Raw genomic sequence first — 144,179 nt, 5'->3', positions numbered from 1 at the left:
CCAATTCATTCCAACAAGCTGATTCATTCAGGACTGAAATAAGTGACTGTCTTTGTGTTTTTGAACAAATCAGTAGATTGACAGATTCAATGACTTGCTCAGATTCATTCTGGAATGAAAAAACAGTTTGAATATGCTTTTTTCCCACATTGACTTTTGGAACTTTTTTTGTTTACGGAGCAAAAGTAGTGAACTGGCAATAGTGTGTCTACAATGCAAGTTATTTACAGTAATATAAACTAATGCAATTTCAAAGTTCTTCTAACACAGGAATCCTTTATCTGATTTCTCAGGAAAATCAGCAGGACTGGCCATTTCCATGAATTGTGACCATGTTATTAAAAATGGGAGTTTTATCTAGGGTTAAATCAATCACCCTTAACCAAAAAGCACAACTGTCAATGTCAAGTACTGTCAAAAAGGATGCTATGATATTACCTTCAGGAAAAAAGGGGATGCAAAATTGTTGACAACAATTTGTTGGCAACTTAACATTTTACCGTTACTCTGTCTACCTACAACCTGGTGTTTCGGCTGTTAAGCAAAGCACTGAAACGTGTCATGGTTAAATAGAAGCAAACCACACCATTACCAGCCACCCACATAATCTAAAACCAACCGCCAAAAGATGAAACGCTAAACTACTTTGGACATGAATTACCCAGACCACAAGTAGATACAAGAATACATTATAGACAGACAGTGGGAGTCATAGAGACAACAACTTCACAGGGGACAGGTGACTCATTAAAGGTGCTGCCAACAAACAGCTGCTCAGCAACAATATGTGCATAAGTGTGAGCGAGATCCCAATGAATCAGGTGGCACACTCATAGCCAATCTTGGCTGACTTAACCATGGTGACCAACAGAAAAGGAGTTAACACAGGCTACGAGACAGCTTTGTCTTTTGTGAGGCAGTGAATAGGTGAGACAGTCTCTCATGAGCGGTCTGCCGTCTCACTGCTCCAAACCCTACCGCCTGCTGCCCAACAACCAGAGAACAAAGACACCCAGCTCACAGAGTGCTATATAAACAGCTACGTCTGAGTGATTGTGTTCCCTCAGTTCCAGTGCCAAGAAAACGGGCATGTGATATACCTCTGATTTACTTTTAGAACAGATTATGATAAAAAAACAAAACAAAAAACAGGGGGATTTGGTGTCTAAAACTGGGCTGTGCAAGATCAGCAGCATTATGCAGATTGATCAAATGTGGCTTTTTTTGTTTAACCACAATCCTCTGCTCTGAGGCAGTGACCTGCACAAGACAAAGATCTTTTTACAGCCCTCTGCTGCTCAACTCCACCCAACCCCCCACAACACTCACTCACTCTCAATCTAAACACCACACAGGCCTTCCTTTCCAAACAACCTTAACTTATCCAACAAATGTTACATGCTCCACTCACAGATCTGCACCAGCACAGATCTCTCCCTTCACAACTGACAACTCTCTGGACACACGCACAGCATGGGGCGTTTGGTGGGATGGAATTTCAGCAGTTTAAAGAACTTGCAGTAATACAGAGTGACTGACCAAATGCAACTCAAAGTTGTTTCAAACATGATTTTAACACATCACAGTTGTGCTGCAATATCAAAGATCTAGATTTACTGCTAGAAAAAAAAAAATACTGCAAATCTGAGTTAAACCAGAACTAAAAAAGAAATGCATAAATTCATAACAATTGGACATTGCTTTTTCTAGTCAATATAATAAAGGGACAGTTCATCCAAATATAAATTGTCATCTTTTACTTACCCTCATGTTGTTTCAAGCCTGTATGACTTTCTTCTGCGGAACACAAAAGAAGATATTTTGAAGAATGTTGGGCTTCAAACAACCCATTGACTTTCATGGTATGGGGAAAAAGACATTTTTGAAAATATCTTATTTTAGTTCACAAAACAACTTAAGTCATACAGGGTTGGAAAGGCATCAGGATGAGCAAATGACATCGTTTTTATTTTTGGGGGGAACTATCTCTTTTAAAGGGTTAGTTTAACCAAAAATGAAAATTCTGTCATCATTTACTCACCCTCATGTCGTTCCAAAACCGTAAGACTTTCGTTCATCTTCGGAACTCAAATATATTTTTGATGAAATCTGAGAGATTTCTGACCCTCCATTGAAAGCTACGCAACTACCACTTTGATGCTTCAAAATGTTTATAGAGAGATCGTAAAACTAATCTATATTAATTGAGTGGTTTAGTCCAAATTTTCCGAAGACAGTAAACAGATTGAATATTTATTCACATATTCATCAATGCACACATCTAACATGGTAAACGGAAGCTCAAGCTATAATGTCCTAATGAGGTTCATTCTCGTGTTACACAGCACGTTTGAGCTTCCGCAAGTGGTTTGTTCTCACGCATCAAGCAGGTTAGTTGAGACTGTTTATGTTTGCTGATCAATATGTGAACAAAAGCCTAAATTAAATCTGTTCATCATATAAAGTGATCGTGTCTCTTCAGAAAATTTGGACTAAACCACTCAATTCATATGGATTAGTTTTACAAACTCTTTGTGAACATTTTGAAGCATCCAAATGGTACCCAACAGAAATGACTCAGATTTCATTAAAAAAAAAAAATCTTCAGTTGTGTGACGAAGATGAACGACAGTCTTACAGGTTTAGAACAATAGGAGAGTAAGTAAATTATGACAATTTAAATTTTTGGGTGAACTATTCGTCCTCTGACATGTCACTCACCTGTGATCTTCAAGTCAAATTTCACTCACATATTGAAAACAATTAAAAATACATGAATTAAATTTTTTTTTTTTTTTACTAGAGTACAAATCTAAAGACTCCTTTTAAGAAATTATAAAAAAAATAAAAAAAACATTGAATATTGCTGTAACAACACATTTAGTAAATAAAATGTCTAAAAGCTTAAGCAAAATATATCTTTTTTTCTGCTTAATTAAAATCACTTTGGGTATTTAAAAAAAAAAAATATTTTTTATTTGCTGTATTACTAATTTGTAAACAGATGATGTGAATCTTAACGAAACATTTTTACATGCAAATTTCACAAATAAATCTCCATAGTGTCTGAAAGTCACAATGGACTCACTTTGCAAAATCATTGCAACAAATCAATTCATCGCTGCATGCAAAACAATGTGCTGTAGTTCTACAGGTGTTATGAAAGTAGTGTAGTGGCTTTAGTTGCAATGCTATAAGATGAAAGATAAAATTATATCAGAAGGGGATTTTACCACACTGCACCCTATCATAGAGAACAGTATATATATTTGATTCATATATTTAAGATGCTTAACATGTTACAAGCCAACGTTTAAAGAAGGCCATAACTGACCTTCAAAAAATTATTTAACACAAAGATGGGAAACTTACTATAATATATACAAAAGGTATTCTTATATTCTTGACAATGCCTAACTCCACCACTAGTGATATTTATTGTGTGTTCATAAAAAAAAATGTCAAAAATAACTCCAAGACATACAAAGGTTAATTCAATTGTCCAAATAGGGCTATGTTTGGAGGTAGTTTCATTTGTTAGTTCTGAACATGCAGGTCACGTGACAGTGTTATCCATAAGTTAAGAATACATCCTAAGGTCAAAAGTGCAGCCATGCCAAGGAACGGTGTGCTCACGTTACAATGACAGTACATAAAGCATTTCACAGCACACGAATACAATATTCCATTACCTTTAATCTTCACAGTGGGTGAATTTGGGCCGGCAGACTGCTTCCTCCATCCTCTCCAGTTCTGGCAGAGGCTTTCCGCCTCTGATATGAATGAGCACAGGGAGTCCTCCTCAAAACGGTCCGAATCTTCAAAGGAGAACCTCTCTCCGTCTTCCCACTCAGCGAACATCAGTTCCATCACATCCGCTGTGTGGAGACCTGAAAGCTCCAACTGAACGTGCCTCTGAGCTTCTGTTGTTTTGAGAAAGTGACACTCGCTCAGGGGGAGGGGAAACTCACACTCAACCCAAACACCCTGCGAAGCCCCTCAAAAAAAGCCTGCGTTTCTTAAAAAAATGTATGCTATATTTAGGTTGTCAGATGGAGCACTTGCACATCACTGCGGTGCAGTTAAGTGGAGTTAATCCATGCTTTTAGACCCCAATTGCTGGAGACGCTTAGGGGTCTAGTTCTTGAAAAAAGTGACAGCCCATAGCTAAAGATTTAATAAACCTATATACTTATGACTTTCCCCCCTATTTAAGTGGTGTCTTACATCGTCAAGTGTGTACGTACAGGACAGAACACTCCAGATATGTATTACTGGACCTTTGTTGAGGTTTAAATCTTATGAAATAAGATTTTGAAATCAATAAGCCCCTCTTTAGTGTAGTATTCAAACTACATAGCAAGTAATGTTATTTGACAGCATGAACTGTAGTGACTCACTTGCATGTAAACATGTTAGCAGAGTTCTGGTCGTTTTAGCAAGCAGGAGTTCTTTTCACTCAAATGTTAATTTAAACCCCCTCTCCTCTGTTCGTCCTATCAGCTGAGCCTCGAGTCCCACAACAGCTCTACGGCTAACAAAACAAGAGAGCGGTGAAGAAAAACAGGTCCCCAAGTACACCTAGTGACCCTCTGCGGGGATATTTCTCTTAAATAAGGCCATATCACAGTAGTAAACCTGTGTTAACCAAAAACAACCCAGGTACGGTTGTTTTTATTTCGATCGAGGTAGCTCTGCTAACTCCGATAGGCTAACGTTAGTCGATTAGCCTGCTAGCGTTCCGGCTAACCCGAAATCCCAAACACTTCAAAAACTGTCAAAATAAGCGCTGACACGACCTGTGCTTATATGTCCCTACACATAATCAGACGGAATAACACTGTTTTAATGTTTTGGCACAAAAGCCTTGGTCCCTAATCCGAGTCTTGTCGATCCACTGATTACCCCAAACCAAACGACCGGCCAGTGCTTTTATCTCAGCATTTTGCCTCAACGTAGGTTTAAAAAAAAAAAAAAAAAAAATTCAGACGACTAAAATTCTGATTTGACCCCTCGACCGGGACAGGCGTCCATCTGTGGAAAACACATTTGTCTTTATGCCACTTCTAGCTGCCTCATATGTCTTCTCCTTTGTGTGTAAAAGCTTGTCATCCGCTTGTCTACATGTGCCACCGGCCGGTTCTTTTCTAGTCCTCCGTTTCAAAGCAGCCAGCGCTCTCTGGATCCAAAATGCCTTTAAAAGCTGACAATTTGGAGTCGAGATCCCCCTGTTCTTTCTGTCCTGTCCCCCTCTCCTCTGCTCTGCTCGGGAAGATGAAGATGGCTCTCCAGCATCAGCTGATCCGCACTTCCGCTCCACATTAAAGCCAGACAAACACTAGTCTCTCATTACAGAATTTAGCATTGCATAATACATTATATGGCAGTTATTTGTTCGTTAGTATGTAAGTTTAGTATTAAATCATAAATCATTTATAATGCATTTCAACTGTTTGGTTTACCTTAATACTTCAGTATCAACAAATGAATATTGTGCAACAGATTGTCATGGTCCGATTGTGTCAGTCTTGGACTGTGTGATCTAGGACATGAGCTTACATTCAAAATCAAATACCTTAAGTAACAATGAACGAATAGTGACTTGGATAGAGCTTCTTTTAGCAATGCAACGATTCATGTTGCTGTGCTGGTATCACGCAAATAGTGGACTTTTATCATTTTCAGAGCCAGTATCAATTCCAGCATAATTTTTGGAATTTGGTGCCACCCAAATTGCAGGATAATATGATTACAATTTACAATATGCTATAAGTCCACTGATATTTTGTATTGTTATAATTTTGTATACAAAAATTAGGCTGCTTAGGCTATTTAAAATGAATAAAGCATGCAAAAAAAATCTGATTCTATTATATTTATCTTGAAATAAGTAATTGTTTGACTGTTTTAAAATTAGGTGACATTATTAAGATAAGAGTCATGCATTTACCTTTACTACAAAGGATTTTATTATTTGAAGTCTAAAGTAATAGACATTGGGTCTCAATATTTTTGCAAAACTGCTGGATGTAATATTAGATTTAAAAAAAAAATTAAAGTCAGATTATCTTCAGACTATGATTAATAAAGGTTGCCAACTGTATATTCTGTTCTTAAAACCATTTATAAGTATGCTGGAAAACTGTTTGTTCTTTTGAATATTTTGTTTTGTTTTTGTTACTTATTTAGTCATTTTTTTCTACTTACTTTAATCGATAAAAACAACTTAATCTACAACAAATTTATATACCTATATTTATTTGGATGTTGCAGAATCAATGTTTATTGAAATAGACTTTGATAATAAATATTTTGATGACTTATTTATTTCATTCATTATCATTTCTAGCAGATATAAAGCATGATCATATTGTTGTGTACCTGCAACATAAAGGGTGTGAAAGAGTTAATTTCACCATTAACAATAATAATACATATTCAAAACCCTTTCATATGTTTATTTTTTAATCAGCCTGTTCCAATGTTACATTTTAAACATTTAATACACACACAATTTAAGATAAATTATTAATATCATGATGCCTTAACATTACACTATGCATTTTGATTAGCTTGTTTTTGCTTTCCCATCATCATTCTCAGAACAAGAAAATAAAGTGCAGAGAAGGACATGCATTTAAATCTGTTGAACCCATATTGTTTCCATGTTATGTTTGGTACATTTGGTGTCTAATCATTTGACTATTCACAGTTTTGCTAAACTGGTTTAAACGAGGCTAAATTTGGCATAACCACCTATACATTTTTACATAATTACATCAAAGTTTCTGTTTGGTATTGATGAAAAACATACTGTTCATAAAGTATCAAGAAACAAAACATCTAAATAATTTGAACAGAATGGACTTGGAATTGTACTGTAAGTATGCTTTGCCATTAAACTTGACTAATTACTAAAGTGGTCTTCTCCACCTCTCCTTCTGTCTATGCCTATTTCAGCAATTCTTGAGAAGCAGAATTCACTGCAGGAAGCAAATGTAACAACATCACTAAAGCCCATTTAACACAACTTCCATGTAATATAATGACTGACCGAAAATGATAACAGATGACATAATTTACTTTTCAGCAGCAGATTCTGACCATATGTGAAATAAATATGAAAAAAAAGACAGTTGCCCTGAATATTAGTCTTTTGTATTGTAATTTATACTTACAACATACTATAAAGCCCCTAAGGAGACATGGTGGTGAAAAAAAAAAAAAGAGATAGGAGGAATAATTATATTTCAATACACTTGGGTTCTTTTGCAAAAGTATTGCGTTCCCCCGAGAAACTTTGCGTTCACTCACAAAAGCACTGAAATATAGTTTTCCACCCACATCATAGTATTTACAGCACCTGTTTTGTACAAATGCAAAAGTTTTTCAAGCATTTATATAGTTTTTGCTCCCATCTCATGTTTTCCCCATGTCATCCAGCCGATTAACAGTACAATGCTTAATTTCACTGATATTATTACCTCTCTTCAGTAGGGGCTTTAGAAAAATGCAATATGTTTAAATAAACTGACACTGTTGTAAATTGTAAGCTCAATAATGATAGTTGTACCCTACATACCTTCAACAAGAGCACAAATAACCAACATACAAGTGGAATGTTGATACATTTTTACATATATGCATGCCGCTCCTTACCTTAATGAACTTCAGCTCAACAAAATATGTTTAAGTGCAATATGTGACCTGATTTAAGAATCCAGAAAAGCCAGACCAGAACACAGATCTCCCACAGATATTCCACTTTGTTGGCATGCAGATTAGTGCAAAATGACATATTTACAAAGGCTTATCTGTCAAAGACCTTTCAGTCCTGGAAAACTCCACTCACTTAATGCAGCTGTCCCTCAAAAACATACATTTGTGGCTTTACGTTCTTCTGCATGTTCACGAACGTTTCACGTGTACAGAAATGGAACTGAAATGGCATGGTGCAAGTGGTAAAATGTGCAACGCAAAAAAACGGAATCAAACCTGCTTTAAACCTAATGGCCAGCTGGTGATCCCTTCATACATAATATATATTTATACAATGCAATAAGTAGCTTTAATGTCAACACTGTAACATCACGCTTTGGCAGGGCTGTGGGTGACTTTCTCAATCCACTTCAGGAACCGGCCGACCCGTGTGTATACACCAGGATAGGTGGGGTCGCCGCAACCATGACCCCAGGAGATGATTCCTGTGAGCATCCAGTGCCCACCATCGCCCTGGCACACCAGGGGACCCCCACTGTCACCCTGACAACTGTCCACACGCCGATGGTTCGACAAGCTCCCGGCACACAACATGCGGCTGGTGAAGCGACTGCCGTAGCGTTTTTTACACTTCAAAGAGGGCAGTAATGGAACCCAGGCTTGCAGTAGTGTTCGGGAATACTCAGAGTCTAATGCAAGAAGAGAAAAAAATTAGCATCTCCAAACCTTTAAAAAAAAAAAAACATTTCAATGTATGTAAATAAATTATGTAATATAAAAATATACAGTAGCATTCAAAGGTTTGGGGTCAGTAAGATTTACTACTTGTACATTCTTTTATTCAGCAAAGACGCATTAAAGTGACAGTAAATACATTTATGCCTAGTTCTGTCATGAAACTATAGATGGCGCAGGCTGGTGGGTCCTTAACGCAAGCTGATGATATTTACAGCGTTAACTACTTGGCACAAGCTGATTGGTTCATGTCTCAACTGCAGCCAATAAGCTTGCTGCTCAACATTTAAATGGTATTTAAAGTTCGTCTAAAACCCTCCACCTTCCCCAGCTCCACCCGTATAGATCTGTTATGGGTAATTGATATGTGCTATTTGTGCAGCAGCAGTCTGTCTTACATACTCACAGCAGTGTCGTGTATATATTGGCAGTAGCAAGTTCCTACTTGCTCTGCAGCAGCAATAATCAATAGAAGCAGCAGCAATAATCTACAACAACAGCAATAATCAACAGCAGCAGCAATTCAGCAGCAGCAGCGTAGCAGATTTATTATTTATTATATTTTAAAAAATGCAGTCTTGGTGGGCATAAGACATTAAAAAAAAATCTAAAAATCTTACCAACCCCAAACTTTTGAATGTTACTGTATTTTAATTGTCATATTATAATATGTACATATGTAGATATTTGTTTGCAAAAATAGTTTTTTATCTTAATTTTCCTTATTCTATTTAATATACTGTTTATAAATAATTAATATTTACATAGTTTTTTACCCAGCATTATTAGAATAGGTCTTTCTAAAGGAAACAATTAATCATCATCAGTGTGTTCAAATCACTTTGAATATGTTTAAGTTTGCAGTACCTGTAATTCCCCAGCCGGTAATAACACAGGCAATGGGCCTCTTGCCCCTCTTGTTGCTGTGAGCCGGAAGGCAAACTGCATTAGTGTGCGGGTTAAAGGCCACACAGTTCCCATCTGTACCCTTCAACTTCAGTAAGGCAATATCATACTCCCAGCCCTGGCTGTTATACTTCCTGTGGATCACGATGCGCTCAGGAGAGAGAGTGCGCTCAAAGTCGTCCCTCTCCTCTGTGTGGTAGTCGCCGAGCCGCAGCACGTAACGGGAGGGGTCAGAACCAAACCTGAAAAAAGAGATGTTCATGCACAGCATGTTTATTTATTGCCAAGATGTCATGAATGGCATCAATTGTTACAACGTAAAGTGGTTATCATTCTATGGAGAGCCACTAGATGTCAGTAGAGTCTCTCTCTCACCTCTTGAAGCAATGAGCTGCAGTAATGACCCAACAGGAATTGATGAGAGTCGCCCCACAAAGTGGATGTGTGCCTTTCGATTGAGACCTCAGCCACAAAGATACTTGCCACGGCCAGTCCCCACTACATGACAGTTACACATGGTTTAAAACACACGTGCCAAGAAATGTACTCTTTCTGTTCATGTTGGTTTTATATGGTTAACACTTTGACACCATTTATAAAAATGTAAATTAAAATTAAAATTGAATGTGGTGTAATCACCAAAACAAAACATTTTCAGTGACCTTGAACTGACAATTATGGGGGATATTAACATGCCTAAGACTTTTGCACAGTACTGTATATAGATCAAAAATAAGTAAAACAGTAACATTGTGAAATACTACTTTAACATAACTGATTTAGCCTATATTTTAAATATATTTTGGCAAAGCTGAATTATCAGCATCATTACTCTCAGTCTTCAGTGTCACATGATCCTTCAGAAAACATTCTAATATGCTGATTTGCTGTTCAAAAGAACAGAATTTATTTGACAGAAATCTTTTGTAACATTATAAATGTCTTTACTGTCCCTTTTGATTATTATTTGATTCTTATACAGTAAAAGTGTAGTCACTTTCATGTAACAAATATACAAACATTATATGATGTTCTCCAGTGACCACAGTGCAATATAAGACAATAACAATGGCAGCTGGCCAATAAACAATAAATAACAATCCAGATGTTACAATGTTAGCAAATAATATGAACCCTGACGTCCATTACCGTAAAGACTTGTCTCCTCCAATGATCCTTCTCCTGCGCCTCTGTGTGTTGGGTCTCAAACCACATTCCTGCTTGCTCATGCCGCTGTACTTTACAGGTTCAGTGGAGTAATCACAGATGACCCCTGCGTCCTCACTGTTCCTGCAATCATGGGCGTCCGGGCCTACAGCTGAACACTCACCCAACGAAGCCTCTGTTCCAACGCACTTCACGTTATCCAGATGGATGGGTCCCTGGCCCTCGCCGAAATAAGCCATGGAGCGGGCCTTCGAGACCCCACTGATATTGAAAAGGGGAAAGAGGAACAAATAAGTGTCTGAAGATTTTGAGATGATCTTTGATCACATGAAACATTCTTACATGAATCCTAGCTGTCTGCAGACCACTCCAGCATTGATGTCATTCCAACCGTCATCACACACGCTGCCCCACTGGCCATTAATAAACACCTCTACGCGGCCCTCCTTACGGCTCTCACCATCCACCAGCCTCACCAGGGGACCTGGAACCACAGCATAGCTAGAAACAGCACAGAAAAGATGGGCCTCTATAGACTTGAATATATGAGAATAATATGTATATGTAATTAGTTACAATGTAAATCCATTATCTTTTTTAAAGGATGATGTTATGCGAAATCATATCCCCCACGTGGGGTACAAAGGCATTTAATTGGCTAAGAATGTTTTTACGGGCACTCTTGTTATACAGCCCTACAATATGGTGTCAATACGGTGCCTGAAATGACAGAAAATAGCTTTTTTTATATAATTCTTTTAAAATCACATTATGTTAACGAAGATTTGATGTCAGAGCAACAAATCACTTTCTGATGATGTCAATATTTTTTACTCCATGTTCTAACCATGTTCTTCAAGATACAATGTTTTTTATAAGCATATATAAATATGCAAACATGCCATATTATAAAAGATGATGTTTCCTCGTATCCAATATGTTTTGGAGGGCTCTTAAAAGTGTAAAATGTTTCTTCTTGTGTAACATCTGGTTAGGATTTTGTGTTACTTTTGATGATGATAAATCTAATAAAAGTGTTTACATGGAGTTTACGCACCTCCGCCAGGAGCCACTTCAGGAATTTCATTATTATGTCCTTCTCTTTCACAGCGTATGCCCACATCTTCACTGTGGGAGCAGTCATGCTGCCCCCATTGACCATGAGCACAGTCCAGCAGAGAGCTCTCGCCCCCTTCACATTTTACCTCATCCAGCAAGATCAACCCTGTACCCTCCCCATACATCCCATCTGGAGCCACCTCAGCACGCCCTCTGTTGGACAAATAGCGGTATTGCAGCAACAGATCAGACAGCTAAATGAGAACATTTACAGTCATTCATTCTTGGTTTCCTGAGACCAAAAGATCTCAAATCAAACTTGAAAACATCTAATATGCAAAAATGTGCTGCTTTTAGTTACTTCAAAGTAGCACATCATATGCTTACATACATTTACATTAGGAATATTAGGAGTAGCTTACCGAAAACCCAGCTGTCGACACACCACCTGGGCATGACGTACAGTCCAGTTGTCATCACATACGGTGCCCCATTCTCCACTGTAATAAACCTCAAGGCGTCCTTCCCATGGGCTATCAGCTCCTACTAGACGCAAGACTCCATCTACAGCAGCATTAGCATGGATATGTTTAATCTATGCACTTACAGACAGATGAAATGGTGATAAAAGTAAAAGGGGCAGGACTTTTGGTCCTTATAGTACTTTCAATGTGTTATCATACGGGAGTGATGTTGTCTAACACAGTTCATGTCATCTTCACCTGTAAATGGGTTACAAGACACTCCAGCGTCCTCCATGTGGTCACAGTTGTGCCGGCCCCAGGGCGCATGAGGACATTCCTCAAGAGACAGTTCATTTCCTGTGCAGTGCACGCCATCCAGTACGATAGGCCCAGTGCCCTGCCCAAAGTGTGCCCATGTCCACGCCTTTGGTACACCACTAAAAATAAACAAATGCCTGTGATTCTTTCCTATGACGAAACTTTTCAAAAGTTTGGGGTCAGTACTTTTTTAAAATGAATACTTTTATTCATAAAGGATGCATTAAATCAATCAAAAATGTCAATTTTACTAAATAAAAGTATTTCAAAATGTTGTTTGAACTTTCTATTCATCAAAGAATCTGGAAAAAAATGTATCATGGTTTCCACAAGAACATTGAGCAGCAAAACTGTTTTCAACATAAATAATAAGAAATTGGGTACCAAATCAGAATTGAAGTGAACTGTTGAAGTGCTCAAGCCCTTTAAAGCGTGATGGATTCTGATTGGCTGTCAATTTTTATAATATTATTGTTCATCAGCTTGAAAAAATCATTGTGAAAGTGAGTCCAACAATCTTGTTTCTCAGTGCCGGTATTGTTATAGTTGTGGCGTGGGCTCTGCTATTATTTTACATTAAGAATGATTTTTAAAACTTTATATTTATTATCGTTATAGTTCTTGTCCTTTGTGTGAACGGGCCTTAATGGATGCTCAAAATTCAGCTTTGCCAGCCAAGAATAAATTAAACTAGAAGTATATGACAATAAATAATAGTTACTTAAAGTGTAATACTATTACAATTGTATGACACAATTGTTGTATTTTTGATCAAATAAATGCAGCCTTGTTGAGCAAAAGAGACTTCTTTCAAACTTTGGAAAAATAGTATACATTTATGATTATAACTAGGGGGAAGAAAGATACAGAGGTACCATATTAGTTCAGTTACATAACTTTGTAATGATACTTACAGTGCAAAGGCATTCAAGATAATCATTATCGATGTATATAATGTACAATAAGAGGATAGTGAGACGTGTAGTAGAAAGTGACCACAGCAAAGTATTTGGGTCTGTGTGTGCGTGTGTCTTTGGTGGTAACAGAAAACAGAACAGACAAAAATGTTAGATGGATGGTGAAGGGTAAAATCAGTTGCTTTCGATCCCACTGCAGATACATGGAGTGAATCCCTGCACCCCATCAATCATTCATACACTCCTTCCATTCATCTATATTAATAAAGTTCACTCACTGTGCTAGTGAGCGTAAAAAGGACTGTCCTTTTAAGCAGCACTCAGATTTGTGCATGACATCATCAGTGTCTCCCAGCTCAAAGCAAAACATTTATAAATATTTCTAAACATTTCTAAACAGAAAAGAGCTCAGTAACATCCTGATGATGTCCTTAATTACAAAAGCTTTCAAGCAACATTAGAAGAACTTGCTATATATCCTCTTACTCACGCTTATACGATAAGGTTCTTGTTTTTTCAAAAGGAAAGCCACAAGGCAGATCATGGAAAATGTTAGTTTTTTTTTTACTAAATGTATTTTTTAGGGCTGTCAAAGTTAACGTGTTAACTTAAGATATTTAATTTAACAACTGTATTTTCCTTTTTATCTACAGCCTCAGCCTGAAAGGTATGAAATAAAATCCAATCTGTCAACTTAATAGAAAATAAATATTTTCCAGATAATATTATATTTTATTTTAATATATATAAAACATTTTTAATTGGAAGTATTATATTTAGGTTGTCTTTCTTAAAAAAAATTCATGAAGTCATATTTGGGGGTCCTTGGCATCAAAAAGGATACATATGATGACATATTTCTTACCCCAACCCCAACTGTCTGCAAACCACTTCAGCATCAATATCATCCCATTGGTCATCACAGATAGTACCCCACCTCCCGTTATGGTACACCTCCACACGCCCCTCAAAATCCTCAAGGCCTCCCACGAGCCTCAGGGGGGCACCGTTACCTAAGCGAAACATTTCATTTATTCCGATTATTCATTTACTGCAGCAGAGAATGATTAGGACAAAATAATCAGTGAAACATTTCACACTATGTTGAGAGCAGAAGCTTAAAACTATGATGCTATATGCATCAGTAGAGATACTTTTACAAGATATATGTCTCCCACATATGGCATAATGCTTAGTAGCATGTATGTGTGCGTGGTAAATGATGGGGACGTGTAAGAACCCTTGGCAAAGCCTCAGAGATCTCAGATTGCTTTCTCCTTCCTAATGTTTCTGTGTGAATAATTCACAGCTCTCCCTAAATATACCTGACCTTGTTCTAGCAAACTGTCCCATTACAACAGGCACACGGTTTATGACTCTGCTTCTGTCTGTCATGAATTCTGTCTTCATTTAGCTCCACAGAAGGCCTTGCTAAACCCCTGTTGAAAATATATCTTACAGGGGTATGATCAGCAGAAACAGGAAGCTCGGACAAATTTAATTGACAGCATGTGACAAAGATAATGTTTCCTAACTTGCATTTGTTCTCTCTCTATATATACATCTACATCTATATAGGCCCTATATATCGATATCTATATGTACATCTATATTTATATACCTTTCAAAAGTTGAAGTAAATTAAAGTAAAAGAAAATGAATACTTTTTTTCATGCATCAAATGGATCAAAATTGAAAGTTTATATATATACAGAATAACCCCACTCAAATGAAAGAATGAACTTACCCTCTGGGACAGCACACACCACTCCGGCCTCATTGCCATGGTTACAGTCGCCGGAGACATATTTCCGGCTCCGGCACTTCAGCAGAGAATCTTCATTGCCATGGCAGCCAAGACGTTCAAAGTGGAAGAGACCAGATCCAGGTCCAAAGTAAGAGTGCCGAAGCGCAGTGCCGATTTCACTGTTGGGGAGTTAGCAGGTAATTAAATGAGAGCACATACTGAGCGTTAATCAGTTCAGAGCCTCTAGCTAATAATGAATAGAGTTTGCAGCTTATACCCGAGCCTCAGTTGTCTACAGATCACACTGGCATCTCGATCAGTCAGGTGAATGTCACACACTGCTCCCCAACGGCCATTCAGGTAAACCTCAAGACGACCACTTTTATTAGACGAAGCCCCCACCAACCGAGCCTCACCTGGAGGAAGAGGTGCAGAATCTAACACATTCAGAGATTTTGATATATAACAAAACATTGAACTTTCCCTTGAATGTCTACAGTATATATATAGTTAGGTCAATAATAAAATAAAGTCAATAATAATATTAATAATAAGAAATAAAATTAAGTTCTTGTTTCTCTGATGTCGGTTAATGGTCATCACATGCCATGCAGGTAAACAAATACAATATTTAATCTTTCTTAGTAAGTGTTTTATTTTGATTGATTTATTTTAATCCTACATTTTTATGATTTAATTACTTAATAGCTTTTCATTAAACTCACAAACCCCCTGCAGTTCCTATCAAGAAACCCAGTTTGGGAAACCCTGACGTAATGTAATATGTAATGCACTTCATATTGTTGATAATATGATACGCACCCGTTACTATATATATATATATATATATATATATATATATGCTTATCAAATGCTTTTTATGTTTTGAGAAATCCAATTCTCCATTTCCTTATTGGTTCAGATACTGTCTTCTTTCTATTCTGTGGAGAGCAGACATCCTGAAATATAATTAAATTACCTTTTACCTCCGTCTTCTTTCTCCTTGACTAGAGGACAACTTAAGTAAAAGTGGCACAGCTTACCCCACTATCACCCATTTACATCTACAGACTCTGTGAATCAACTCTCTATAATTAGTACAGAATGATCACATTAGAGACACTGTGTCTTGCAAATTATCATCTTGCTGCCACATGCCATGCTCACAGACATTAATTTAAATGCACACTAATTGTTTGAGTCTGTAACCGTGTTTAATGTTATTACATTGAAAAGAAAAGGAGGAGAGAGGCAGACAGAGATAATCACAGCTCCCAGAGATAAGGCAGATAAGATTTCAACACCAGCTTGCGACTGAACCACAGACACAGGCAGGTGATGATGACAGACCAGCACAAAGAGATCCAGAGAGCGAACAGACACTTTCAGAATGGGAGTAACACAGAGTAACAAATACACATGAGGGACGTGAGTCTGATTGATTATTAGACAATAAATGCATAGACAGGGGAAGACGAATAGAGAATATTAAAAAGAGAGGACAGAGAGAATCCTTGACTGTGGCTGCGTGCTGTGACTGCCATAATAAACGTCACTCGATTTCTGTACAACAACACCTACGCTAATATGACAGCTAGGACACAAATACTCACCAGGACACATTCACTTAATAAACACAAACAGCACGGTACAGTAAGTGCTTTTCAATGTCAAATGTAGCAAGACTAGAGCCACCTGCAACCATGCGCTACAGCCCCAAATGTTATTTTATTTTCTGCAATTTTGAATATTCTAGTTGTTTCTCTTATTTACTGTATGTATGTACTGCAGCTGTTTAAATTAGAATGACAACTGATTTAATATGAAATGAGTGTATTCCAATAACCCATTTGTATGTAAAGGACTCAAAAAGGAAACTTAGATACAAATTAGCTTGTGTTTCAAGTTTCTGCATTTTGTTTATGCTTTTGTACTGCCTCTATGCAAATAGACCTAAAAAAAATTAAACCTAAAATAAATAAAACTGTAAATTAATGAATAAATAAATATAATCATGTAAAAAAACCTATACATACACGCATCTCCAGAAAAGCATGTGTTGATCATACCGGTAATTAATTTGAGAATAATAAAGATGAATCAGAATTAGCGCACACGTTTGTCAGATTTACCAGTCTGTGGGTACAATTACAGTTTTTCTCGATTGTTTAAACACTATAACCACCCATTTCCCTAAACTATAAACACTATTCCCTGTTTTGACACATGAGTCATATTTGTTGAACTTTCACTGCAAAACTCTACACACAAATCCCTTCATTTCTCATTGCCTAGACCGTGTTGTCATTTAGAAAGCACTAGCATTCAATATTGTTCACTCAAGTCAGCACAGCTTCAGCTCAGTTAGCACACAATTACCCAAGTGGAAACACTAAGAGTCAAAATTTAACACACATCAATCAGATCCTTCAATAGATAGATAGATAAAAGGGCCCAAATCAGTTTATTGAGTTTTGGAACAATGGATCCAGAAAGACATGAAGGAAGAGGGATAAGAATGAGGAGGAGGAAGGGCAAGGACAAGAAGACAAGCAGTCTCAGATGAAATTCAAGCCACTCTAGTTGCCCATGTCTTAGTCAATGGTATGACTATGAGGGAAGCTGGGCTACGAGTAAGGCCAAATTTGAGTCGCTTTACTGTCGCCTCGAGAACCTTCATGGAGGTGTGGTGGCAAACAAAATTCTATCACTGAATAAGAGACAAACATTTCCAATAGTCTGATGAGGTTTATTTTCTTGTAAGAAAAGGCCAGCAGTCGCACAGAGTGGTTGCAGAGTGTGACAGTGAAGGGAGGGCATCCTTCATCCTTTATAGTCTTGACTCCCAGAATGTTATCTTTCTAGGCCAATGATGGTATTTCAACCATATGGGGAACATTCTTAGACTTGTTCATCATATTGTCTCCTTGAGTGGAGGCCCTCCTGTCACGTACCAACATTCTTTACCATTCCAATACAATTCCATATTAGAATAAGGTTTGTGTGTGCTCTTTTACTGTCATATGATGGTCACACACATCTTACTGTAAGTAAATATAAAAACAAATTTAGAGGAGAGAGTAAAAAAAGAAGAAGAAAAAAAAGAGTAAAACAGGAAAAAAACAAAACAATTGTGTGTGTGTGTGTGTGTGTGTGTGTGTTGTACTGTGTAGTACATGAATGAATACAAATGTGCCAATGTATCCATTGGTTGTGTCTTTTGTGTTCATCACGTTGTGAGGGGGGAACCACAAGCACCATAACTTACCAGTTTTGGAAATGTTGTTTTGAATTTATTGCACCAGTGTGTTAGACTATGTTGTAGTGTGTGTGATTTTGAGGGCTTGTGTGTCCTGTCTGAGGGCAAAGTTTGTTTTTTCAGCAAGAGTGAATGGTTTTGAGTGTAGAGCTTCATTTTGACCTGAAAATAGGATGTTTGTGGAATTGGGTGAGACGTTATGGATTTGTGTTTATAGTTTTGAGAATACGAGGCATAGTTTCAAGAAATGTGTTTAAGCAATCGAGAAAAACTGTAATATGTCTAGAACATATTCAGTGCATAATTGGCCTAATTATAACTTAGCTGGTCACAGTATATCTCTGATGTCTAAAATGATCCATGGGAGAGTCATGCTAGACTGATATAATATCTGTAACGATAACCAGCCTGCTCAAGAAACAACCTGATGAAACATTTTTGCATAGTAAAACTTATCATTTTCAAGCTTCAGATCAGAAATATAGTTTTGCACATGTGTTGGTTGGTTTGTAAATGGCTTTTGTCACTTTTACACTTAGGGTCTGTCCACACAAAATATTTTTTTGCATTCCACTGCTCTGCTTTTCCATTGTTTTTCTATCTAAACATGCGCTGGATTGACATGTTTGATCGTTGCACTCCTGTCTTCTGAAAACACAGTGCTCAAGTTAAATGAAGTTCAACTTTTAAAAACGCATCTCAAGAGCATGTTTTTTTTTACATTCCACTGACCTGCGTCTCGAATGGTCCCTTACTCTTCCTCAAAACTCAAGGTACAAAAAGATATTAAAATAACAATAAAGCTTTTGTTTAAAAAACAAAACAAGGAATGCTCACCCTGGTGGCAGTCGCAGTAGGCCCATCCGATTGCTCCTGACTTCTGTCTGAAAAAGCACCAGGGGTTGGATGCACGGTCAGGATTTCTACAGTGGTTGTGGTCACCCAGCCCACGATCAGGGTACTGCAGCATGTAGTCTGGAAAGTCAGTCCATTTTAGACAGGAAGAGCCAGAGTCTGTCTGAGACACAGATCCATTGTAATACCCCAGCTCAGTGAAGCCCTCAGAGCAGGACAGAGGTCCTATGGGAAACATGCCAAATTTAAAGTTAAATTCAGCATTCAAACTTAAACAATGCCCTTGATGGAGCATAAAATAATATTTTAAAGCAGTGGCAAATAAAGCTCAACTCATTTTAAAATCCTTGGCATGACAAAAATGTGCATGACCTAAAATGATAGGACCTTGTGTTATGTCAAAGCAGCAGTGTTGCAAACCTACGGTGGTCTTATTAGCTTTCTGATCTTGTCACTTTTTTTCTAGGAGTGAAAACCCCTACAGTCCTTCCTCTGGGTGCGGAGGGTGAGGAACAGCAGTGTGAGATACTAATGATGGCTTACTGCACTGCTGGAACAGCAAGACCTGTGAGGACCCACTATGATGAGTCACAGATTCAGACCTTACATGCCTTGTAGTGATGTGTTATACAATGTGTGTGTGTGTGTGTGTGTGTGTGTGTGTGTGTGTGTGTGTGTGTGTGTGTGTGTGTGTGTGTGTGTGTGTGGTGTGTGTGCGACATATATTTTCAAACAAATTAATATTAAGGAATTACTCAAATCACTAATAACGCAATAAAATGCATCAGTTAGTCACAATCAGGATTCTAATCAAAACCATTAAAGTAAACAAAAATATTGTGCCTTTGGAGCATTGTTGTGACCAAATTATGTGATCTATTCTAGACAAGTCTCATGTGAGAGAGCATTCACTAAAATATTTACTGTGTAGCAGGCAGCCAGAAACAACTATTTAATTTCATGCTTTAGTGTGGGTTGTTAAATTAATTTGTGAGCATTTAAACAATCATTTAATACAGCAGTCCATAACTTATTAGTTACAATCTTAAGCAGTTCCCTATTCGCTGCCAGTCTGTTCTCTAATGCTTTTCTGGAAATGTGACTAGAAAGGGAGAAAGTCCTGGGCTTTGTGCCCAGCACTGTCCAAATGCACGCTTAACTGGAGTCTTGACGTATATTCAGACAAGAGACAGACGTTAAATCCATCCACCACAAGAGAAGGATATTTAAAAAGTAGTAGTCACTTCTTTGGGTGCTTTGGGGCATTTATAAAAGAGAATGAAATAAGGAGGAGACGCTCTTTAATGCAATTAGAGGTTTACATCTCCGAAGATATAAGTCAGAATTGCATGATATAAAAGTCTCAATTGAGTGTTATAAAGTGAGAATTGCGAGATATAAACACAATTGCGAGAAATAATTCGGACTTATATTATAATTCTGTTTATATCTTGCAATTCTGACTTTATAACATGCAACTGCGACTTTATATCATGCAATTCTGACTTTATATCGCCCAATTGCGTGTTATAAAGTCAGAATTGCGAGATATAAACATGCAATTCTGACTTTATATCTCCCAATTGCGTGTTATAAAGTCAGAATTGCGAGATATAAACATGCAATTCTGAGAAAAAAAGTCAGAATTGCGAGTTTATTTCTCGCAATTGCAACTTTATATCACGCGATTCTGACTTTATAACACACAATTGCGACTTTATATCACGCAATTCTGACTTTATAACTCGCAATTGCGACTTTATATCTCACAATTTTGAAATTGTCAGAATTGCGAGATGTAAACTTGCAATTGTGAGAAAAAAGTTCGAATTGTGAGGTAAAAAGTCACAATTACCTTTTTTATTTTTTATTCTGTGGCGGAAACAAGCTTCCATAGAATTGATCAGATCTAAAAAAAAAAAAAGCTCCTGAGAATTTATGGGCCTGTTGTGCAGGATCAAACAGAGGACATTGTGCCCTAGTCTCTCTTTAGAAGCAGGTGCTAAACCCTTAGGGAGAGAGAGATGAGACAATCTCAAACTCTGAGTATTATGGGCAAAAATGCTAGCAGATGTAACGCCAGAAAAGTATTTACACCTGTATGCATATACAAATCTACAACCAGCGGACACATAGCCTAACCCTGCTTATGTAGGTTACTTTAGACTTATTGAGCTGAGACAAATGCACTTAAAGACTGATGGCCAAGATAAGCATATTAGAGCTAAAGCATCACTGCAACTCTATTACGTCATCCTCTTCTATCTACATTATTCCAAAAATAACTGTAAACAAAGTACTGAAAAAAACCTCACACAGTATCATTCCATATCTTATGAAAAACATGTTTCATCGGGGACCAGTATTAGATTTCCAATCTGAGCCATTTTTAAACGTCGAGTCCATCCATTATGATTATCTCAATTTAGGAAGAGACAACAGAGGAGCATGCCATGGCTATCTGACATCTCACCGAACAAAAAAAACCCCATAATCTAATGATAAAATATTGATAACTATTTTCATGGTATGGCTGATAACCAATATGTAATGCAATATAATATAATGTAATGCAATGTAATTAATATAATTTAATATAACCTTTATCAAATATAATATATATATATATGCATAAATTTGATAATGTTATATTATATTAATTATATATATATATATATATATATATATATAGGCAATAAATGAAAAAAATATACTATCAGTCAATAACTGGTACTGATATATATTGTGAATTTCAGTATCATAAATATGTGCTAGTCGATGATAAAACACCATACACTGTGTGAATATAGTATATGAGCAAAAAAAATTATCTATGGAAAGGAGATTTGATTGTTGATGTTTCCAATTTTAAAATATTTTCGACATTATAAATATGTGCACGTTAATAGTTCAACAGTCTAAAATATTTTCTTGCACACATTCGCGTCTCGTCTCGTCTCGTGAGAGCTCAGGTTCCACGCTGTATGTCGGTCTATACATACAGTAAAGCAATTTGCTGAAATAGCATCAGGGTTGAGTTCCACTCATATTTATCATGGTGTTACAGTTATAGAGCACGATAAAGACCACCAACGAGACTCCTGGTGGTATCACAAGAGACTAAATATAAGTGGTTTAACAGCAGAGGCTGCTGGCCTGTGTAAAATAAGTCTACATATGAGGCAATCATAGAGGAATCTCACACTGCCCCAGCATGAACTGGGAGTAGGTTGACGGTTCTGTGGGAAGGTTGAGTATATTTCAGCATCCTGCCCTAAGGATGTCGGCGCACAAACCTGTCCAGACTTGGAAGGCAAGGAAAGCAATAAAGTTCACAGAATATGAATATGACACGTGTAATATGCAAAAACAGTGGGACATTCAGTCTCAAATTAGCGACTCCTCAAAGCCCATCAATGCCACAGTTGCTTCTCATCCATTCACTGTCATCAGTAAGTGTTTGTGCTTTACTCATATTACAAGCACATTGAATATTGTGTTTCTCTCCATGCAATCTTGTCTGAGAAGCAATTGTTGTGGTTGAGTATTTCTTGAACTCTGCCGTAGGGAAACACAGACAAATATATCTCTCTTGACAGTCGAGTGTTTTTGCATCGGTTAATGTTGTATAAAATACAGTGCCAAGCAAGGATGTGGTTATTGGCACTGAAAGAGATGCTCTTTACGAGAACAGAGTACAGTGACATTTCAGCTGCAACCAATAAGTGTGTGCCTGAATTAGGTGGCATAATTTAATTTCCCAAGCAAATGTTCTCACAAAAGAGATGCTGGTATATCGCCAAACAGGATTCCAGCTTGCACCTTTATTTAACCTTTAAGAAATAGTGAAAAATATAGACTTGTAAATGCATGTAAGTGCCTACCTGAGCTCTGCAGGGTATTTAGGTACACAGCGCTCTGTCTTGCCTATGAAGACAAAACAACAACAGTCAGTTTACTTCTTTCACTAACAAAAAAGTAAAAAAATTAAAAGTAACAAGGACAAGGTTTATTTGGACATGTTCTTTAGCATATTCTTAGAATTGCCATGTGAAATGAATGGGTAATCATTTGGTATTCATTTTGGTATATCAATTTGGAATTGGTATTTTGTTTAATATATACAAAAGTATCATGGTATCCCAATCTAATATCTTCACGGTTCCACACTCTTAAAAATAACGGTTCCAAAAGGGGGGTTTGCAGCGATGCCATAGATAGAAGAACCATTTTTTGGTTCTTCAAAGAACCTTTCAGTGAAGAGTTCTTAAAAGAACCATTTTTTTTCTTAGATTGAAGAACATTTTAATAATCTAAAGAACTTTTCCACTAAAAAGAACCTTTTGTGCAATGGATGTTAAAGATTCTTCATGGAACCATGACACTTTTGTAAGGGCATGACAAATAAATGAAGTGAATAATAATAATGGCTAGACAATAACTGGACTTAGGACTTAAACACATACAGCCTTATTTGTAGTTTATACCATTTTATTTTTGTTTGAGTTACGTGTTGTTTTGATCCCAAAAACAAGCTGCCAGCCTTAGTCAGAGGTTTTCTCCCTAGAGGAAGGCTATTAAAGGTATCCGTTGCTTTACGACAGGAAAATGTCACAAAGACATGAGTTAATGGTGTGGAGCAGTTATGCTTTAGCAGAACTTCAGCTGAGATCAAAGAACACTTTCATGATCAAGCCATTATGTGACTGCTACTGTGTGAGATGGGTGTGATGAAGGGAATGAGCATCACACTTTTCTCCCATCCTCATTCCTCACTAAACTGCAAGCAAACAATGGGACAGGACGCTTGCAGTGTACTAGAGGGTGTAAGTACAATTAAGATGCAAGTTTCTCAAACCTTCAGACTAAAAATAACAGCAAGTATACGTTAACTGTCCTATTGTCCTATAAGAAAATGTTTTGTCTCAAGATGCACGCCAGTATTTTTTTCTAAGGCATTAAATGTTCTAATTAAACTAAGGCCTAATCCTGGCTTGGTCAAAGTCCTGTCTGTGAAACCAGGCCTTAATATAAAATATTAAACAGTAAACACTATATATAACTGAACATTTGCTCTAAGTGTTTTAGTTTAGATGTTCTTGAAAATGGCACAAAGCCTGACTCCAATAACACAACCTAAATGACCCGAAGACAATAGAAGGGTTAAGCTTTGGTTGTCTGATGTGCTCAGCTTGCACAGGATATGTACGGCTTTAGTATATTCTCCCAAGTCATTATGTTCTGTTTATTATTTTCATGAATGTTTTGTTCATTCATATCTCCCTGCTGAAACATCTTAACAGTGTGGCTTTCAAGTATGTTGACTGATTTTAGTGGGGTTTTGGACACTTTTCAGCTTATCAGGCCACAGCAGACCAGCTGAAGATCATCTTAAACCATCTGAAACCAGAAAACCCACTTAGACTGGTTTAATGCTTTATTTTACAGTTTTATTTTATGTTACATTTGTTACATGTAGGCTACTTACTGTAGTAATAGCAGTAAATTATGCATAATTGAATGCAACTAACTCTAAACCAAACTCTATTCCTAATCCGAAGTGCATGGTGTTCATTACTTAAACTGTAACAAGGAAATATTAAAATAGTGCAACCATGTTTTTTTTTAAATTAAGTAGGGACATAAATAAGACAAAAATAGGGACTAAGACAAAATAAAAACTTATAACGCAAAATATTATGGAAACATATGACATCATAAGAGACGTGTAAATATGCATATACACGGCTCTCATTATCTCGTGATTATTATTTAGATACTTTAAATAGATTAAATGTATTCGGGGCAAAGTACACCTCAGCCACAAAAAACGAACAAAGACTGCATAATTCCTTCTGTAACAATCACCACACACTTTCACGTGATACACGACGTTAATGTCACAGATCAACATTTTTAATCTTTCGCGTGTCGACTTCCATTCTAACTACTCATTTAACAGAAGAAAAATGTACAATCTCATTTTACAGACTAGTAAAAAAAAAAAAAAAACATTACTGTACACGTATTTATTAGGCTAGCCTAAAAAAACAGCTTTTTGTCGCCGTCTGAACTCCTCTACTAAAACCAAAGGAACGCTTAAATAAATAAATCACAGACAGTTTGACTGTTTGTGAGCTGCCTAAGAACTTATTAGTCATAGCTAACTGAGTTTACATACCTCGCCGTAGACACCGACAGATAAACGAAATACAACAGCGATAGAGAGAATCCCAGTGATATCCATCCTGTCATTGACCATACATCCAGCACAACTGTCCCATCATCGCTCTCCGCGGGCATACAGGGAAAGTCGGACGCCTTCCCGCCTCAAAATGTTTATAAATGTATGTTCCAGAAGAAGAAACATTGAAAATGATCAGATAGAACAAAACAATATTGTGTAAACTTCTAAAAGTCCAACGACACGACTGACACCCCTCCCATGCTGAGGTCTGGCTGAGGTCTGACTGAGGTTTGCGTTCACTTCACTGAGGTGAAGAAAGAAGAGACGCCGCTCCTGCAGCCTTCAGTACTACAAATGATTATAGGACATAAACATTTATGGAGCACAGTGCAGAGAGGCTATGGCAAGCCGTTTTAACAATTATTCATTTAAACTAACTATCATTTATTTTTATATTAGGCTACTAGTAGGTAACCAATGGTGACTATCCTATTTGACTAGTAACTAATCATTAGATAGGCCTGCTTATGTCAATAGGCCTATTGCTGACTTTTATTTGGTAGACAAAGATTAAATAAATTAAATAATATATAAAATATTTAAATTACTTTAGGCTACTGTGATTTAATAAATAAACAACATTGATAGATTATGCTAAACAACTTGAGCCAATTTCCCCCATGCACAGCTAATGCCAACATTGACTATATGCAACATCGGTATAATTACAAGAAAAGGATTTTAAAATGTTGCTGATCGCTTTGATTGGTGAACAAATATTAAAAAACATTTAAAGAAAATAGACATGAAATGAAAATAAACCTTCTAAATGGATGTTATAGATCTTATGTGAACCACTCATCTGTGCATACATTTCTTTTTTTATTTTGAAACATAGGATCCAATCAGCTACCGATGTATAGAGCTAAGTACCCATCCTTCTTTCTTTTTCTTTTTCAATACTCTTTTACACTCTGATGTGTCACAATATTGAAGAAAAGATCTGTCGCTACTTCTGTCTCATCGTGACTTTAGTTTAAAAGATTGTCAGTCTACTTGTGACAAAGTTTTAATGACACTTAAATGAGAAAGAAAAATCTCTTGACAGTTATTCGTGAGAAAATGTAACTATTTTATGATGCAGCGATTTCATATGAATTTCATAAAATAAAATAGCCATGAAATTTACGGTAAAAACCCAGCACCTCTTAGGCTACAATAAAAAAATATGGTAGCAACAGATTTAACTTAAATTTACAGTAAATATACCAACCTATAAAAATATCTGTTTTGTGCCTTTGTACACTGACAGCCAATAAAACCAGGTGGTGATGAGAAAGTCACATGATGAACCAAAGATCATCACAAGCTAAGAAGGTAAATTCTAATATAAAGGTGCACTGTGTCATTCACACAAATAGTAAACACCATCATGATAACACATATGACACTAAAGAAATGGAATAAACATTAATGTTATATAAGAACCTAATGTAGCTACATAACTGATTGGAAAAAAACTAAGAAGAAATATTATACATCATCAAATGTATGAAAATACATCAAATGTGAAGTGTCACGTATGGAACTCTGGCAATGTCAATTTACTTCTTTTTTTCACTCTAAGAAAAAATGGAACAAATGCAAATGACTTGTTCTTTTTCACTACCAAAAACTATAAATGTAACAGTATTTTATACACGGTTAGATCTATTACAGTTATTCACTCTAAGGAACCTTACTGTTAACCAATTAACAGGTTTTTATTGTCGCATTTTTAGTCTTTTGCTATTAAAATCACTTTGTTTTGTACTGTGTGTACATTGTGATTAATACAGAAATGTATGATTTTTAGAAAAAAGTAAGCATCATCAGTGGGGTGTAAGCAGATATATATATAAATAAAAAATATACATATATATACAAACATATATCAAAAATAAAATAAAAAGTTATCTGCACAGAATGCATTTTTGGAATGTTTTTTTGAATAACTCACCAGACCCTTGTACAGCACCCCCGGAAATCCGCCTAAAGCTTAAAAACAGAAAACAGAGGCCTTTTGCAGTCACATGGCAAATATGAAACAGACAGACAAGGAATTCCTGTTCTTTTCCATAACTCCTGAAGCCTTCTTAACAAAGGGCAAAGGGCTTGTGTTGATAAGGTGGCTATTATTAACCACTTGGAAAAAAAATGATCTTTTAAATCTCCTGGGTTTTAAATATATTAAAAACAAGAGCCTCTATACACACAGGTGGTTGAGCTCACCATGTCTTGCATTGTTCACCTGTGTATACACAGGCACTTGAATAGACCTCATTCCACATTGTTCACCATTCATACAGCTTCAATAGAAGTTAGCAATACCTGAATCACTTACTCATAATTTAATAAAAGATCAAAGGCTCCTTTTAACCACACCACAATTACACGTTATTCATATTCTACTATACTTAAATTCATTCATCTGTAGGATCAGTTTACTTGCGTCCAGATTTGAGTTGGCCTTTCACACATACAGTTCCTTGCTAAAGAACACTACAATTACATCATTACTTAAAATGTAAGAATTTGAAAATTTGATCAAAGCTAAAAAGTCATTTTATCAGGTATCAATGAGCTAAAAAAAACAAACAAAAAAACAAATGATAACAGTTGCTTTGCTCTTATCTGATGCCCAGAGGTGTGGCTGCATTGCTTGGCATTCTTCCACACTCTGTTCTGGGGGTGTTAATCTGGTTTATATACACGCTTAAGGAACTGGAGGCTGCATGGATTACTATATATAACATCAAATGCCTAGTAAATATAACAGGTTGAGGTAAGCATTACTTTGTAGTATTTCAAATAAAATCTGAGGGGCATTTACATTGGTAACACCATTCTGCATTCTGTTTCAGTCTTAGATCTTAATGTATTTTGGGCTGTTCATTGTTGCTTGATTAAAGTTCGTCCAGTTGACAGCTGTTCAACAGCAGCAGATTTACAATGTCGTGATTGAGTAAGGTTTAGTCTAACAGCAGACAGCATTTCCTTTGGGGTTTAAACACATTACGCTGCAGACAACTGTAGATAATCAGTCTAAGGAAATAGTGGGCAGTGTTATCACAGGATGGCCATGGTTAAATTGCATTACGGGAACTAAACCAATTCATGGTCACAAAGTTGAACAAAGTTTCAAATCAAATCAATCAAAACATGATCTATCAGTTGAATAGAAAGTGCATTATTTATAAATGAATACAATTACAAATTAGTTATTTCAATCTTTATTGCAGAGCTTTAATGGTGAAAACCAATACACTTTGTCATGGCATGTAACATGATCCGGCACTGAGTACTTCTCCCTTGATCTCCATTTTCTGATAATTGAAAATGTCTGAGACTAATTATATTGTGGACACAGCACGAAACAGGAAGAACATTTTTAAAATAAATAAATCTTCTGGATTCACAGGTCACAGCTCAGTTATGCAGGGGAGATTTAAAAAAGCAATACAATAACATTTAGATTATCTGAGGAACATAAACATCAAACATTTATAACAAATTAAAAGTCTATCAACATTTACTCATCCTCATATCATTTCAAACCTGTACGACTTTCTTCCTTCTGTTGTGCACAAAAGATGACATGAGGGTCAGTAAATGGTGACAGATTTTCATTTTTGGTTGAACTATCCCTTTAAGTATGTGAAGGGAACTGAGCTTCTTCTTTTATACTGTTAAAATGGGACGACCTAGTGCAGTGAGTAAAATGTAGTACTAACTTCAAAACCATGCTGTGAATGCAGCTCATTTGCTTGGAGAGCATCCCAGTGACAGCTTCATTGCTGTTTTTTAGAAAACCTTTCCACAGCCCGCTCTCAACAAATGGCAGGCGCAGTAATGCACTCAGACTAAAGTCCCCATCTATACAGCTCAGATAATAAAAGTGTCAATTCCGTGACTAATCTATGTTACTGGTCCTAAATCTCACTGGCCAGGTTGGGAAATCGTTTTAATAAGGTGTTGGCTTCCTTAGGCAAAAGTCGACCCTGAGTTCCCTGCTGTCCTTTGGCCTTGGTCTGCGCCTGTAAGAAACGAAATTAGAAAACTTTGTTAAATAAAAATGACTATTGCATGCATTTTAATTACTATTCCTCCTCAACAAAGGCTTTAAGATAATTAATTCTAGCTAACATTCAAGCTGTAGACTAGAGGGTAGATGCTAGCAGAAATATAATCTCGCTAGATGCGCGAGGATGCCAAAAACATGGAAACGAGTAAGGTAAAAATAAAGGTCTAGCAGGAAACTGCACTGAAAACTGGGAAACGTGTTCGCCATAACCAGGAAATGGCAGAGAAAATCTAGTTCTCCTTTCATCCCAATTAGCCATTCCCATTTATTCATCAAAACCATGTTAATTCAGGCCATTAAATTACTGTCAGCAATCAGTAGGGTGTTTTATGGAGGATTTCCTGAGGATTGTGAGTTGCATGCCTGCAATACCTTTTCAACACATGTGTAGAAGGATGAGACTTCTTTAGAGCAGAGTGCATTGTTAAAGTCGTTCTGTTTCCAGCAAGCCATCATAAACGACATCTCCGTAACGCAGGTGGCCTCTGTAACAAAGAGATTATATCACCATGTAAGGGTTTAGCAAAACAATGCATTACAACAGGCCTTCGATGTTGCCTTAAAAAAAGGCCAGCGATAACACGTGTATTTCCTGTCCCATTTAGGAAAGCAAAAATTATTTTTAGTGCATACATGTCATTTTGGTTTAGCCAATCAGATAATGTTTATTTTAATATGGAGACTGAGTGAGACCAAGTTACTTATAATTGCTAAATGTATATGCTTAGAAAGATTTAAAGGGGTCCTATTACGCCCTTTTACGAAGTCTTGATTTTGTTTTTGGGGTGTACTTGAATATGTTTTCATGCTTGATTGTTCAAAAAACGCATTATTTTTCACATATTTTACATTATTAGAGCTCCTCTCTCCCCAGTCTGGTTAAATACATAGTTTTCGATTCCTTATTAAATCCGAAATGTGCTGTGATTGGTTAGCTGGCCCAGTGTGTTGTGATTGGCAGCGTGTGTTCGGGAAATGTCACGCCCCTTTCTAACCGCGAGCTCAACTCAGATGTAAATATTAACGATGGCGTCAATTTCGAAACATTTCAAGCTCCATTCAGACCCTGACAATGTTAACGAACAACAGGATTGTGCTGAACGGATTTCAACACAGATTTCACAGGACGTTTCAGAGTGGTATGTTTTTTTTTTTTTTTTCTCATAGATACAATTTTATCCACCATTTATCATTTTTGTCAGAAATCCATGTTAATACAAACAGTAATCGATCACAAAATCATGGATAATTTTCCTAAGAGGCGGTGAACAGTCTTACAAAAGCAAGAGCTTACAAAAGCTAAAGTAAACACTACATCAATACTGTAATGTTAGTTAGCAGGCTAGCGGAGGCAAAGCATTGCCCTTCGTCTACATCATAGCTATCATAGCAACTACAAAAATCTTTTAATTGGAACTGTTAATAGAAAACACAACTACAAAATAAATAATAAGACAAATTGTGATCCATAAACAACAGATTGTCCCGACAAAATGGGAATGGGTACGTCTTTCAGGACAAGAGTTTGTTGGTATAGCCTGCATTGTACTCTCTTCTGGAGGCTGTTCTCCATAAAATGTGCAGCACACAGACAAACGTTATGGTTATAATGTTCAGGAAAAGTGTTAAAAATAAATTTTAACCTCTCTAAGTTCGTCAGCCTTAGGACAAATTTTTTCCAGGGTGTAAAAAACAGCGACAACACTCTTCCTCTTCTGTAAAGCAGCCCAACATGGCCTCACCACCTTTGTTGCGTGTTCCCGGTGGCAGGGTTTATGTACATTTTAGGATTTGTGATGGTCACCAACCCAGGAAGAAGTTTGTTGTAGTCCCTACCAGCCGTTTGTTGTAGTCCTTAAAAAGCGATTTGTGTTAAGGAAAATATCTCCCTATTGAACTTTGAGCGTCGTATAACTTTGCAGATGTTGTTTATGCTCAAACAGCAACATTACACACTAACTAAACACTTACTACAGTTTTAAGTTTAAAAAGTGAAATCATAATCAAGGACCCCTTTAAATAATACAAAACACTTTTTTAATTGAACTACAGCTGATTTAAGTTGATATTAAAATATTAAAATCTTTAATGATTCATAGTAAGTAAATGCATGAATAATTTCTATATTTTATGATTATTTTAAGATGAACATCTGGACTCAAATTACTGGACTGAACGTTTATTTCTTAATCACCATTATACTACATTTCATTATATGTTTTGCCCCCACAAATAAAACTACAGAGCTTTTTATCATAAAACAAAGCATTTAAATACAATCTTACTATGACATAGCCTACTATTGGGAGATATAGCGTGACAACTGATATTTATATGCATTTTATGAAAGTAGTCTGCTACACTGCTATACAAAATCTTGTTGATTTGGGATATTTTTTTTCCTCTTCAAACTTGTGCTCCATATTCTCACTATCACTATATGGGACATAAAGCCTTATGCATCAAATATGATACAAAACATAGCCTAGCCCTAGAACACATGCAAATTTCTTTTTGATTTTCTTTTATATTTTGAATAAAGGGTGAATAACTGTTCCATTAAAAAAAAAAAAAAAAAAAAATTGATACAACAAGTATTAATCACAAGTATTAACTTTGACAAAGGATAAATGAATAACGTGAACTTACATGCAAGCGAATAAACAAAACGTGAGAAGAAGACGGTCATTCCTTAGCGCACATCCATTTAAGTAATGGACTAACAGAATTCGACTAACAGACATCTAAGAGTTTATGTACACATATGTTAAATGAAAAAGTCCAAACCTCCTTTCTTCGGCTTGCGGTTAGCGACCTCATTCTTGAGAGCCAGAGGTTTGACGGCTTTCATTGCGGGTTTCCCATTCTGCCTGCTCAACAATCTAGCAACCTTCTCTTGAATCGCAGATCCACTCATGGCCTTTCTATAATGTCTCCTCTCGATACGGTTAACAAATTAAATTCAAAATAAGACTGAAACGTAGCCTAACAATATAACAGTACTAATGATCAACTTAAATGTCATTGCCGACTACTTTCATGTGCAAGTCGCCATTTTGTGTCGGAAAGCGTTCTCGACTTGTTTTCATGGTTACCGCTGCTGACACTGTCGTAAAAGTATCATGAGCTGATTCTTTTCATGGCTGTCATACAACCACAGATTGTTCACTGTTCAGAGTGACATCATTGGATGCACATAAACTTATGTCAACTGCGAAAATAATAAATCAAGAAGAAGATATTGTTCGACCTCAAATATTATGAGCAAAATTTTTATATAAAAAACGTTTATATTTTTACATCAGTTGATTTTTGTAACATTTGAAAAACTCATTTGATCAATACACTATTCCATGGCCAATTACACTGGGGAATGCAGGTAAGTGGTAAAATCTAGTGCAATTCGGAGTTGTTTCTAAGGTGTTCTGGCTTGTTCACCTTAAGGATTAACTGGACATGTGCTTAATTGTAAACATCAGGACAGGATGCCTTTAGGTGATGCAGGTTTTCCAATAAAAGTTTTACTCAGGACATAATTACTTATGACAGCAGGATCCTGTGAGAGCACAAGACAACCCAACAAACTTGATTTTTTACTTTAAAATGACTAAGTTAAAACCCAGTGTTCTTAATATAACAATATTTATATCTTTAAATTCCCAGTACTCTAATCTACAATTAAGTACATTTCAAATAAGTACTTTTTAAACAAAATCTCTATTTTTCTATTTTCTGAAACCAAAGTTTTCCTTTAATCCCCAGAAAACAGGGCATTCAGATTTCATAATAAGCTGATTCAGAAACATTTTCACATGGATTTGACCTAATGTAACACCACAAAAATGCTTCCTGATCTTGTTAATTGCTGCTTACATGAAAAGTACTTCACATCTTAATTAATGAGGCCTATCAAACAGAAATCCCCTTCATATGCAGCTCAGTTATAAACATGCAGAGACAACGTTTCAGTGACCATGCTGTTCAGTAAAATCAGGAAGGTCTAATTTTTTTATTTTTATGGATTGGCTAACTCTAAGTCATGCCATCTGGAGAGATTAGATATGATTTGTGTGGGAAGGTTTCCGTCCAAATGTAAATCATTCAGATTACATTGAATATATAGAGATAAGGCAAATATTTTCTCACTATTTTTTGTTTTGTTTTAACTAAATATATGTGGATAATTTTTCACCTGTCTTTCCCCACCACATGTTTCCTTCAGGGTACTTAAACAGACGATGAACTGGTCCATGCATTCCATTAAATGGAAGCTTGTACTCAGATCTGTTCTGGTATTCAGACTGTGTCTCTGCTTGTTTGTATCTTTGCTGTATCTGCTTGTATCAGGGCTACCTACTACTAGTTTTCAACCAGCTGGAACATTTATCAGAACTATCATAAACCAGTTATTACAATTTTTGCATATACAAGTGTTTCTGGAATGTTCAGGACTGTTTTTAAGTAAATTCCATTTCAGAATTTCATATTAGAAAAGTTCAACAAGTTAAAACATGTGTGGACTGTAGAAAATGAGGTATCATTTAACATTTTTATTAAATCAGATTTCAGCACAGTGCATGTGAGTGTAGCTCCAAGCTGATTTCAGCCGTAGTGTTTTTTTGTCTGTATCGGGTTTTCATGTGCCAGCAGAATAGGTTGACATGGACAATACCTAAGAAACAAAGACTGCCCCTCCATGAACTCTGACCTCTCCTACTTCTGTTTGCTTGACTGAACAAAATTCTCCAATGACGTTTTTTCTTTTTGGTGAGGTTGGGTTTTCTCTGCTCTCAATTATAAATCATTCCCCGAAACAATCTATTTCAAACTTCATTCAACAAGCCTGACAATGTAGCTTTTTTCTCTTAGAACTAGAGCTATTGGACTAGTTGGTTTTGTATCAGGACTTCAGTGTCTTTTGCTTTTTAAGGAAAATCCCTCTCATCGAATTGCTTTTAGAAAAAGTTAGTGAGTTAGTCTATAAATGTAGACCCTGGAAGAAGTATATTTTTGCACCATGAAATCTAAACTGTAAATGTAAACGGGGCTCTTTTAAAACTAAAAGGATAATCTGTGACCACATGAATCTGTTTTCAAATTTCTATTTGAATCTTTCTCTACTTTTCTCTACCAAGAATTCAATTGAACCATATTTGTCTCACATTACCATGTTTCCCTTTCTATTTTCCTCTTTTTAGTCAGCTGTGCTTGCCCAATGACTTGCATACACTGCTCAAACATACCAGACCAACTGAGGTCATGACATTCTGCTCCCTCATTGTTGCACTGGGTATTTGTGCCGGTACCTTACTGCTTGGTAAGGTGACCCTGTAACCTGTAAGAATGCAGCTAGATCTCCTTTGAGACCCTCTTTCATCACATGATCCCACCAAAAATCTTAACTACCGCATTAGTCAAAACATGTTGGCATGTTTGAAGAATGACTCTGGTGATTGTTTAATCCAAGCCTAAAAGTCAAGTCAAAGTGATAATGTAACACATTTTTCTCATATATTCAGTGATAATATGAAAAAGAATATCAAGGTTACTGTGGGATTCTTGCTATTAAAGTTTCTTGGCTATAATTCGATAATAATCCTTCACTCTAATTTTAGAATGAGTTTAATGGTTGTCAGCGGCTGTGTAACGTGATGTGAAGGAAGAATGGAAGGCTTAATATAATATCATTAAACTCTGTATAACTTACAGTCAGGGGAAAAGGAATTAACAAACACTTTAAGGCTTAAGCTTTATTTGCCCATAGAGGAATGAAGCGAAGTTAAGTAATAATTTTCTGCTTTATAGAATTTTGATTTAAAAAAAAAGTGTGACCCATGTGTAATAGTTTTCTAAATAAGTCTGATCATGTTTTTATCTGTCTTTCTCTTAATTTCCTGATTCATTTTAATTTCTCTTAGTTAATGTGGCAGGTTCCTGTGACCGTTATTCTCAGTTTTGGTTTCATTTTCATTGTGATTGTGATTCAGTTTTGCCTGCCTTAGTTATCTTTGTTTAAATAAACTATTATTTTGATCTTCGTCATCCTCCTCCATCTTCGGACCGATAGCGTGACAGTTCCTCCAGCCTGCTGTTAATTCTTAATTTATTATAATCTGATTTTATATATTTATCCCTACCTTTTTTTAGTCAAATGAGTTTCATAAATATAGTCTTCTCCTTAAATCTTTTATATTCAGTGTTATGATAATGGGAGACATCCCCGAGGGAGTAGAAGCCTCCTGAGTGTATGAATATGATGAATTTTTGATGAGATGTCATGGTGTGGGCCTTTTTCATCAGATGGCACATAGTGGCACAGACACGAGGGTTCTCTGTCCAGACCCCCTGCAGAACACAGCCATGACACCCCATCTGCCAAAAACAGGACATTCAGAGGCTCAGAGACATGCACTCAAACACTATGTATACTGAAAACTACATGTAAATATACACTGATATTACTCAAATACACTACATAAAGAGGGCTGTTCAGCATCTCTGAAGTATTAATTCAACTGTCTCTCTTGCAAATGTGTGTTCTTATTGTCCCTATATGATTCATTAATTTAATTATCCCCTGCATTTAATTTCACACTTGAACAGACAGACTTTGTGAGACGATATGTGGCTGAGAGGATATTGAGGGTTTGTCCATGGGGAATAGACAAAAATTAAATAGGACAAAAGCGTGTCTGTGTTTGTAATAGAGAGAGAGAGAAACAGAAAGGAGAGACAGTCTGGTCTCTCTGAGGACTGTCTGGAATTGTGAATTGATTAATGCAAGGCAGATCCATTAGCTAATGAAGTCTGTCTGGTCACCAGTACATTCTGTAGAGCAAATACTTCACCTCTGTCATGCATCTTTTGACTTTGTTCCTTCACGGTATAGTATCAGTGATTGGTATTATTTATTTGTTTGAATGAATTATTTAATTATTGCTATTGGATATCATTACGGCCAATAGCCTGTAATATGTAAGACTTTACATGAACTTCCATTAAAGAGAAAGCATGGTTGATGCAAATGTGTTTATAAATGTGACGTTAAATATCATATACGTAAATATAACAAACGTCTGTAAATGGGGTGTTTGTCAGCCGTTCCAGGATGGCTGTAATTGTGTTCCCCACATGATTGCTTTAATTTACTATGATGATAGTCTGGTGGTGGGTAATTTAAGTGTTGTCGTAATGTATTAGTTTGTGTAAATTTTGTTAGAGGAAGAACTTTTTGACTTTTTCTTCTATATTTCTATACTATTTCTATATATTTCTATACTTCTATACATTACTACATTTTTATGCTTTTAAAACAGGTCTCTTTTGCTCACCAAGGCTGCATTTATTTGATCAAAATACAGTAAAGACAGTAATTTTGTTAAATATTATTACAATTTAAAATAACTTCTCTTTTTAAATATATTTTAAAATGTAGTTTATTCTGTGATTGGCAAAGCTGAATTTTCAACAGCCATTACTCCAGCCTTTAGAAATCATTCTAATATGAAATTAGTTCAAAGGAACAGCATTTATTTAAAATAGAAAACTTTTGTCATTTTAAATGACAAACAAATGTCTTCATTGTCACTTTTGATCAATGTTCCTGCTGAATAAAAATGTCTTTTAAAATATTCACAATATTGTCCTATGGAGATGTTTTTGTTTTTTTACTTGAACTGGCCAATAGTGGTTAAACAGCAGTGAATAGTCAGAAATGAATGGATGTTTATAGTGACATGACTTTTTGCCCCAAGCTCAGGAAATTTACTTTATAATATAACATATAATATAAGCTAAAACTATAATATTAATCATGTCAACTCATGTTTCAACTTTCACAGCTAAATTAACTCGACATCGATAGCTATTTTAGGCCACATTTACACATAGCCGGGTATTTAGAGAAACGAATATTCCCCCCCCTCCGTTTTCAAAAATAACATCGTGCACACAACATGGTTTTCAAAAAAGTTGTCGTTTACATCAACCCGCATAAATTCGCCTTCGAGCGCCATCATAACATATGGGCAGCGGAGGGAGGGAGCGTAGGGAGAAGGATAAAGCCATGCAAGCCAATCAGAATCCTCAAAATCGACAACAACAAATAGCACGAGCGACTTCCAGTTCCTTTCAAAACAACAGACGTTGGGAGGCAATGTACCGGCGTCTTGGAAGGAAAAGCTGCTGTAAAAATGCTGATTTTCGTGTACTCCTTCGCCTCTGCTCCTCGATATAGTTCAGCAGTTGTGTTTTGCAAATGCAAACAGGCCAAAAGCGTTTGCACAAAAGTATTTTTTCTTTTCTTTTTTTTTCACAAAATCACCACCTTAACAGCATCCATGATCAAACAGTAGCCAAACAAACTCTAAACATAGGGCGCTCACATGACATAAGCATTTTCTGGCGCATAATGTGATGTTTGAGAACCTAAAACCCCGTTTCTCCCAGTTGACACGGCAACACATAACCGGCGTTTTCAGAAATCTCCACTTTGGCCGGAGTTTTTAGAAATAATCGTTTTCAGGGATAAAAACGGCGTTTTCGTGTAAATGACAGGCCAAAACGCAGGGAAATATCTGCGTTTTCCCATCGTGTAAACGGGGCCTTAGTCTGACTGACTCCCGTGGCCAACTAACGTTACTAGCCTATTACTACTTATATAATGACCAAATACAACCAGAAACAAATGTTCAGTCTTGCTTGTGAAAGGTAATTCCCCGAGACCTGTTTTCAATTGTGCGGCGATTTGTAGCCTACAGCCCCAAGCAGCACACGAAGCATGCATTTTTCTCAATTCCCGTTATGAGAGAGGTATGGGAAAGTTGCCCTCCGCAATATGGCGGCGCCGTTGACGTACGAGTCTATGCTTACCACAACAACTAAAATATTAAAATTTAATTAGCTTACAAGTGGTTCAATTGATCACAGTTACTCATGTGGATTTTATTTACAAATGTGTATATGGAGAAGACATAATTGGCAAAAGTATTCGGATTATTATTTGTATTATTAATATGGGGATAGACACTGCTGTGATTGTCATTTCTTAATTGCTTGCTCAGTTGAGGGTTTCCCAAATGGGGGTTAGTGGGGGACTTGCAGGAAGTTTGTGAGCTGATGAAAAGATAATAATGTAAAGGAATGTCAAATTGTATTAAATGTGGCTGCAGAATTAATCGACATAATCTAAAGTGGAGACAGATTTTATTGAATCGAGAAAAAAAAAACTAAAAAAAAAAAATGTATTGTAACTGCAGCCCAGGACGTGCGTGAATGCAGGTCGAGCCCCGGTGTCTCTTCTTTAAATAGCTTTCTATAGGCTGAGACTTTCGCTTACGGCCATACCACCCTGAACACGCCCGATCTCGTCCGATCTCGGAAGCTAAGCAGGGTCGGGCCTGGTTAGTACCTGGATGGGAGACCGCCTGGGAATACCAGGTGCTGTAAGCTTTTGCTTCTTCACTAATACACTTCATGGCTCGGCTCTGACGGTTGTTCCTTTATACTTTTAAATTAAATTGCCTCGTTTATTTTTCTTTCATTTAGCTTTCTCTCTGCTTCTGTCTGCTTTCTATGGCAAAGGACAGCTCATCCTCGTCGTTCTTTCTTTCTCCTCCAGGGGGCGATCGACATGCTTTTTTTCTCTCTCAGTCTGCAAACACAGAACTCTGAGCGCTAACTTGCTTGTAACCCGCTTCTTTCCTCAGCTTCAATTAGACCAGAGGTTCCCAAACTTTTATGTCAGTCGAATGCTCAGATTTTAACTTAATATTTAAATAATTCAACACATATTCGCATGTTCGTGGTATTCTGACGTTACGTTGGGAACGGTCACATGCGGACATGCAAACAGATGAAATATTCAATCTTTTTGGGGGGTTTAATTTTATTTGGTTTTATTTTAGTATAGGGCTTCGAGTATAGAGTATTTGATAGGCCTAATTGTCTGCAAAATAAAATAGTCTCTTTCAAACGTTCAGATGTAAATTTCTGGTGAAAGCTGCAAACTTCTCTCCACAGAAATGTCGGAAATTGCGCGAAATGCAAACTGCGTTCCCTAAATGCACGTTAAACTCACTTCACATACAGGGATGGAGTTGGTGAGAAGCAGCATTTTCTGTGTTGAACCGAGGTGCTCTGAGACACAGTCATGTCTGTTGGTCTCTTGAATGCAGTGGAAACTACAAACATGAGTAAAAAAGTGTAAAAAAAAAACTACAAAGCATGGCAGATATGCTGGCCCGACGGAGAGAGGTTTAGACCAGTGTTTCCCAACCCTGTTCCTGGAGGCACAACAACAACACTACACATTTTCCAACTCTTCCTAATCAATCACACCTGAATCAACTCATCAGCTCTTTAGTAGAGACTCCAAGACCAGAAATATATGGGTCAGATAAGGGAGACATCCAACATGTGCACTGTTGTTGTGCCTCCAGAGCAGGGTTGGAAAACACTGGTTTAGAACAAAGGTTTGAGTGATTAATCAAAGTTTAACCTGATAAAAAAAAATATTTATTTCATGTTATCTGTGTTATATTTCATCTGCAATCTTTTATAAAGACCTGTTTGACCATTAACTTTTAAATGCATCATTATGCATTAATTTGAGGAGAGTTATCTGCATGAAAGACCTGCGACTGCAGATCAACGTGCTACTGCATTTCTCTCCGATATGGTAGAAAATGAAATGAAATGTGGAGGATTTTAACTGTGACAAGATGATTGACAGGCCAGTTTACTGTGACAAGATGCGATAGAGAGCAACCGTTAAAGACGCAATTGTATGTCGTGATAGTATCTCCCAAAGCTTGTGTACTCTTTTGCTACACATTCAAGTATATACTTTTTGAATTCGAATTGAGATGCAGCAAGTCTCACTGGGATCAGGAAAAGCCCAAAAGACAGGGCTCGAACTCAGGTCACCTGAAGCCCAACAACACCATCAGTGTGCTTACCACAAGGCAATCAGCACCATCTAGCAAATATTAGAACCTCATTCTGTAAGAAACAAATGGGGGGAACAGACTTCGACGGCAAACTGGATTAGCTGTTGGAATCCGTTCCCCCAACCCCATGATGAGAGAAGTTGATGTAGTGGCTTAAAAGATGCTGATTCTATTTTCTGTGTTAATGGAGATTAACCAGTATAAGTTTAAAGATTGATTTTTTGGGGGCATTTTTATCATGATAGGGCAGTATGTAGACAGGAAAAGAAGTGGGAGAGAGAGAGAGGGGGACGGGATCAGGAAAAGCCCAGAAGCGAGGGCTCAAACTCAGGTCACCCAAAGCCCAACAACACCATATATCAGCATGCTTACCACAAGGCTATCAGGACCATGTATCCTACAACAGTTTTGTAAATATTAGAACCTCATTCTGCAAGAAACAAATGGGGGGAACGGAATCCGATGGCAAACAATCCAGCTGTCAGAAGCCGCTTCCCCGCTCCCATGATGAATAATGTTGATGTAGTGGCTTAAAAGATGCTGATTCTATTTTCGGTGTGAATGGAGCTTAAGCAGTATCAGTTTAAAGATAGATTTTTTTGCATTTTTGCCTTTTATTATGATAGGGAAGTATGTAGACAGGAAAAGCAGAGGGAGCGAGAGAGAGAGAGACGGGATCAGGAAATGTCTGTGAGTCGGGACTCAAACTCAGGACACCAGAAGCACAACGATACCATATGTCAGCACGCTTACCACAAGGGTATCAGGACCATGTAGCTTGCAAAAGTTATAGGCTATTAGAACCTCATTCTGTAAGAAACATGGGGGGAACAGATTTCGACGGCATAAAATTCAGCTGTCGGAATCCACCAACCCAATCTCAATGATGAGAGAACTTGATGTAGTGGCTTAAAAGATTCTGATTCTATTCTCTGTCTGGATGGAGCTTAACCAGTATCAGTTTAAAGATAAGATTTTTTGGCATTTTTTTTTCTTTTATCATGACAGAACAGTATGTAGACAGGAAAAGAAGTGGGAGAGAGAGAGATAGGGGGACGGGATCAGGAAAAGCCCACAAGCCAGGGCTCGAAATCAGGTCACCTGAAGCCCAACAGAATCATATGTCAGCTTACTTCACAAGGCTATCAGAACCATCTAGCCTACATCAGTTTTGTACATTTTAGAACCTTGTTCTGTAAGAAACATGGGGGGGTGTAAAAGGGGGTTTACATGGGGGGTCCATGTAAAAGGCAAAACGCCCAAAAATAAATCTTTAAACTGATGCTGGTTAAGCTCCATCCACACTCAGAACAGAATCAGCATTTCATTCAGAAATTCTCTTTCCACTCATCATTGGTGAAGTGCAGGACAATGTCCCACAAGTCTTTGTTCAGACTCTCATCCTCAGACGCTTTTAGTCAAGTCAAGTCAAGTCAACCTTTATTTTTATAGCACATTTAAAAACAACAGAAGTTGACCCAAAGTGCTTTACAGATCAAGCAAGAATAAATAAACACATTTAAATACAACATCATGCATTCTATCAGCTTCAAAAAAACATGTCATGATCTATTCAAAAGCCAAAGGAAACAGATATGTTTTTAAAGAAAACTTAAAAATGGCGAGCGATGAAGATGACCTCACATGGAAAGGAAGACTATCAAACGTGCACATCAACCCGATCACTTTAATTAGTGTCCATGTAATTCATCAATCGGAATAAATGTATTTAGATTGAAGCAACAAATGTCCATGTAAATGTAGCTACTGTCAGATGTATGGTTTATTTTTTTTATACAAGCTTCGAAGCATCAGTGCCGAATGTCACATCACTAGTTTCTTTGTTGCTAGTTCTAAAATTACATTTTAGAATTAGTAACGGACTCTGAGGCTTGGGCTCAACCTATTTTTTTTTATAGTCTATGGGCTCAACTGTCAAGTGTCAACTTGAAATTTGAATATGTGGCGGAAGAAAGTAGTTCCGCACAAAATTGTTTTTTTTTTTTAAAGACACATTTTTAATTTACACACATGTGCCGTCAAACTGTTGTATAAACGCAATACGAACGCTGCTGACGTATTTCCGGTAGAATATCAGCCAGCGTCTTTATTTCCGCATAGCGCTTTCAATAGTGAAGTATCCATAGACAGTGGAAGTATCCAAGCGGCAAAACTTTCATAACATTAATCTTCTCAGAAACGGAGACAACGATTTTAGAAACCAATTCGCTAGTCGGATTTCATATGATTTGAGAGAATATTCACCCTTAAAGTTGTCGATGTAGCTCGAAATATATAATTTAAAGCCCTTCTCTTTCTTACTCTTAGGTGTGACAGGTAACTGCCTCTCAACATTGTTAACATCATTCAGGTTAACCGCTGGAAGTTCTTGTAAACAGCGAGCGGGGTGAGAAGCGATCGTGCGTAGAGCCTATAGGCTCCTTTGAGATCTTTTACAGTCTATGTTTGAGATGAGCAAAATCTCAGCAGAACCGATCACCGGTCTTCACCACGAGATGCATGCCGGTTAGAAATGTGTCAGAGATGAGTGTGGTCCAACTTGCTCTGATGTCATTCTGACGTGTGCCAAAAAAACTCTTGTGAAGGCGAGGCGGCCGTGTCGGATTCTGCAGTCGGCGCAGTTGCACTCCCTTGACTGCGCTAATCTAAAGCACGATGAGAAACGACTTTCTGACGACACAGTTTAAGGCTCATTGGTTTAAACAACAGTGATGTATTGTTCTCCTTTAAAATGTTTGATTTTAAAACTCAGATATCATGTTTTTATAAGTGTACAAATTATGTGTGAATATTTCCAAACTCTATGGGTTATGTGATTGTTTTTATATTTCTAAAAATATGTATAAAACATGTCAGCATTAAAGTAAAAATGATTAAAAAACACATCTTTCGAAAGGAATTAAGTACTTTGGATGTTTTGTCCTTAATATTTATTTTCATATAAAAGCATCAGAACTTCAATTATATCCAGTTTATTAGCAACGTTGTGCATGAGTGTGAATCCTGTGATATCCGCCTTTGATCTGACAGGTGGCTGCACTTTTTTCACTCCTCCCCTCACTGCAGCCGCCTACTCTTGGCTGATAGATATCACACAGCTACTCGAGTGACATTGCTTGTATATTATATTGAAAATCTTCAGTTTTGCTCTATTTTAACCAACCAGTTATCTATTCAAAATTAGTTTCTCATCCCTCTGGATAATTGTGATCATCACCTTCATGACAACCTGCAGTTTCGTTTTAGTAGCCTCTCTCTTGCTCGCTCTCTCTCTCTCTCTAGTAGAGTTTTAATGGTTGCTGGAGAAATAAATGATTTAAAATGTATTTTCATAAATGTTTACGCTCCAAACATTGGATCAGATCGTGTGGAATTGTTTAGGAAGTTGCAGAGTGCTTTAAGAAAATGTGATGATGATTCTTGCATAATAATGGGTGGGGATTGGAATTGCACCATAAATTTTCTTTTAGACAGGAACAGAGAGGAGCCTCATCCACTGTCTAGTAGTGCGCTTCAGAATATTATTAAAGAGTTTGAGTTGATGGATGTGTGGAGGAACATGAATAAGAGAATTAGACAGTACACATGGGTTAAAATACTAGACTCTAATATAACTGGAGCAAGATTAGATAGAATATATATTAGTAAAACAAGTATGAATAGAGTATCTAATGCTAATATTTTCCCGAATGGCTTCTCTGATCATCACATTGCAACCTTAGATTTTAACATTGCTACTTTAGAACGCCCCAGGTTTTATTGGCATTTTAACACTAAATTGCTGCAGGACAGGTCTTTTTGTGTAAAATTTGCTAATTTTTGGAAACTGTGGAAGTTGAATAAAGGTAATTTTGAAAAAGTGACTTCATGGTGGGAGGTGGGGAAAACACAGATAAAGGTTTTTTGTCAAAATTTCTCCTACAATACTACTGTGTGTGTTAAAAAGAAAATTGAGCAGTTGGAGAAAGATATTATTGTTATGGAAAATGTGATGGATGTAAAAGTTTTGGGTGTATCCAATGATTTAAGGAATAAGAAACTTGAATTAAGATCCATCTTAGAGGAAAGAGCGAAGGGCGCTTTGATTAGAGCAAGAATTTCTTCTATCAAAGACATTGACTCTCCCACTTCTTACTTTTTTAATCTGGAGCGGAAAGTTGCACAACAAAAGCGTATACTTCACCTGCGCAAGGAAAATGGAACATTAACATCAAACCCAACAGAAATGAGGAAAATGGCAACGGATTTTTATGCTGATTTGTATGGTCATACTGATTGTGACTCTGAGAAGATGGCACAATTATTACAAGGACTTCCAAAGTTGCAACCTGGGGATAAGAAAAAGCTTGACACCATGATCAACCTTAACGAACTTTCAGATGCAGTTCAGCAACTCTCCACAGGGCGTGCGCCAGGAATAGATGGTTTACCTGCTGAATTTTACAAGACTTTTTGGCCTGTTGTAGGTGAAGATTTTTATGAAGTGTGTTGCGAATGTTTTGAAAAGGGAATGTTACCAACCAGCTGTCAGAGGGCTGTGATCTCTCTTTTACCAAAAAATGGAGACCTAGGTTTGTTAAAAAATTGGCGTCCTGTTTCTTTGATGTGTTCGGACTATAAAATATTGGCAAAAGTTTTAGCCAACAGGCTTAAAAAATATTTGCATATTGTGGTCAAAGGAGAGCAAACATATTGTATTCCGGGTCGCTCAATCATGGACAATCTGTTTTTAATAAGAGATGTTATTGATGTGTCTTTTAATGAAAATTGCAACATTGGATTTTTGTCTATTGATCAGGAGAAAGCCTTTGATCGGGTGGGACATGAGTACATTTTTAAAGTATTGGAATCTTTTGGGTTCGGGGATTGTTTTATTTCATGGATCCGATTGTTGTATAAAGGGGCTTCAATAATGCTCAAGATGGGGAATGGTTTGACTTATCCATTGCCGGTTAAAAGAGGTATTCGACAGGGGTGTCCTCTCTCTGGGCAACTTTATAGCTTAGCAATTGAGCCCCTGTTATGCAAATTAAGAAATGGATTAAGGGGTTTCATGGTTCCAGGTGACCCAAGGGAGTCGAGATGTTTTGTGTCGGCTTATGCTGATGATGTAACCATTTTTGTTACTGGGCAAGGAGATATGCAAGTATTATGTGAGAGTTTGGATATTTACGAAAAAGCATCTTCGGCCAAAGTCAATTGGGAAAAAAGTAATGGTTTTATTGTGGGCCGGTGGGAAAATGGTGGGCCACCGCCACTTCCTGGGGGATTGCATTGGGGAAAAGAAGGTATAAAAATTCTCGGAGTGTTTTTAGGAGTAGAAAGCTATAGGAAAAAGAATTGGGAGGGTTTGCTGGAGAAGGTGTCTGCTAAGTTGTCTAAATGGAAATGGCTATTGCCAGAGCTATCCTACAGGGGTAGAGTTTTGGTTACAAATAACCTGGCCGCCTCCATGTTGTGGCACAGACTCAATGTTTTAGAGCCACCAGATGACATTGTTAAAAGCATCCAGCGAAAATTGGTGGAGTTCTTTTGGTCTGGACAGCATTGGATTCCTGCGTCGGCTCTGTATCTTCCAACTCAAGAGGGGGGACAGAGTCTGATTGACATAAGGAGCAGGATCAACGCCTTTCGATTACAGGCAGCAAAGAGACTGTTGTATGAGGAGGACATGGCGTGGATAAATGTGGCATGCTCTCTGTTGAGAAGAACATCGAATCTGGGATATGACAAGCAGCTGTTTTTACTAAAAGTTAATGAACTGGATTTGAATCATTTGACTTCATTCTACCAATCCATGCTAAAAGTGTGGAACATGACTTTCTCTGTGACCAGAGAGATTTCGCGACCACAGGACTGGATTATGGGAGAACCGCTGTTTCACAATTCTTTGATACAAACAAACATTTTGGCTTCAAGCAGTGTGAGGAACTGTCTGGTCAGAGCGGGATTAACGAAGATTGAACATCTAAGGGATGACAATGGGTGGAGAACTGCAGATTCAATTCAGCACAAGACAGGAATACGTTCCTTACGTTTCGTGGATCAGATGTTGGAGGAAGTACGCTCAGCGCTGCCTGGAGCCTGCAGAGAAGCATTGGGAACGCCTTCACAGGGATGGAGCTATAGTTTTCCAGCAATACGGGTCTCTGCTGCACAGAAAAGTCCGGATGATGAAGACACTTTTGTGTCCTTTAAAACTCCAGAGTTGGGATTATTTCAGGACATTGGCAAAAAGGCATTATACATTGTGTGTGTTAAAGTGTCTCATCAAGCTGTTTTGAGAAGAGTTAAAACATGGAGGTGGACAGAAGTGTTTGGACCAGACTTCAGAGGCTGCTGGAGATCTCTGTACAAACCTCCTATTGAGAAACGTACAGCAGATTTACAGTGGAGACTGATGTATGGTATAATAGCTACGAACAGACACGTGGCGCACCTGAATCCAGAAGTGGGGAGGGAATGTCCTTTTTGTGGAACGGAAGAAACGGTTGAACATTTGTTTATACAGTGTGAGAGGTTAAGAGGTCTTTTTAACTTTTTAGAGGTTCTTTTTGAAAGTATGGGGGAGGATTTTTCCTATAAAGTTTTTATCAGTGGTCCGAAATACAAAGTCAGTGATCGAAGAAAAGTGGTTTTGTCAAATTACCTTTTAGGAACAGCCAAGATGGCAATTTGGAGGACACGGAAAAATAAGATCTTGGGAACTGGTTCAATTGATGCAGAGAGAGTTCTGAAGGGGATGGTTGCTGCTCGAATTAAAATTGAGTTTGCTTATTTCAAATTAGTTAATAATGTTATAGATTTTTCTGCAATGTGGTCGGTGGGGAGTGTTTTGTGTGAGGTTGGGGAGGATGAAATGTTGGTTTTGAAGATGTAATGAAAAGGGCTGTAATCTGTATCGATTGAATTGTTTTTTATTTTTATTTTTAAATTATTTATAGTTTTGTAGATTTTGGATGACATATTGGAATGAATAATGATAAATAAATATGTTTTAAGCCTCTCTCTCTCTCTCTCTCTCTCTCTCTCTCTCTCTCTCTCTCTCTCTCTCTCTCTCTCTCTCTCTCTCTCTCTCTCTCTCTCTCTCTCTATATATATAAATGAGTCAACAATTCTTTTTAGACCCATTAACCCCAAAGCTAAATTTTCTTCTCAACTGAATGACGGCCTCATACTGCCACCTGCTGCTACAAACCATTAGATGGAAATGACTGAACAAATGACTCAGTGAGTCTGTGTTGGTCTGAATTGAAGCACACACTTAGGTGCAGCCACACATTGGAAAAATATACAATATAGCCAGGCTGTTTTGGTTTTTACATTTTTAAGTAAATACATAACATTTATTAAAATGTACCATATGGAACTGACATGTTATTGAACACTACAGTAACATACTAGCATACAGCTTTATACAGCACGAATATGGTAATCATTCACTAACATGGTAAATCAAAGTATTATGGCATCTAAAATCTAAAACATAACAGGGTACCAGGGAACATAACAGACTATTAGACTTGTTTTTGTTATGTTTTTAATGTGTTATTTTGATTTTCTGTATTACTTTGTTTCTATATTACTGCTAAATTGCTATTTTTTTATGGTTGTTGCTGCACTCTGATGATGCTTGCTATTCTAATGTTACATTCCCATGCAAGTCATGGCACTGCAGGTTGGGCCTACATTAAAATAAGGACATAATTGTTATATACAGAGAACACTTTACTATAGAATATTGTTGTCTCTCAACACAGATAATACTGAACATCTGTTTTCATTCTACTGGGTTGAAGTTTCGTAATTAAATGTAAACCCTCTCCTTGTAGTCGTAGCAACATTTGCGTCATTTGTCCTAAGGGTCATCCATTTTAATTTGATTCAGATGTGAATTCCCTTTGTAATAATATTTTAATACTGTCAATTAACACTCACACAACATTTCACAGGTCCATGTCGAGATTTAAAGAGACAGTTTACCAGAAAATGAATATTCTGTCATAATTTACGTAAGGGCTGTTCATATCAAGGATGGTAACTATAAAACAATATAAATAACATTTTTAAAAAGCTACACTGTTACTTTAAAAAAATTTTTTTTAAATAAAAATAAATAAATTATAAATGAGTAGCCTACATAAATAAACCCAAACCATGTTATTGCCTTACCTTAAATCACTATAGCAAGCCTATAATAATGATTTCTTTTTTAGAGATTTTACTGGATACTTCTGTAATTCGTCCATGCGAGTTTTCATCATATCTGTAAATAAAAGAATTTAGATCAGCACAACTCATGGAATTAACAAAACAATGTTCCTCCTCAAGAAACTTGTAGTTTTTAAAAGTTACATAGTGTAGCTTTAATACTAATCATTATAAGAATATGGAAGTTCACCACATAATGATAACGACACAGAGGAACAATGGGGAACTTAATTTCACCAAGTAGAACATGGTTCTGGATTAACATCCTTGTTGATCCTGGAACAATGTTTCAATCAACCAATCAGATTTGAGAGTTAATCTCTCAAGTTTAGGTTTACAACAAGGGTTAGGAGCTTCTACATCATTCTTAAGGCTAAGTTGTGGGTAGGGTTAAGACTCTTTGGACAGAAATGTTTTTCTGGGATCAACAAAAGATGTTGATCCAGGAACATGTCTTACTTGGCAAAATCATGGTGACTGAGAGGAAGCATATCATTTTTTCAGCTGCTAAACGACTGACATCCAATCAGAATCCATCCAAATGTAAAGCGCTCAAGCATTTAAAGCAGCAGACGACATAACTGTAGTGTGCTTATAATAAACATAACATTACCGTCCATTGGTGTGGACACATTGTTCTCTGTGTGAACATCATTTACCCTCCCTCACCCTTTCTTTTTTTTTTTTTTTTTTTTTTTTTTTTTTTTGTGGTTCTAGCTGCATTGCAGTCCCTGGCTGGTCCCCATCCACTTTCATAAAGAAAAACAGCAGCTTGGACATTTTGCTTAGTGACCAGGGAAATTCTTTTTTTTGTGAGAACTGTCCCTTTAAATGAGTCTCCCCCACTGAGACAGCTCTACTAATCTTGATAAATAGCTGCCAGACCCCTGGGCCACAGATCCCAGTGTTCAAATTTCACGTTTGCTCTGCAATAATACCCAAAAATGGAGTGGTAGAACTGCAGTGCAATGCGAATTGTGTGTTAGCCTCAGCGTCTTCCTCGGGCTAATTGTCAACTGATGAGCTTTGAGCAGCTTTAGGATTTAGAGTGTATTATGAGGAGGGAGGGAGGGAGAGGCAGCAAGAATACTGCCAGAGAGCCGAGGACCGGGGCGGGGAGGATTGCATCGGCGAGAGAGACACACACACTGAAATAATAGGGCATGTGAATTAGCCAAACTGGATGCAGCGTCACTGAGAGGCACCGAGTGAAAGTGAGGGAGCGAATGACAGCGAGGGACCGAAGGAATACGCATGTGTGATCAGCACAAACGGGAAGGGTGAGGATCCGAGCAGAGGAGAGTCTAGGCTGCTTTACTGACTTCAGGCATTCTCAGGGCTGGAGCCTTCCATCCTGCCTTGAGGAGGGCTGTCTCTTACCACACGCCGCCGAGACACGCACGGAGGCTCAGAGAGAGATTCAGAGGACCCGTGGTCATGGCAGACATAGGTGAGTGATTCAGATCTCTTCTCTGTAAATCCTATTTTGGTTATTCTGCAAGTTTTTTAACCACAATATGAGGTTTAACTTTGAACACACACACTTTCTGCCTCTAAAGGTCACACTTTCTTAGGTTCGGAGAAGTCGAATTGTGATTAACCCTCCAGGTGAGCCGAACCCCATTGTTTGAGAGGTGTATCCTCGGCGTGTGGGTGTTAAAATAAGGGCATGCTGGGAGCCAGACACCCAGAGTTAATGAGAGCCCCAGGGTATCCTCAACCCCGCCCAGCTCTCATACGCACTGCTGCTTTCCACCATGCTTTCCACCCATGCCCTTTACACCTATAATGGAGAGGGCTGAAATCGCAGAACATATCTATTGTGTCTATGAATGGATCACAGGGAGTTTGGGGAAGGGAAAGGTATGATAGACCTCCTCTGTGTCTATTTCCACTCTGCTTACCAGGGATTATCAGGGTGATTACTTACAGGAGAGAATCGTCTCTGTTTCTCTCTTTCTGGCCCAGTTTGCTTCCTGTGGTCATCAAAGTGTGCAAATGCAAATAGTGTTCGACTTTTAATGTATTAGTAGGCGCACATACATGTACAAATGTTCATGGTGTGAAGAATGTCACAGCAGATTGAAATTAAATCACACTGACATGTTTGTCCACAGGCATCTTCATTCATTGCTGTGTATTTTATTTAAATAACCTATCCATGCACATCATTTTGTAAACATTTGATGTACAGTTTGAAAATGTAATATGTATTATGCTAAATAATTAATTTAGCTAAAATTACATTTAATTTTGATGATACAGTTTATTATTATTACAAGTTAATGTAAACAGTGTTATTAAATTATTAGTGTTTTTAAGTGAACATTAAAGGTAATTTAAATGAAGCATGTGTGCATGCACAAATAAATAACCAATTACATAAAAATTCCTAATATCATTATACAGACATTTAGTTTACTTCATTGTAATTTTTTATGATAATGTACATGGGAAATTCACCGAATGCATGGATAAACCATATCTATATAACTGAGAAGGTTATGAATCATCATGAAAAATGTCTCAGAGACACTTAAATCTGCTTGTTATTTTGAAATGTTGTGCGGTAGGGATCGTGGTGTGGTGACACTCATGATTGTGTTTCAGAATCTCTCAGCGAGGCCCTGAAAGCCATCACTGTGAGCACAGAGCTGGTGGAGGAGGAGCTGAAACCTCATCTGGATGTTCTGCTTACCCTCCTATTAGAGAAGAGTGAGTTTACACCAATGTGCTCATTAACTACTATTTATAAATCTCTGTGTATCTGTCAGCCCATCAATCCATAAATCCGTCTTTTCATCCATATCTGTATGCATATCTATTGCAACATCCAATCCTGGTGACATGATCCATACAAGAGACTAAAAAGCCATGATCACATGTGAAAGTGATGTGTGTTTTTGCCAGATGCCCTACTGAGTGAGGGCATCATTTAGCGTCACACTCATTACATACTCATCCTGCTGTGAGCTGCTATTTGCCTCTGCCTCCTTGAAGTAGTATGTGTGTGTGTGCGCGTGTGTGTGTGAGTGTGTGGGAAGACAATCCAATGTAGGGGGCAGCAGAGGGTCAGCTTATCTTCCTGCTAGCAGATTTGGGGCACAAGTAGGAGACAAGTAATCCGCATTTACATTTGAGAGAGGGAGAGAGGGAAGGCGAAGGAGAGAAAGGGTTAATCTCATTAATCTTTCTCTTCTTTTCTCCACTTCACTCCGCATCATCTTCTCATTCTCACAAATTAGTTTGCACCAGCTGGCCCTTCTTGGCACATTCCTTGTGCTTTCGGATCGCAAATGCTAAAATGGAAAAATGGAAAAACAGCCTCCGCAAAAGAACACAAAGTAGATGTTACCATAGCAGCTAGGCTTCCTCTGACAGCTTGACCTGCCACCGTGGCCCTTGTGTATATATATTTTTTGAGGAGAACATGCTTTAATGACAGGTTTTCTACTGTTAGCATCTCTGTCTCCGGGGCAGATCCTTGTCAACTACTGTGAATTTGAACGGATTACTCAGCCTTGCTGTCAGAGCATCTCTGGAGTGCACAGAACAAAACCTGAGGGAGGAGATAAAAGAAAAAGTGAAGCAACAGGATGAGCAATCAAGAAAAAAGAGTGGTTTTAAATTGATTTGACATCAGTAAAAAAGTAGGGAAGCTTTGTTAAAATATTCAGTTGGTTTTATTCAATGGGGATATCTGTCATGTTTGGTTGCAATAAAGGTGAGAAAGGATCTATTTGCAGCAGTATTGTATTTATTAAACAGAACTCAACACACTAAGAACACTATGGAACAAAACAACCGCTATACACACCATGAGAACTAACAATGAACAGAAAGAAATACAGGGCTAAAATACACAGACCAAACTAATTAACCAAATGAACATCATGTGCAGAAGATGATTAAACAATGAATAACCAAGGTAACTAACAGAAACACAGGAAACTGAACTAAACGCGTGCAAAACAAACCAAACACAGATAAACCCTGACAATATCCAATCTACAAAAATGGAAAAAGTATATGACCCAAATAAACACACATTTCGCTCCCTATTTATATATACCCCACTAACATATGTATGTGTGTGTGTATTAGACATAATATAGATATTACAAACATGCAAAGAAAATAATCAAATCTATTCTATCCCCAGAAAAAGGAACAGCAGAGAAAATAGTGTCCAGTGGTGTTCTGCCCATTCTGGCTCAAGTCCTGAGAAAGAAGAGTCCCCTCACCTCTCAGGTCACCTTACTGGTGGCAGAGATGGCCAGAGAAGGTAAATGAGATTTATATTAGAGTCTGTTACTTACATGGGTGTTGCATCAACTTTTTATCCTTCATTTATTAATACTTTTCAAATGCCTTTTATTTATGGTAACACTTTAAAATAAGGTTTCTTTGATAACGTTATTTGGCTACATTAGGTAACATGAACTAACGATAAACACTACTTCTATTGCATTTATTAATCTCAGTTAATGTTAATTTCTACATTTACTAATACATTATTAAAATCGAAAGTTGTATCTGTTAACATTAATGCACTAATATAAACAAACAATGAACATTTGGATTTTTTATTAACTAACATTAACAAAGATTAATAAAAGCTGTACAAATTTATTGCTTATAGTTAGTTAACTATAACAAAGTAATAACAAATATTTACTAATGATATCTTATTGTAAAGTATTACCAATTTTATTATAGGTTTTACTTTTGTCCCAGAGTCATTATAAAACTGACATCTGTCATTAAAATATAATTTATTACATTAAAACCTATGATAATCTAAACAAAGTGTGAAATAAACATAAACCATTTCAATATTCATTGTGTGAAATGATTCATATCAATTAGGGACATATTTTTGTTTCTCAGTTGTGATGTCATTTACACCACAATGAACCTTTTTGACCTTAATATGTTTGTAAATGTGAAGTCAGTGAATAACTTAAGTTGAAATATACTATGAATATTGTTGACTCTGTGATGGATTACTTATGTTCCTCATTTGTAAGGAGCTTGGATAAAAGTGTTTGCTAGATGAATAAATGTAAATGTTAATGTTATATGTGAAGGAAACAAAAAGAAATGAAGGTGAATATTTTTACCTTTAATGCACTGTGAACTAAATATTTTTATTGTGTGTTATTTCTCACAAAGCCACAATTTTGTCAAATTATGTAACGAGTTTGTATTTAAGGTACATAAAATGCTAGCTATGAAATTAGCATTAGCAAGATAGAGAAGTCTGTCATTTTATTACAAAAAAGTTACAAATATCATTTACTTATCAAATATCAATTACTGTCATTATAAGCATTTGAGTTCACATGGTTCCTGTAGATAAAACCTCGTATTTGTCCATCCATGTATGAACCAAATGTCCCCGCAATGACAATAAAACGTATATAAACAGCTCAATAGATGGACTAAATAATGTCTGTTTTCACATGCACACTCTTAAAAATAAAAATTCTTTATTAACATCAATGTTTCCATGAATAACCTTTAACATCCACGGAACCTTTATATTGGACAAAACATTCTTTATAGTGGAAAAATGTTCTTCAAATTGTTCTTCACTAAGAAAAAAAGAAAGGTTCTTCTAAGAACTGTTCACTGAAATGCCAAAATGGTTCTTTGGCACCAAAAAAACAAAACAAAAAAAACTTTTAGAACCTTTCTTTTTAATGCCAAAAGGTGTTTGTAATGGGTAAGATTAGGGAAATAATTTCCAACTCGGGTAATTATATTAAGCTTTATAGAATAAGAGGTTCAATAGAAAGCAATGTGAGATTTCCAACATTATGTAAACCATGACGTTTGTGCATTTGTGTGTGTTAGCCGCTGTGAGAGAGCGCTGTATTGAAGCAGGTCTGGTGACCGTATTAGTCCCTTTACTGAAAAGCACAGACCAGGACCAGCTGCTGCACACGGGCCGTGCAATTGGACGGATCTGCTTTGAAAATGGTGAGTAAAACTGTTCCTGGATGTCTCTGAATTAATGTTTGATTGTTTGAGGGTAGGGCTGCTTGAGCATTCGTGGTGTTCGGTGTGCTCGGAGTGACAGAAAAGCTCCTTGACTTGATGTGTCTCCGATTTGGTCCCACAGTTCCATTCAGCTTCTTCGCTTCGGTTCTAACACAGTTTTCTTACCACATAGTTTCATTTGGAGTTTCACCGGTAGTTCTCCTGATATTATGGCTCGGCGATCTGCGTCTGGTATTAAGACGTGTAGTGTGGAGTGATTCTTTGATCCTTTCTAAGTCCTTGGATTGACTTTCTGTTTTGTCAACATCTCCTGGCCTAGTTTTCTCTGCCTTTGTGCTTTCTCTGCACTTCTGTCCAGTTCTATATTGAATTTCATATTCTAAAGGCTGCTTGCTGTTCCTTAGGTTGTTTATGCAGTTTGTGATTAGTCAAAAAGTAGCTAGCTAAAAAGATGCTTTAGGTATAATGTATATTCTGCTCTTGTTTTGTTGAGGCTTGGTTTGCGGCAACCTGTTCATGCAGAGCTTTCATTACGCACATTCATAATAAAATAAACCACCATTCATTCTCTGTGCTCTTCTCTCCATGATTATTCTCACATCTTCTATAGCTCTCAATGCCCATCCCTCTCTTGGCTGTCTGTCCCTGTGCGCCCACTCACCCATCCGCCCCATGTCTCTCTCTCTCAGCTGCTCAGCAGATGCAGCTGGTGGAGAATGGAGTAATCCCTAGGCTGGTGGCCATAATGCAGCAGTATCCTGAGAATGACCCGCTGGTAAATGTCTGCCTGCTGGCACTCTGCAACCTTGCTGATGTGGGTAAGACAAAAATAGAGAGCAGGAAAGCACTAAAATCATATATAATGAAAACACTGGCTGACTGGACATTGTAACACTTGGTAGGGATACACTGTTTTTTTAAATCTGGCAATACTGATTTTTTCTTTCTTCCCATAACCATTAGACTACATGGCCTAAAATTCTGGGTGATTTATTTATTAATGTATTTATTTATTTAACCGATATATGATCAGTGTTGATATTCCGGGCTATCATTTTTTTTTACATTATATTATTTATTTATGTAATTATTTCTAATTTTAATGTTATTATTATTATAATTATTTATCATTTTTATATGATCTATATTTTATTTTTGCATAACCGATAAATGAACGATGTTTACATTCTATATTATTTTGTTTGAATAAAACTAAAACTAAATCTTTAAAAAACTAAAATACAAGTGAATTTAAGCATCACAACATAAAAATATACCGTATGAAACATGGATATTCATTTTAAGATGTCCTAAAGTGTTATTGCATTTATTTATATTTATTAACTTTATTAATATTAACTTAAGATTAACTTTAAGTAGGTGTTATTAGATGAGGGCAAAGTTCATTTAAAAGTAAAAATAGGGAAAATGAGCATGCCAATATGCTACCAATATATCGTGCATCCATAACACTGTTTTTATAGCCATTCCCATTCTCTTATTTACATAAATATTCTGGTATTTTTTCTCATAATATCTCTTGTATCTATACAAGATCTAGTGATTCATTCTGAGGTATGCCACTGTGTTCAGATGCTGCACGAGAGGCTCTGGCAGAAGTGGGTGTTGCGGAGGTTTTGACATATCAGTTGAAGCGGGCACCGGATGCTGAACGCCGGCATCTCATACTAGAGGTTCTTGGGTCACTGGGAGAGAGTGGTGAGACGAATATTTAAACCAGGTCCATACATGAGCCTGGATTGTACAAAACATTAATTTGTATTGAGTACTTTGGTTGAAATATGATCTTGTACCTCAGTCACTGTGTCTAGTAATGAACTGAAAATGTACTTGTGCGTGTCCTTGCAAATCCCTGTGTGACCACATGTTCATGTCTCTTAGATGCTCTGAAGCTGCAGTTTGTGGAAGCAGGCGTGCCCGAGGCTCTCTCTGAAATGATTCGAACTCTTCAGGGTGGCTCTGACACACATGACCTCTGCAGCATCAAAGTGGCTTCCAACCTCATAGTGTCGCTTCTATTGGGAGGTATGGCTCTCCATTACTTCACCACTTGGGTTGTTATTATCATAAACTAAAACTGTTAAAATTTAGTTTGTTGGAATAAAGCTGAACTAAAAACTATAACATTAGAAATGTTAAAACAACATTACCAAAATTAAAATGAAACCAAAAATGAAAATCTAAAAATAAAAGCTCATTCAAAATATTAATAAAAAACTATAATAGTATATAGATAGTACTTACCACCACTAACTTCATATCTCTTCACATTTTAGTTTTAATCCACTTGTAGACATTAGTTACACAACACCAGTAACAGAGTCTCATGAATATGTCAATAAATTTGCAAGAAGGGTACTGTTCGGTTTTATTTTATAGTGCTTGCTTTATTAGCCAAAATGGATGGATGAGAGATTCAGCATCCTTTATTTAATGTAGGCCTTTTCTAGCATCTGCCTTCCATTACAGATGAATCAATGCAGAAGTGTTTCGGGGAAGGGACAGGGATGGTGTATCAGGATGTTCTCTCCTGGCTGCAGTCATCAAACACTGAGCTGCAGTTGTCAGGAGCTCTGGCCATTGCTAACTTTGCCAGAAATGGTGAGGAGATGAATATCGTTTTTTTTTTAGAGAAGGTTTTGTCTGAATCACTCCAACTTTCTCAAGTATATCAGATTTATAAGAAAAGTTTCCTCTTTTTTTGCTCTTAGACAGCAACTGTGTGAAGATGTTGGAATTAGGAGTTGTTCCTCATATTCTGGACCTGTTGGAGCAACATGTAGCAGAGGGAGATGTATCTGTGCAGCACGCTGGCCTCAGTGCACTTAGAAATCTCGCCATTCCAGGTTCTTCAGTTCTCTTCTTTTCCATATATTTCAATATCATCAAACTGCCTTCTTTTTTCAGGCTGTTTACAGTATTTTCTGAATAAAGATATCCAAAACCCTTTAACTAATGAACTAATTGAACCTGGCTTTATTTAATGCTTATTTACATATTTAAACAAAGTTTTGTAATAAACTTGTAATACAAAAGCATAATGTTCAGTGATTAATCAACTGGGGAAGTATGTCTTGCCATAACCAGCTACCACAATCATTCTTAGTTTCAGCTTTGCTCTGTTGTCTTACTCTCTCTATTTCACTGATGTAGCCTCCAATAAGGTGCGTATGTTGGAGGATGGAGTCACGGAAAGGATCAGGACCCTTCTGCGCTCTGACATGCCCCCAGTCCAGTTCAAACTGCTGGGCACTTTGCGCATGATGGTGGACGGCCAAGGTAACGGGTCAAGAAAAATAATATTTTAAGAACATTATTAAAGGGATATTTCACCGCTGGAAAGATGAATGTGTTTTTAAATTGGGTCATTTATGTAGTAGAAATGTGAAATTAGTTTAGAAGTTGGTGCCTTCTAGACTGAGAAAAGCCAGATTTTTTTTTTTGGGCTAATGTGGATGAAAGACAACAACTCCCAGAATGCACTTGCTTTGCTGCCCTACGATGCCACTCCCAAGCCACGCCTACCGGTTACAGAGGGCAGTATCGCAAAGAAATTATACAACTAGACTACTAGTTGACTCGAAACTGAAAAGATGCCGTTTTATCGTGAGATCCCCCTATGGGCGGGTTGAAAACATGTGGAACTAGCTCCTACTACTGGCTGTAGTTTTTAGCCTATGGCCAAAAAAGCCTCAGATGACGCAAAAATCGTCATTTTGCGTCATCAGAGGTTTTTTTCCAGACACACAATACAGACATCTCTCGTCTCAGTGGGACATGAGGGAGGGAAGCACGGTCATTCGAAAATACTACCGGGTTTTCTACTGATACAAAGCTTAATGCTAATCGGTGAAGTATCCCTTTAAAGACCATATCTTTTTGAACAAACGTTCTGTTAACATTACTGGAATAATGTTTGTTCAAAACACTGAGAGAACCTTGCCAGAACTTTAGACAAAGTTCTGAGAACGTTCCCTGTTAGTTGGGGTGCTAGCATCGCCAAAGTCATGGGTTTGATTCCCTTGTAATGCATGAACTGATAAAATATATTGAATGCAATGTCACTTTTTACTCTTTAAATTTAAAAAGTCATTTTAAAATGACTCTTAAATGCATGCAATGAAAAAACTGAATAAGTGCGACAGTCCTGGTGGTAGTAAAAAAGTACATTAATTTGGCCGTTGAAAAGGAGGACATGACGATAGACAGGTTGTAATTTTTAGACAATAGATTTGTTAAACTATACAATTACCTGCCAAATGACTATAATGGCTGATGAATTAACATTTCTCCTTAAAGCTTTATACTGTTGTTCAAATGTAGGGAACATAGAGGCTGTAATTTGCAGCCCTTCAGTAAAGTGTGTTATTTTAGAGGGAGCCCTTAGACACCTCAGTATGCAGACAATAGGCCTGCAAGGGCTTTGACGCACTAAATTATTGTCTGCACTCCAGTGATTATTTCCCTTGACAAAAGTGAACTGAGTAACTAAATACAGAGGTAAACAAACCTTAAAGTGCTGCCACAGTATCTCTTTGACATTTGTAATGTCTCATTAAATGTATCAACAGTCAAATGACAGTCAAATGTCTCATTAAATGTTTTCTCTCTTCATTTCTACTGTACTTTTTTTTCCCCCTGTCTCGTAGAAGAAGCAGCTTCAGTTTTAGGGAAGGATACAGATTTGCTAGCACGAGTCATGGAGTGGTGCGAGGCTAAAGATCACGCCGGTGTCAGAGGCGAGGCCAATCGCCTTTTAGCAGCTCTCATAAGACACAGCCGAAACCCCGTGAGTTTTAGACACACACAATATGTGTAACTGCTGTCATTATGGCTGTCTAAAATATAACCCTCTCTTGTCTTTAAAGGAAGTCATCCAAACTGTCATTAAAGCAGATGGAGTCCAACATCTCATCTCGATGGCAACCAGTGAGCACGTCATCATGCAGAATGAGGCTTTAGTTGCTTTGGCCATTGCCTCTGCAATAGACATTGGTGAGACTATGGTTGTGTCCCATAAGACATATTATACAATATACACTTTATACTATGCACTATTCATACTAGTGTATCAATTTTAAGAGGTTGTTTGTGTCTAATAGCCCTTCTCCCTCCACTACTAAAGGAAAGCTTTGCGACAGTTGAGTGCATTAAGTGTCCAACCATCCACACTTATACTGAAATATAAAAATCGTTCTAAAAAATGTGACACAGAGTCCAGTGATATCATTATAGTTGTGGTTTGGGCTTTGCTATTCTTTTAAATTTAGAATGATTTTTAAAACTTTATCTTTATCTTTATAGTTATCAACCTAATGTGTGAACAGGTCTTGCCAGTCTTTAGGCCATTTCACTCTGCACCGACAGACTGCAACATAACAACATTGTGCAACATGATCCGACAAAACCTGATAAAGTGTGTTACCCCTTTTGGTGTCTGTTGGCTTTGATCTCCACTTGTTTTTGCCAATTGAATATGTTGAATTGCCTTTGATCGGGTTGTGGGATGTTTGAGAAGTGATGTACTGTAATCATTGCCATTGTCTACGTTGGTCGGTATCTGTCTGTGCAGTGTGAATTGGCCTTTGTGCTTGTATGTTGGTCACTGAACTCTTTTAATTATGTAGTGCCCTCATACATGGTGCTGGGAAAGTTACTTCCAAAATGTAATACATTTTATATATATATATACACTAGTTACTATCATTTGAAAGTAATTAGTTACATTACAATTTTACAGTCTCTGAATTGTTTAGTGTTAGCGTGGTACTGGTCCAGTTGTTTCTTCAAGTTACTTTCTCGATGTAGAGAGTTCCATTGGTGTCGCGTATATATTGCACTTGACTATTATGTTCTTGTTCTTTTCTCTGACTAACTAAAAATAATGGGAGTATGTCCATCTCACAAATGTAGAATCTGTCTCTGCAGTCATCTCAACCATCGAATTAAATTTTTTCTCTAGTGCTGGAATGTCTCGCAGTGTTGGTAAATTCGTACAAAAATAAAATAACACCACTTAATTTTGGGTAAAAATGTGTTGTTGTAACGTACGTTACTGAGATTGTAAACGGTATTATATTATCAAAATGTTATTAGTAATGTGTTATATTACTGCGTTTCAGCAAAAAGTTATTTATTACTGTAATGGCATTACTTTTGTAATGCGTTACTCCTGCTCATACATCCCATCTCTAATCTTGGTATATGCGTGCCACTTTCTCTTCTGTGCAGAGGCAGTCCAAGAACCATTTCTGGATGCAGATCTCCTTCCCACCTTGCAGAAGATGCTAGATGACCCTATTGTGGCTGTGGAGGTCAAATTCAGTGCTTTAGGCCTCATTTGCAGCCTAGCCAACTCCAGTCAGTACCGCAAATGAACACACTATGGAAAGGGCAAATATTGATGGATGGATGGAAATTTTTCTTGCATGACAATATACTCATTCACAATCATTACCCATAAATCCCCAAACCCTGACAATCACCAGTCAACAATACAATACAGTACAATCAACAATACAATCTCATTGAAACAACATGACAAAAGCCGCTTTCCGACCGGAGGAACCTTTTCACAGTTCCTAGAACTATTGGCTAAAGTACCCGGATGTCGGCGTGTTCGCACCGCAGGAACTAGGAACGATTTTAGTTCTAGGAACTCCATTTGGAGGAACTAATTTAGGTCCTACTTCAGAGTAGGGTCTAAACCAGCACTATAGGAACTACCCGTGACGTTAGTGTACGCTGATTGACCGAACGCACGCGGAACACCAGCACCCGCCATTTTTAAAACAGCTAACGTTATATGTAAACACACAGATTATAGCCTATATATTTACTCCAGAAACTAACTATACAAACATGGAAACCAGTGATAGATGGGTCTCTAAACCTTTATGCTGAAGAGAAAATCCAACGCAACTTTGAGGGGACCAAGCCAAACATGATTGTTTATCTGCCCAGCTAGCAACACTGGACATCAACCACACGGCATAGGCTAATAACCTTTTTTCATATACTGTCTACTTTCTATAACAGTTCTATCTAATAACATATTAAACAGTACTGTTAGACAGATCGCTAACTAATAAACACAGAGAATGCGAGCATTGTTTGCTCTGGCGTTCTCAGCGCCGCTAAAATAACGGTCCGTCGCGCCGTCAAAATAAAAGTCACCGTGCTTGCGTCACTCCCTTACCCCTCCTACCAGTTCCTATGGCCACTTGGCCAGTGCGAACGCAAACAGCAAAACCGAGTTTGGGGGAGAGTAGTTCTTAGAACTGTTTAGAAGTGGACAGTTCCTAGAACTAAGTTCCTGTAACTACTTGGTCGGAAAGCGGCTAATGAGACACATAGGAGACAAAGAGTTACAATTAGTGTAATTTGATTTCTTATGTACCTTATTCAGTTTCAATACAGATTGATGTACAAAAGAATGCTTTAGTCTTACTTGATAATATCTCAGCAACGTATACTGCCGATAGATGGTAAGAATACAAATTCATTATGCAGTACGTGATTTTGTTCCAAGACAATATTATTAGCTAACCTCAGGATTGCCAGGTCTGTGCAATAAAAGTAGCCAAATGGCCAATCAAAAGTTGCCCAAAAATAACCCAAATGCGATTTTCTCCATCAGGCGGATGAATTCGCCACTGAATTTGTATATATGGGGATGGAAATCAACCCACAGAAAAATGTTACACACAGCAACAACTTAAAAGTAGCCCAATTCCACAGGAAAACCGCAGACTTGGCAACACTGGCCAGCCTTAAGAAGTTCTTATAATAGGATAATTCATATACTTTTTCGAAAGGGTGACCTGCAAAGTTTTAATTGATTCAACAGCTTTGTTTTTAAACTAACAGACGGGCTGATACCCGATACCATATGGAATTACAATACTGTAAGACACTCATAATCACAGACATAATAAAATAATAAAATAATCTGTTTTCTCGCTCCAAAAGACCTGAGACGGCTCCACATATATTCTCCACATTGTCTTTTTACATATACTGTCTATATGGTCCTTCCAAGATACCTTGTTATCTCTCATTACTCTTAGTTACTTATGTGTCTACCTAACTGATGTTTTCATTGGGATAACAACAGGCATATACAATATAGAAAGCCCTTGTTTTGAACTAAACTATATCTTTCTGTTTACCTCTTCTCATCATTTGCCTTCTCTTTCTCTCTTACAGGCATGTTAAGGGAGCAGATAACATCTCTAAACCTGAGGGATACCCTGTCCAAACTGTCCACTCACACCAGCACAAAGCTGGCTAAGCAGGCCGACACGGTGATGGCTGTTCTTTCTGAAACTGCCTAGGCTAACACGTCTTGCATAGTCATCCTTGTGGGGATATTTTCAGACAGTTCATCCCCATAAGGACAGTAAAACAAAAAAAGTTACTCCCATCTAGCTTGGCATATAGTCATACCAAAGCAATATAAGTTTACCCCAGCCACTTTGGAGAAAGGTGGAGCGATTTAATCATCTAAAGTAGGAAGAAGTCAATTTGTCCATGATTTATGTCATTTGTTGTCAGCTATCCCAGGGACAGGAACACTTGGGAGACAGACTATCCATCAGACATCAGTAATGAACCTTCTGCCCTACTAAACAAGAAACAGAAACAACTCTTTAAATTTATGAGGAGTGTTCAGTGGAAAATAACTTGGTTAATATCTGCATACAAACATGCAATTATATTCGCCATGGACTTCCATTGTAAGATCACTAGATCTAGCAAAGCAGCTGTATCTATTTATGAGCTTGCTGTCTGTCCATGGAAATGAATTAATAACAAACATATAATTTTATGTTGCATACCAGTGTACTAAACTGCTGTTTATATGAGTAGTGTTATACTTGTCTTGTGGTTTCTTCTATCAGAGTATGTTAACACAGCTGATTTATATTTCATCAAGTTATAAAATGTGGAATGAAAAAAAAAATGGTTAGAAAATAGTATGTCTCGGGTTGTAATGTCTATTTTCATATCATAGCTGGCCTTACTATTTAAGTTTTCTTGTGTAGGGCTTTTTAATGCAGATTCTTTGATCATGTTGATCATTTATTTCTAGCTAGCCATGAGCACAAAACTGAATCTCCATATCATGAAAGCAATAGCCAGAAACATATCAAGAACAGTTCTTGAGCTTCCCATGTCTAAATAAAAAGCAATCGTCATTGATACCTCTAGCAGTGTTGTGTAAATGCTGTTGTGTTTGCATCTTTGTATCCATGTCTTAAAAACTCGCTGTTTCAGTCAAGGTCAGACGATCGACAAAACAGAACAATCTTAGTGACGACTGTGTCAGAGGAAGTAATGTTTTGAACTGTGTCTATGAGTGTGCGGCCTGTATATTTCCCGGAAACAAATGGCCTGAGGGCAACGTCAGACTTTTCAGATTTAACAAGCTGAATGAGGTTGCTGCGACGTGGCCAAGAAGGCTTCATGCAGCACTGAAGATCACAAATATATAGCACAATATCCATCCGTCCTTCATAGCTGCTGCGCTAATGGGTGTTGATTACCTTTTTAAATAAATAGACTATTTTTGTGTGTAAAGTGTACTGTTTACCAGAACAGCTTGCTTCTGGCAATAAAGTGGAAATACAGCAGATAATGTCTGGTTTTATTTATATAATGATCTTTAGACAGGAAACAACCATGATTATTCATACATACATATATATGAAAGGATGATGTAGAAAGTTTAAAAATAAAAATGCAGTCACTCTCTATTCTTGTCACTGTCTTGTTTGTAAACCACTTATGAACACCGTCATTATAGGTCCCATGACATGAAAATTTCACTTTATGAGGTTTTTAACATTAATATGAGTTCCCCTAGCCTGCCTATGGTCCCCCAGTGGCTAGACATTTTGATAGGTGTAAACCAAGCCCTGGGTATTTTTGAGAAAATTAAAGCTCAGACGGGCGAATCCGGAATCTTCCCCTTATGTCGTCGTAAGGGGAAAGGTTACCTCCCCTTTCTCTGCTTTGCCCGCAAACAAAGACAATTTGGCCCGCCCATGAGAAGAAAATGAGCTATGCGAGTGTGATATTGGTTTTTCCTGGAGAGACATCATGGCTTGCAAACGAGCGAAGCATGGCGGTTGCTCAGTGTTTGGATGTACAAATGAACACAAAAGTATTTTTTTAGTTCCTTCATCAGAGCCTCTGAAGAACCATGTGAATTTCTGATGTGGAATTGTTCAAGTTCAGACAGATAATCTTTCTCTCAAAATCATTCAATACTGTTTATGCATCAGTAAATCAAGCCAGTGACTAAAATATCAAAATAACTTCACATCGTTTCTCTTAGTAGGATGAAAATAATCTTACTTAAACTGTGATTAATATATATACAGAAAGCGATCAAAGAACAATCCCTTTCCAATCGCCCAAGCTGTCAATCACACAGCGCAAGTTTATCTGGACTCTTGCCAAAACTCGTTATGAAATCAATGACGCTGTTACACTGCACAAGAAGCTCTTACTGTACTTTCCTCATGTTTGCATTGGTGAAAGCATTAATGAGAGAGTACAGAAACTGCATTGAATGAATGAAGGTTTATTCGGTTACTAAAACATAGGACAAAAAATATGTACCGAAAATTCATTACAAACAAACAAGGATGGTAACCGAAAAGGTGTAGGCTGAAGCCATGGCTTATTACGCCTACCCTATTTACAAAACAACATCTACCCATCAAAATTTAAACATAAGCAATATACATGTATAATACATACATACATACACACATAAATATATACATGTATATATATAAATATATACATACATATAAACATATTCATTGCCTGTGTTGTTTCAATTTATGCACAACAATTATACATAAACTTATATTAGACAATTTTTCTTACGCATCCGTATATTTATCAAGAATTAAGGTTTTAAACTGTTTTTTAAAATAATGAATGGAATTGCTCCTCTTAAGATCATCGGTGAGACCATTCCACAAGTCGACCCCTTTTACCGAAATGGTGTTCATTTTAAAGTTTGTTCTGACCATTTGTTTTTTAAACATGTTCTCTCCTCTTAAGTTATATTTCTGTTCCCTATTTTCAAACAAACATAATATATTTTCAGGCAATATTTTCCTATTAACTTTGAACATAAAGACTAGAGTATTCAGACTGACTAGATCAGGAAATTTTATTGCTTTAAATTTGGAGAATATTGAGTTTGTCGGTTCATTATACGGTGAATGATTGACTATCCTTATGGCTTTTTTTTGTAAAATAAAAATAGGTTTTGTATTTGAGGAGTAAGCATGCCCCCATATTTCAACACAGTAGGAAAAGTATGGAACAATAAGAGAACAATACAGAATATACAGAGAGGGCGTATTTAGAAAATACTTGGTTTTATGTAATATAGCTATTGTTTTGGACAGTTTCAATTGAACATGAGCGATGTGTGGTTTCCAGGATAATTTATGGTCTAATATTATTCCAAGAAATTTGTTTTCATTCACCCTTTCTAGTACCACATCATCAATCTTTAAGCTCATGCTGGTTTTAAATTGTTGATTACTGAATATAATATATTTGGTTTTGCTTAAATTAAAGGATAATTTATTTCGGTCAAACCATTGCTTGATTCTGGATAGTTCTCTAGTCACATCAGTAATTAGATGGTGAAGATTATCCCCAGATACATACAGTGTTGTGTCATCTGCGAATAGAACACAACTGATCAAATCGGATACCTTACAGATGTCATTAATATATAAAATAAACAACTTAGGACCAATCAAAGAACCCTGGGGCACCCCACAAGTTACTTTACGCATTTCTGATTGATGATCATTAAAATGTACATACTGGTATCTATTGTCAAGATAACTTTCTAACCATGAGTAAGCACGGCCTCTAAAACCATACTGCTCTAATTTATTCATTAACAATTTATGATCTATGGTATCGAAGGCTTTTTTGAGGTCGACAAAAACACCCAAAGTAAAATGCTTTTTGTCTAATGCAGATGCTATATAATCAACTAATTTAATAACTGCCATTGAAGTCGATCGACCACTTCTAAATCCATATTGATCGTCACTTAATATCATGCATTTTTCTATAAAACTATCAAGCCTCTTCAGAAAAAGTTTTTCCAGTATTTTTGAAAATTGGGATAATAATGAAATTGGTCTGTAATTTGAGTAGACATGAATATCACCACTCTTATAAATTGGAATAATTTTTGCAATTTTCATCTGATCTGGAAACACGCCAGAATTAAAGGACAAATTGAAGATATAAGTCAAGGGTTCTAATATTAAATGAATTATACTTTTAACTAATTTCATATCAATATCTGTCCAATCGGTTGACCTTTTATTTTTAAAACCATTCACAATCTCCAGTATTTCATTTTTGGTAATGTCAGACACATACATGGATAAAGAGTTCCTACTAATATATTCACAACTCTTTATGTTTTTACTTTTTGAATCAGTAATTCCTTTTGCCAGATTGAGACCAACATTAACAAAATAATCATTGAATTCATTTACTATCTCCTTTGGATTTCTAATAGGGACTTCATTGTCATTTATGAAATAACTTGGACACTCTCGTTTGTTATTTGTTTTTTTAATCATTTTATTTAGTACTTTCCAAGTTCCTTGCATATTTTGCTTTTGTTGTTCTAAGAGGGTGTAAAAATATTGCTTTTTACTATTTCGGATAATACTTACCAATTTATTTTTATATTTTTTGTATTTTTCTTCTGACTCAATAGTCCTGTTTTTTACAAATTTCGCATATAGTGTATTCTTCTTTTTGCATGCATTTTCAATACCTTTAGTTATCCATGGCTTTTTTACTGATTTATTTTCTTGGTTTTGAATCATCTTCATGGGGCAATTGATATTATACAGCTCAATAAATCTATACAGGAAAGTATCATATGCCACATTTGCATCACTTTCTGCATAAACATCACACCAGTTTTGATTACTAAGTTCCTTTTGGAATTCTTCAATATTTTTTGCCGTACAGCTTCTTATAAATGTATTAATGGTCTGGGATTTCTTTTTTCGTGTAAAAAAATTTGGAAATATTGCAAACACTGGCAAATGATCACTAACATCCCTAATAAATAAGCCCCCAACCACTTTTTCCTCAAATCTGTTAGTAAAAATATGGTCTATTAGTGTTGCTGTTTCTGTTGTAATTCTGCTTGGCTTGTCTATGAGTGGACATAAATGATTGCTGTACATTATATTTATAAACTCAGAAGTACCTTTGAAGATGCGTTGATTAAGTATATCAATGTTAAAGTCTCCACACAAAATTTGTACTTTGTCAGTGGTCATGTTATTAAGCAAATCTGCAATTGTTTCATTAAATGTTGACAAACTTGTTCCTGGCGGTCTATACACACAGCTAATAATTATGTTTCTGAAGTGTTCTACTTCAATTTCCACTGTTACACAGTCCAGAACATTGTCTATGCTATATGAAACATTTTTTACAATTTTACTTCTTAATGATTGATCTATATACAAAGCAACTCCTCCGCCCTTTTTGTTGTTCCTATTGGTGGTATACAACTCATATCCCTCAAGTCCCACGTCACCCACTTTGAGATCATCAAGCCAAGTCTCTGATATAGCTATTATAGTAAATTTTTTAAAGGACTTAAGAAATTCTTTGATAGCGGAGTAGTTTTTGCATAGACTTCTGCTATTGAAATGTATGACGGACAGAGCACCATACATTTCCACACTCGCGTTAAATTCTTGTTCTGTGTAATAATTACAATTTATGTCAAGATTGCTATAATAATACATATCCGGATCAATTTCATTATCAAAATCATACCTCTTAAGTTCATCCCGGTCCGACATATCATCTATAGTTAAATTCCCCAATTTCTTCACATGTCCATCCATAACAATACAAGGTCCTTTATCCTTTGTATAAGGAGTAACAGTGTTCACATCAGATCCTTGTGCCGCCATGTACACATCTTTTGTTGCAATTTACAATGACATAGCACACATTTATCTATCTCTCTACAATTTGGCCCAAGCATTTCAGCTTTGCTTTCCACATACCTGCTGAAGTGGACCATCACTTGTAGCTGTCCAATTCTTGCAGTTTTCTTATTATAGTTGGCCTGTTTTGATCTTCTCCATTTGGTCGGATGTACACCTTCCCATTCCTTGTCCATGTTGCTTGTATTTTGTCTTGCTTCCTGAGTATACGGCTCCATTTTGCTATTTCAGCGTTTTTCTTTGTTAAATGCTCGTTTATGTAGACTCCGGTGCCTTTTAATTTTCTGGTCTGTCGCAGTAGCGCAATCTTGTGCTTTTGTGAAACGAACTGTACAACTATGGATGGCTTCTCTTTACGATTCTTGTTTGGGATTGCATAGCAGCTAGAGATATTACTATCATCCAGAGAGATATGTTTGGTGCTTAGGTACAGCAAAACCTGTTGTTCCAATGTCTGCAATTCATCTGGGGGAGCATCCTCACCTTCATTTGCTCCAGCTGCTGCCGCTCTAGCATAGCTGCGATGCTTTGTCTCTAGTCCTGTAATGATGACATCTTTACTCCAAGTTTGTTGTTCCAATACGTCAATCCTTTGTTCAAGTTCATCAATCTTTTTGTCTCTCAGATTTACTATTTCTCTTAGGTTACGTATCTCCTCCATGAGGGCCAGGATGCTTTGTTGTTGAGTAGCTACTTTGCTGATCTCATCTGCCATAAACTTTAAGGATGCCTTTATTTCTTCCATCTCGGCTGCTTTTCGTGTTGCCATTGACTTTTTGTGCACATATGTTCTCAAAGATACAAATATCTGGGTAGATTAGTTATGCTGCTGAGATCACAGTCACAATATGCTTAATAGGCCTATGGGCCTATATGGGCCTTTGCTTCACTTACAATAAAGGTCCCAATATCCAACTGTTTTTCAAAAATAATCCACAAATGCATTGCAATGATAAGATCTTCATTCACTCGATCAACAGGCTGTCATCTGCTCAATGCTCATCACTGCAACCTTTTATGTGATGGGAATAGATCTAAATACTTAAAAAACTTCTCACGATTCGTTAATCTCGATAGCTGTAATAGTAAAAACGTATAATAGCTGTAATAGTAAAAGTTTTCGAGAGAGTTCCACATGCAATGCTAGCTATTTAATATGCGAGCATGTCAGCCAATCACAGTCTCACAGCAGACACGCCCCTTCAAACAGAGTGTTCAAATCAGAGGCTAAAATCAGGCAAGGAAAAATGCCTTTTATTTCTAAATCTTAAAAACATACTAACGTTATAAGGGCACCCCAGGAAACATTATAAAATAATAAAATAATCCATGTCATGGGACCTTTAAAAGGCCCCCAAATCAGAAGTCTTCGACATGACCACTAGATGGAGATAATTGAAACACTACTTTGACCAGAAGGCATGCTTTCATTGCAGATTTCAGTGAGTTTGTCTGTACAGCTCTTTCAATGGCCTTAGGGAGCAAATCTTCATTATCTTAATAAAGAAAAAGCTGAGAAACCAGTTCAGTACGTATCTATTTGCTGTCTAATTTCATGGCAATTACTATCTACAATCTGATTATTTGTCATTCATGGTAACCTATTATTTTTAATTAACTTGTGTAATGAAGTCAGAATAGCTACCAATTATTGTGTGTTTTTTTTCTTCTTTTTTCTTTGTTGAAGCTCTGTTTGATGTATATATTATCTGTGTAACGAACATTCTGACAGTTTACTCTGGTAAGGCCAGGCTGTTGATTCATGTGACAAAGGATTATGACGGCTGAGGGAACCACTATCTTTGAGGTTTTGTGTACATGTTTGCATTAAACAAACGGTGGGCATGTTTTGCAGGAGCTGTGCCGAGTGAAACATATGGGTCGTCTCTGCAGGTGATTGGTACAACAGGCCACATGCCCAGAGTTCATCCACTCTCATCTGTCCACATTACACAAGCCAAGGCACCCAGCCGAGCCTAATCAGTGTGTTCCTCCATCATCCACTGAGTGGACCTCCACCTCCTATAACAGCAATAGCTCAATAACCTCACTAGGAGGAAATCACAGGTGAGTCATTCCTGTTATCCAGTACATTTTCATGTAGCCATCATACACTTTAATATATTTGAACTCACAACTGCTGAGGATGGAAATTTGATTGTTTTTATTTGATCAGAACAAGAGAATGCCCAAAGTAAATACAGTGCCATTTTAATAAACATTTAAACCATGTTAAAATACATTCCACAATTGCAATACTTAACATACAGTGTACATACTTTTTTATTTCCTCCTTATTATTTTCCATTCAATTGGCACACTGTTTATTTTACTGAATAATAGAGTTTAAGTGCCTGTTCTTAAAGGGCATATTTCTGCATAAACCTTTTATGCTTTAAATTGCAACGCAGGTATATTCCATTTTAAAATGTACAGAATCAGCACTGTATACTGCTAAATAGAACAGGTATTTCAAGTACTGACTCAAAAAAGGAGGAATCACCATCTGAGATGAAACTTGCTGATTTATATTCATTGAAGGAAGGCTGCTGGACTGGTTTTCCTCTTCCTGTGTCAAGATTCATCAGAGAACTGCAGCTGTGACGCTCATGGTTGTAATCAGGGCATTGCTATATCTAAATCACTACAGCTACACAAACACCCAAAACCACACAGAAACAGGTTTGAATGGACACTGTGCTGCTTCTTTCAATGATGCTACAAAAATTATAATGTCATCTTTGTATTTCAGCAAGTTCATCCTTTCTTTAATTCACAACTTAATCGATGCTTGCTGTTGTGAAACATTACAGCACGGCCTTTATTACAGACCACACAGAGGTTAATCTGCTGATCCTTCAGAGTTATCAACTTCCACAAGAAAGAAAAAGTGATGAAGAGGAGAAAAACAAAAAAAGGCGCACTGATCTTAGGTTAGTGATTGGTCCATTGGATCTGCACATCTAATCTCCATTGGAGTTATGAAAAACTACAGATTTATGGCTTCTAATGTACTGCAAAGTGACAATAATGTATCATGACATAAGTCTTCTTTATATATGCGTTGCAGTACAAATACTGTAATTTATTTCTGATTTACAGAATTGATTGAATAAACTGCATTACAAAAAAATCCTCAAGTGGTGAACTGAAAATAAATTGTCATTACAAAACCAGCAGCACACTTTTTTATATATATATTTTTTACAATCACTATTGGATCAATTTCTCAATACTTACTGTATGTCACTTTCACTCAAAACTCTTCACACAGTGAACATAACAGCAGTCTATGTAGCCTAAACCGTGGATCATTTATCACTGCTTTGGCACTAAATGCATTCAATAACCACTTATTTCAAATGATATGAATTCTTTTCACACTTAAACACAACCACCGCCAAAACTCTGTGTATCTACAGGCCACTTTGCACATGTTTACATATTTTCAAAACTGTTAAAGTAAAGTACAAACCTGAAAATGAAAGCAATTTCATAAGTAATACCATACTGAAATTATCCTGATGCTAACATTTTTTTTAATGTTATCAAAGCAATTAGATGTAGCTGAACTCCCACACAGATGTTAGTCTTTCAGTTTCATTTCCATATATACTGAAGGGGACCATTTAGGAATAATTTTGTACTGTAATGTAATGTAATCATGGACCATGTAACAGTCACATGTAGGCTGTGTTAAATCCAAAGAGGAGTTAAACACAGGAATAACAGGATACTGGAGAGACTAATAAACACTGAGATTTAACAAAAGAACAACACATAAACAAAGACAACAACAGAGAACTGGGAAATCAAAGGGCTTATATATACAATGATCTAATTAACCTAACACAGAACAGGTGTGTAACTTGATTAGCAACCTAGCCGAATACCAATGAATGAGAACACAGGCAAATCTGGAACAGGGAAACCAAAGTAAAACACAAAAAAACTAACAGACCTAAACACAACCCTGACAGTAACATAGTCTGCAGTGAATTCTAAAGAGTAGAGAACTGTCATGTTTTGTTTTGTAAAGAAATTTTACAAAAGAAAACATTGTATAATGCTATGTTAGTGTTTTTTAGATTGTTGTTTTATGAGTGATAAAGTGTGCTTGTTGGGTGACAAGCTTTGCTAGTGTTATGGAGGAATGGCTCAATTTTAGACATGTATGAAGTGTTTTAGTAGATTTAATGCATTTTGAATGTGAAATTAACTGCTGTACCAAGTTGAGAGTTGGTGTGAAGAGTTTTGAAAAAGGGACTTTAGTATTAAGAAACGTGTCTTAGCAATTGTAAAAAAAACAGTAATGTTTCTGAAACTGAATATGTAGGGAGCGGCAGTACTGAATAAATTGAGCTAAAGGTCGGTATTGACACTTTTAACATCTGAAGGTGAGAATGTAAACATGCCGGTGTGGGCGTGGCTGAACAGTGGACAGGAAAAGTGCTCCGGGTGAAGAGACTTTGAACAATAGTGCCCTTTGGAACAGCCATGACTCATGCTTGAAGGACTATCTTTAGTAAGAGAAAGTTCAGAGTCCCATTAAACGAAATCTGAGAAAGGCAAAAGGACCCAGGACCACCAAAGGACTGAACTCACCTATGCAAGGTCAGTAGAAAATGATCAAGGTCGACATATTTAACTGTTTAACCACTGGGCCTGCTTTAGTTTAAATAATTTTGGTGATTGGTCCATTGGATCTGCACATCTAATCTCCATTGGAGTTACGAAAAACTACAGATTTATGACTTCTAATCTACTGAAAAGTGACAATGATGTATCATGACATAAGTCTTCTTTATATATGTGTTGCAGTACAAATACTGTAATTTATTTCTGCTTTACAGAATTGATTGAATAAACTGCATTGCAAAAAATCCTTAAGTGGTGAACTGAAAATAAATTGCTATTAGTTTGACATTACAAAACCAGCAGCACACTTCTATTTAAAAAAAATATATATATTTTTTTTACAATCACTATTGGATCAATTTCTCTAATTTTGCTTTAGTTCAAATAATTTTGCTGATTGGTCCAGTCTGAATATAATAGTTTCAATAGAAATGTGATTTGGTATTGAAGTGTTTCTGATTATGTTAATACGTTCTACTAGAACTATAAATTGCTTAAGACTGTATTTATTATACATTTTTGTGGAAACTGTGATACAACTTTTTTTTCAGAATTAGTTTAGAATAGAAGGGTCAAATGTACAGCATTTATTTCAAATAGAAATATTGAGTAACACTGTAAAATATATTTTCGGTCACTTTTGATCAGTTTAATGCACCTTTGCTGAAAAAAAAAAAAAAAATCTGATTAGAGTAACCCATTTTGTTTTCAAGGCTTTTCACATTAAAGTCACTTTTCCCCCATTCACTTCCAGCAGATAGGCCTATATGATGCCAAAAGAAGTGCACACTCTCTGTTAACTTGCATATTTGTGTGAAATGTACACTTAAGTACAAAGATCACACATGGAAAATAAAAATGATGGGATAGGTCATTTTACTGTGCAAATTATGGATGAAGTGGGTTTTATTGTGTTTTGTCCTGCTAGATGTTTGTAGAATTTTTTGCACCATATATATAATATTATATATTTTTTTAAGTCTTTTTCTCTTTCTCTTCCTGCCTTGTTTTTATCATTAACAAGTAACATTTTTTCCTAATGCTGAGTCACTGAATGGGTGCCAGCAGTTCTTTTGTTTATTATACACAGCTGCTTAACCTTGTTCCTATCTGCCCTCCATTGCCTGCATGGCATTGCTTTCTTATAAACAGTGTCTGAACACATAGCAGTTTCCCCCCCTGCATTTTATGGAGCAGAATTTGAAACTCTCTGTAAATAAGGTCAGATCACTTATTTTGCCACAATATTGTGATGTTGTTCTATAATGTGAGCTGTCAGAAAACCCCAAAAACTGTGTCAGAAGCACAAGCAAAGTCCAATTTCGTTTTGAAAAGGGGCCAGAACAATAGTGGCCACATCCATCTTTAACACACTGACAAAAGAAAGCATCAGTCCTTATACAAGACTGACGATTGTTGTCGGCTGCTTTGTGGCTTGTTTTCTCTCTCCGTCTGTTTCTGTATTTAATCTGTGCGCTTCTGATCACACTCCTCTCCAGATGTTGAGTCTTGGGGCTTCTCTCCCTTTGCAACAACGATAGATAGATAGACAGACAGATATATATATATATATATATATATATATATATAATTTTTTTCTCCAAATATTTCCTTTGTTGCCTAGAGCAGTGTTTCCCAACCCTGCTCCTGGAGGCACAACAACAGTGCACATTTTGGATGTCTCCCTTATCTGACCCATATGTTTCTGGTCTTGGAGTCTCTACTAACGAGCTGATGAGTTGATTCAGGTGTGATTGATTAGGAAGAGTTGGAAAATGTGTAGTGTTGTTGTGCCTCCAGGAACAGGGTTGGGAAACACTGGACTAGAGCACACAAGTAATAAACTGGTGAATGAACTGTTAAATGACCTGTTTGCCCACAAATTACTCTCAGAGGCACAATTGTTTATTATACACACTTCATTTTGGTGATCCCATAATAGTTTGTGTACATAGAGAGAGACAATATGTAATATCACAGTATTACGAAGATTCATCTCAGCCCCATTGAGAAATGTTGTTTCCATAGCAACAGGGGGAGAATGATGTTAAGCCACAGAGACCTAGAGAGGGAGTGTCACTTCTTTAAAAAGAAAGAGGGGAAAGACAAAAATACATTTCCACTGTGTTTGTGTGTGTACGGTTGTTCATAAGAGATAGTGAGGACATTTGAAGATGAGGGGGAGTGAGTGAGGGAGAGATAATTTGACTGTCCATCCATTGGATTTCCTTTACAAACACGGGCACTCACATTCCTCCCCTCTCTCTCTCTCTCTCTCTCTCTCTCACACACGCATACGCGCTCTTCTGCCTGGGGATTTGAAGATGTGACTGAGGCTGGTTTGTAATCAGATGAAAGACGAGTATAATCCCGGAGCTCCCTCCATCTTTTTCACTGCTGGAGTGGGATGCTGAAGGAGAGGACAAGGGCCAGGATGGGTGACGTGTGATGGAGAGATCTATGCCGACGGGTTCTGCCTTTATAAGGACCTGGACTGACGTTGCACTCTTGGGAGTCTGGGATGACCGCAGAGACCATTGAAGAGAGAGTGGACAGGTAAAGACGGGGCAGAGAAGTCACTAAAAGGGAGCTTCATCTGTGACTGGGACACAAGGTAAGGATTTCTGCCATGGTTTTTTGATATATGTGTGTGGATGGGTTGAGATGCACAGGATGGAGTTCTCACCTTGCCAGCCAGGTATTTTTGGATTTAATGGAAGAAAAATGCACTAGGGCCTTAAATGAATTGATAATGCCAGGCTGTTTCATCACACTGTGCCCAAATAGCACATTCTTTTCATGTGTGACATTCAGCTTATTTATGAAATTTATAAAAGTTTAAAGTAAAAAATAAATAAATAATCTAATTAAATCTAAATTCTAAGCATGTTTTATTATTATTTCAAATGTATAATGCAAATAATTTGTTGCTAGACTATAGATGTTATTTTCCTCATCTGTTAATATATCACAAACAAGATATATCACTGAAAACCAAATCAAAGTGTGGAATAGTGGGGAAAAACATTTTGGACCATTTTAAGAAAGCTCTACCAAAAGTCTTGTTTTGTCTGGTTTTTCACAATGTCTATGCAATGTCTAACAACAACAACATAAATATAGGCTATTCTAATGCATGCATATAGGGACTGTAGAATGAGAAAACAACCATTGTGGGATTGAGACTCTTAGAAACAGCTGGCTTCCCACAAGACAAATGCCAATGTCTGTCTTGATACTTTAAGTGCATTTCAAATGGTTGGGATTGTTATTTAATGTATTTGAAAGTCTCTTATGCTCACAAGGCTTCATTTATTCAATAAAAAAACTGTTAAAAAAAGATGTTGTTTTCAAGGCTTTTCACATTAAAGACACATTTTTTCTCCATTCATTTCCAGCATATATCTGATGGCAGAGACTGGGCACACAGTGTCATTCCCATCAGGGGGCCTCATCCAATCAGACCCTGGCATCACTGTTGAGTGCAGTTCAGCAGAGGTGACGCCTGAAGATCTACTCCTGAAGACCTCCAATGAACCATCATTCTCTTCAAAAGACCTCAAAGACAGCAGCTTGAATGACCAACATCAGAATAAACACTCATGTTCACTGACAGTACACAGGGAACATGCCTTATCCCCTCACCAGGACTTAAATGAGCACAGTCTGTTATCAGTACAGAGAAGCCACTCAGACAGCTTGCAGATTTTCAAAAAGGGCACAGCTTCTCCTCTCTACTGTGAAACGGGCGACGCTTTTTGCCAAGGACGAGACCAGGATGTTTGTGCGCAGTCGTTTCCTTCTTTAGTGTGTAAACAGGCCATGCCGCTTCAGCAGAGCAATACGGTGACCACGTCCACCAGAGCAGGAAGTAGCGGGTCGGGCAGCCCCACTCAACCAGCCAAACATGGCTTCATTCAGATCTGTGAAGTCGTTCCAGAATCCACCTGCCCCAAATTCGAAGAGGCTGCTTGTTGTAACTCACACTTCCACCATGGAGCCGTCGAAGACACATTTGCGGCATATTGCCACCCGCAGCCCATTCCTGCCCCAGCGCAGCTGCTTCCGCACTTAGTGGGAATGGAGGAGAACTACAGGGGTCAAGTATCAGCAAGCAACCTGCTTGCTCTTCCTCGGCTCATCTCCTCCGTCAGCGAGACCGGATTGGATGGTAAGCGACTCTTCCGCTGCTGCAATCTGGACTGCTCTTGGCCTGGTCCGTTGCGTCCAGTTGGCGCCCAGCGGTGGGTGGATCAAAAGACCACAAGGGAAGCGGAGACCATGACTTCACAAAATGAACTGAGAGATGTAGGAGTGCAAGTGGGTCAGGACTCTGAGGAACATCCCCAGCACGTGTTCCCAGAAGTGTGTCTGGTTGAGGAGAAGGCGAATGTGAAAATGATGTCAAAGAGTCAAAAGTCTCCTGTGAAGGAGGTGAAATGGGATGCCGAGGGCATGACCTGGGAGGTGTACGGGGCCTCGGCCGACCCTGAGGAACTCGGACTTGCGATTCAGAAACATCTGGAGATACAGATCAAGGAGACTAAGGGAATAGCGGCGAAGCTCTCGCGCCAGAACACGACAACATCCCAGCATAGCTCAGGATCGACCCAGAGAAGAAAAAAGGGGTTATTGGGATCTCTGCGCCGCCCGGGATGCTGTTCTCGCACCACTGGTGCAGTGGACTAAAGAACCAACCTGACTGAGACCCCCAAATGGACATTTATAATACTCTTCTTGGGTAGGCTATATAGATTTGACAGCCATGTAAAGAACAGGTTCAAAATAGGGTATTTTTAGCAACGGTACTATAGCAACAGCAACAGTAATAGATTTCAAAAAATAATAAAAAAAAAAAAAATATCATGTCTTCCTTTCATTTTTAACACCTCACTTGATTGCTGTAGTAATTTGCTCAGTATATTAAAAACTTTATTTTGTAATAGTTAACTGCTCTTTGGTTTATGTTTTCCATCAGTAAAACATAATGATTATGACTGTTCCTGTCTTGCATTAGTCTATGTTGAATCGTGCCCATTCAATTAAAAACCTTTATTGTTTAATTCTGTGGCAGCACTGTGATGGAGGTAAGACACAGTAACCGTGGAGCTCCCTGCTGGTCAAAGCATGACAGTAAGATATGCTATCACAATTTGTTTACAATATGTATAACTGCTTTTAAAAGTGAAATACTAATTACAATACGCTACCATTCAAAAGTTTGTAGTCTGTAAAATGTTTTTGAGTCACTTTTGCTCACCAATCATTTATTTGATCAAAATACTGTAAAAACTGTATTGTTGTGAAATGTTATTACGATAACTGTTAAAATAACTGTTTCTTATTTTGTTATATTTTAAAATTACATGTATTCCTGTGATGGCAAAGCTGAATTTTCAATCATCAGTGTCACATGATCCTTCAGAAATAATTCTGATATGCTGATTTGCTGCTCAAGAAACATTTATTATTATTATCAATGTTGAAACACAGTTATGTACACTTTTTTCAGGATTCTTTTTTGTTAATGTGTTTAAAGCAAGCATATTCATTGATGCACAGATATTATAGGTCTATATTTGATGTGGTTGTACAACATAATGGGCCATTCTAGAATATTGTCTAGCCATTTCCATGACATAAATATCCATACATGAATAAATACACCAAGAGTTATTACACAGTTAATAAATTTGCTAATTTCCATAGACAGGATTTCCACTTCTCTTCAAACATTTATAAATTGTATTTTAAAGTACAGCTGCAAAATTATGCATTCAAATACATTCCGCTGCTCTTCTATTGCACAGAGGCTTCTTTTTACAAGAGCAGCAAACCTGATGACTAGTACACCTGTCATTTGTTAATTCATCATCTCCAGCAGCAGCATACACGAGCAGTGCTGCCTTACATAACGCGTGCATTTGATTTGATCTCACACATGATAGTGAGATATCGCGGGTTATTCTGTGGACACGGACACAAACGGAGGTAAGTGCCTCGATATGGCCAAAGATAAAAGGATTTAAATGAATGAATATGCATAATGAAGGGTTGTTGCAGAGGTGTAGCATCATAGACACCGTCGAGACTCCACAGAAACGCCTTGGGTTTGTGCGAACATTAGTGGACGTCGCATGCATAATATCATATTATCAGGCATATCCGCGCCTATACTCATATCTGCCTATATTCTCATAGAGGCTGACAATGCCAGATAATGGGTCGCATTATCGTGTTCTAAAAAACGAAATGAATTATTGATATCGTGACCATTTTGAATTTGTGACCAGGCGAACGATGTGTAAAAAGCGTATTTTTCTCCTCATATATTGTATTGAGTGTCATGAATTGTATTATTGTATAGTCAGAATAACACAAGGTGAGGATAATATAGCCTATCTCTAGCAGTTATTGTGAGCCGTAGCCTAAATTACAGAATTTTTAGTGACCTAGTTGGAGATTAGACAGATGTATTACCATTTCATCACTTAACTAAACACACGACAGTGAATACCACATTTGAAGGCAAATGCATTAAAATGTATTATGTGTTAACATATGAGCTCATTATAGCCACCATCAGTGTGCTTTTCACTGGTCTTTGTTTATATTAGACCTATATCAAATCAATCTATTCACATATGGAGGCACTATCACCGAGCAAACTAAATGAACCTGAACCTCATTGTTAAATAGTTACATACTTTGCAGTTGCAGTGTTCCCAACCGTATTTGGACACTTAGCTTGTCAACTGTCTGTAGTAAAAGTTTGTTTATGGTTTAAAAAACTGGCTGATGTGGTTGCCAGAACTTTATTATAAAAAAATGCAGTGACAAAACAATATAAGGATGAGGTTACCCCTGCAAAACACATAAGGATAAAACATATGACACACAAATAATGCAATATGCATGAAATAGCCTACATGAATTTTTTTTAAATAAATCCCATGCACATAAGAACAACATTTTAAAATTAAATATAAAATAAATGTGATAGTTTGCACAAGTATTCAGGTGTCAGCAATGGTATTCATGCATTTTAAGTGCGACTTAAAAATCCTTAAATTATGATTTAAAGGCCCGGTTTAACTAAGAGTTAGCCTTATTCAATTAGGGCATTTAAGTAGCTTTTATAACCGTGCCTTAGAAAAAAAAAAGTGTGTGCATCTTGAGACAATACAATATTTTAAGATATGTTGCTTTCAGTTAAAACAGCTCAAACATGCATTTTAGTCTGGGACTAGGCTTAAAGGATTAGTTCACTTCCAAATGAAAAGTTCCTGATAATTTACTCACCCCCATGTCATCCAAGATGTCCATGTCTTTATTTCTTCAGTCGAAAAGAAATTAAGGTTTTTGAGGAAAACATTCCAGGATTTGAGAATCCCAGTCGAGAAATAAGGGTTTCTAACATGACCTTCCCAACATGACGTAATGCGTGGCGCATCTCAGAGATAGTACAAGACGGGCATTTTGAGGTTAAAAAGTATATGATTTTTTTTTTTTTAATGACCGATCGTTTCGCTAGATTAGACCCATCAAACCGTTGGTTGCCATTGAAGTCCATTATATGGAGAAAAATCCTGGGTTTTCCTCAAAAACCTTAATTTCTTTTCGACTGAAGAAAGAAAGACATGGACATCTTGGATGACATGAGGGTGAGTAAATTATCAGGAACTTTTTATTTGAAAGTGAACTACTTTAAGCCTTATCTGTAATTTTTTTCTCTCTCAGAGTCATCTTAATGTTTTTCTTCCATTCCCAGGGTGATCCAGAATGAACAGGGCTGCCGCCACCTGCTGGATATTTCTCCTGCTTTCAGCATTCCTTTGCGATCAGGTGATGTCCAAAGGTGGCAGAGGAGGTGCCAGGGGTTCAGCGCGGGGCAGCGCCCGAGGCGGCCGGACGTCCCGCACCCGAGGCTCCCCCGCTGTGCGGGTGGCAGGGGCAGCGGCGGCCGGGGCTGTGGTGGCGCTGGGAGCCGGAGGATGGTACGCGTCGGCCCAGCGCAGACCGGTTGACAGCTCAGAGCATGGAGATGATTACTACAGTAACAGAACAGACTGGGAGCTTTACCTCGCCAGGACATCAAGCGCAATAGTGTATGACTCCACTACCACTAAACTTTCCGCTCTGCTCCTACCAATAAACCTTGTCATGTACTTTGCCCCTTGAGGCAGTTTAAGACACACATTGGCACAGCTTAATAAGCTGCTCATGTATGTTACTGTGCAACACCTATGTTTAATAATGTGTCTGTTGCACAACAAAGAGGATATGAAAACAAAAGAAAGATTCAAAACTTTTTATTTAGTTTAGTAGACATTTTAGGAATAGGATCTGAAGTTAGACTGCATAGTTTGCTCCAACAGGAGCATTAGTAACTATACAACTATAGACTACTTAAATTATGCTGGTTACATCATGTACTGGATGGCAAAAATACTGTGTTATTGTTGTGCTGCTGAACGGCTGGAGAAACACCACTGTAATTGAGATTTACACAAACGTGAACCTTTTTTTAATGAGCCTTTGTCTCTTTATCAATATTTATGTTTACATTTAACTAATATTTGTGTGTAGATTGAAGAGGTATGCTGTAACATGTTTAGAATATGAAAACGGTTTCTGTCTGTACCTGTACTTCCATTGCTGTGGGTGTTAAAATGTCCTGTTTTTAAATTTCTACTTTAGTCATGCTATTTCTAGTAGAATTTTTTGATAATGCAGTATGTATTAAGTACACTAGTGTTTAAAAAAAGGCAGTGTTTTTATAATATAACACTACACAAGCACTGTTTGCCAGCTGTTAGATAAATTTAAAAGATTATAATTTTAGAAATCGAAGCAATTACGTGCCAAATATTTTATAAACTGGACATTTTAGTAAGGAAAAACAGCTGATGTGAAAGTAGACAATCTAATTGTTATAAGTACTTTTGTGTTGGCAGCTGACGTTTGTTTGTAATCATTGCTTTTCACATACAAACTTATGCACTCAAGATACCAATGCTGTTCAAATTAAACTGAATAAGTTATTGCTTCAATTGCGGTGCTGAAAAATAATACATTCACTGCACCTTTGACCTGATAACTACACAATAAAAACAAGACATGTCCAAAATACCCATTGTACCACCTTTTAATTAAAACATTAAAAGTAATAAGTGGTTCAGTGTCCAGTCTTGAACGTAAATGCGGTAAAGTCAAGTCAAGCATAGTCAAGCATCACGTTTCCGAGTTCTCCTTTCCGGAATGCTCTGATGAAATCGTAGGCTGCTGCACTGTAGTCTGGCATTTGGACAGTGATGTTGCCTAAAGAGTTGATGTGTTATTGGTTAAATACATTGGATAAGTTATGAACAACTGAATGCTTCAATAATTAAAGGAGTGTAAGTGAAGTTGATTTATTGTGTGAATTCACTAAAATTAACAAATAAATCAGCTCACCAACTCCAGTGATGGCCTTCACACGCTTTGTCTTGCCGAGCTTTACTGCTATACACTTCAGCACGTGCTGAATATCATCGCAAGGCTCTTCCAGATTGTACTTCTCAACGTAACTAAAGAAGAAATTGTCACAATCATTCTTGATTACTTTTACATGCTGCTTTATAAAATATGCAACAGATGATTATTTACTGCTATAAAATTGTAGATTTGCTCAAAACTCACTGAGAATAAATGCAAAACCTACCTAAATCTTTCCAGTCTGTTCAGTGAAAAAAGCAGATAATCTGCAATGATATCCTCACCAACTAAATGGTCCAAAATGGTACCTGTTTGAAAAGAAAACGCTTTCATTACCTTACAATTGTGACATTACAACAACAAAACTACTATCCACTAAGATAGGCATCTTTGTTTCTGAAATTTGTGGACTTACCACATAAAGCAAGTTTCATTCCAGTCTCTATGTTCTCTATTTTAGGTGGCAGGACTCCTGGGGTGTCCAGTAAATGAATTATGGGTCGGTCACAGACCTAGTAAAAGAAAATTTAATTTAATGCTACGGGAGAACACATCAACCCAATTGAATCCATTATCCGCCTATTAATTATTAATTAATACAGCAAACCTGAATTTTGGTCAGGACAGCTTTTGTAATTCCTGGTTCACCTCCAACTTTTGAAGCTTTCCCTGAAAGCAAGAAAATACAAATATCAAAATGTCTAGGCCTAACGTTTGCTTGTAAAAGTCAAACAAACAACTTAAGTTTCATGCTGACTTTAAGATGAATAGACTGGAATTTCTTACAGCAAGCAGAAGAGGATTTACAAAACATAAAGTAATACCTTTTTTCAAATATGTTCTTCTTACAGCATTAATCAGTGATGATTTCCCCACATTTGGCACACCAATGACCATCAGACAGTAACTTCTGTCCTACACATAGATGAACAACAAAGTCAGAAAACTTTACAGCAAAATGTAAGCCACTGAAATAATTGAAACCCACCTCTTCTCTGTGAAAACGTGACCCACTTTCTATCAACTCTGTCACGAGAGGAATGATCTGCAACGTCAGACAGTGAAAGACGGAATGTTTAAATTTATAAGGTGTCAGGTTCTCCAGTCAAGCTTTAATTTAGACATTTCTGATGTAAAGTGTAAAACCTCTCACCTTTTTTAGGTTTTCATCCCGCTGTCTTAAGCAGTCTGTGAATAAAACATTCCTCACACCTTCTCTCTCAAGCCGCTTCATAATGTTCTGGTGGAATAAAAAAAAAGTGTTATATCCGATTAGCACATTATTTAAGTACTTTCTGTTCTTGCATCTATTAAATTCAAAGCAATAATGACATGTATAAGATTATGACACCTGCTTTTTGGACGTGTCTGCCAAATCCATCTTGTTCAGTACGAGTAAATGTGGCCGGACATCAAGGCTTTCTTGAAATGAAGGATTTCTTCCGGAAAAGGGTATGTTGGCCAGTTAAAGAGTGTTTAACTGAGGTTTAATCATTCAAAATGTACATTATATGCCATAAAAAGGATATTCTAGCATCATGGATCTCTATAATGCAGTCAACCTTCCTTAGACTGGCTCTCATCTGCTTGAGTCCTAAAAAGAAAAAGTCACAACGTTGAGCATAATTCTGAAGGAATGCCATGACAATTTTGAAACTTTAAGACACCTGGTTTTTATCTGATCGCCATAAATAAGATCAGTAACTAAAGTATGCTGAATGATTGAAATGTCCCTGTTCTGGATGTTAACTTTTGGCCCATGTCTTAAAGAACTGTGTAGCAACAAATTAGACAGATAAGGCAGATTTTGTGATTTCTACTAGTATGTGGCACGCACCTTTAGCCATATGTCCAGGGAACCAATGCGCCACCTCTCGCTCACCAAAGTCAAACACTCTCCTAAACTTGGTAGCATTGAGTAAAGAATGATAAATCCTCATCGTGGCCGCTCGGTCCGTCTGAATGTAGAATGTATTTGCAAGACTAAGACCGCTGCTTGTGAAAAAAATCGTATAAGTAAAGGCTTCTAAACGATTTAATTTAAAATACTGTAGTAAACATCACTCTCCTACAGATGCCTTACTTCTTCTGTGCTCCGAGTGACTGTACAGAAAGAAACTCAATCAACGCCACCTACAGGATTGGCAGGGGAACTCCAGGATTGTCCAGATCATTTAGCAGGTATAATAATTTGCCCAAACTCTATATGAATTCATTCTTGTTATGAAAGTTTTCACTATTTTTATGCTTGAGTTTAATAATCTGAGAGTGGGATTATGAATGAAATATGGGCCAAAATAAATTTGAAACGCTGATTCTTCCCTAGTTTTCCTTTAATAAAAGGGTTTTTAACAAGTCTTGTAATGTAAATCTGATTCCAATTACCCTTTATTTTAGGTTGTCTTATTTCTACTGATTTCAGTTGAACTGCACAGCCGAAATGAACTCTGTTTGCATCATTGAAGCATTGAATAATTTTGGTGAAATAGCGCCCTCACGTGTCAACATTTATAGTTGATTAGTAAAACAGAACGCACTTTTACGTCACATGTTGCCAGTTCAGTTCACTAGAATGGAATTTGCCACACTCACTCATATGGAATTTGAATAGGAACGGCAGGAATTCGAGTTGAATTTTCAATTCAGAGAAATTCAACAGCCACTCAAACGGTTTGGGAAAAATAAATGATATATAATATAATAATAATAATATACATTTTGACTAATTTTGCCTTTTGATTCACTTATTAATGACCTTCTTACAATTAGGCTATACATATTTCTCTAAACTAAATTTAATAGCCCTACACTAAAAATAATAAACTAGGCTAAAAAAATATATAGATATTTTAACAGTTGTTATAGGCCAATTAAACATATTTGTTTGTTTGTTTAAAAATATCCTATAATTGTCATACATAATTAGAGAATACTAATTAAGAGTTCGTTCACCACGGCACCATCATGGTCCATGAAATCCAAACAAATAAACAAATTAAATATATAGGCTAAATGAATAGCATATCGATTAAAAATGATTTGATAGGCTAATTGTATTTTACGTAGATCACCTTTAACAGAAATGCTCTGTTCTTATTTCACCGGTTTATCACAGCACAGTATGCTACTTTTTAGTTTTTATAAATATAAAAGGCTATTTTTCATGAAATATAAGATAAAAATGACAGAAATAGAAATAAGAAATGCATTATTAAGTTAAGAAATGCAACACTAGAGCATTCTGGCGATAATGTCGTTATATTATTTGCATAAGTCATACTTAACTGTAATTGTCTTAGCACAGCTCTGAGTTACATGGCTTATTTAAAGACTCTCAATCGGCTTCTTTCTCCCCCTGTGTATAGCCTATTATGGATAGAAACTATTCTATTTAACCATAAACTATTCGGTTTAACATAATAAAGTGTTCTTTGGCTGCATTGCAGAAACTGGCATTCGATTCAGGAAATACAAAACCAGCCTTTTGCCCGAGAGTCACTCCCTGAACTCCACTATAAACTCCACCCTGATTTGAATGGGCCAGGTGTGTGCACAGGTGTGTGTCTGAGGCTGCTTAGTTAACTGGTGGCCGCCCTGCCGAGCGGACAGTAATCACAACTTTTTATTTTCTCCCCAGAATTACCTTCACTTTTATAGGGCAATTTTTTGAAGGTGACTCAAAATGAATGCCACTGAATTTGGGCTGCCTCTCACTGAGTATGATTTTGAGCGCCATTTTGATGAGAGGTTTGCTATTGAATGGATGCAGGACAACTGGTAAGAACTGTCTTTGACTGAATAAGAATTTCATCTGAATACACTTGGGCATCTTTGCTTGGAGGTCCAGTATAAATGAGTTTTCTGGTGTTCTATGTTGTCCCTTTCAGGAAAAAGTCGTTTTTGTTTGGTGCTGTGTATGTAGTGGTCGTGTTTGGTGGGCAGCACTTTATGAAGGAAAGACGGAGACTTGATCTGCGAAGAGTGTTACTGCTGTGGTCCCTCAGTTTGGCCATCTTTAGGTAAGTTTAAAAACTAATGTTTAGTTTATAGCATGCACACTTATTTTGTTATCTAAATAACCAAGTTATTTTACACATTAAAACATCCTTAAAAAGAGGTTTTGATATATTTAGCCCACTTCTGGGTGTAATGAGTTTTTGTTTTGTTTTTACATGTTTGAGGAATAGCAAGTAACACGTTTATTTAAAGGGATAGTTTACCTCAAAATAAATTCTGTCGTCATACTGACCCTCAAGTTGTTCCAAACCGGTTTTGACACAAAAGGACAATGATTTTTTTTTTTTAAATTTATGTTTATAACTAAACAGTTGTTGGGCAGTAGGGGCACCATTGACTTCCATAGTATCAGTCAAATGCCCTGAACTTTTGACCTTTTAATGATACTGCACATTGTCTTTTTAACGAGACTTTCACTCTTGGATATTAAGTTACATATTGTTGTCTGCAAATTTGGTGCTTGAAATGTGAGAGTGCCAAAATGCACGCGAGTGACATGTGAGATTTACCACTTTGTGTGGCTTTTAAATCTTCAGTGCTGTTGTTTAAAGTTGGATTTGGTTTCACTTGGGTGGGGATAAGTTGTCTTGGTCCCATCTCAAAAGATGACAGTAAGCACAAAGTAATTGTGTGCACGCAAAAGAACAATGGAATATTGTGATTGGATGGCAGCAGTGACCTCTGGTCACATGCTCTTTAGATCTCGCTTAGCAACTGAACTTTCACCACTTAGTGAATGTTTTGATATTGATTGCAGTTTAACACAGAAACTGCCTGTTAGCAATTTTCCTGGGGGGTTTCTCCCCCACCCCTAAAGTTAAGAGGCCTGAATTGTTTATCGTGGAAAACATTGTTTCACAGCCATGGCAGACAATATATTATATACAAATCATGTTTTTTTGTTTTGTTTTTTCAGTATCATTGGAGCGGTGAGAACTGGGTGCTTCATGTTGTACATGCTCAGCACCAGTGGTTTTAAACAGTCTGTTTGTGATCAGAGCTTCTACAATGGGCCGATTAGCAAGTTCTGGGCTTGTGCTTTTGTGCTGAGCAAAGCCCCAGAGCTAGGTGAGTTTTTTTTTTAAATTAATAAATTTTTTATTTTTTAAGGGATAATTAATCAAAAATACCCTTTTGTTATCATTTACTCGGTGGAACACAAAGGAAGATATTTTGAAAGAAGAATTTTCCAATTGTTTGCATACGTAATGAAAGTCAGTGGAGTCCAAAACAACATTGGACCCCATTGACTTTCATCGTGGACAAAAAAAATGTTTTGTGACTTTTTATTTCTAGGTTAATTCTTGCTTTAATTGCTTATAATTTTGCACTTGTAATCTTTTCAGGGGACACCATATTCATCGTCCTGCGTAAACAGCGGCTGATCTTCCTGCACTGGTATCATCACATTACCGTGCTGGTGTACTCCTGGTATTCCTACAAAGACCAGGTCGCCGGTGGTGGCTGGTTCATGACCATGAATTACACTGTGCATGCGCTCATGTACAGCTACTACGCTGCTCGAGCTGCAGGACTCCGTGTGCCGAAACCCTGTGCCATCATCATCACTTGCACCCAGATTGCCCAGATGGCCATGGGTCTGGCAGTAAGTGCACTAGTGTACCGGTGGATGCAAGATGGTGATTGTCCCTCTTATGTGGATAACATAGTGTGGGCTTCACTCATGTATTTCAGCTATCTGCTCCTCTTCTCTTCTTTCTTTTATCAGTCTTACATGAAGGGTTCAAAACCCACGGGCATCAAAACTGATTGATATGCAGGACTGAGGTTTATAAACAGGTTTTATTTTTGATAGTTTACCTTTGATAAAAAAATATTATTATTGTTATATTATTTATTTCATGTTTTTAAAGCTAGGTGAACAATGAAGATGTCAACTGCTATTATAGTCTGTCTATGCCTCAAGCTGTTTAAGGGCTGTCTGTTCGTTCTATTCTGGTATTTATCAAAAACAGCTTTTTATGTTGTTGTTGAGAACTTTAATGATTTCGAAGAACTTCCAGACATTTTTTTTTAGACGGTAATTGTGAATTTTCTGTGTCATATGACTGCTTTGTCCTGCAGTCTTACAGGTCACAGTTTCTAATCTTCAAAAGTCCATGTTTGTTTACTCTTTGCAGACTTGGTAACATGCCCTGAACCCAACTGAGACATATGGTGTACGTTGTAGCGTGTGCTGAGAGCCAAGATCTGTGTTTGTAGTTTGAGAACAAGTGAAGAATTTGTCAAGAGTCCTATTTAAATGTACATATTCGTAGAACGAAGTCCTAGTTTAAATGGCCACACCATTAAAATTTCATCCGTTTTTGTATGTTCTTCTGGGTGTGTAGGCATTGCTGCATGATAGTTGTTTCCTCATGATGTTACAGAAACTTGAATTATCTGTGCTGACTGGTTGGACGGGTTCCTAGAAGTTTAAAACAGGCATTTTTAAGGCTGGAATCCAGAAGGACGACACCCGTGTTCTCGGTCTCATTCTGTGCGTGTTTCTGTCATTAGTTCTCTGCAGCCCTGATGCACTGAAGTTACATTATGTAATACTAGATGAGGAATGATTGATCTAGACTCACTCACCCTTGAATAACACATGTAGAGTCAGTATGAAATTGTTCCTTTCTGGTTTTCTGTCTGTGAGTATTGAATTGGTGTCTGACAGAGTGGTTAAACTTTAGCTGTCCCTATAATGTTTTTTTATTTTTTATTTTTTTTACTTGAGTCATTAGTAAAATGCACAGTTTGTGTGTCATGTAAATCACACGCGGTCACATTTGGGAGATAGTTCAGTTTATGGTTGTGGGGGAATTTGGTTTTCCACTGAAATTACCATGATGAGGTTTCCACCTATGGTCATTTTTAAAATATTGTGTTATGTACTGGTAGAGAACAAGCCTTTGAGAATACTCAGTGGGACTAAATATGCATTCTAATTTATAATCTGAAATGTTGCTGCTACCATCCGAGATGGTTTATTTTTTGGTGTCTGTCTGTACTCTGGTTTCTCCTGTCTGTTCCTTAGAATCACTTTATTTTAAGACTGAAAGTTTCTATATTTGCAAATTTCCATTTAAAGGACATTTTGATTTGTTTTAAATACATTTTATGACTTTGTCTTAATGTTAGAGATAACATTGTGTTTGTAGGAACTTATTGTATGACGTTGAATGTATAGCGGCACTAGTTTACTTTACAAAAAAATTTACAACAAACATGTTTACAACTCCTATATTTTAATAAAGGAGTGAATGTGATGTAATGAAGGTGTCAAATGTAAATATTTCTTTCCTACCTGATTGTCTGTACAAGTTCCTAGCCAATGTGAAGAAATTATGATTGTTTATTGTCATTAAAGTTGTTTCTGTATTATTGTGTCTATCATGTTCTGTTCAACTTTTCACAGACAAATGGTGTCAGCTGACAGGTTCTCTGAGCTGGAATATTTTCATACACATACTTTTGTTGTAAACAGGAAGTTTGAGATATTTCCAGCTCTGACAGACGATGTATTTTCCTTTCTTTCATTCTTCAGAAACCTGATTTCTTTATCACATCCTTTCGTGTCAGAGATTTTAATGTGTAATAACTATAATGGTAAAAACACTTTCTTTTTCAAAAAGAGTATTCTGGGTGGTGTTCTCCACTAGCAGGCAAAAATGTGGTTAGGAACTAAGCAGCCGTACGTTGACCCCAGCGTTTTTCATAGCCAGTCAGTAACTTGCCATTTAGGTGACACTTCTCATCGCCCTGCTGGAACCAGAGGTTAAGTGACTTGCTCAAGGATACAGCTGTGGTGTGATACAGAGATACTTCAGTGCCTGGTTATTCCCTACTGCTTTTACTTTCCCCAACATACACTGAAAAAAAAAAATGATTCGTTGAATTTAATAATTGTAATGGTAAGTGGTTGCACACAATTAATTTTAGCTACATTTAAACAAATGTATTAAGTTTAACTTAATTTTAGTTCAGCTTAATGCATTTGTTTAAATGTAGCTAAAATCAATTGTGTGCAACCACTTACCATAAATTTTATTAAATTCAACGAATCATTTTTTTCAGTGATATCAACATGAATGGTATTTATGAAATTTAAGACCCCTACAAATTTGTCACCTTTTTAAGGACAAATAAAAATTACTGAAAATATCGTTAGCTTGTGTAACCGCATATAGTATTTCATGCTTTGAACCAACGCTATCTCACGACCAATTCGTACGAATGATAAAAAGTTGGCTAATTCGTACGACCTCACTCGTACGAATTTGTACGATTTGTCTAAACCCACGTGATGGGTAGGTTTAGGGGCGGGGTCAGGGGTAGGTCATTCGTATGAATTCATACGAATTGGCCAATTCGTAAAATATGTACGATTTTGCAAAAATCTAATTCGAATAAGCCACCTCGTAGAATTTGTACGTTTTCCCGCATTGACTTATAGACATAACCAGAAGCGCTAATATGCTAACTCGTTTCTGGATTTTTTGGCCTAAAAAAATACATCATCCCTGCAGCACTCGTACATGTTCATTATATCTCAGTAGTTCATTTGGTTAGATCAGAGGTACAAAAAAATACCCTCATTGTACAGGTAAACAAGTATACAATTAATTTATCCCCTAAAATCAACAACTATAGCATGTTTGTATGCATCTGATGATTTTACAGCTGTGAATCAGGGAAAAATCGTGCCACAATCTTAAAGCTGTTGAAGCTCAATACTGCTAACTACTATTGTGTTGATAGAACAGCTGGACTAGGAGTTTTAAAGACAAAAAGGTAAAATTTCAAATACGAAAAAAAAAAAAAGTGGGAATGCAGAAAAAAAGTGGGAAAATAAAGTTACTCTATATATTTGCTTCTATACAATAGTAATGTTGCAAGGTAATTTTAAACAAAACAAAAAATTGAAAACTATCTGCAATTTGCACATTTATCTTAAAATAACAAACTGATTGGATTTAAACTGCAGCAGAATGCAGTATCAGCCAAGTAGGTATGTTTGAAGAATGGGGGGATGTCACGCTCTACATTTTGTAAGAAAAAAAACCTTTATAGCCTCAATATATGCTTGCCAAACTACTTAATAAAAAACTTGCTTTACATGGTCATTTCATTTAATAACCATAACAAAAGCACTAAGATGAGATGACAAGATGAACCTGGACTTCATAAAAATCAGTCACTTAATTTATGGTAGCTAACCAGATGCCATCATTTATTTGAACTTGTTTGAATGGAAATATTTATCTTGTCAGATATGGACATTATTTATTGATTCGTTATATCCATCCATTACCTACCTATCCATTCTATGTCTTGGGCTGATAGGTCCGTGTGTTCAGCTTGCTTTAGTCTGGCTTAATTCAACAGCACATCTAAACAGCTCATCTGCATTGACAAGCTTGGCAAGCCTTGACTTTGAAATGACCGTTATCCCCTCTGGATCCTCTGGAGCAGAGAGAGGGTGTGACAATCCTCACACATGTAAACTCTCCTATTAATCATTTCACAAATCACCCTCCTTGTTTTCCTTGGCTTCCAAAACATGTTTCTTTTGAAAAGAGATCAGATGACACAAAGAGATATCCATTCTCAGCCTATTGCTTAAGCACGTTGTTAATGTCTTTGTTAGTTAATATTTTCTCGAGTCTATTGTTTTATTGATTACAATGCTTGAATGAAGAGCAATTATAGCAAAGACACCATCTATTTACACACTTTTCCAATAAGTGTAATTCTATTGATTAATGTGCAACAAGCCTTCTGTATTAACATACAGTCTGTTTATTTTTAATCTTTGTAAATAGGAATATAATATAAAAATAGTTTTGAAACAGACATATTAATGTTTTATTGCATTCTCGATTTTTAAAGCTGTTTTAAGTGATGTTGTTTAATGACAGATAATGGGGATTTTTAGAATATCCAAACTGTAAAGCTGAAAACCTTAATAGTTTAAAAAATATATATATATATATTAAGAATATAAATATATTATTTGGTAGTCTGTGTTTATTTTAGCCTTTGTAAACAGGAATATAATAAAATAGATTTGAAACAACAAATTAACATTTCATTGCATTCTCAAATTACTTTCTGCTGTTTTAAATGTGTGGTATTTTTATTTAAATTTGAATGATTTACAGTTAATGGTCATTACGAGAATATCCAAACTGTAAAGCTGTAACTTTATAATTAGTTATGATGTATATATATATATATATATATATATATATATATATATATATTTAAAATAGAAAATGCAATATACATACCAAATAATAAAATAAATATACATAATAACATGTATTCAAAGATCTGACTAAATAAAAGCATAAACATACTGTATAAAAGCGACTAATGCTCTTCATGTATTTGTTTTTTTTTTTAAAGATATCTAAAAAGAAAACTTTTAAATGTTGTAAAATCCAATTTAAAGAGACAAAACATATTTTTTTTTTTGAGAAAGACGTTTTTAAGCACTTAAGTACTGGCTTGGGCTGGCTTTGTTCATCATCTTATTCCTATTTCACCCATAATAAGGACTTCTAATGGGGGAGGAGTGGGTGAAAGGGGGGTCATGGGATAGGTACAGGTATAAAACAGTGCTGTAGGGGTCAGAAATCAAATCCCTGAGGAGTATCAAACAAGACAGACCTTTATACTTCTCCAGCCCAACTGAACATGTGGAAAGACAACAGTATTGGTAAGCATACTGAATGGTGATTTTTTTTTATGGATAGATATTACGTAATAAGAAAAGCCAATCTTCTCCATCTCAAACCAAAAGTCTGTTACTGTGCTTCTGCTGTATATATTATTGTTGAGAAGTATTCATACATTGCATTTGATATTGTTTGCTTGTAATATAGTGTTTCTTTTTAAACTATAAGGTTGTGACAATCATGATAACACTATAATTGGCTTTGCACTAATTTTGATCTTATTTTTCAGATGCATCTGCTAAAATATCTGGAAGCGGTAATGTGTCAAGAAGTGCAAGTCGCAGGAAAAGGACGAGTTTCTCAAAGGAACACGTTGAGCTTCTGCGTGCCACATTTGAGACAGATCCTTACCCAGGAATCAGCCTCAGAGAAAGTCTCTCCCAAACCACTGGACTACCAGAGTCTCGCATACAGGTGGGTCACGATGTCTTATGGCACGTTATGTACGATAGCACACTGAATTCACTGAAATTGAACCCCCCCCAAAAAAATTTTTTCATTATTTTTATCTATATAATTAAAGTCAGCAGGGTCTAAAACAACTTTTGGCCCCATTGACTTTCATTCTATGGACAGAAAACCAAGCCTTTTTTTTTTTTTCACAATTTCATATTGAGTGTTCCACAGAAGAAAGAAAATCAGGTTTGAAACAACATGAGAGTGAGTACATTTTTGGGTGAACTATTTCTTTAATTATGTAAATAAGGAAACAACCCCTTCTTCTTCTCTTTCTCTGTATCTCTTACGCATTTACAAATTCACCAGCTACGCATAAAAACAGGTGAAGTGATATGCTAATAAGGCCTTATGTGAAACATACTGTTTGCTGTCTTTGATACCACTATCAATATCTGACATGACGTAAGCGTCTTTGTGTTTATCTGCTGTTTAGTTTAGAGACCATACGGCCTGTAAACAATTGACATACCAGGCATAGATAACCATCCTGACTTCATGCCACCATAGCTGGATGTCATCTCACAATGATTAACCTGAATCTTTTGACAGGGAAGCTCTTATCTGTATGCACTAGATGGTTGAGTCTAATCTATCAACTGTATTCTTATGAGACTGACCCTCTATGTCTTGATGTCTCCACTTGCAATAGGTATGGTTCCAGAATAGGAGGGCTCGCACGTTGAAATGCAAGGGTGGAAAGAAACCGTTGTGGCAGTCAGACTCACCATCGCCAGCTTACAGTGCCATGCAGAATTCACCGGTGCAGATTCACTCTTCTAACAGGGAGGGCGGCAAGTCTGGTGCGGTCACTGGGCCTTTATGCACTTCACCAATTGCACACCCAGATCATATTAAGGAAGAGATGGAAAGGGATGGCCACTATGGATGTGACACTCCATCTTCCATGTCTATCGGTGATGATTCCGGCTACTGCACCCCTTCATACGGACACCATCAGGCCAGAGCCATGAACGCTCACTGCGGCCCTCCTCTTCTAAGCCCAGAGCATCAGATGCCCCCTAACTGGGCTACGAGGTATGACAGGAGGTCACCTATGAGCTCCATGTGGAGTCCATATCATCATGATGCCTATGCCTGCAAAACAAGCTCCATCCAGAGCTTTTTTTACTCTCCGTCTGAAAAACACAACAGCCTTCAGCCACTGACCCCTGTTACCCCAGACTCGGGTTGCTGGGAGGGCACTCCTCCAGCTTCCAGCTCTTTTTGTGTAGACAACCCAGAAGTTCCGAGGATGGAGAGCCAACAGGAAAGCGGGATTCACCACGGGCCTCTGCCTGAGCTGCCGGCCCTGTCGCTGCAGGAGATCCTGGGAGAACTGCAAGGAGACTGGTGGCAGGGAGAAGGACTAAACAGCCACTAGTTGTCTGAGGACAACCATATGTATGGCTGAATTTTGCTGTGTGCAATGTATCTATGACTATTTATTCAATGTATTTATTGACTATAAAACAATAATTTATTATTCATCTGATCTGAAAGTAACAACGTGAGAGATTTCAGATGTTTTCAGACTAATTAAATGGGCTTTAATCTTATTTATCTTCATTTTTGCTATTTATTCAATAGTCTCTGTAAAAGTGTAATCATGCAGCTGTGTGTACAGACATTTTTTATTGACTTCATTTAATTGCTGCACTTGTATTTAAATAAAGATGTGTTTCCCCCTAATGCTCTCTCAAATTTCAGATTTTATACAATTGTTCTGTATATTGCTATAGCTTTTTGTACTTATTCTTTAATGCATGGATAACCTCAATGCCAAAAAAACATGATATTCGTCAAATATGTTTCTGTCAACCATAAGGTGAAGTATTTGTGCTCGATATACTATCCATCCCTTTTCTGATCTGAATCAGAAAGTATACTCAACCTCACCATTCAAAAGTCTGGGTTATAAGAGTTTTTAAATGTTTCTGGGGTAATCTAGCTGCTTTTACATTGTAAATAGTTTTTGTGAAACAGTGATGAAACAGGAAGAGGAGATAAGTGATTTGCATAAACTGGAAGGCCCTCTGCTTGCAGCTCCTTTGATCAACAGGAGCGATTGGTTTGAAGAAGGGTGGAACCAGAACTAATGGGTTTTTAGCCCTGTAGTAGAAAGGCTTTCATGAAATTTATATTGTTTATTTTTTTATATATGTAAAATTATACTTTTGGATTGTTAATCTATAAATAAGAAAACTCTGGAACTATACAATACAACATGACCCAATAACAATATAAGGTGACAAGGGTGAAGGTAATCTCCATTGTTTCACATCTGGATTGCAGGAGTATGATGAAAAGCTTTTGATGTGCTTTCATGGTTCCCTGGGGCTGGTGGTAACTGAAAAATGTCTCCACGCTCTTTTTCCATCTACTAGTACGCCTGCCAACAGCATGTTCTCTAGGTCTTCATGACTCTACTCGCTTCTTTATAAGCATTCCTGCCTCTCTCAGAACAAAATAAGTCACAGTGCAACTGGCTGGTGGCCAGGTGGACATTTTAGACAGTAGAAGTATTTTACAAAGGTCTGGTGAACAAGCATCGCATACTTCAAATCCTCACTTCTTATACACAATCTACGCAGAACGGACTAGAAGGGGGTTGTATGTGCTGTTGCATATTCTTTGGAGGCTATTTATGTACAGACCCTTTCCAAAAAATTTGAATATCATGGAAAAGTTTATTTATTTCCATAATTCCATTCAAAACGTTAAACTTCCATATTATAGATTCAGGGCCCACAACTTAAATGATTTCAAGTATTTAGTTGTTTATTTGTACATAATTTGGGCTTCCAGCTCAATTTTTTTGAATATTACATGAAATCACACAGTAATTACACAGTAATACCATGGTCATTGAACCAGGTTTTGGTTCTTTTGGCAGTGTGGGCAGGTGCAAATCCTGCTGGAAAATGAAGGAAGCATGAAGTGCTCTGAAATGTCCTGGTAGACGGCTGCGTTGACTCTGGATTTAATAAAGCACAGTGGACCAAAGTCCTCTTTTCTGATGAGAGCAAATTTTGCATCTCATTTGGAAACCAAGGTCCCAGAGTCTGGAGGAAGAATGGAGAGGCACACAATCCAAGATGCTTGAAGTCCAGTGTGAAGTTTCCACAGTCTGTGTTGGTCATCGGCTGGTGTTGGTCCAATGCGCTGTCCACTCAACACAGCTGTCTACCAGGACATTTTCAGAGCACTTCATGCTTCCTTCAGCAGACAAGCTTTATGGAGATACTGACTTCATTTTCCAGCAGGATTTGCACCTGCCCACACTGCCAAAATAACCAAAACCTGGTTCAATGACCATGGTATCACTGTGTAATTACTGTGTGATTTCATGTAATATTCAAATTTTTTGAAATCCTGTTTTCGTTGGTTTTATGAGCTGTAAGCCCAAATTATGTACAAATAAACAACTAAATACTTGAAGTCGTTTAAGTTGTGGGCCCTGAATCTATAATCTATGGAAGTTTAACGTTTTTAATGGAATTATGGAAATAAATAAACTTTTCCATGATATTCAATTTTTTTGGAAAGGGTCTGTATGTGTGTGTACGTTCATCAAACTTAGTAATCTTTTAATGCCAGTTCACACTGCACCAATAGATGCAGAAAATCACCAAATGACAGTATTAGGCCTATGTCACTTCTTAGACATTCCACGACCCGACAAACATTGAACATGATCTGACCAATGCCAACAGACGGTGACAGGGGTATCTGCCGGCGTTTGCAGTGTGAGTGAGCTTTTACTTTGGACTGAAAGTGTTGAACCCATTTAAAAATGTACTGGTCTGTTTTCTATTCCATTGTGTGGTCTGGGGTCTCATTTTTTGCTATGTTGTGCTCACAATGCACAATACAGCAGGATGTTTGATTTTGGGAATGTTTGCCTTTTTTTTTCCTCAACATTTTCCTTCAAACAACACTTAAAAAAAAAAAAAGGAAGCTAGGTTATTCTGTCCCTCTTGGATGAGACTGCAACGGATGTGACTCATGCTGTCAAATACAGTTATCATTTATTATATGGAGATAGATAACAAGTGTGTGTGTGTGTGTGTGTGTGTGAGAGAGAGAGAGTGTGTGTGTGTGTGATATAGCCTATATGAGCACTAGCAAACCAAGAATGTCTCTTCCTGTTTACACAATTCAAAGCACAGTAGCGGATGTGGCAGAATTAGCCCGAACCTTAATTAATTTATATATTTATAATATATTTAATTTATTGTCCTGAGACCCGAGAGCTTGCCTGGTGTGCATTTTATAATTGTTCTTGCTATTTGGGATAAGTTGGACCTAATAAGTATAATAACTAAAATTTGTTTTTGTACTGGAAGTAGTTTTTGCAGAAAATGATGTCCTCATGCGAGGACAGTGGGTCTATGTTTTACCATATGATGTCCTCATGCGAGGACAGTGGGTCTATAATTTACCATTTTACTAGCAATTATGTGAAGTGTCAGTACAAATGAAGTGATAAACACTTGACAAAATCTGATTTTTATAATAGTACTGGTAATGGCCAGCAGGGAGCAGTAGAAGGCCACTTATTGGCTCACTTTCATTTTGAAATTCTTGATTTTTACCAGTTTTCTGCACTAAAGCAAACCAGTTTTTCCATGTTAACTCAATAATTCATGCTTACACACACACACACACACACACACACACACACACACACACACACACACACATACACACACAGACAAATGTTGTTTTTTCAATGCTATTGCGATCCGTCTAAAAATTCCCAAGTTTAGCTAACCACATGGTAGAATAAATAACGTAATATAGTCCCAATGTCCTCAAACGAGTGCTTCACATTTACTGATGTCCTGGAGTGCTACTATTGCTAAAATATGTCAAATTTTAATCCCCATATGATGATGGAGACAGTATTGTACATAAATACATTTGTTTCATTCATATAATTTGAATAGATTTTTTACCTGGGTCATTTTTCTTTCGGGAAGTGTTTTGCTGATATTTTGCTGATTTTCCAGCCATTTTCTTCTCACTGACATTGGTGTAATGTTGTTATATCACCACAAGGTGGTGTGGGCAGTGTCCCTAAATGTGGCCAACATGTCTAAGATTTACAAATTTGACTATCATTGTGTCAAGAGGCAAAAATGTAAATGTCCTCATATGAGGACACAGGGTCTCAGGAGGTTAAACAGTATAAATAATATAGCCTAAAATATTTTACAAAAAATTATAAAAAGAAAACACTAGATATTAGAAAATACTGTGTGTGTGTGTGTGTGTGTGTGTGTTTGTGTTATAAGTATTATTAATATTTAAACAATAAAAATAAAATACTAGATATTGTAGGCTAGGCTAGCCTACTGTTCGTGTTTTTAACGTCGCTTTAATATAGTTGCATAATTATGTAATAAAATGAGATTAGTGGATCTCTGGTAAATAATCGTGGAACAGATTTGGTTGTGTTTTTGAGTGACTCGGGAGTCGGGCGTATCATTCTCACACTCACTCACAAAGTCTCGCATTCATGTGTGGGGTGGGTGTTAGAAGAGTTTGCTTTTCTTTTTCGTTTTCAAACTCTACCAGGCGGAGGCGTTGTGTGACATAAACAAAGAGGTGAGCGCTTTAAGATTACATATTATGTATTTATATTTCTTAACATTGAGTAACGTTTTTTTGTTGTTGTTGTAAAAATCGGTAATAAACCGCTCTGCTTTGTGCGTTTAAATTGTAAATACTTTAAACAGACATAAGCTCTCGGGCGTTTCGTTTCACCCTCAGCGCGCTCGCGCACTCGTTAACGTAAATAAATTAAACTGTGGCTGCATTTTTAACCAGTCGTTGTAAAGATTTTATATCTTGGTATATTGTTTATATATTTAGTAGGTAAATGTGAGTAAATAGTTGGGTTTGACAAGTCGTGAGGTGATACAGTTGGTTAGCTATGTTGAGATATCTAGCTCTTAGCATTGTTCTTGTTTTTACCGCAGAAACAAAACAAAAATATTATAGAATTATTGTACTGACAGTGTTCACTACATTAACTTCTCCTAAACGGGAACGTTAGTTGTTGTGGAAGACCGAGATTTGCCTTGGCAGCTGGTTTTAAAGTGTGATCTGTGACAACTTTGCTAATCAACTAACGTTAGCAACTTAGCTAACGTTAACTTGTAAGAGGAAGAAGTAGTGAGGAAGAGTTTGTGAGCCATCTTGTGTATGTGTGTGTAATCGCTGATTTCTGATTATTGGACGGATAATATATTCCCTTATGAGTCGCCTCTGGAGCACTAAAATATTTTGTGATAATATCTGATGTGATAATCAAAAGAAAACATAGCAGTACACACGTATGAAATCTTCAGTGGTTTTCCAGTGAACTGTTTGCAGCTGATCCAGATTGGAATAATTATGATAACATAACACTTTAATCCGATATTCTTATCCAGCTGTTTTTTAAATGGTTAGAGGTTTTTGTGTGTGTGTGTGTGTCATGTATCAGACATATTTACAAATCTTTGAAGCAGATTCTTATTTAGTTTTCTGTTTACTGCAGATTAGTAACAGGGCAGTTAATACAAAAAGCTTTTATTATGAAGGGTTTTATTGATCATTAAGTAGTAGGCTACTTTTTTAATTATCAAGATTTTTGGATGTGAATGTATAAGGTAGATGCAGAATTTCCCAAACATTTTTGTCAGAACCCTTTGACCTAAACCATTAGCTTAATCCAGCCACTCAAGATAATCATTTTAATAAAACTAATTTATTTAAAAATCTAACAAACAGTTTTCTCAGTTAATGGTTATGTAACATGCAGGTAAACAAATAATTTTCTTCATTTTTTTTTTGGTATTTTATTTTTAATTTTACTTGTTTTGATTTAATTACTTATTCGCTTTTTATCAACTCACAAACTCCCAATTTGGGGTCTACTAGAAAGTAAAGTATGTTAAATTTGACTGGAATTGAAAAGTTAATTTTATCTTTAACAACATTTAGTTAAAAAATCCATTTAAGTCAGCAAGGGTGGGTCTGCTTGCATTAAAAAAAATGGGGAAGTTATCTTTCTTTCTGTAAATGCTGTCCATTGGAAATTTATCTTTACTGTCATGACAGGAAATGCAATACACACTCTTTCCAGTATTACCAACATCTGTGGGTGAATTTTGTAATTAAACTCTTGTGCAATTGATTAATTAATTAAAGTTTTAACACTTCTATGCATTCCCATGTATTTCAACTTCTGTTAGTGCACATTTTAAGTTAACACTATATGATAAAGATCTCTCTAGATGTTTTGGTAATCTCAAATGTCATTTTCCTTTATTCCACAGAAGAAGATGCACTATTACAGATATGAAAATGCAGAGATCAGCTGTTGCTACAAATACCTCATGTTCAGCTACAACATTATCTTTTGGGTAAGTTAATGAAAATGCTTTGTTTCCATGTAAACGCATGCACAATCACACACAAACATGCCCTCATCTGCAAATCATGTTTAAATGGGCAACCCTTCCAGTTCTACAGTAGATAACATCTAGTACTGTGTCTGCCCTGCCTATCTTTTATGCCACTCTTGCTCAGATAACATAATCTGCAGACCAGCACCACATTTCATGTTTATTTGTTCCACTTAGTTTTACACCGTGTGCACCGATGTTTCACACTGCATTTTCATCACAGCATGTTAACACCCACAGCTGAACCTTTATATATCAAGAGAAAAAGTCAGCCTAATGACGTCAGGTTTCCATATACGTCAACAGGAAACAGATTTGCGCTGACATGCTATTGCAGTAGTTTGTAGTGTCCTAAGGAAGCATGGGAGGGGTTCATACCAGAGAACAGCTTCTAACCCGGTTTCCTGTTTTCAATTTTAAACATGGCTCCTGAGAAACAAGTTTTGTTGTTACTTCACACTGTGTTATGCATAATTCATGCCGTTTGTGACCTTTTAAATAAAGGTAAAAAATTTGTATCTTTAGCATGTTCATACATTTTAAACTCTACCGTTTAAAAGTTTGGGGTCAGGTCAGTAATTTTTTTTTTCAACATTTTTTTTTTTTAATGTATTTATTAAAGAGGACATATTAATTTGATCAAAAGTAAGAGAAAATTCAATATCAAATAAATGCTGTTCTTTTGAATATGATATTCATAATGATGCAAAAAAAATTCAGCTTTTGTCATCACATGAATAAATTACATTTTAAAATATATATAAAACAGAAAAAATATTTTAAACTAATTATATTTCACAATATTCCTATTTTTTTGTGTTTTTTTGTACAGACTGTATTTTTGATCAAATAAATGCAGCCTTTTCAAAAAAAAAGAAGAAAAAAAAGAAATTCTTACAGACCCCAAAATTTGAACTGTGTTTTTAAACTTTTTTTTAAAATTCCAAGTAGAAGTGTCTGGTTGCTTGGTGTTCTAGAGTTTAGTCACATTTAGTCATATTCATGCGTCATATGTTATAACCACACACGTTGCTGGTTTTTTCTTTGTATGAACTTGACTATTCTGATGCAACATGTCTTAATGTCTCCTAAACCTCTTCTGCTTTTCAGCTAGCTGGAACAGCATTCATTGCAATTGGCTTCTGGGCCTGGAGTGAAAAGGTGAGTAGGCCTATGAGTCTGTGAAAGTCTCTTTTGTCTACTCTCTTAGGGGGTGTTTACACTTGTAGTTTGGATCTTTTGGTCTGGACCAAAAAAAAAAAAAAAAAAAAAAATTTAGTCCTGGTTTGCTTAGTGTTCACATTGTTATTTTTAAAACACCGAACCTAATGCTAAAAACAAAAGAAGCTTTTATGATGTATATTTTGCGGCTGAACTTGGATATACACACAAAACAATGCAGTGTGTGCTGGGCTGAATGCGTTGCTTTATGTGCATACCATATGCAAATGATGGAGCTGACTCATGATGAGCTTATAAAATGAGCAAAGGAGTCAGAACACTGGCAAGAATCTTTCCGTCACACACACAAACGAAGATCTGATGTTAGGAGACACGGTTCTGATTGCCTGTACCGAACTGTGATGGGCAAACATTGCGACTATGATGAGAAAAAACAGGTATGCTTGAGCATTATGTCCTTTTTAGGGTCGCATCTTGTTACATCATGTCCTGTTTTTGGTTAGTTTACATGTCTTTGGTCTGTGTTGCACTCATATTTCAGCCTTACCATACCAGAGTTTGTTTGAAAGTGGTCCAAGACCCATCTTTTCAGGGGTCTCGGTCCGCTTATTCGGTGTGCACCAGGGTTCGGATGGCAGCGTTCACGCTTACTCAAATGAACCGCACTAACAGAGCAATCGCTCCAGAGTTTGTTTTAATCAAACCAAATCTGCCAAGTGTGAACACCCTTAAAAACTTTTTCTTAGAACTTGAGTTTCTAAAAATTAGTTCATGTGGCTGTAAATGTGTTTTAGTGGCTCAGGGAAAACCACTAGTGAAAATTGTTTATTCCTTGATTTGCCCACAGGGTGTTTTATCAGATCTGACGCAAGTCACACGTCTACATGGTTTCGACCCAGTTTGGGGGGTGCTTGTTGTGGGCACAGTCACTTTCGTTTTGGGATTTGCTGGTTGTGTCGGAGCACTCCGGGAAAACATCTGCCTCCTTAAATTTGTAAGTTCTCATCCTTTCGATGTGATACTGAGGTGCCATCACATAAGCTGGTCATAAATTTTGCATGCCTTGCAGTGCCAGACCTGTATAAGACAGGCACTTTATGATGTGTTAAATGTAAATACTTCTCAGACATAAAAATTTACAAGTACTATTTACACTGTCAAAAGCTACTCTTTGAATTTTCACCTTGCTTCTTGACTTTTTCTTTCAGTTCTCTGGAGTCATTGGCTTCATCTTCTTCCTGGAGCTGACGGCTGCGGTGTTGGCATTTGTGTTCCAGGGCCAAGTTAGGGAGTGGATCAACGAATTCTTCTTGGCCAATGTGAAGGCCTACAGGGAAGACATTGACCTGCAGAATCTGATCGACTCTCTTCAGAAGCTGGTAAGTTTGAGAGAGTTTTATATACCAATTCGCATTCATTAGGCAAGGCAAGTTTATTTATATAGCACATTTCATACACTATGGCAATTCAAAGTGCTTTACAGAAAGGAATTAAAATAATCACAAAATAAAAGCAAGGAAAATTAAAACAGTTACAGAGATATATGGTATAGTTATAAAATGAATTAAAAAGAGTAAAAAGATGATACATAGATAAACTTCTCATCTGGCAAAACACCGGTGTATCATATTTTTCACAACTCCCAGTTTTACTCTGAGATTTTCCCATGGTGATTACACTGTGTCAGTGGCGTTCTTTCGGCGCGCCTAAGAAATCTATTGGACGTCTCCGATGGACCCGATTTTCCCCTAAAATCGGACAGGAAGAGCTCTAGGACTGACTCACGGGGTAACCTCGGGTTCACTGCCCCATCAGTCCGCACCCCAAAAACCCATTTGTTCGGAAGCTCTAGGAATGGAATCAATCCAGTCTGCACCCCACAGAACCTCGAGTTTAATCACGTCAAACTCACTACTTCACTACTTCACCCCAGACCCAGGTCATCAGCATGTTTCATCTCTCAAGTTCCCCAATTAAGTAATTTATGTTTGTCTCTTACCCAATTCTCAGTGCCATTTGAGTTCAGTTTAGAATAAAAAGGAGGATGCGAAATAAAATACAGTGTAATCAGTCGGACGAACAGCGGCACAGTGCTCATTCAGTAAATGCACAGCTAAACAGATGTGTTTTGAGTCTGGATTTGAATGTGACTACTGTAGGAGCACATCTGATCTCTTCTGGAAGGTGGTTCCAGATGCGGCTCGCATAGTAGCTAAAAGCGGACTCGCCATGCTTAAAATGAACCCTTTGTATTTCTAGCTGATGTGATCCTAATGATCTGAGTGATCTGTTAGGTTTATATTTAGTGAGCTTATCTGCAATGTATTGAGGTCCTAGGCCATTGAATGATTTATATACCAGTAATAATACTTTAAAATCAATCCTAAATGTAAATGAATGCTTGACCATTAAAAATGAATGCTTTCATTAAAATGAATGCTTTATGTTTACTCAACATGCTAACCACCACATACTTATTAGAGGTGAAACTGTTAAAAACAAACTTTGTGCTTCGCTATTCACTCTTCTGTGTCTTTTCGCCAATTCTTCAATTAAATCAATGCTAAATTAACAACCATGAACAAAACCATAAATAGGATGAAAAAGCCATAGATATTAAGGATGTTATACATAGATATCGTAGAGCAGTTTTGGAGCTAGTACTGAACACACATGTCTTGGTTTTGAATTTATATCTGTTTTCTCAAATAATATTTTACATTTTAAATTATTGTTAATGTAATTTGGGGAATTATGATACCACTTGATAGCAATTTTGACTGTGCTTACTCACCTTGCCTGTTGCAGGGTTTGATTTAAAAACATCCTAAATGTACATTTTGTTTTATTCACAGAATCATTGCTGTGGAGCTAAAGACCCCAATGACTGGAATCTGAATGTGTATTTCAACTGCTCACAGAGTCAGCACAGCAGAGAGAAATGTGGAGTGCCCTTTTCCTGCTGCATCAGCGACCCTGCTGTAAGTTCCTTTCTCCTTCACAGCAGCCCTCCACAGAGTTATTTTCATCATAAAAAATACTGTTTAAAAGAAAACATTGTGCTTTCAAGTCAAAGGCCAAGCACGTTGAAGACTTCCTTTGCTTGCCGTGGCCTTGAAATGCTTCAAGAAATAGTTTAACTCATGTCATTCCAAACCCATACATCTTTGTCTGAGAAACTTTGCAGAATGTACTTTGTAATTGCATGGTTCAAAACATTATTCCACATTTTATGGGGGGAAAAAGTAATGTGGATTTGGAACAACATGAGGGTGAACAACATTTTTGGGTGAACTATCCCTTTCACAAGCCAATGAAACTGAAAACTGTTTCCCAAAAAAACATATTTTAATTTCTTAGTGCATCAAGTCAATATGCCTAGTTGGTAGCTACCCTCACTACTCTAACTCTAACTGTTACTTTGTAAACATCATTACATGCTCCTTAATTTGCAACCAATTTAATTCACTTTCACTAGGGAATTCATCTTAGAAGGGCTAGGTTTTATTTGTGTTTAGGATACTGACTAGGGGTGTGATGATACACTTAGCTCACGAGACGAGACGATATACGAAATTGGGTTCACGAGAATGAGATAAGACCATTTTTTAAGAAATCTTCAATGACAAAATATGACTGGAAAAAATATGAAAATCAAAAAGTCATGATTTAATAGAGTAATCGGATAATATTTTGTGGAGAATAGCGGTTATAATGTCTGAAAATTCATATATAATAACAATGAGGCAGTAATAATTGTTTTAAATAAAGTATTAAAAGCAAGTAATTTATGGTTTTATTGAAGAACACTGGTTATTATATTATGTATATTACATTATGTATTATAACAATCAACTTATGTACATTATAACAAATGCCTGCAGAAGGCGGCGATGGCCGTTTGATTGTTGTTGTTAGTTACACTTTACAACATGATCAAATCCTTGTTTAATATTGGCCAAAAACATTTCATTCAAGTGTCCACCTAATCTTTAATATTTGGCCACTTCTTCACGATAGAAATGCTACAGTCATTGTAATTTTTTTGAACAAGAACATATGGACATCAGAACATGCTAACTTAGAGCGAGGGTTTAAACTTTTATTTGAAATCGCGATGAACAACAGTTTGCATACTGATGTATTCTCCTGTGTTAGTGTAGGTTTATAAATAATAGCACTATGCTATGATGCATATGTGCAGCCATTTCCGGTTAAATTGCAATCGACACAACTTTAATTGAGGAATTGTGCCAGCCCTACACTAATCATCTTATGATTATTGTCACTTCAGTTCTACTTTCTGGTTATGAATTATCATAATGCAGTAAAAGACAGAACAATATAATGTGAGCAGAGCACTGTAAAAGGTGTTGATATCACGAGACAGCTTTTCACCTTGACGAGAAATATCATTATGTTTTAATATCGTAAGATCTTGTGGCACAAGATCTCTTCACACCCCGAAAGTTTTTTTCTTCTAGGCACAGGCTATGTCTGGTTTTGGTTTAAATTACTTAGTGCATGGTCATTTATTTCTATCGTAAATGACTTTACAGTAATTATAGGCCTCATTTTAATGAACCTGTGACTTTTCTTTACAGGATACAGTGGTGAACACGCAGTGTGGATATGATGTTAGATCAACTGGCACAGCGGTGAGTGCATATTGTACAGTTTTACTAGGCATTTTGTTCTTTGCCATTGTTGACAAACGTTCTGCTTTAACCCTATAAACCCGAAGTGTAACGCCGACGGTACACCAAACGAAACAAATTCATAATCAAATTACAAAGCACCCACTGAATGGAATGAAACAAATCAATTCTTAACTCTAAAATGGAGTGTACCGCTGGCGGGCGCCACCTAGCTACGAAAACATTAATAATCATAATTTTCAAAATGACTGCCTTGATCAACTGTGCTGAGTTATATGTACTGTAATATGTCGAAAACATCATACAGCTCAGATAGTCATGTGTCATATGTTGCTATGTAGATTGGCTTTTTAATTAATTGCATACATTTTACTGTCACTTATTTTGTGAATAAACAACACACTGTTTTATTTTTCAGGCTCAATGGAGCAACACCATTTATGTCAAAGGATGCATGATGGCTTTAGAGGAGTGGCTTCCACGCAATCTGTACATTGTGGCTGGAGTCTTCATAGTCATATCATTGTTACAGGTATTGGATGTGCTTGAAAAATGTTTTACAGCTAGATGTCACCCCTCACAAAACAAATGGATAAAGAATTTCAGATTCTGTCATCAGAATGAATACAAATTGTAGGCCCTGAAAAGAAATACTCTTCTGCATGTTAAGAGTATGTCTTATTGTCTTTTTAAAACTCAGTTTTGAAGTGAATCTGAATCTAATGTTGTGTCTTGTTACTTTGCTATCAGATGGTGGGAATCTTCTTGGCAAGGACGCTGATTGGAGACATAGAAAAAGTAAAGTTTAATTATTTCTGAGCTCATGTAACTGGAAGGGAGCGAAGGGCAATGTATGGAACAATATGTGGACCTCCAGTTATTCTTTTTTTTGTTTCATGGAGGACAAGAACATTTGTGGAAAAGAGGACTCTGGACCATTCACTTGGACCACCTTTTAAGCATTTCTAAAGACCACATTTTGAATATGCAGCTGCCTAAGTTCATTTGGATACTGTCACATGTGTGCCTTCTCTCTTCTTCAAGTTTACCTCCAGCAGCACACCAACCACTCCCATTGTGTTTTTTTATTTTTTATTATTAGAATTTTTTTATATGACCAACATTAACATTTGTAATTTTGGGACCACTATTAACCAAGCTTGATATACATACTGGTCACAGGGTGGGACCATAACCTTTAAACTAACATGAATTGTAATTCTAATCATGAGAAGAAGCAGCCTAGTCCAGTGTTTCCCAACCCTGTTCCTGGAGGCACAACAACACTACACATTTTCCAACTCTTCCTAATCAATCACACCTGAATCAACTCATCAGCTCGTTAGTAGAGACTCCAAGACCAGAAATATATGGGTCAGATAAGGGAGACATCCAAAATGTGCACTGTTGGTGTGCCTCCAGGAGCAGGGTTGGGAAACACTGGCCTAGTCAACCAAGCTTTAATTATCGAAATGTATCGGTATGGTCCTCTTACACATACTCCAAAATAGTATATAAATAATTAGTTCAAAAGCACAAACTGGAATGTCTTTTTGAAGCATGTTTATTTCCTTAGATAAAAACAGGCTGGCGATGATTAAAAAAGAGATTAACTGGCCTCATGGTAAGAAGTGTAATGAAAGAACAATTGTAAAGCAGTTTTAACTGCAGTAAATACATTCCATTTTCTTAGTTCATTGAGTTCAACTATTCATATTTATGCAGACAGAGGGTCTGCATTTAATGTTAACTGCAAAGAGTGCAGAAGAAATATATCAAGATCTGACTAGACTCACGTGCAAACAACATATTGAGTGCAGTTGGGTGGAAATAAAATTCCTGCGACAGGTTTTAAGCATCAGTATGCGTCCTGTATTTTTATATTTCTGTTCCGTTAATGATCATTTTATCTGATTGTCTTTGCATTTGAATGTGCAAGACCTTTAGGAGTCACTGGAGTTTGATGCAAATCACCATATGGTTTCTAATACTGATGTCAACATTGCCTTTGAGATGCCAACACTTACCTCCTTCTATTCTTACCTGGCGACTTTATACAAAAAATCAGGTTGTGCCTTTTCTCTCGCATTGAAGGTTTTATCAAATGGATTATACTATGTGTTAGCTGGATAGAGGTTATATGTTTGATTCGTGTCAATCATTTCACATCAAATAATATTTACTTTTTGTATTCTCAATTGAAAACTTAACTGCCATTATAGCACAAACTAAAATCCATAACATTAACGTAACATTAACTTCACTCTTAGCCCAAAGACTTTACTGTTATTTTTCCTTTTCACAGTTCTATCATAGTATACTTGTATAATATGACCTCTGAAATTCACATTAATGCAAAAAGGAATTTATGTTAAAAACTAAAAAATTGTTAATCTTTTCAATTCAGAGAGCACTATTTTGTCCCTTTTTTGGAGTGTCTGTCTGTGCCACTGTGTAGTGTTAACGCTTGATTTGAGTATTTACTAAAATGCAGTAGTTACTGCAAGAGCCTCCTTTTTAATGAAGGGATGTTTTTTTTTTTTTGTTGGATTTATGTCGTTTGTTTTTGAATGTGTGTTGTCTTTGTAAATATTTTCTTTTCATTGTTTTTATATTCAATAAAAAGTTTGTTAGCGATCAATATACATTGCTGTTTGACTTTTAAAGAAAATACGCTGGTTTATGAACTTCATACCAGCTTAGTTATGCTGCAAATCTCAAAGTTGGATGTTAACTAAGTGAGAACTTGTCATTAAAAAACAATAGAATTATGTCTTATGCTCACCAAGGCTGCCATTGTTTGATCAAAAATACAGTAAACAGTAACATTGTGAAATAATACAATTTAAAGAAACTGTTCTATTTTAATATATTTGAAAATGTAATTTTGCTCTTTTTGTGAACAATTAATCAGTGAAAATTTAAAAACTTTTATCGAAATGTTACAACTTTTCCACTTCAGAAACAACATTCGTTTGAGGCTGAGAATCCCTCTTTTTTCTAGTAATGTCCACTTTCAAAAACCTCTCCTACCCAATTTTTACTTTAAAATTTTGGGAAATCAGAATATGGAAGTAACAAAACTTATGATAAAGATTTGTTGTCTTCATAAAGAAACAATTAATTAAAGGTGAACTAAGTAACTTTTTTTTACCTTAACTGAACAGCTTCGGAGTCATTGGAATGGTTATATTACTTATTTCGGGTTGAGTGGTGGTCGTTTCGCACCCCCCTGGTGCCCGTGAGCGGAAAATACGCACTTGCAACTTTGAGCCGGCGGGCCACCGGCCGCCGCGTCAGGAAGTCTCGCGTGATATCAGGTCTCGCGATGTAAACAATTGCTTTACGGCCAAAAGAAATCTGCTAAAATGCCGTCATTATTGCGCTCCCTCACGCTGTTCGAACCCGAATGAAGAAGACGTTTTAAAGAATATCCCATCTGCTTTGATGTCGTTGATCTGCTAGCCTCTGGTGTCTGAGAATAGCCAACGAGTTTTTACAACAGTGTTGTTAAATATCTATTCCGAAGCTGTGGGGGGAGCTCTAGAGAGAAACCTGCGAGCAAAAAGCGAGAATACAGCGAAGAAATCCCGAAGTTACTGAATGCAGCTTTAAAGTGGACATGTATCAGTTTGTTGCATTGTATGGAAGAATGACTGGAGCAATTAAAAGTAGAAACTTCCCGAGGGCTGCAGTTATAGAAAATCGCCTATACCTTGAATCCTGGATTGACTTTGGCAGGAGAGCAGGGAAAAAACAACAACAACAAATAAAGAACCTGAACAATGTAACATAAAATAGGCCTTTCAAATTCAGACTTTGTCTGAGCTCCAGACGGTCAGGCCAGAAAGGTTCACTTCTTGAGCAAGCCTGCAGTGCGGTACATTAGCCGCAACTCTAGAACTTTTTTGTTACCTTTTCAGCTCATACAACTATTAAAGCATCTTTACTATATAGTAGCAGTGGCATTTTGCCTTTCAAAATTACTAATAGCACAGTAATTACAAGCACAATTGTCTTGCTCAGTTTGTGATAAAGCAGGACTGGGTTCTCTGTAATTTTGCCTTTTTACAGTCACCTCTACATTAGATTGAACACCTTTGACAATCGGTCCTGATAAAAAGTCCCATTATGGGCTTTTCTGGCAGGGCAGGTGGAATGGGAACAAACTGAAAACAAATAAAAAAGACCATTGCCCCTCTATGTAGGGTGATGTGCACATATTTTGCTGGGTCAGAAGTGTAAAAGACCTGATTTCTTTCACTGGAAGGTACAGAACAATTATCTCCCTCATGGAAAAATCTACAGTACGACTAAAGGATGGACAGAGGAAACTGTCTTTTCCTGTTGTTAAATCAGACCTTCCCCAGTCACAGTAAGGTACTTTCTTTTGATTTAGTTCTCTTTCAGTGCTCACAATGGTTCTTGTATAGCTATTTGCATCACGTCCCATTCTAAAGAACAGAAAACAATAGTTCTGTTTCAGATTTATACTTGCAGTTGACTTGTGAATGCAATAATAATCACAAAAAATGGAACACTAATGGCTTTTCAACCACAAAGACCACTAATCCATGTAAAACCCAACATGTCAAGTTAGTGTCAACTCTTTCAATTGCCAGGATCACATGGAGACTTATCACAAATCTCTGAAATATTCGAGAATGCTGTCAGTTACCAACAAGAGTATAGTACTCTCAGCTTTAAGATCAGCACATAAAATGCAAAGATAAAGTCTGGGGCCCGATCATAAGGCACTGTAAATCAGAGGCAGAACATGAGGACCAGAAGTCTTGTTTATTTTTGACCATGTTCTCTGAAATGCAACGAACACCCTGCCACATTAGCTGCCCTGCAGAGATTCGCCTTTGAAGTCTTTATCGTGTGCGGAGTTCATCGGAAAAGCCCTCCGAAGTCGGCAGAGGGCCCAGTCCGCATGCAGGCCTCCAGCAGCAGCTCTTTCCCTGTGGTTGTGATGACTTCCTCCTGAGAATCGACAGATGTTGCCATTATCCGGAGTGCTGTGCACTCTGATAGCGAGAGTACAACATTTCTTATACACAAATTCCTGAAATCATCATATGCTGAAAGCATCGCATGCTGTGCCATTCAATTTATTATTCATTATTATTATTCAAAAATGTGGCCTGAAATAGTGAGGGCAGCCTTGTTATCAGCACTGCTATGTTTCAGGATACATCTGAGTTGCTTTTGTATTCATTCTGTGATTGCTTTTGAATTCTGCTTGTTTTTCTAGCTGAGCTAAACCTGTTGTAATTTTCATATATATGTTGACAGGTTCTCTACAGCGTTTTTAAATTTATTTTTACCATATTGCAGAGGCGTGAAGCGGGAACGCTTGACAGTTGTACAACGTCGCCTGCATTTGCATGTAACTAATGTCAGAGATTTCACAGCTTGTGACTCCAACTTTGACAGCATTCCAGACAGGGAAATATGTATCCATGGTTACATAGGTTATGCTGAAGAGATGTGTGAAGGTAAGCTCTTACTGAAAGTTGCCTTAGTGCAGATTAGGTTACATTACATTAGGTGTTTAACTCAGGAATCAGTTTTGACTCCTAATCCATTTCTTAAATATTGTGATGTTACAGCACATTTAGAGATCTAGAGACTTTAAGCATATGACAGTTGGCATAGTGTTGTGATGGGCGCTTTAGAAACACTGCTGAAGCTTTTTGAAATGTTTCAATTTGAAACATCAATGTTTGTTTCGAATCAGTGATTCGGAGGGCATTCTGAACTTGTCAAGTCATGTAAATAATGCAAACAAGACTCAAAGCTTCGAAAGTTTTCGATTTCCGATGGTTCGCCACTATATGGCATTGATGTAGTGAAATCATTCAGTGTCTAATGGCTTTAAGTAATCTCTGGTCAGTTTTGTAATAATTACAAAACTGACCAGAGATTACTTAAAGCCATTGGACACTAAATGATTTCACTATTATATACTATTATAGGTTCAATGTTAAGAAATTGAATGAATTTTATCTAAACGTGTGTACAAAGAAAGGGAGAGTGATAGTTAATGGATTCTAATTTGCGTAGCCTATTAGTCAAGTCCTTCCTAAAAAATATAAAACAAGCGCTGGACATTAATATAAAAACTCAAATTACAGACATCATAATTAATGAAATGAATCATATTATACTTGACTTTACTAATTAAAAAAATATATATATTTACACATTTTGACCAGCAGGTGTCATCAGCATGTGGTGTTTCGAGCGCTTCAAAACAAAAAGATCCTTGATCGATTCATTAAAAAAAAAAGAACCGATTTAAAAGAGTGATTCGTTCATTCATTCACGAATCGGGCATCGCAAGTTGTGAATCTAAACAAACGAATTCATCCATCCACATTCATAGTGTGGACATTCATCAAAACATATTTTGTGTCCCACAGAAGAAAGAAAGGCATGGAGCATCATGTGTGTGAGTAAATAATGACAGAATTTTCAGTTTTTAGTGAATTATCCCAAAAAGTGAAAAGGAGAGATCAGGAGTAGGAAATGGCGAGATTAAGGTACAAACTTGCGCCAGCAGCGCTACCTGCATGAAAATCAAAAATCACTCTAGCATGCAGGTATGATCACTTTGTAGGCCAAAAAGCGGAAACGAGTTTGCATTTTTGCACTTCCATTTCCATCGTCGGTGTTTAGTCATAGCTGAGGGCGTGGCTTGGGGCGGAGTCAGCGTGAGTGAAAACAATCCTTTCCCCCTGACTGGAAAATCATGGTATTACCAGAGCCCGTCTACGGAGAGCCTTGGCACTCCCTATTCAGCCCCATTGTATTGATTTTGGTTGCAGTTCCATTAGAATTCCACTGGGGGTGATCGCGAGCGAGTGCAGACTGAATGGGAGTCAATGGGGCTATACGGCTAAATGTGTCTCTTTCACCCGATTGCCGTTGAGAAATCTCAGATTTTATTGTAGGCTTTGCAAGTTCAACATAGGTTATAGGTCGAAAGTTGAATGAACGAGTACTTATTTCTTTTCGATTTCTTACAGGTTGAGTTGTTGTTGCCCATAACACGCTAGCATTCTGCTAATGACGTCAGCATTCTGACGTCATTGACATTTTAAAAGACTTTTTAAACCAAATAAGTGGCTCTAAAAAACTAACACCCAGCAATGTGTAATTTCTTTGCATCTCCTTTCGAATACAACATTCAAATTACTAGACAAAAAATTATATCCTGAGAAAAGTGGATTTTGAGGGTTTTTCGCCATAGACCTCCATTCATTCTGCACTCGCTCGCGAGCGCCCCCGCATGGACAGAGACGTGTTACTGCAGCCAGTCCAGAAACCGGAAGTAAGCAGAGTGCCAATTCTCTTCCTATTAGACATTCTCTGGTATTACCAGAGAATGTCTAATAAGGCGAGAAGTTTCACTCTCAGTACACTTCCGGCTTCTGAAATGGTTGCAGTTCCACTTTGATTCCATATGAGGGCGCTCACAGGACGAGTGCTGAATGAATGGAGGTCTATGGCAGTATACCCATCAAAATCCACTTTTCTCAGGATATAATTGTCTAGTAATTTGAATATTGTATTCGAAAGGAGATGCAAAGAAATTACACATTGCTGGGTGTTACATTTTTTAGAGTCACTTATTTGCTTAAAATTTTTTTTTAAAGTGTCAATGACGTCATACACATCATTCGACCAGAGATACTGCTTTACGGCAATCCTTCAGTCACTCTGGTGCTTTCGCGCTCTGCACTTTGTTTTCTCTCGAGGCATCGACAACACAGCTGACACAGGTAAATACACGTGCTAGAAGAGTTTTTGTTTTGTTTGTTTCTGGTCCCGCTTCGGATGCCACGATGCCATCAAGCGGTATCTCTGGTCGTAATCAGTCCTTCACTGACCAATCAGCGTTCATTAGCAGAATGCTAACGTGTTATGGGCAACAACAACTCAACCTGTAAGAAATCGAAAGGACATAAGTACTCGTTCATTCAACTTTCGACCTATAACCCATGTTGAACTTGCAAAACCTACACTCAAATCTGAGATTTCTCAACGGCAATCGGGTGAAAGAGACACATTTAGCCGTCTAGCCCCATTGACTCCCATTCATTTTGCACTCATGGCGATCGCCCCAGTGGAACTCTGGTGGAACTACAACCAAAATTCGGTACAATAGGACTTAATAGGGAGTGGGCAGGCTCTCCGTAGACGGGCTCTGGTATTACCCTTATGAAAATTAACCAGATTTTTACTACACTAACCATAGTTTAAGCATGGTATTTGTTGTAAAACTGTGGTTATACAAATGGTACTCAATCTGCCAAAAAACTATGGTTACTTACTACACAATAATAAAACCATGGTTGATTTTCGTAAGGGTAACCCAGTATGGCCTACGACACTTCTGCCGCTCCACAGAGCAATATACATACAAAAATTGAGCCGTATTGGGTCGGATAGTCCGTATCTGTGATCCGAATCTTTTCTCGTTAAAATGCATGCTGCTCCCCCAAATATCACACAACATAATAGCCTAGTTCATAAATCACCCAGTCTTTCGATGAAGACGTTATTCAGTGTTCCTGAATTTAATAGATTTAGAGTATGTATTACATACATTTAACATTTTAAACTTATCATAAACAGAGTCATGCTATGAAATGGACATTTTTCTGAATATGCTGTGTGCAAATCAAAGGGCATTTGTTTATGTATAAGTTTGTTTGGGCTGAATAGAAACATGAAATGCACAGAATGTAATGTCAAACATTAATTTACCACAGTAACAAACATTTGTCAAAAGCCAAAAAAAAAGGCCAAATTATTGACAATGGCAAAGTTTTTTCACTTCTGGCAGCTGCATTTAGGCTTCAAAATTCATAAAAGTTGTGTTCATCTGTTAAAATTATCTTGATGGACAAAACATGTAAGTATCATACATTTTTGTTGATCACAGAGCTTGTTTATTTTTTATGCGATAATCCAAAAGCCTATGGAATAATCCTGTTTTTGTCGATTGCACCAGTGGGATGCTAACTGCCGGTTGGCCTACAAAGTAACGTCATACCTGCACCACTCTATTCAGAGGCTGCATCCTTCAAAGGACACACCTTCAAAGGCCGTGAAGGTCAAACTGAGCATTGTTAAATGGGACAGTCTAGTCTATGGAGGATTGTTCTTGTCACTATAGCAGCAACTGTAACAGCTGCCGTTAACGAGGGGCAGTAACGTTTGTAATGGACTTTTTTTTTTAAAAGTTATATTCATCTGTCAGAAAAAAACAGGGTCAAAATATGTTTACATTGGTCCATTTCTGTACATAATTAAGAGTATAAACTATATAAAATTGCATCTTAGTAAGATGTGTCAACATTTGAACCACTTTAAAGTTATTTATTATTATATTCATGTAAGTTGAGAGCCAAAACTTACATTTAAAAGTGTAATCTGGGAATTTCTCAAAAAAATCCTGTTGTCACAGACACGCAATGAATTCTGGGGAAGTGCAGGTCACAAAGGATCAATCTGTTGTATCCTTCATTGCCCAGGAAACGAAGGATGTATTTCGAGGCCGCATTTGAAGGAGCCTTTGTCGAATTTGTCACGCCGCTGTGACACAGTCTGCCTTCGAATTCTGCCTTCAAAGGATGTAGTCTCTGAATTGGGACAACAGCTCTATTTTCTAAACTCTTGCTTGGTCTTATTGTGAATGACTGATAAAATAATATGAAAATTGTTTTATTTTTCTATTCTTTTGGTTGGTGTAAATAATCTTTTGCATTCTTGAAGTAAAATTCCATTTACCCTTATGTCTCACAATAGCTTTCTAAAGTTGCTATTCTGCTCTCTTACCTTGTGGAAGTCAATGAGGTCAGCAAGGGTGGCATGACGGTTTTGGTCCACACCCAGAAAGCTGTAATAGTCCCCAGAAGCATCGATAAGGAAATGCTTGAAACCACTGGCTGTGCGATAGGACAGTGTGTAGCCCCATATCCTTTCACTGACCCGTACCAAGAAAGAGCCCATAGCAGAATTCATAAGCAGTCTTTCTGAGTCCTCTCGAGAAATGATACCTTCAGGATAAACATTCCAGTCAACTATCAGTGAAGAGTTAATTATGTGTACACTAATTCAAACTCCCCAAAACATTCACATGCACCTCAAAGATCCTGGCTTGTGATCCTTTACCCTTGTGAAAAAGAAATACACTTTAGCATACTTTTAAAAAGAGTACTTATTATGGAAATAATATGCTTTAAAATAATATAAATAATAATAACTGAATTTTAATTGCATGCTATTTGCAATTAATTTAAATGTATTATAATTTTAATTTATATTAAATGCTAATTGAACTTAAGAGTGCTTTTTTTACATCTTTATGTAATTTCATCATTAATTCTGTTGTCTTTGAAATATGGTTAAAGTGCACAGCCGAATGTACTGAAAAGCATTGATGGGAAAATAAATTGAATGTAATTTCAATTTAAACTTTCTAGTCATGTTTTCATTTGTAATTACACATTTGTAATGATGTTAAATGTAATATTAAATGACACACTACAGTTAAAATATATAATCTATAACCACAAAAGCCTACTACTTGTACTTTAGTATGTTAGTCAACACATCAAATTAAGTGTACTTCTTAAAGCATGATTAAATATTATTAAAGCAATTATTTAAAATGTGTTAAAGTAAAACTTTTCACTTGACATTATTACAAATTTGACTTTTCAAAAGTGTACTGAAATGTGTTAAGAAACAGCCATGAAAGTGTAAAAAAAATTTAAGTGGCCTTTTATTTCATTTTATTTCGTGTGTGCACTACAAATGCACATTCAATGAGCACACTTCTTTTTCACAAAGGTAATGACTTTTAAAGAGGAGTTGTTTAGGTATTTCAGCATCGTTTCCATTGTAATCTTGTTATCTCTGTAATAGAGTCACCAGGTGCCAGGTAGAAAGTGGTATAGAATGTTTTTCCATGTATCTGTACCAGCAGTGTTGGTGTAAATCTACTCCATGGCTTGTGTATGTGTGTCAGTAAGGGTATGAATGAGTGTGCATTGGATCTCTTATCTAGATATGCATCTATTCAGAATCACACAGACTGAATTGCGGCCCACACTCCGCTGGAATTTCCGACACTCACAAGCCTAATAATCTGCTCTCTTGTCATTTAACCAGGAGTCACACACTGTAACCCAATCAAACATGACAAAGCTGCAGGACTCACAACGCCAGTAATTAGCCTAGCAAAACCTTTGAATTATTGAGCACTCCCCTCAATTTCTCTCTACTGTCTGTCCGTGTACAAGTAGACGCAGACACAACTGCTCTCCATCTGTTGGTCGGCCAGTTTCTGGTTTCAAAACAAGGCAGCATATTCCATACTCCATTTCTCTCTCCTTGTGGATCTGGGTGACAGTGTGTACAAGAGGGTAAAAGGGCAGAGCTCTGTTATCTGCTTGAGTGGTGCTAGCATCTGTCTGGGTTGCTAAAACTACTCATGTTTCCCACTTGCTTACGGCACAGTAATCTTCAGCCATGTTCTGCAATTAATGTCGACATTGGCAAGCTATTCATGTTCCATACAGTTTATCAAGTGATAATGGATTTGAATGTATCGTATAACCGGAGACACCAGAGAGGTCATTAAGAAACCTTACCATGGAACCATGGGGCGATAGTATTGCCGTTCCTTTCATGTCCCGCCTGTTTTGGTTTCTGCTCTTCAGTAAACCAGAGAATAACCAACTCCCTGGAACTGGGTCGTGGTGTCCGCAACCATGCAGGGCTAATGGGAAAGGAGAGCGCTAATTTACAGAACTACACAGTTAATATGGTGCATAAACCTTTGAAAAGACAGCTTAATCCAGCCTAAGATGGTTTGCCTAAAAAGGCCAGGTTTTGGCAGAGCAGCTGAACCAGCTGAGCACCATCTTGGCCAGCTAGACTTGCTTAAACCAGCTTGGCTGGTCTGAACTGTTTCTTTGGTAGGGAAGTGTTGCACACACATGTGTTATGGATGCCCATTATATTGGTACCATAATGGTTGTATGATATTATACATTTTTTACATTTTGATATCAGTTGATTATAAATAATATAAATCTGTTAAATCAAATCTCAAAATAAATAATGCTGTACATTATAATTTTTAATGCCTAATTTCACTTTTATATTTAAAACGGATGCCCTTAAAGTATAGTATAATCTATTTTTAATGTAACACACTGTTATTTCTCTACAGAATGGTTACCTGTCCATCAGTGGTTGTGCTGTGGTTGTACTATGCCTGCGGCTTTGTCTGCGGCGGTACAAAGGAGGTTCTGCACGTTGAATGCCGGGCCTGGTTTTGACTTCATTGCTTGAGACAGGACTAGCAGATGGTTCAATGAAAGTACTGTGTCTCCGGTGGGATTGTTTCTGGAAGTGGCCACTCAGGCCAGCCACGTGGCCTTTCTCTATGGCCCGTAGTGACTGACGCTTATACTCATCTCTTGCCCAGCGAGCCTTCCTTGTCATCTCCTCGTCAGCTGCTTTGGAGCGACGTACTAAAGAGGATGAAGAAGAAAGAATAGATGGTTGGATTAGAAAGGACAGATATATTGGATACAAAATCCAGCTTTTATAATCCTGGTAAGTGTGCTTTGAAACATGGCTGGTTTCTAGCTGGTCTAAGTTAAGCAACAAACTAGCTAGTTGGTTTTACCAAATGAGATCAACTGTTTTTTTTTAAAACATGGTAGCTTATTTATTTAACTTATTTTAACTTAATTACCAGGTAGAAACCAGGTATTATGTTACAAAACAGTCTATCTATCAGTCTATCTTTTTCACATTTACACAACAGGCTGAAGCTTAGAGAGGTAAAGAGATTCAAATTTTGTAGATGTTGAGAAGAAACATAAATAATAAACAGAAAAAGGGTTTGACACATGAAAATGCATATGAAGAAATAACATCTTCACTCACATTGTTCCTCCCACTCTTTGTCACGTTGTTCATTTTTTTTTTGTTCATGTTCAAGGGACATATATAGCTCCTTCGCTCTTTTTTCCTCTGCACGTCGTATCTCCTCCTCTTCCCTCTGCCTCTCCTCTTCCTCTTGTTTCTGTGTGAGAGTAATATAGAAAGTTTTTTTGTGAGAGAGTGTGTTGTCAAATCACGTGCACCTCAGTCCTTACTTAGGTGTCCTTACTACAACGTATGTGTTGTTCTAAGTCTTGCAGCACTAATGAATTAGCACCAGTGGCTCATTAGCTGTGTTGAAATGGAAATCATTTGGTTGAATAATTAATCCTCGAGGACACTATAACATGTGGAGCATGGTCGTTTGAGATACTTAAGCTGTGTAATTATTGACATAAGGTAATTACCAATGAGGCGTTATCGGAAAACAGACACCCCTTGACTAGACCACTAGAGTCCAAAAACTTGAGTGCAGTTAACATTGTTCATTCTGTTTAGTACAGAGTTTTTTTCTTTGAGTTTGTTGACATAGTTATATTAAAGTGCCTTTTCATATAGCTGAAGCATATCTAACTAAAAGCTAGACAACTACCCTTTTCTTTTCACTTTTCTCCACTTTTCTGTCGTGCCTCGACAGTCTTTTAAAAGATTTCTTAAGGATTATTGTGAGAGAAACACTTCAAAGTTTAATGACTCAGCACTTTCCAGTAAGAGGGATGATATGTGGGCTATGATAAATGAGCTCTTTAATATTTGACAAGTTTCTTTAGAAGGTCTCATTACCAGGCCACAAATCAAGGATAACCATCAAGGCCTCTTTGGGAATCTGCAGTGTAATAATTTGAAAAATGGTCGTGCCTCCATCTTTGTCTGCCCCGACTCCTCCTACGTTCTGCCGTTTTCTTTTTCTTCCTCTTTAAAAAGATAATGCAATCAGTGCAACTTCTGTATAACCAATCTTGCAGTATTAAAGATGCCTTTAGGATGTAATCTTCTATTTAAAAATTAATTGACTTCTCCCCTCACTTTCTTGCAGCCAAACAATTCTCGTTCTTACTAAGTTGACATGCTTTTTGGCTTGTAGAATTGTCAAGCATCTACATTTTGGGTCAATGACATCATCTTATTACATCTCATTTATACAATAGGCAGGCTTGTGATGGTATCAAATTTTCCTATTACGACAATGGCCATCGCATTATAACGGTATAAAGTACTATCACGATATAAGTTGCAAAAAAGTGTTGTCATTCTAATACAGATTTAATTATTCTTTTCTTATAACAAAAAGAGCTCTGAACAATAAAACAATACATAAAAAATGTATAAAGTATATGCGCTCTTAAAAATAAAGGGTTTTTTTTCTTAGAAAAACATTATTTTAAGTACTGTTCACTGAAAGGTTCTCTCGCACCGCTGTGAAAAACACCCTTTGGAACCTTTATTTTTAAGAGTACAGATTAAAGTGCAAAAGACTTATAAAGATCAATAGGCAACATTTTCATTTTCCTAAGCACTCTTATTTGTCATTGACCCTTTTACACTATAACACGACTTCTCCTTTTCACAGTGTCAACCAAAAACTGTGTAATACATTTTCTGTTTCATTTAGCCCTTTAAAGTGGGAAGCAACTAAGACTAACATGACAAACAAAAGTACATACATGGACTGTTCTGGAGAACTAGAAAAGCACTCAGCCCTAGTTTTTGTTGTTGATGCAGCAAGTTGCCCTCCTGTTGGTTTCAGATTGAGTATTGATTGCCTGGTTGTTTTCCTCATTGTTCTCTGTCTTTCAAAGGGAGATACAGAGAATAGAAGTACAGAGGGCCAACCTCTACAGTCGTTCCACACACTTACCTAAATAATTTACAGAGAGATTGGTGGAAAACAACATCCACCAAACGAATGTTGGACCCTAAAGGTGTGCATCAGTGCAGGTCTCCTACAAGTAATTGATCACTTGGATTGTTTTGTGACTCCCACTGCTAAGTTAGTCCCCTGACACTCTAGCAGATAGTTTGGATCCTTGTGGAACGCTGGCAACCATTTTCGTCTCGCTGAAGCCAATTGGTGCATTCTCATTTTGCTGCACAGTTAGAAGTTTGAGGGGTTTGTTGATCAATCACCTTTAGTTTTTCTCGTATACCTTCCTCTTCCTGTTTGGCTGCCTTTCTGTCCTCGGCTTCTTCCTTCCACTTTCCTGCAACTAAACGTGCTTTTTCCTTTGCAATGGCATCTCTGAACTTTTGCTTTATTTCTTCTTCTTTTTTCCGCCTTGGAAAAAGCCAAAAAATTAGGTGCAAAATCTTTTTAAAACCTTATGTTAAAACAAAATAAACCTTATGTTTCCATGTTGCATCCTGAAGCATGATGCCTAATTGCTAAATATCTACAGCAAAAGATTTAGTTTTATGTTTTCTTTGGACATGAAATCAGTTTCTAATCTAGTCAAAAGATACAGACAAACATCATGCAGTTGCTCACAATCCTCACCACAGCTCCTGGGCTTCTAGCTGAGCCTGTCGCCTGGCTCTCTCCTCCATCAGCTCTTTGACAATCACCTCGTATGGTTTGTCTCCAGGGGCGTCCCCCATAACCCAGACCCACACCTCACCATCTTTGCCCTGCAGCCACTGAACACTCTTCCTGTTTTCTGGAAACAGTGATAAAGGCAGATGTGAAAACCAGCCCAGATGAACTCTTTCAAAAGACAGTTTGGCCAAAGATGAAAATGCTGTTGATCAATGTTATATGTAAATGACAGCCTAAATGAAATCTGTTTATATGATAAAAAAGACTGTCTTTATATGATAAACAGGTGTCTTTTCAGAAGACTTGATTAAACTGCTTGATTTATATTTACGATATCGGTTTTATATCGGATATATGGTTGTGTGGACATTCAAAGGATGGATAATGATGAAAAAAGTATGTATTAAAAATATTTTCATTTGTGTTCCGAAGAAGAATGGAAGTAAAATCGGAATTTTTTTGGGTGAAATAACCCTTTAACCAAAGAGTAATTTTGTGCTGGCTGCCTCGCTGCCTATGGCCTACAGAGGCAGCTGACTTCTAAGGGACCATCCTAACAATCATAGAACTTCACAAGCGACAGATCTGCAACACTTTACATAGGTAGCAACACACAAATAAAAGAGATTTGATGCACAGTTGATTTCAGAGTTTGCTGTTAGCATATTGCTAATGCATTTCACATACAAATATTGTAGAAAAGAATAAAGTACATGAAGTATATGTCACAGTACATACTGCAATTGCCTTTTCCACTAAGGATTTGAAGACAAAGTATATTGAAAACAAATTATGATGAAATTATGAAATATGATCAAATATAACAAAACTATCCACCCGTTAATTTGTGAGGTAGTGTGGTCCAAACCTCTACTCCGTTTCAATTGAGAATAGCACACATTCAAGATAAGCTTTAAAACCAGGACTCAGGACTGTCCCGGACACCAGTGTTTTAACGATTCATAAAAAATGCATCACTGTAACTGAAATTTCGTTATGTATATAGATTAGAATCACAATTTTTCAGTACAGCACACCCTGAGTGTATATTAGCACCGTTTTTTGTTTGTTTTTGGGGTCTGATAGAGTGTTTGGACCCGGAAACGTCAAACTTAATCTGATTACGTATAGGGCTAGGAAAGATTTCCTTGCCGGACCCACCGTCTCTCTCCTTGGTCAGGGGACTTTCCCAGCTTCCCTCTTTGCTCTCACACTCCGTCCATCGTCGCACCTGCTCCTGACGTATTTTGTAGAAAAGAATATGCCTCTGCTCCTCATTAAGTTCAGCCAGAAGCTCTGGATCTACAAACATGTCTCTCAAGATCTGTTGCATCATTCTGAACTGCCAGAATCTCCTCTCCAGGAACACGCTGGGAGAACTGCCAGATATATTTGCAGAAGAATTCTTTGAGTCAAACAAGGTGAAGCGTTAACTACCATATCAGCATGCTTGCCTGGAACAGCCTGCAACGTTTTACACCTATAAAACGTAACTAATTCTTCAACAGCAAATGCCCTGAGACAGTAACACAGTTCCCACTTTATTTATATTGACTTTTATGTGTTAGGCAGTGTTGGTTTTAGAAGAATTTCTTGGGTAGTTGTGGAAAAACATTTTGGAGGTTGTATACAGAATAAGTCACAAATATACTGTTCAAAAGTTTGGAATCACTATAAAATGTAATAAAATTGAATCGATCCAAATGAAAGTAAAGACATTTAAAATGATGGCTGATGACTTTTTCTATGCACTTCGTGATTTTGCCGAATTAGACACATTCCTGAAACAACATATTTTGTTGATACTGGAACAACATTCCTGTATGAAAATGCAATCCTAACTATTTCCTTGCACGTCCTGATTTTTTTGAGTTAGTCACATTCCAGGGTCAAAACATTTTGTTGATTGTGGAACAACATTCCTGTCCAAAAATGTTGTCCTAAACCTAACCATACCCATAAGTTATCTCTAAAATCAGTGGGAAATGATAGGAGAATAACACTGTTGTAGAAGCCTAAACTTGACATAAGCTGTAAACGTGTCCCTCAAATATGATTAGTTGATTTTACCATCATTTACCATCCAGGTCTTTTGCATATTCTACCCTTTTATTTTTATTTGTCAGTGTCAGATGTTGTATTTTCTCTAAAAGACCCATATCTCGGAGTCTTCTCTTCACTAATGCAGATAAAGCTAATCTGTTGAATGTCTGTTCAATGAGGCTGCCAGCTGAGCTCCAGTCAGGGGTCTCTTTCTCAAATTAGAGAGTCCGATGAGCTTGTCCTCTTGTTGATGTGCATCTGGGCCATTCTCTTCTTGTTCTACTCTGCTTTGATCCAGTTTGTATATTGATATATAAGAGCCTTCCTCTCTTAAAATAATAGACTACATTTTTTTTTAACCATTTTTAAATTTGACATGACTTGCAAGAAATGCAAGTGTACTTACACAGCTAAAAAAAACAAAAAACAAACAAAAAAACACACACAGGTGCTGCAACAATGTAAAATATGTGAAAAATAAGGTGTATTTTGAACATTCGATGAATTCAATATAAATAAATAAATTTTAAGTTGTATATGTATAAACTGTAATAAATGCTTTAAAAGTAATATTGACATATATAAAATTGTAAAACATTACCACTTTTTACTGTTTTCGATTAATTGAAAATGACATACCAGTTTCCTTCAAATACATAAATATGTCTTAGTGATTCCAAACTTTTGAACAGTAGTGTATTTTTAAGGAACTCATTCCACACTGTATTATTTTAATTGTTCAATACCAGAATACAAGGATCTCACACTATTAGAATACAAGCACCCCCAAAACGAATACAAGTTTGCCTCATGCTATAAACTCTTAACAGAAAATTCAATAGCTAGCATTTATCAACACTCTGCTGTGTTCCTATAGGTCACTCTTTTTCTACATTATTCATCTTACTGACCTGCTCTGGCTCCTTCAGATCCCTCTGTGTCCTGCCAGCATGGAGCCTCTCGCTGTGTCATTGAAGAGTCGAGCACAACCAGGTGATTGCTGATGAATACAGTGGTGCGGTATTGTGTCCCATCAGATCCATGATGAGGGTTTGTATGGTTGCATCTATGTTGTGACGGGTCTCTGTTATGATGTGTGCACTGAAGGTCAGAAGTTTCCCACAGGTGAATGGACAAGGGCTGTTGTCAACCTATAATGCAACTAGATCTCCCTCGCTCGCTTTCTTTTGGTCTCACCTCGGTACACAAATAGACACACACACACACACACACCCAGAGAGCGAGAGAGAGATACTGCTAATGTAATTAGAAACCTCTCTGTTGTCCTATCTAGGGTTCATCTGAGCCCATTGCTCTCTTCATTAAGTCTGTCCTCCTGTGGTACAATGCTAATGCTTTTGCAAGAGAGAATTGAATTATTCTTTAAGCTATTAAAGCAAATTTAATGCTGTTGACTTCACTGAGATGATCTGTTTGGTATAAATTATTAATTTGGTATCTTTATGTTGTTCCTTCCTTATATTTTCTCTCTCTTTAATCCCCTTAAACACAGACTAAACAAAGCAAATCCTTGTGACTTTAAGCTAATATCTGTAAGGGAAATGTCTGCAGGTGTGATGGTGTATTTGAATTGTGTCTTATTAGTGTTTTAATGTTCTCAGCTGGGCACCACAAACAACCACATGGTGCATAATTCTCTTTCTCTCTCTGTCCTTTATCTTCCTGTCTCAAGGTTATCGTTCCTTTTCAAAAGAACCTTGAGGTTTGTTTTTAGTACAGCCTCAGTGAATGTTAAATAGTATTGTGCATGTTTATGCAAGTATTTAGCTTTGATTTTTTTTTCAAAATAATAATCTATATTTTTATTGTACTCAGATAACAATATAAATGTATTTCTCATTTGAAACTCCCCTAACATAAAAACATTTCTAAAATATTTAAATTAATTAATATTGAATTAAATTTTCTTTTAATCAGACTGTCTACTTTCGAGTTTCTTTTTCTGCAAAGCAATGGCTGACACTGACAGTATCAATGCTATAATCAAATTAATTGCATTAAACATTCTAACAATTGATTATTATTAGTTAATGCACATATAAGCAGAAATGTCATAACATTTTGAATCATAGATGTGTACATTTCTACTTGCATACTTTTCATTTGTCATCTTTATGGATGTTATAAATACAGACAACTTTAAAACAATACCAATACTTTCTGGCTGGCTAAAAAAAAAATCGGACTTCCACACTAACGCTTTCCACTTCAGTACTTTTTAAAAAGTCAATTTATCTCCCAGCAAGCTTAAGCCCCAGGCATTAAGACAGATTGTTTTACCTCCTTGCTCAGCTATAATGACACATGAGATATGGACTAGCAGAATTGAATGTGTGGGTGAGTGTGTTACACCATCTGTGTAATTGTGTATGTGTGTGTATCGCTAGATGTGAGTGGACAAAATCGATCAAGTACGCCTAGACTTGTGGGCCACTGGCACCAGAAGTTCTCAGTACAAGTACGACCCCTTGGACTCAGGGATTTATGTCTAAGCCTTCTTGTTTCTCCTTGAGAGGTTTCATGAAACTCCCATTATTAACTTGTCTTGACTTGATAAGTCAGCATATCATATGTTTGTACATTTTGTAATATATTATATTAAAAATGCTATTGTCCATTATAGAGCGCTGCAGTGATGATTTAATTATGTAGGCTGATCTGAAACAAAAATAGGCTTTTTGGATTCTTGCAGAAAATAAGCTTCTGTGACCAACAAAAGTGTATTGCGGTGGCCCAGTAGTGCACAACACAAGGACATTGATAAAGCAAACACATGTTCACAACACAACAAAATTAATCCAGAACACAACGGAAACATGCTACAACACAACGGAAATAAGCCACAACACAACGAAACCAGAGAATGTCTAATATGGCGAGAAGTTTCACTCTCACTACACTTCCGGCTTCTGAACTGGTTGCAGTTCCACTCTAATTCCATATGAGGGCGCTCACAGGACGAGTGCAGAATGAATGGAGGTCAATGGCGGTATACCCCTCAAAATCCACTTTTCTCAGGATATAATTTTTTGTCTAGTAATTTGAATGTTGTATTCGAAAGGAGATGCAAAGAAATTACACATTGCTGGGTGTTAGATTTTTTAGAGTCACTTATTTGCTTTAAAAAGTCTTTCAAAATGTCAATGACGTCAGAATGCTGACGTCATTAGCAGAATGCTAGCGTGTTATGGGCAACAACAACTCAACCTGTAAGAAATCGAAAGGACATAAGTACTCGTTCATTCAACTTTCGACCTAAAACCCATGTTGAACTTGCAAAATCTACAATCAGATCTGAGATTTCTCAACGGCAATCGGGTGACAGAGACAAATTTAGCTGTCTAGCCCCATTGACTCCCATTCATTTTGCACTCATGGCGATCGCCCCCAGTGGAACTCTGGTGGTACTACAACCAAAATTCGGTACAATAGGGCTTAATAGGGAGTGGGCAGGCTCTCCGTAGACGGGCTCTGACGAAACTGAGCCGCAACACAACAGAAATGCTCCCGACCACCAGAGGGCTCTCAGAGCGCGGTAAAGGTACAGGTAAAGGTTATTTTGCTCAAGATAAGGATTTATTAAGTCCACATGTCATGCAAACAAGAAACTATGCTCTAACCACAGGTCAAAAGCTGTCGTTCCAACCATACAACTTTGCGATGCTGTTCGCGAATGTTCGTTAGAATGAGGGACTCGTTGAACTATGCTGATAATGACGTAACTTGCGACCATAGTTGGCTAACGATGCTTTTGGGAAACGCACCCCAGACTGACTTATACTACAGGTGAAATTGTGCCAATACCTTGCTGTAATTCTGCCATTTTATTTATTTTTATTTATCAAATTATATTATAATAAATTATACGTTTTAACCACTTGGTGGAATTGCCAGACGTTCCCTTAGGGATCATGCGCTGTGGAAGCGGGTCAAAGCATTCTCGAGTATAAATACGCAGCTATAATTCATGTAGGTGATTTTGAAGTAATATTTTATGTCGATATACAATGGTTACATACTGTTAAAACTAATTGTGGTATTGATATCTTAAGACTGCAGACTCTATAGAACAATGGCAAGGAAAACTAACTTTACCGCGCTCTGAGAGCCCTCTTGTGGTCGGGAGCATTTCCGTTGTGTTGCGGCTTTATTTCTGTTGTGTTGTACATTTTCCATTGTGTTGTGGCTCATTTCCGTTGTGTTTTGGATTCATGTGTTGTGAACTTATGTTTGCACTACTGGGCCACTGTAGTTTATGATTATGTTTTGTTCTTTAATAATCACAAATGAACACAATGTTTAAGAATTTTAAAGCGCAATTGCGTACAAAGCTAAATGTAGACTATACAAACTACACCACGGTAGCATGACTTCAATGTTACCACCATTAAACTCTTTCTGTCTCTATTTGGGTTAAAATAGTTTGCTATTTAAAATAGTGGGATTATAAACACAATGAGGCAGTAAAAGGGAACTAGTGAGTAGATGAGTTTTCCTGTTTAATGTTCCCAACAACCTTTGTAAGTAATCACCTTTTTCAAGACAAGAAAATCACAAAGGAAGTAAATCACTAAGGGGCATTACTGATGTATTTTATGTTGTAGAATAAAACGTGGAAATATCTTGAGCTTGTGTTAACCACAGATCCATTTAACAAAAAAACCCATTCAAACAACTCTATAACTTCAGGACAATGGAACTGGAAGTGCTAAAATTGTTTCCAGGTTTTAGTCTACAAAAATACGTCATCCCTTCAGTGCTGTTCCCTTTCTTTTATTTATTTTCTTCATGCTTTTGAACACACAACATATATATATATATATATATATATATATATATATATATATATATATATATATATGTAATATATAAATATAACAGACAGGGGGCAGTGTTGAACTAAAGTTGAACGGCTGTTAGAGATTAGTTGGTCTCTCAAAACAACACTAATCAAGAACAAGGCTTCCAAACAAAAAGGACCAATCAGAGCCAAGGCTGCCGCAGCCTGCTTGGCACTGGTCTACCTGTCGGTCACAGTCTGCTGTCAGGCTTTGACTAATGGTGTCTGCCAGTCTCGTATTCACGCTCTCTCTTGCTCACACTGCCTTCCTGACTCTAATCTTTCTCCTTTATGTTTCTTTCTTCCCTTCAGTGACTCGTCACCCCACCACCACCAAAAGCACATTTTCAACCACCTCTCTCTGTCTTCCTACTTAAATTTCTATTCTTATTCCTTTCTAGTGCTAATTTATGTAACCAATGGTAATAAAATCCCTGCTTTATTGTAATTAAGGAATTAGAGATGAGTGGGAAAGCTCAATGGTGAAGTGCAGAAGAAATATATCCTCCCTCAGACAGTCTCATGGACACAATCTCCTCCATGTTTAGAGGCACACACAGCCCACCTGCAATGCCCACGTTGCCTTGGGCTACGTACAGCAGCACATAAATTAACACAACACAGAGAGTTTCAGTGAGCGCATCTGTTGCGCACTGGGCAGAGAGATGAAGGCTGTATGGATCAGAGACAACAAGTAGAGGGAATTTAAGCACTGGATCAAACATGCAGTGAGATAGGAAGACAGCAATCAATCTGGCTGTTTAAAACGCTCTTTAATGGTCCATGATTTGCTGGGGTTATGACAGGTGTCCCAGTTGTGTGATCTCTTTCTTTTCTCCTCACTCTTTCTCCATGCAGCATTATAGCTCTATTACAGAAGCTTAAGTGGATGTGTGGATTGACATTGAGATTTGTGTGAGTGTCAGAGAGATGCATTGCCTTGGGTGGAGAAGTGCTAAACGTATTTCTAAGCAGACTCCATATGCACCATAAAATTATATGCATTTGTGAGGGATATGTGTGTATATACACACACATTTATGTAATGTTCATAACAGCAGGGGTGCCTTTAATTTGAGTCCCAAATAAATTCCTTTCCACAGAAAAAAAAAAAAAAAAAAAAGGTCCTCCTGCTGTTTGTGTGGTACAAGAAGCCACATTACTGGAGGTTGTTTTTCCTCAATCATAGCAATCTGCGTCTGAATTTTCGCCCCAGAATTGTGTCTGTTTTATCATATCAGTACTTTTCTACATTTTGAGAGGTGTGTGTGCTGCCAAACACCCACACGTATCATGAACAGTGGAAAATCTTAATCTATGCTCATTTTTCTTTAATTGTCAAAGAAGGCTTATGAAGTTGACTGATCTTTAACTCTGCATGATTAATGATATTCTCTACCATGGAAAGATTTTTTAAAAAATATATATTTTTAAATATTCAGGGTGTTTTTTTTTTTTTTTTTGCCTGGCCAATAGGGTCTTTACTTTTTCATTGTTTTTTATTTTATGTATGAAATAATATAAAACACACACACAAACATATATATATTTATAAATAATTGATTTATCAGAAGGTCAATTTTAATGTGTTCCTGCGAAAGAAGTTTGAAGGAAAACAAGAGGGCTTAAAAACCTACAAACTAAACCTTGTTGTCTTAATTTCTCTGATACAGACAATTGCTTTCATGTATTGCTGTATCCCTGACATTTCCTCTTCGAATAGCAATGCAGTACACTTCAGAGATTTGACATGCTTTCATAATGTTACGACTGGGCTTGTGTTCATTTTTGTTATTTGAAGTCTCACCAGAGCAGCTCATCCTGTCCCCTCCTCTAATGAAACCGCAGAGGTGCCCTAATTCTGAACATGAAATGCTCTGGATGCCATATTACTGGCTTCTATAAACCTTGAAGTGGCATGTAATAGGCAAAGCCTATTGTCTTCTTTCTTGTCATTTGGCTCAATGAACAAAATAGACATTAGGGAAAGGACCAGGCCTGCAACTCTCCACAGTACACTCTTTACTCTCTCTGTTTTAAAGGCAGAAAGATAAACAACATTAATATATGAAGCTGTTATTATAATGCATCTGGGGCACTAAGTTAGTATGCTAAGAGTCACCAGCATGCCAATTATCACAGCCCCAATATGCAGGAGGATAATTAGTGTATATGGTGCTCTGTTTGACAGTTCTTATCTTGACCATCAGTAGTCGGTTCAATAGAAACATCTGTCTCTTAGGAAGAAGGTCGTGGCCAGCCAAAATGTGAGACATATAGACATATTTTTTCCTTAAAAAATATGAACATAAATTACATTTGTGTTTTAATGCGATTATGCTGTGCCACTACCAAATTATCACTGCTTGCTACTTGCAAATGATTAAACTAAATGCTAGTGTTACATAATTGCGTGTAATGCAGAAACTCTTTTTTTGTTTGTTTTTAAATTAAAAACATGGTATAGCAAATAAATGCTCTGGGTCAATACTCTCAGTGTTACTGTAGTTCAACAGCTAAAAGTGCTAAGACTATGGACTCAATTTCCAGGGAACAAATATACTAACCATTGAGAAGACTGTGGTCTTTGTGGTGTTTTTATTGTATGAGAAATGCTTTACCTTTGATTAAATTGTACTGATGATGTTGAACTTCTGCAGAAACCATGAGTTGATGGCACGTGGTGGGTGAATGGAAAAGGGGCCAGGACAGAACCCTGTGGTACTCTGCTGTTATTCACTACATCATCATCACTACAAAAGTCTGGAGCATCATAAACTGCCACTTGTCAGTAAGGTAATCTGTGATCTAGTAGACTGTGTGAAGATTCAATTACATCCACCTGAGTTTAATCCCAAGTTGGAGAGGCAAAATGATGAAAAAAGCATTATAGAAGTCATCGAGCAAATGACAGTGGTTTCAGCCTTATGCAAGTGTGAGTAGGTCATTGATCAGGTCGTCATCAACACCTATACGAAATATACCTTGGTCAGCTCATTCAAAGAGATTTACAGGCAATTGACCATAATCCTCGGACAGCTTCCTAACCATTAAAACAGACAGATTTAAAAAAAAAAATTTTTTTAGTAGAAATAGAAGTGACAAAATGATATTAATTCCCACCCATCTTAAACTAAGTGGGGCACTTCTTCCTACATTTAAAAAGCTATTATAACACTGATTCTTATACAGACAAATAATTATTTAATATGACGTAGTCCCTGCTCACTCTCGACTGATATGAACTGGAAGTGTTATCTTCTCAGAGGAGAAACCAGCAGAGGGAATTGAGGACATGTCTGCATGATTGCCATTTTAATAGGGTCACCCCCAGGGCCACTGTCCTTTCAAATGCACTCACTGCTCATCCTTATTCAGCCTGACTGCAACAGACACCTTAATATTCTGCTCATAAATTATGGTGCTCATTTATTCTGGTTCTCACCTGCATTTACATTTTCACTTGGTCATTGATCAGATGCAAATTTGCAATAAGCACAAATAGAGTTTCTACTATTTATTCTAAGGATATAAAGACATTATCTGCGTAATGCTGCAGCTAAGTTCTCTTCGTATGGTACATATATGCTTATATTGGGTGAAAAATCGAATTTACCACTTTAATAAAAATCATGTGTGATTTATGGATGAGCGCTGAAATCTGTATGGTAATCTTTTTGAAAGAGATTTTGTAGTGAGAATGCACTATAACAAATTGCACATTGTTTAATGATTAGTTTTAAAAAGTCATAATGACTAGTATTTTTTGGTTGTGCCACACAAATAAATTCTTCTGCTTCACTGCACCGTGACTGGAGTGACACAGGCTCTCTCTCCCTGGCACGGTTGTCCCGGACAAAGGAATTTAGTGTTTTGAGGCATTTTGTGTTTATCCTCAATCTGTCGTTTGGACATTTGTTTTTCCACTTGCTCTCATTCTATTGGACTGCCTGTTGGGTCGCACACATTCTGATCCCATCACCTCTGATTTATACCTTTGCTGTCAAATCTGGCTCTGTCGTTTTGTCTTTTTATATTGTGTTTGTTCTTATATTATTTGGTTTGTTTGTTTAGCTAAAATGTATACTTTTATGTTTATGCTTTGTAAATTGCCTTCTGAGAATCCAAAAGAACAATTAGGCAGTTGACAGAGACACGAGAGAGAAAAACACCAAATGACAAGACACTCAGTCCTCCAGACACTTAGCATTATATATTTTTCTGATGTCAGGTATGCATCTTTTACTCTTCATTTCTTCATTTAATTGATTATGTAATTGGCATGATACATTTACCCTACTAATAATAAATTGCAACATTTGAATTTATTATGACTTTCTCTGAAATAATTAACTCTAGGAACGTTGTATTCATGATTACCACAAATCTGCATTCAGGTTAGTAATGGACTAAAGTCCAGTTTTGAGTGGAGCATAGGGCAAGCCAACTGAGATTTTAGAGCTCCAGCTAACACTTGGCACTGGTTCAAGTGTATTTAGACTGTAAATGCTAAAAAGGGGAATTTCCGTTTAGGACAACAAAATGTTGATCGACCAACCTAAATAGGGTGAACCTCTGTTTAATGTAATGTTACTCTAGCTAAATGTACATGGGAAACCTTGGGATGACCAAACCAAAGCTGCTATCAGAGAAAGTAATATTGGTCAGCTTAAATCTGTAGTAGTGGTAATGACCTCTGACTACAGATAGTGTTGCTTTATTCAAGTGTATACAGATCTATGGGGAATAAAAAAAGTATACTTTTAGATAGAGCAGGCATGGGAGCGGCCATCTAAAGTATTAGTCAATTACCTCTCTCTAGTGACCAAGACTGGCGAGTTTGTGACCGTCGGATCAGCATAAAAGAACGGCCAGTGTACGAGTACAATAAGAGTATAGAGTTAGATAGAATAATTAAGTGTCTATATAAATTATTATATAAATGGTCAATAATCAACTGGCATTCTAACCTGAATTCGAGTCTGATAAAAGTTTATTTGGAATTAAACTACTTTGCCACACTGAAAAGACGCACAAGTATCCTTCATCCGCTCTGTTGGAAACTGTCATTGGGCCAATTGGGCGGGCCTTACAGTGATAACAAAAAAAGAATGCATTTCGGTTGTTGATTGTTCAGCTAAAGTCAGTAGTAGTAGTAGTAGTAGTAGTAGTAGTAATTGTACTTACCAACCGGCTCCATGTAGAATACAACAGCATTTTCTAGAAGACAGATATTACTGGAGTCTTCATCTCATTTGGGTCCATCATTTTAATGAGGTTAAACCTTGAGTTCATCTGAGAGTAATTACAGACAAAATTGTTGCTTTATTGGATAGTAATATTTCAGCATGCCACTGGCAAAGCAAAACATATTAACTACAACTTAAACTAAAAGATATGGCTTCAAATTCTGATTCAAGTGATACCAATTTTCACACTCCTCTGTAGTTGAACCCTTCTGACACAGAACAGATTATAGTCTAAAATTCAATGTTGACTAAATGTGTATACATTGTTGCATTTGCACATAGGGTTGTGGATTATCAGTGCCTGCTTGGGCTATTTTTTGTCATTTTTTGTCACTAATAATTTTCCTTTGCTTGTGATTTTTCTATCATTTTCAGCAATTGTTACAATTTAGGCATGAATCTGAAGTTTAAGTAAGCATAATGCCATACGCTACTGTTCAAAAATCTTTTTAAAGTAATTAATATACACTCACCTAAAGGATTATTAGGAACACCTGTTCGATTCCTCATTAATGCAATTATCTAATCAACCAATCACATGGCAGTTGCTTCAATGCATTTAGGGGTATGGTCCTGGTCAAGACAATCTCCTGAACTCCAAACTGAATGTCAGAATGGGAAAGAAAGGTGATTTAAGCAATTTTGAGCGTGGCATGGTTGTTGGTGCCAGACGGCCCGGTCTGAGTATTTCACAATCTGCTCAGTTACTGGGATTTTCACGCACAACCATTTCTAGGGTTTACAAAGAATGGTGTGAAAAGGGAAAAACATCCAGTATGCGGCAGTCCTGTGGGCGAAAATGCCTTGTTGATGCTAGAGGTCAGAGGAGAATGGGCCGACTGATTCAAGCTGATAGAAGAGCAACTTTGACTGAAATAACCACTCGTTACAACTGAGGTATGCAGCAAAGCATTTGTGAAGCCACAACACGCACAACCTTGAGGCGGATGGGCTACAACAGCAGAAGACCCCACCGGGTACCACTCATCTCCACTACAAATAGGAAAAAGAGGCTACAATTTGCACAAGCTCACCAAAATTGGACAGTTGAAGACTGGAAAAATGTTGCCTGGTCTGATGAGTCACGATTTCTGTTGAGACATTCAGATGGTAGAGTCAGAATTTGGCGTAAACAGAATGAGAACATGGATCCATCATGCCTTGTTACCACTGTGCAGGCTGGTGGTGGTGGTGTAATGGTGTGGGGGATGTTTTCTTGGCACACTTTAGGCCCCTTAGTGCCAATTGGGCATCGTTTAAATGCCACGGCCTACCTGAGCATTGTTTCTGACCATGTCCATCCCTTTATGACCACCATGTACCCATCCTCTGATGGCTACTTCCAGCAGGATAATGCACCATGTCACAAAGCTCGAATCATTTCAAATTGGTTTCTTGAACATGACAATGAGTTCACTGTACTAAAATGGCCCCCACAGTCACCAGATCTCAACCCAATAGAGCATCTTTGGGATGTGGTGGAACGGGAGCTTCGTGTCCTGGATGTGCATCCCACAAATCTCCATCAACTGCAAGATGCTATCCTATCAATATGGGCCAACATTTCTAAAGAATGCTTTCAGCACCTTGTTGAATCAATGCCACGTAGAATTAAGCGAAAGGGGGTCAAACACAGTATTAGTATGGTGTTCCTAATAATCCTTTAGGTGAGTGTATTTATTCAGCAAGGGTTTAAAAAATGTATTGAAAATGACATTACTAAATGCTGTTCTTTTTAACTTTCTATTCATGAAATAATCCTTAAAAAACTAAACTGTATTACAGTTTATTATATACCAAGCAGCACTACTGTTTCTAACATTGATAATCATATAAATGTTTCTTGAGCACCAAATCAGCATATTAAAATGATTTCTGAAGGATCATGTTTAAAATATATTAAAATAGAAAAGTTATTTAAATAGACAGTAATAATCCACAATATTACTGTTTCAAATAAATGCAGCCTTGGTAAGCATAAAATCTTACTGACCCCAATCTTTTCCAGATTCCACAGGAGCTTTCATTGAGGTGGATTGACAGCACCGGATCACTTTCTTTGAGTAAGCACTTTCAGTCATTACTGTAATAGTGACAGCTCAGCAAAACACATGGTATGGGGTCACTTCGTTGTATGCATCCCACTTAGGTTCAAGAGACTCTGTGAGATTGAGAGATGTTGGTTGGACTATTCCTACCAAAATGAGTGAAGGAACAGCTTGAATCCAATTACGGTTTCAGGAGGTCAGGCTAGCACCATTTTCAAGTGTTTGATTTATTTTATTTTAATACATTTCTTAATTAATATATTTTTTTAAAGAACTGATTTCATAAGCATGGCAGACCGCCAGTGGGTGGACTTCATTGGATGAGATGTCTGGTGTATAATTCAGCCAGTAACTAAAATTGAGACAAGGAATATTGATGCACTGTACATGGCTGGCACCTAACAGGTGGTAGAACTGATTATTGGAAGAGGGTAATGAAGGGGTATATTTCTTCTGACAGCTCTCTATAAGGCTTGCAAGATGTCTATTAGTGCTTGTCTGTTTCTGAAGCAAATGATGAAATCTTAAATGAAGTATGGAGTACATTCTTCAATTACTTGCTTATAACACGTACAGTCCTGAAGCTTTGCATGGACATCTGGCAATGTTCGTTAATACGTTCATTATGAATTCGATAATTTTAGTGTCATTAATGTATAAATTATTTTATGTGGTTTATTGTTTTAATGACTTTAATGGGGTTACACTTTATTCATTTATGGGCCAAGCAGATTTCCAACACGTCGCATTATGATGTCTTATAAAATGTTAAAAAGGAGTACCGCTTGAGTACGTCTCTTTCTTACTTTTTCAATGGAACAATTGTGAAAATGAGTTTCATCTCCCCTCGACAAAAATTGATTTGTGAGAGCAGGAACTATGGGAGGAATATTGCAATTTCACCCTTTCAGACAGGGCAGCACAAAGTCCCATCAAGTCTTACAAACTTATAAACAGGCTCTGTAGGTAGTTTGTGATGGTTTTCTATGGTATTCTTTCTTTCTCACGTCTCTCTTTTTACTGCTTTCATTTCACAAATAGTTTTTTTCTGTCTTTTTAAAATGGAAAGAAGCACTTCTGAATCAAGAGACTGACTCTTGCTGTTAGTGTGTGCATTCACAACATCACTTAGCAAACCAAATTTACCACAAAAAGCTGCTTTTCCTGCTGGATAAACAGACAAGAACAAGAAGGATTGATGACTTTTGGCAATAAAATACTGAAGTCATTATGTGCAGGGCCGGTGCTAGCCATTTGGGTGCCCTAGGCACAAATGCTTGGTGGTACCCCCCCCCCCCCCCCCCCCCCCCCCCCCCCCCCCCAGTTAACTGGCAGAGCATTCATTTCGTTCGTTTTTTAAATAAGATACTAGCGCTGAAATGTGTTTTTTTAAATCAAGTGCTCGTTGCCGCCGCGATCAGTAGCACTACGGAAACAGAGTTTTCTCGCGTGGCTCGCGCACACACCGCACTGTTTTCACTCGACGCGCGCTTCAATCGCAACGCAACGGATTGAAGCGCGCGTCGAGTGAAAACAACTTGCGAATACTCTCTATTCATTCTGTTGAAATCACAAAACATAATGCAAACGTTTGCTTGTCCCTGCTACAACCACTGATGAACATAATCGTTTTGATGAGAGAAAAAAAACTATACGAGAAAAAAAAAACCCATACAAGGTCGGATTCGAACCGACACCCTCTGACACGGCTGGCGAAAGTTCTACCACTGGACCATTGAGATACACGTTAATTTAGTTAGCAGATCTATATATTGGGACTGACAACATGTATTAGGCTACATCTCATTAAACGTCAAATTAAACCCCATGTAACCTACTATTTAAATCGATTGCTGGACATCGTAATGTTATTTGCGTCCATCGTCATTGAATTTTGAAATCAGATAGAGCCGGCCAGAGCGCTGCATAATAAGTAGCCATGCCGGCTTATTCAGGGGAAATACACACCGACAATGACACGCCCCTACTGCGTGCTAGAATCTCCGAAAAACAAGCCGATTTCAAAATCAAAATGTACGCTTTTAAATATACCAATACTGCTATCTCAAACATGCAGAGGCTTCTTCGTGATCTCAACTAACAGATTCTGCAAAAAAACGAAAATCACCCCAAAAAAAAAAAAAAAAAAAAAAAACGCTTCTTTTTTTTCACGACCCAGATTTTTTGGTGCCCCCCCAAGCACTTGGTGCCCTACGCGCAGCGCGTGATGTGCGTGTGCGGAGCGCCGGCCCTGATTATGTGTATTTGTATGTTAACAACTAAACAGAGAGGGATAACGGCATGTGTAGCAGCTCTGACACAAGCCTCCTATGGTCACAGAATGCCTCAGAAAGAGAAGACAGATTCAGACAGACGGATACATCTCGAGGGTAATTGCAGTTTTCCGGTGACTAAACGGATCTTGACTACAATTACAACTCAAATTGCCAGCGCTTCTCCAAGGCACACTTTTGAATTTGATGCAAAAAATGAAAACCTCAATCACGGGCCTCATAATGGGTTTGACATATGACTCTCTGCCTGGGAACCAAAGGCTTGTGTGGTAATTGTGACCCAGGGTAAAAGACGTTCATGTAACTGCTGTAAGTGGTGAAATTGTCTGGACAATGGTAAAGGGAGAATTTAATGGCGAATGAGTGAATGGTCACACATATGAATAACGTAGTTTAGTGTCTGTGCATCTATACCAAGACTTTGAATGAAATTACAGGAATATTTTTTTACTATTCAAATGTTTTTGTTATGTTTTATAACCACAGCACATGTTTTTTTTGTTTTTTTGTTTTTTTTTAAATATATTTCAGCAATAATGCCATTTCAGTCATTCCTCAGAGATTTTGGTCTGTACTGACATGATAGCATCACGCAGTTACTGCAGAATTGTCAACTACACTGCCATGCTGTGTGACAAAGTGTGTCAAGAAAATATCCCCCACACCATTACGTCACCAAAAGCAGCCTGAACTGTTGATACAAGGCAGGATGGATCCATTCTTTCATGTGAACTCTGACCCTATCTGAATGTCGCAGCAGAAATTGAGATGCATTCAGAGCCTGTGCAAATTGTAGCCTCGGTCTCCTGTTTTGGTCTTTGGTCAATGTGGTCTTCTACTGCTGTAGCCAATCTGCTTCAATATCGTTCTTCTGCATACCTCGGTTGTAACGAGTGGTTATTTGAGTAGTTACTGTTGGCATTCTATCAGACTTAAACCAGTCTGGCCATTCTCCTCTGACCTCTGGCATCAACAAGGCATTTTCGCCCACAGAACTGCTGCTCACTGGATATCTTCTCTTTTTCGGGCCATTCTCTGTAAACCCTAGAGATGGTTGTGTGAAAATCCCAGTAGATCAGCGGTTTCTAAAATACTCAGCCTGTCACCAACAACCATGCCACATTCAAGGTCACTTAAATCACCTTTCTTCCCTATTCTAATGCTTAGTTGAACTTCAGCAGATCGTCTTGACCATGTCTACATGCCTAAATGCATTGAGTTGCTGCCATGTGATTGGCTGTTTAGATATTTGCATTAACGAGCAGTTGAACGTGGCCGGTGAGTGTATAATATAATATAATATAATATAATGCACCATGAATTACCTATTCCCACGCTGCCTTTGTTAAAACATTGCCATACTGCCAATAGTCTTCTTGCTGCTCAACTTTTTCCAAAATACATATGTTTAACACATCTCTACACCTACCATGAGTTATTTTTTCTTTTCTAAATGTAGGAGAACTGATTAAAGGTGTACATCCTACAAAATACATCCTTGATCCTGTGCTCACACATGTAAAATAGACCTCACATGAGATATGGAGGCAATCATCTTCAGGAATATGTGGTAGGAGTGAATGGGACTCTAGTGGCTTTGTGAGGGGAAGAATTTACCCTTCACATCTCAGGCATCACTTACAGCACTAATGGCAGATTGCTGAATGTTGCATTTTGCCACGACTGTGGCTGGATATCATTTAGCTTCAAAGCGAACAGAGTCAGAAGTTTATCACGTAATTTCTGATTCGACTGTATGTTTTTTTGCTGAAGGTTTTATATAGATGAGTCCTTTTTGTTTGGGTAGACCATTTCAGAAAGTTGAATGGATGCTTTGACGCTCTCAGTCACAATGACTCATGCAATTAGCAACCGCGGTGGATGACGGAAATGGAATATGTTGAGCCTGCACATATCCTCCCTCTCATAACTTCAACCATTGTTCAAGTTAACATTTGAGACCAAAGACTACTGGCAATGAAGAAAGCTATTGAAGATTTAAAGGATGTTATCCTGTTCCATTCACAGACACAAAATACTTTTCATAATATTGCCTGTATAGATACAGGGGTCACGTTGGTAGATTCAATCATTTAAAAATGAGAACGCATACAACATTAACAGCAAATATGATTCATTTATAAGATACCCATATAAAAAGCAGCTTTGACACTACGTAAATGATCTGCAACAGGGGGTTACACACTACACGAGCTGACAACAACTCTGTCACCCAACGACTCTATCCGGTCCCCAAACCACGTTTTGTCACGAAAACACACGCGAGAAGTGAAATGACGCGAAACAGGAGTTGTCTATTTGAAAATGGACGCCAGGACAAAATTGGCAGTGCAAGTTGTTTGCGCAATGATCTGTTCAGAACCCCGAAAAAAAAAGAATATGGGTGAAAGGCTGGATAAGCACACGCGGGCAGCAGGGATTGTCTGTGCTACAGAGAGAGTTGAAGGTGAGTAAAACATGTTTATAATAAAAAAAGCAGCTGCCAGCTCGGTTGTGGTACATATCGTTGGAAACATCATACAGGCATTCATGCTCTTTTCCACAGTTCAATTAAATTTTGCTCCATTTCTTGGGTCCAAACTTTTCTTGAAGCCATAGCAGGTTCTGCTGCTGTTTTTCTTTCGGGGACCTCAACCTATGCCTTGCTCTCTCATTGGCTGTTGCTCATCGCAACACGTGACACCACAGGCTATTGAGTCGGCCGACAGCTCCAGATATTTAGCATGCTAGATATTTGTCTGGTGTCGGCGAGTTGTCAGCGAGTGTTTTTGATGCGCTGTTTAGTATTTCACACATAAAGATTGGCAATTTGATCTATGATAGTCTAGAACAAATAAGCAATTTGATCTATGATAGTCTAGAATAATTTAAGTATATCAGCATGGGAGTGTCAATAAAGTGAACAAACAAAATGATGTAGACTGGGAAGGCTGCAAATTCCTTTTTTATGTTCAAATATTGGCATTTGTAATCCTTATACATACTGTTTGTTTTGTGATTAGACAAAAAACATTTGGATAACAAATTATTAATATTTAAATGTAGTCAACAACTGCTGTACACTGTAGATGTGCAATTGATAAAACCTTGAAAGTGGAAAAATTTTGCAGTTCATGGTGTTTGCCACCAGAGGCCACTGTTTCACTGCTTTGGCAGGTGTGGGGTGAGTTCATGCTACAGCTAGTGGCTAATTCCATGCTATTCTAATGCATTTTGCTTTAAAAGTGGTTCTGTAATGTAAATGTTCTTTATAAAATGGTTAGTTCCAATCCTTGATTCTGATTGGTCAATAGCTGTTTTATTCACGATAAAACACGGTTGACCGCTTCACCCAACGGTTCGTATCACTACACAACACCCCTTACTCTTAGCAATTTAAACACATGTTTGATCTTATTGATATTGTTCATTGAAGCTATAGCTAGTAGAGTATTGTGAGAGATCGAGTAAGCGACTCGAGTGTAACGTTACCTGCTGCATTTACAGTAGCCATAGCATTTTCCTTCAGGTCAGTCCTATATTCATAATAAAAAAAAATCCGTTTGAATGTCCGCTGTGATATCTTGTCCTTTTAACAGTTAAGGGGTTTTCTGTGCATATTAATAGTTAGTCTACCGTCAGTTGCGTCTTCCTTCTCCGTGATCACAAGTTTGAGTCCTTTCAATGTGAAAGTCTTCTCTAACTGACTGACTCATTCATAAAGACAGTCTTTGCCGCCATCTATTGGCGAAATAATGTATGTAACTTCAGTTGCTGTTTACAGTCAGGGACTATTTTTTCCAGCGGAAGGAAGGCTTTTAGTGATTTTACTTCCTGAAAGTTGCATACATATTTTTCGGCTTCAACATTTGTATTGTGTGGTAACCGTTCGCGTCGTGCCTAACAACGCCCTTCAGCCGTGACTTATTCACGATACAGCACAGCCTCTCCTACCTTATTGCTTACATAATTAATGAACACTGTGTCTTTTTTTTATTTGATCATGCAACTCATAACTGAGCATACTGTTTTGATAGGAGAGATATGCATGTTGTGCAGCATGTCAGAATGTTAGTGGTGTTTTGAAGAACACCTTTTTCTCTCTCACACACTTTTTTTACTCACTTTATTTTATTAGGCTAATTGTCTGAGATGGCCTTTCTGGTGGAGTCCTTGGACATGACAGGGAAGGACAGTTCTCTTAATCTGAACTCCAATAGGGCCCAACATTCTTTTCCACAGCAACTACACCATTATTTAAAAACAGAGAAGACTTGTGGGTACAACTCCCAATAATAACCGATCAAAAGTTTATTCTAATGAATGTCTTAGGCATTTTCATCTACACTCAAGGGCTAACAAGTGTGTAAAATCAATCAGAACAATATACATCACCTTAGACTATATATATATATATTTAGCAAAATGGAGCGCATTAGAAAGAGCTTAGTGATTTTGAAAGTAAAATGGTGTGGAAGTGCTTGACTAGACTGCACAAAGCAACAAACTAAACCTCACTGAACTCCTTTGGGATGAATTGAAACACTGACTGGGAGCTAGAACCTTAACGTCTGACCTCAATGATGCTTATGTGTCTGAATGGGAGCAAATCGCTACATCCATTTTCCAACACCTAGTGGAAAACCTTCCCGTGAGAGTGAAAGCTTTGATAGCAACAAAAGGGAAATCCAACCCCCTATTAATGCTTCTAGTTTTGGAATTGAATGTTCATCAAGCACATAGTGTTTGCCACATAGGCTACTTTTTGGCCGTGTATAGTGTTTGTGGAAACTGATTTTTTTTTTTTGCATGTTTGTTTAAGGAGTATATTTT

General features: G+C 37.2%; 11 protein-coding genes across 24 annotated transcripts in view; 6 read left to right on the top strand and 5 right to left on the bottom strand.

Annotated features, from left to right (window-relative positions):
* Nucleotides 1-5,282, bottom strand: part of zswim8 (zinc finger, SWIM-type containing 8) — a 51,961-nt gene extending 46,679 nt beyond the window's left edge. For 6 of the 12 annotated variants that reach the window (XM_084391321.1, XM_084391327.1, XM_084391328.1 and 3 more), the window contains exons 1-2: nt 3,693-4,009; nt 1,765-1,797 (exon numbers count right to left, since the gene is read on the bottom strand). In XM_084391321.1, coding sequence (XP_084247447.1) covers nt 1,765-1,797; nt 3,693-3,870 — 211 coding nt within the window. In that variant the 5' untranslated portion in view covers nt 3,871-4,009. Of the gene's footprint in view, nt 1-1,764; nt 1,798-3,692 lie in introns of all 12 variants that reach the window. The other 6 variants (XM_084391325.1, XM_084391329.1, XM_084391330.1 and 3 more) reach the window with 2 other exon arrangements.
* Nucleotides 5,283-6,443: 1,161 nt separating this feature from the next.
* LOC311279488 (neurotrypsin) lies at nt 6,444-25,627 on the bottom strand. The gene is made up of 14 exons (XM_084391020.1): nt 25,328-25,627; nt 23,031-23,073; nt 19,129-19,371; nt 15,310-15,448; nt 15,033-15,211; nt 14,151-14,298; nt 12,309-12,487; nt 12,009-12,150; nt 11,585-11,799; nt 10,870-11,011; nt 10,510-10,788; nt 9,736-9,858; nt 9,322-9,602; nt 6,444-8,408 (listed from the first exon to the last, which is right to left on the bottom strand). The coding sequence occupies exons 1-14, from the start codon at nt 25,406-25,408 to the stop codon at nt 8,089-8,091; spliced, it is 2,514 nt and encodes an 837-aa protein (XP_084247146.1). The 5' UTR covers nt 25,409-25,627; the 3' UTR covers nt 6,444-8,088.
* A 2,964-nt stretch (nt 25,628-28,591) lies between these two features.
* chchd1 (coiled-coil-helix-coiled-coil-helix domain containing 1) lies at nt 28,592-32,669 on the bottom strand. Its single transcript, XM_084390703.1, has 3 exons — nt 32,244-32,669; nt 29,829-29,941; nt 28,592-29,409 (listed from the first exon to the last, which is right to left on the bottom strand). Exons 1-3 carry the CDS (start codon nt 32,371-32,373, stop codon nt 29,305-29,307), a joined length of 348 nt encoding a protein of 115 aa, XP_084246829.1. The 5' UTR covers nt 32,374-32,669; the 3' UTR covers nt 28,592-29,304.
* A 17,062-nt stretch (nt 32,670-49,731) lies between these two features.
* On the top strand, nt 49,732-63,937 carry LOC311279989 (rap1 GTPase-GDP dissociation stimulator 1). Its single transcript, XM_084391853.1, has 14 exons — nt 49,732-50,087; nt 51,248-51,352; nt 52,800-52,922; nt 54,497-54,622; nt 55,333-55,461; nt 56,237-56,362; nt 56,546-56,689; nt 57,134-57,265; nt 57,376-57,510; nt 57,818-57,943; nt 59,314-59,453; nt 59,533-59,659; nt 60,896-61,024; nt 62,873-63,937. The coding sequence occupies exons 1-14, from the start codon at nt 50,075-50,077 to the stop codon at nt 62,998-63,000; spliced, it is 1,683 nt and encodes a 560-aa protein (XP_084247979.1). The 5' UTR covers nt 49,732-50,074; the 3' UTR covers nt 63,001-63,937.
* Nucleotides 63,938-72,633: 8,696 nt separating this feature from the next.
* Nucleotides 72,634-78,184, top strand: LOC311279602 (GRIN2-like protein). Of its 2 annotated transcripts, XM_084391215.1 has the most exons (3): nt 72,634-73,323; nt 75,672-75,961; nt 76,746-78,184. In XM_084391215.1, the coding sequence occupies exon 3, from the start codon at nt 76,756-76,758 to the stop codon at nt 78,034-78,036; it is 1,281 nt and encodes a 426-aa protein (XP_084247341.1). In that variant the 5' UTR covers nt 72,634-73,323; nt 75,672-75,961; nt 76,746-76,755; the 3' UTR covers nt 78,037-78,184. The 2 variants fall into 2 exon arrangements, with proteins under 2 accessions (XP_084247341.1, XP_084247342.1); XM_084391216.1 differs by lacking the exons at nt 72,634-73,323; nt 75,672-75,961 and adding an exon at nt 76,274-76,520 and having other exon boundaries at nt 76,689-78,184.
* A 1,044-nt stretch (nt 78,185-79,228) lies between these two features.
* Nucleotides 79,229-81,684, top strand: sprn (shadow of prion protein). Its single transcript, XM_084391219.1, has 2 exons — nt 79,229-79,338; nt 81,119-81,684. The coding sequence occupies exon 2, from the start codon at nt 81,130-81,132 to the stop codon at nt 81,526-81,528; it is 399 nt and encodes a 132-aa protein (XP_084247345.1). The 5' UTR covers nt 79,229-79,338; nt 81,119-81,129; the 3' UTR covers nt 81,529-81,684.
* Nucleotides 81,685-82,479: 795 nt separating this feature from the next.
* mtg1 (mitochondrial ribosome-associated GTPase 1) lies at nt 82,480-86,314 on the bottom strand. 2 transcript variants are annotated; one of them, XM_084391217.1, is made up of 13 exons: nt 86,110-86,314; nt 84,908-84,927; nt 84,662-84,816; nt 84,354-84,418; nt 84,176-84,280; nt 83,978-84,064; nt 83,813-83,869; nt 83,649-83,739; nt 83,432-83,493; nt 83,240-83,336; nt 83,051-83,132; nt 82,804-82,916; nt 82,480-82,668 (listed from the first exon to the last, which is right to left on the bottom strand). In XM_084391217.1, exons 3-13 carry the CDS (start codon nt 84,762-84,764, stop codon nt 82,565-82,567), a joined length of 966 nt encoding a protein of 321 aa, XP_084247343.1. In that variant the 5' UTR covers nt 84,765-84,816; nt 84,908-84,927; nt 86,110-86,314; the 3' UTR covers nt 82,480-82,564. The 2 variants fall into 2 exon arrangements, with proteins under 2 accessions (XP_084247343.1, XP_084247344.1); XM_084391218.1 differs by lacking the exon at nt 84,908-84,927.
* A 52-nt stretch (nt 86,315-86,366) lies between these two features.
* On the top strand, nt 86,367-90,222 carry elovl6l (ELOVL family member 6, elongation of long chain fatty acids like). Its single transcript, XM_084390702.1, has 4 exons — nt 86,367-86,601; nt 86,712-86,843; nt 87,758-87,909; nt 88,188-90,222. Exons 1-4 carry the CDS (start codon nt 86,507-86,509, stop codon nt 88,613-88,615), a joined length of 807 nt encoding a protein of 268 aa, XP_084246828.1. The 5' UTR covers nt 86,367-86,506; the 3' UTR covers nt 88,616-90,222.
* Nucleotides 90,223-93,543: 3,321 nt separating this feature from the next.
* mxtx1 (mix-type homeobox gene 1) lies at nt 93,544-95,454 on the top strand (the record flags this gene model as incomplete). The annotated part of the gene is given in 4 exon segments (XM_084392178.1): nt 93,544-93,565; nt 93,814-93,998; nt 94,693-95,421; nt 95,425-95,454. Coding segments are annotated over 4 exon segments (966 nt in total).
* Nucleotides 95,455-99,555: 4,101 nt separating this feature from the next.
* tspan14 (tetraspanin 14) lies at nt 99,556-109,981 on the top strand. The gene is made up of 9 exons (XM_084391789.1): nt 99,556-99,653; nt 101,372-101,458; nt 102,611-102,661; nt 103,530-103,676; nt 103,891-104,061; nt 105,538-105,663; nt 107,287-107,340; nt 107,759-107,872; nt 108,091-109,981. The coding sequence occupies exons 2-9, from the start codon at nt 101,378-101,380 to the stop codon at nt 108,157-108,159; spliced, it is 813 nt and encodes a 270-aa protein (XP_084247915.1). The 5' UTR covers nt 99,556-99,653; nt 101,372-101,377; the 3' UTR covers nt 108,160-109,981.
* A 2,120-nt stretch (nt 109,982-112,101) lies between these two features.
* sh2d4ba (SH2 domain containing 4Ba) lies at nt 112,102-126,054 on the bottom strand. Its single transcript, XM_084390654.1, has 9 exons — nt 125,806-126,054; nt 124,013-124,230; nt 122,813-122,972; nt 122,446-122,593; nt 120,322-120,460; nt 119,606-119,900; nt 119,013-119,140; nt 117,193-117,413; nt 112,102-112,326 (listed from the first exon to the last, which is right to left on the bottom strand). Exons 2-9 carry the CDS (start codon nt 124,185-124,187, stop codon nt 112,234-112,236), a joined length of 1,359 nt encoding a protein of 452 aa, XP_084246780.1. The 5' UTR covers nt 124,188-124,230; nt 125,806-126,054; the 3' UTR covers nt 112,102-112,233.
* Nucleotides 126,055-144,179: the final 18,125 nt, after the last annotated feature.

The sequence above is a fragment of the Rutilus rutilus genome (assembly GCF_951802725.1).
Source record: "Rutilus rutilus genome assembly, chromosome: 20".
In the NCBI taxonomy this organism is placed as follows: domain Eukaryota; kingdom Metazoa; phylum Chordata; class Actinopteri; order Cypriniformes; family Leuciscidae; genus Rutilus; species Rutilus rutilus.
Note: the sequence above shows the minus strand (reverse complement) of the source record. Positions and strands in the feature narration are given on the sequence as shown.

Coding starts and splice junctions, on each gene's coding strand:
- LOC311279488 (XM_084391020.1), bottom strand. CDS start 25,408: ATGGTCAATGACAGGATGGATATCACTGGGATTCTCTCTATCGCTGTT. Junction 12,151..12,308: donor GTCTTGTAACCCATTTACAG/GTGAAGATGACA, acceptor ATGCTGCTGTAG/ATGGAGTCTTGCGTCTAGTA. Junction 10,789..10,869: donor TGCAGACAGCTAGGATTCAT/GTAAGAATGTTT, acceptor TTTCAATATCAG/TGGGGTCTCGAAGGCCCGCT.
- chchd1 (XM_084390703.1), bottom strand. CDS start 32,373: ATGAGTGGATCTGCGATTCAAGAGAAGGTTGCTAGATTGTTGAGCAGG. Junction 29,942..32,243: donor CCGCAAGCCGAAGAAAGGAG/GTTTGGACTTTT, acceptor TCTTTGTTACAG/AGGCCACCTGCGTTACGGAG. Junction 29,410..29,828: donor TCTACACATGTGTTGAAAAG/GTATTGCAGGCA, acceptor CGTTTCTTACAG/GCGCAGACCAAGGCCAAAGG.
- LOC311279989 (XM_084391853.1), top strand. Junction 54,623..55,332: donor ACGGATCTGCTTTGAAAATG/GTGAGTAAAACT, acceptor TCTCTCTCTCAG/CTGCTCAGCAGATGCAGCTG. Junction 57,511..57,817: donor TAGAAATCTCGCCATTCCAG/GTTCTTCAGTTC, acceptor TCACTGATGTAG/CCTCCAATAAGGTGCGTATG.
- LOC311279602 (XM_084391215.1), top strand. CDS start 76,756: ATGGCAGAGACTGGGCACACAGTGTCATTCCCATCAGGGGGCCTCATC.
- sprn (XM_084391219.1), top strand. CDS start 81,130: ATGAACAGGGCTGCCGCCACCTGCTGGATATTTCTCCTGCTTTCAGCA.
- mtg1 (XM_084391217.1), bottom strand. CDS start 84,764: ATGAGGATTTATCATTCTTTACTCAATGCTACCAAGTTTAGGAGAGTG. Junction 82,917..83,050: donor AACAGACTGGAAAGATTTAG/GTAGGTTTTGCA, acceptor TTTCTTCTTTAG/TTACGTTGAGAAGTACAATC. Junction 82,669..82,803: donor GAAGGCCATCACTGGAGTTG/GTGAGCTGATTT, acceptor TCAACTCTTTAG/GCAACATCACTGTCCAAATG.
- elovl6l (XM_084390702.1), top strand. CDS start 86,507: ATGAATGCCACTGAATTTGGGCTGCCTCTCACTGAGTATGATTTTGAG. Junction 86,844..87,757: donor CTCAGTTTGGCCATCTTTAG/GTAAGTTTAAAA, acceptor TTGTTTTTTCAG/TATCATTGGAGCGGTGAGAA. Junction 87,910..88,187: donor GAGCAAAGCCCCAGAGCTAG/GTGAGTTTTTTT, acceptor TAATCTTTTCAG/GGGACACCATATTCATCGTC.
- tspan14 (XM_084391789.1), top strand. CDS start 101,378: ATGCACTATTACAGATATGAAAATGCAGAGATCAGCTGTTGCTACAAA. Junction 101,459..102,610: donor GCTACAACATTATCTTTTGG/GTAAGTTAATGA, acceptor TCTGCTTTTCAG/CTAGCTGGAACAGCATTCAT. Junction 103,677..103,890: donor ACATCTGCCTCCTTAAATTT/GTAAGTTCTCAT, acceptor TTTTTCTTTCAG/TTCTCTGGAGTCATTGGCTT.
- sh2d4ba (XM_084390654.1), bottom strand. CDS start 124,187: ATGATGCAACAGATCTTGAGAGACATGTTTGTAGATCCAGAGCTTCTG. Junction 119,141..119,605: donor GCACAACCACTGATGGACAG/GTAACCATTCTG, acceptor CTTTCCCATTAG/CCCTGCATGGTTGCGGACAC. Junction 117,414..119,012: donor TATCGCCCCATGGTTCCATG/GTAAGGTTTCTT, acceptor TTTATCCTGAAG/GTATCATTTCTCGAGAGGAC.